The sequence below is a fragment of the Elgaria multicarinata genome, chromosome 21, assembly GCF_023053635.1.
Source record: "Elgaria multicarinata webbii isolate HBS135686 ecotype San Diego chromosome 21, rElgMul1.1.pri, whole genome shotgun sequence".
Classification (NCBI taxonomy): Eukaryota; Metazoa; Chordata; class Lepidosauria; order Squamata; family Anguidae; genus Elgaria; species Elgaria multicarinata.
The window spans coordinates 13,354,537-13,487,524 of NC_086191.1; the positions used below are offsets into that span (position 1 = coordinate 13,354,537).

The window sequence follows — 132,988 nt, forward strand, 5'->3', positions numbered from 1 at the left end:
CTTGGCCTGGCTCTGTGTATATCTATGAATATCGGTCCTGATGGGCCGTGCCCATGCCATTTGGTCTGCTGCTCTTTCTGGGCTGCATGGTTTCGGCTTTGACCTCCACGTCTCGTTCCAGCTGCACCACATCTGGCCTTCCCAGCCCATCTCTCCCCTCGGCTCTCAGAGTTAAACTTCTGTTTTCGTGTCAACTATTGAGTTTCATTTGTGCTATCGTACCGACATCTTCTTTTTTAGGAAAAGAAAAAATGTGGCAAAATCTTCCCAGCGCAACATGGTAGAAGTGAAGTTGCGCAAGCCACGCATTTGTTTTTAAAGAGAAATGGGAACTCGTTGAAACGGTGCCGTGGGGGGGGAGGAGGCCGCTGCTATCGGCAACGTCGCAGGATCGTGGGAAGGAGGAACCAGCCATCAGCAAGCCAAGCGGCTGTTGTTTTTAGGCACTCAACTACCTCTTAGTTCTCCATTTTAAAAAATTCACATTTTTGCAAAAATAAAATCATGGTTTACTCTATGGGGTGGAAAATGTGCATTTCGCAGTGCTCCTTTTTTAAAAATGTACATTTTCCTAATTTAAAATGCACACTTTTCTCGTTCGAATGAAAAAAAAGAGTGCAATTGAACATGGGAAATGAGGCAAGCTGAGCTTCAAGGTGGTGTTCGGAGAATCTCAGTGATGGTGAAAATCACCCCTAATTTTCCCGTGGCCCAGTACAGGCTGGTGACTCTAATGTCAGTGGGGTGTTTTCATTCAGAACCAATCAACACTCCTTTAGAATTCTAGCTGACTCCGACAAACCCGGAGCGGATTCACCATCCCACTGACACCGGAGTCACCAGCCTCCACTGCTGTAGCCCACATTTAGGGGGGGTGATCAGTCCTTTTCAGCTGCCAGTAGCCCAGAGGACTCAAGACACTGGTACCTGCTTAGATGTGTGTTTAAAGCGGAGTGTGATCGCCTACCTGAGCTAGACGTGGCTGTGTGTGTGTAAGGTGCAGCCATAAACAGTGCGAGAAAGTGCACATTTGGCTCACAGCCCGACCAGAGCTATAACTGTACAACTTCCTGCCCACAAGGCTTCGAACAAACAAAAAAAGAAAAGTCATCCACATTTGAGCAAGTATGTATCACAAGAAGGGAGGAAGTTGATAAAGGCAAGTGGGAAGGAACCGCCCTGGACAGCAGGAACGTTGTAGCAGAATTGAGCAGTCCACAGGATCCAGGAGCCGCTTTCTGGGACACCTCCAGAAAAGGTCTTCGGGGTGAGACCACAGCCTCAAAGGTACGTTTCCTGGCTCTCTCTTCTCCCTTGAAGGTTCAGGGCAGTGTAGAAAAAGGAAGTTCCTTCTCCCGAATACTTCCTAGGCGGCCTCGCTTTCTGAACTCCCTTTGGGTCTCCTTGGAAGCCGAGCCGAAGAGATCCTCTCTCTCTCTTGCTGCTTTTGTGGCCTACCTGTGTTTTTCCTGGAGCTTCTGGCCCGTCACATGGGATGCTCCTGGACTAGATGGACCTTTGGTTCTGGTACGGTCTTCCTGGATGGGTACCTCTGCTAGTTTGTTACGGCAATTCCAAGGCCCTTCCCATAACCTGCTCCTCTCCAGGTGTGCTGGTGTACAACTCCATCGCAAACCCCAAATAAGTTTCAGGCAACTTGTGCATACAAAAATATCCCACCTATGTCAACACAGGTTAATATGTTTATTACATTCCAAATTTAAAACAGTCGATTCGCAGTCCTATAGTTTGAGAAGTTTAAATTTTGTATGTAATACATTAAAGTGTTTCATATATTTGGAATATTTTTGTATACGCAATTTGCCTAAAAAACTATTTTGAGGTTGTGGTTTATGAGCAGTTCTGCAATTCCATCACGCTTTACCATTGTCCATGCTGGCTGGGGTTGATGGGGGTGGTAGTCCAGCCCATGTGAGGAGGTGTGCTTGGGAAAGGATGGTATTGAGGGGGGAATGTTAATAGTGGGGCCGAAAGGGTATAGGATGTAAGAGGCATAGTCTAGCATTCCTATTCAAAACAACCAGGGTGAGCACCATGACTATTTGCACAACAACAATTAGCAATAACAATTGTCCTAAATTTGCCATCGTAGTGTAATGCCTCTACTGGGAAAGAGAACCTTGGCCCTGATTGAGTCCTAAACAAATGGGATCAAACTTCCTGATGAGTACTCAGTTGGCAGTTCAAGGTCTTTTAAAGCCTTCTTTTACTAAAGAATGTTGATTGCAGCAGAACCTTACAGGAGAATTTAAACGTTCTCCTGCCTGTCTGCATATTGCTACTTTTGATGTCCCATTCATTTGTATCTGATTTCTCAAATGTAAGGGAGCTCTCTTTACACAGCAGAAAGCACAGTTTTCTCAGTGTCCACCCCATTGTTTGCCATGGAGATGGGACATCTTCACCCTTGGTTCTATAACAACCCTTGAGTGTTTGTGAGTTTTCTTGGAAACTGTGACGTAGTGGATGAAGCAATAGATTGGTGGGGGGCAGTTTTCCATCTCTCTTTCCGGCCCTCCTCCTCTGCCTTGAACACAGCAAAATTTAGCAACTGAGTAGTGCCAGTCATTCACCCCTTCCTCAGCCTCCGTGATAGGAGACTTTGTATGTGCTTTATTTCACGGAGGCTGTAACAGCAGCCCAAGACTCTAAACTTAGAGGAGGATGGGTAGCAACTTGGTAATTGGCTCTTCTTTTCATTAAAGAGCTGTCACCGATTTCAACGTGAGCATGAAAAGATCAGTAACCTTAGACTAGCCGGGCAAAACCTCAGGGTCCTAATCTGCTCCCTCTCCCAGGGTTCTCCTTTCCCCCAGTCTGGCCCTGCCCTCTTTCCTCAGTCCTGTCCTAAGGATGAACTCCTGTCAGTGAGAGCTTTAAGCTAAAATATGCTGAAATGTGGGCCGTGTTGACCCAACTGCTTTTGCTTTTGCGCCTGCCCCCTTTGCCTGGTCACCAGTGGGACGTGCCGCCTCCAAGCACTTCTCTGAAATTGAATTCCACCTTCACGCCCTCGCTTCCTTCCCTCCTTCGCGTCACAGTCCCTAGGAAATCCCCCACGCAGAAACTCATGAAACTTGCCCAGGTGTCATTGTTTGATAGGGGAAGAAGTTACAGTTGAGTTGAGTTCGAAGAGGACTTAGGTGCCCGATGGGCAAAGCTGCACGCGGCGCGTGGGCCGAGGCTTTACGACGTGGCGGTGATTCAGAAGGATATGAGCAAAAGACACGTTTGGCAGCGGCGTTCTGAATCAGCTTGAAAAAGAAGGCAGAGATCACGGTACCAAGAAGGAAGGAAGACGTGATTGAGATCACATCAGTCTAGACGAGGGTTTGGCAGCGAGAAGAAAGGGATGAGCCAAAACGTTGGTCTCGGCCCAATGCTGATCACCTAGTTCCAAAAGATTCAGCAAAACGCTTGGCCCGCGGGAAGAGATTACCTTGCTAGCGTTAGGGGCTCGCCAAGTCTTTTCTGGCAGACCACCAGATCCTCCTGCATACCTGGGGTACTGCATGATAAGAGATTGAAGCTAAGGAAGGGATTCCCCTGCTGGCGCTACCAAGCTAAGGAAGGGAATTCCTTGCTCTTGTTAGCAAGGGAATCTCCAGGCTTGCGTGTGCGCACATGTGTGTCCAGAGCCAGCGACAGAGCAGCAAGGTGCTGCAAACCGCTCTGGCGCACCTACAGGCTAAACCCATTTGTTTTGAGCTCTCTGCCTGCAGCGGCTTTGCAACAAAAGCAAGAGTTTGCTGCTGTTGTCTCCTCCGCGTCCTCCGCATCTGCGCACAGCAAGCCCAAAAGCTTTCCCTGCGCACCTGGAGAGGGTGCGCACAAGTGGCTTCAGGCAGCACGGCCGAGCGCACGAGAGCAAAAGTGCTCGTTGCTCACCAAGCATCCAAAAAAAAGGGCTTAAGGCAGAGGACGGAGGAGGCTGTGCTGCCACGTCAGTGTCCACAATCCTGGGCTAGATGGGTCAATGGTCTCTCCCAACACAAGGCGGCTTCCTGTGTCCCTGTATGACCTGTGCCTGCAGGTGAGCCTTGGATCAGCTGCGGTTGCCATGTGCGCATACCGCAGCCCACGGCCGCCCATCCGTTGAAATGCGCTCCCCGGAACTGCGCAAAGTCGAGGCCGATGAGCTGCCCAGTTCCGCAACTCCGCACGAGGGAGGTGGCGGTGGCTGCTGCATTCCACCCCAGCTAGTCACCCTGTGACCTCTGGTTCCTGAGGAAGCAGAAGAGCAGAGAGGCGGCACGCCAGGCCACCCCTACGCGACCGACCCACGAGAGGAGCGGGTCCAAAAGAGGAAGTAAGGAGGCGGAAGGGCAGCCCTGACTAGGCTGAAGGTAGAGTCAGCGGAGGCATTTTTAAGAAGTGGCCCCATCTTCCAACCGAGACTTTTTTTGCCCATAATCTCTGTATGGCATCAAAGGGCCTTCCCAACTCTTACAGTGCAACCCTATACATGTCTACTCAGCAGCAAGCAAAATTGAGTTCAGCGGGGCGTGCGCTCTAGGGCTGAATCCTAAATACCTGCTCGCTTGATTGTAATATTGATAAAGACAGCCAAGAGCTTTCCCCACAATGCTCACAGGCCTAGGACAGTAGGGCACCCTCTGATGTTTGGCAATTGGGGGCCGCAAACAGCAGTAAGACGTTCGCCCCACTGGCCTCCACGGCTACCTTCCTCTCCCCACTGTGTCCAGGTGCTTTCCCCGCCCCCTTTTTTGTGTGTACCCGGAAGACATCGGAGCGAGGGCAGGAAGCACTGCCTTCCCTCTGAATTAGCTTCAAGCGTTGCCATGGAAGAAAACCTCATTGCAGCATCTTGAAGACCTAACAGAGCGAGGGCCGGAAGTATTGCCGTTACTCTGACTTGGCTTCATGATGGTGCTACGTCGGCAATGAGGGCTGTTGTTCACAAGCAGGGCATGAAGGCGTCTTGGAGGCATCTGTCTAGTCCTGCTTAGAACCAGATGCCGGATGAGATGCGGTCTTCGTCGGATCCAGCAGGGCTCTTCTTCTGTTCTTATGCCTCTTCTCAACCCCTTATTTTCCCCTCCAGGGCTCACCATGGCTGGGCTGAAAACAGCCACTGGGGAGTACATTGATGACTCTTGGGAGCTCAGCGTTTTTGTAGAAGACCTGGGTCCTGAGGCTGCTCCGGTCACACTCCGGGTTACCGGCAACTTACATATTGGAGGCATCATGCTACAGATTGTGAACAAATTAGGTAAGCCCTACGAAGAGGTTTCCCTTGTCTGGCTTAAGCGGTGTGTGTGCTCTGGTGTGTAGTGCGTGACATTAATTTTGTTTGCAGGCAGGGCTACAGCCCTTCCAAGAAACGCTGTCTTCTAACTGGGTGGCTTTGCCCCCTCTCAACTCAGACGTAGTGCAGCGTTGGGTAAGATGTACACACGTTGCTGGGGAACATGGGCGGGAGGGTGCTGTTGCCCTCATGTCCTGCTTGTGGGCATTCATAGAATTCATCGAATAGCAGTTGGAAGGGGCCTACAAGGCCATCGAGTCCAACCCCCTGCTCAGTGCAGGAATCCACCCTAAAGCATCTCTGACAGATGGCTGTCCAGCTGCCTCTTGAAGGCCTCTAGTGTGGGAGAGCCCACCACCTCCCTAGGTAACTGAATCCATTGTCGTACTGCTCTAACAGTCAGGAAGTTTTTCCTGATGTCCAGCTAGAATCTGGCTTCCTTTAACTTGAGCCCGTTATTCTGTGTCCTGCACTCTGGGAGGATCGAGAAGAGATCCTGGCCCTCCTCTGTGTGACAACCTTTTAAGTATTTGAAGAGTGCTCTCATGTCTCCCCTCAATCTTCTCTTCTCTAGGCTAAACATGTCCAATTCCCATGGGCTGCTGGTCAGCCACTGTGGGAAGAGTGCTGGATGAGATGGACCCATGGTCTGATCCAGTAGGGCTTTTCTTAGGTCTGTATGCGGCCGCCTGGCCTTCAGTGCAGCCCCACAAGGTAAATTTGCCCCTTTTCGGCCTCTGTCACAGAATTCACAAGCAAATTATTTTTATTTATTTATTTATTGATTACACTTCTATACCGCTCCCATAGCCAGAGCTCTCTGGGCGGTTTATAGAAATTCTAAAATTAAGATAAAAACGAGCATACAAAATTTAAAATTTTAAAACACAGAACATACACACATAAAGCATTAAAAACTGTTAAAAAACTAAACATGTGGGTGATTAAGATGTGCTGCCATATGCCTGGGCAAAGAGGTAAGTCTTAACCTGGCACTGGAAAGATAGCAGCGTTGGTGTCAGGCGAGCCTCATCAGGGAGATCGTTCCATAGTCTGGGGGCCACCACCAAAAAGGCCCTGTCCCTCGTTGCCACACTCCGAGCCTCTCTCAGAGTAGGCACCCGGAGGAGGACCTTAGATGTTGAACGTAGTGACTGGGTATATTCACGTCAGGTATTGTGGTCCCAAGCCGGGTAAGGCTTTATAGGTCAAAACCAGCACCTTGAATTGGGCTCGGAAACATACAGGCAGCCAGTGCAAGCGGACCAGAGCAGGTGTTATATGGTCGAACCTTCTGGTTCCCGAAATCAATCTGACCGCTGCATTTTGCACGAGCTGCAGCTTCCGAACCGTCTTCAAAGGCAGCCCTACGTAGAGTGCATTGCAGTCATCTAACTTGGAGGTTACCAATTGTTTTGCTGCCACTGCAGAGGTATAGCCCCCTGATCAGGTCTGGGGGTGCAAATCGCCTGCCCCCGGGTCAACTCCTCCAAGGGGAAAAGAATAAAAGTGGGAGAAACAGAGGGTGCTCTGGGGCGCGGCGATGCATGTGGGCGAAGAACTGTGACTCAGCTGGGGGGTTGTGGTCTGGCCGCGGGCCCCTGGCAGGCCTTCGATAAGCAACGGACATTCAGGCCTCGTCACTGTCACAGAACTCATCCTAGTCCTCCTGTCTGCTTGGAGAGGATGGAGGACGATAACCAGGCCCGGAAGGAACCATGCTATTTGTAGCAGTCGCTCAGAGCTAGATCCATTTTAACAACCGTGGTTGAGGTGGCGCAGTCCTCGCGAAGAGACTGTACCACGTCAGTTTTCATGCGTAAAGCACAAGGCAGCGGGGAAAGTAGAGCTCGTCTTGGGTAGAAACTTATATTTTATTTTTACTTGGTCCCTTGTTTGTTTATTACATTTATATTCTCTCGGGAAGAAATGTTTATTTTATTTTTTCACTCGGTCACGGTTGGTTGGTTGGTTTATTACATTTATATCCCACTTTTTTTCCTCCAAGGAGCACAAGGAAGCTTCCAGGGTCTTCCTCCTCGTAATTTTTATCCCCCCTACAAGGTAGATCAGGCTGAGAGTCAGTGACTGGTCCAAAGTCACCCAGTGAGCTTCATGACTGAATGGGGACTAGAACCCAGGTCTCCTGAGTCCGACACTCTAACCACTATACCACACTCTCTCTATCTGTTGGACAGAAATGAATACAAGAACCCTTGCGGAAGGGTGTTTAAGTATCCTCATGGTTTTCTCGCCATTTTTGTTCGACTGTGTGAGCCACTTGAAGAAAAAGGTTTATATTAAAAAGCGGGATGTAAATGATCAACGCAAAAATAAAATTTAAGCCACAGTTTGAATGGATTGGTTGAAATCACCTTGATTTAACTCAATACACCCAGGATTGATGGGACTGCAGGGTGGGGTGGGGGGCTCATCGCCTCACCCCTGCTGCAAAACCCAGCTGCATGAGGCTGCTTCCTCCACTGTCATCTTCCTTCTCCTTTTTTCCTCTGTTGATTTTGTTACGGAAAACTAATAAAATCTTTAAAAAAAAGAAAGAAAGAAAAGGAATGAGTGCCCGAGTTTGCTTGTTTTCCTTTTCCCGCCCCATCCCTTTTTCCTTTTGTGTCGCGTCTTTTGGTTTGTAAAATTTTGGGCAGTCTTGTTTGTTCTTGAGCTCACACCTAAGCTTCTCCAGGAGCGTTTTCAGCTGAAGAGCAGAGTAAAAATGCTTTAAATGAATAAAAGGAGTATTATATTTATGCACGTTGCCTCGGAGCTGAGTTTTTCCATGCTGATGCTCTCTCTCTCTCTCTCCCTTCCTCACCCCCTCCCTCCCTCTCCCTCCCCCTTTCCAGAACTTCAGAGGGACTGGTCAGACCATGCCCTTTGGTGGGAACAGAAGAAACTTTGGCTGCTGAAGACAAACTGGAGCTTGGATAAATACGGGATTTTGGCAGACGCCAAACTCCTGTACACTCCCCAGCACAAGCCGGTGCTCCTTTCCTTGCCAAATCGCTGCAGCGTCCGAATCCGGGCCAACTTCGCCCAGCCTGTCTTCCGCACGGTTGGCGACATCTGCAGGGTGCTTGGTGAGTGGCGAATAATACCACCCAAGGCTCGGGCCTGGCATCAAAGCATCCTCTCTCAGTATGGCGTACTCCAGGCTGTGGTCTTGAGGGGACACGATGCAGCCGGCTTGCTGAAGCTAAGCAGGTCTGTGCCCGGAGGGGTGACCACCTGGAAACTCCACGTAACTCCGCCTTGATTTCCACTCGCCCGCAGGTATTCGCCACCATGAAGAGCTGTCATTGCTGCGCGCCCCAGAGGAGAAGGACAAGCGGAAGGCGAAGGAGAAAGAGAGAAGCATGGTGGAGATCTATGACCTGTCTGGGGTGCGGCTGCCGGCAAGTGAGTAGCTTTGGGAGCAGGGCTGGCGTCGAGAGTGGGCACAGTTGGGCCCCTGCCAAGGGCCCATACTACGACAGGGGCCCATGACAAGAACCCCCTCCATGACCAACAGCCTTCCATGGAGGGCAAAAGGTTGAGCAAGCCCGGCTTTATTTGATAAACATACCAGCGAATGTTGCCAGCTTTAAAGAGAGGGCTATCATAGAATCATAGAATCATAAAATAGCAGAGTTGGAAGGGTCCTACAAGGCCATCTAGTCCAACCCCCTGCTCAATACAGGAATCCACCCTAAAGCATCCCTGACAGATGGTTGTCCAGCTGCCTCTTGAAGGCCTCGAGTGTGGGAGAGCCCACAACCTCCCTAGGTAACTGATTCCAGCGTCGCACTGCTCTAACAGTCAGGATGTTTTCCTGATGTCCAGCTGGAATCTGGCTTCCTGTCACTTGTGCCCGTTATTCCGTGTCCTGCACGGCTATCTTCTGACAGCTCTTCAAATAGAGGGCTGCCCTCTGCAAAAGTGGACGCAGAGGCGCCTTTCATGCCTCTGGGAGCATGAGTTGTGCTTCCTGCACAGAAAATGCAATCTTGCCTCCTTTCCCACAGCAAGGTCGTCTAATGTATAGTCCTCTAGATATTGCTGCACTGCAACTTCAATCGTTCCTCATGAGTGCCTATCCTGGCTAGGGCCGATGGGAGTTGTAATCCAACAAGAAGGCTGTATGTTCCCCTGTCCTACAGTCAAAATGCTCAGCTGTGATCCCTTCGGGCATTTCAACATGAGGCTTTTATTCCGCAACTTTACCCAGAGCTTCTGCTTCTGGATTCTTTGCGGGATTAAAATCGGCTCCTTTACATGTGCTTTCCCCCCCCCCCGAGTTTTTCTTTTCCCTGCCTTTATATACATTTCATTATACAGCCACTAGATGGCACTGTGGTATAGCAGAATTACAAAACCACACGCTAAAAATATAACATCGTTCAGAAAAATACTGTACTTTCCTCGATCTAAAAAATGCTGCAATAATACTTGGAAAGCATGGGAGAGGATGACGGCATGTAAAGGACCCGCAAACTATTGTGAATGAGCAATCACATGTGCACGATAAAAGCCTTGTGTAGAAAGACTTTTGGAGCAAACCGAGGATCATCCAGTGGTCTTTTTGGAGAGGACGAAGTCCATGCCTCCTTCCTGTTCTGACGTCAGGTGCAGAACAGCAGCAGTTTCGCGGGATGCCCGCTCACTTCTCGGACAGCGCCGAGACCGAGACCTGCTATCGGATGCTGTCCGTCAGTCAGACTGGTCTGACCCCCGAGCAGATCGTGCGAATGCATCGGCCGGGATCCATCATTGAGAAGACACAGATCAACAGCAGGTAAGAGGGAGATACAGATGCAACTGAGGCCAGGCGTCTGGAAACAGAAGCTCATTTTTTTTTTAGGGATGTGCACGGACCCCCCAATCCTCTTCGCGCCGCTCCGCCCGTCTCCCCCTCAGCTCCGTGGAGCGAGATCCGGCTTCGCCGCCGTCGCCACATGGATGGTGGCAGCAGCGGCGGCACAAGATAACCCACCCCCTTGTGTCTGTCATCGCGGGCTTCAATTGAGTCCCCGGCTTGAAGCCGGAAGAGGCCTTGGCCTTCACTTCCAGCTTCAACCAGGGCCTCAATTGAAGCCCGTGACGGACGCAGGTAAGCGTCCCTCCTCCCTGCTCCTTTACCTAGCGCCGCCGCATGGATGGCGGCACCAGCAGCACCAGATGAGTCCCCCTCCCCCCCACACACACACTTACCTGCAGGCGAAGCTCCGGATTGAGGCGATCCTCTTCGCCTCGATCCGCAGCCCCCCCCGACTCTCTTCGCCTCCGCCTTTTCCAGAGGCGAATTAGGCCGCCTCGCTCCTGCTTCTCTGAACCGAAGAGAAGCAGAGCACATCCCTAATTTTTTTAATGCTCCCATGGTTTATCAATAGAAGTATCCAGTGCTTAAATTATGGGAGGGGGGGTTAATGAATTCCAAAGCCGCGCCCCTGAACTGCCCTTCAGTTTAGCCCAATCGTGCCCCCATCGTAGCCTTCTATAAACAGTGTTGAAGAGACCCCACCTAAAAAAGGTAGGGGGTGAGGCCCTCTGTTCCCCTCCGCCTCGTATCATTTGTAATTACTCGCGGCCAAAGGTCTTCTTTTTGCTCCATTCCGCCCTCTCCCAGGTGGCTGGATTCATCGCGGACTTTGCTGCAGCAGCAAGTGAAGGAGTACGAGTCCTTATGGCTGCGTTTCAAGTACTACAGCTTCTTTGACCTGGAGCCCAAGGTCAGTGGTGCTTATGGATCGGGACACACCACCCCCCCAGGTTCACTCCGCTTGTTTCTAGAAAGAATATGCTTCGCCTCCATGCGGACCCCTGCCCTCTAGCTCGATAGCTGGTGACTGTAAACCTTCCTGGAGATTTTCAAGTCTGGATGTTTGGGTGTCTTTCAAAAAGAAGCTTCTAGCCTTCACGACTGGCGAGACAAACCTGAAAATGCATTTTTTAAAAACCGTGTGTGTCGGTAAATGAAAACCTAGACCTGCTTCCTGTCATCCGCAACTTGTTTATCATTTGATGTTTTAAAAAGTTACCTTTGCATGGCACGGGGAACTATCCATTTGCAGGAACTCCCAATAATGTAAGTTTCTTCCCTTGTAATGTGTGAAAGGGCCCATTAGGAATCAAGTGCACGTTTCAGTTCAGGATTCAAGGTATCCCAAGTCGTCCCTCTCGTGCATCTTTCCCCTCGGTATTCAAACTAGATTGAATAGCTTGTTGCCATTCTAGCATCCAACATTCCCGTTGCCCGCCGAAAACAAAACCAGGATGGGGACGTTTTTACAAGTTATCCAACAGAAAAACCTGAAACCTTTGAACGAAATCAAAAGGCACATGGCAAACTGACCCTATTTGCATCACGCCTGGTTCTGTTTGTAAATCATCTTTCCTGCGCAGTAGAGTTTCTCTGAATTGAAGAGGTCTGCAGAGAGGAGAATTTCACCTTGTTCTGGCGCGGCTATCTTGGGAGAAGCGGCAGCACTCGGAATTCTCCCTTGTGCACCATGTTTGAAAGCAGCACAGATCCAGTCCGGTGCATAGCCAGCCTAGCAAACCTCTTGCTTGTTGTCGTTCCAGCTCTGATGATGATACTAATATACTAGGGAGGTTGTGGGCTCTCCCACACTAGAGGCATTCAAGAGGCAGCTCTGGACAACCATGTGTCGGGTATAGAATCATAGAATAGCAGAGTTGGAAGGGGCCTACAAGGCCATCAAGTCTAACCCCCTGCTCAGTGCAGGAATCCATCCTAAAGCATCCCTGACAGATGGTTGTCCAGCTGCCTCTTGAAGGCCTCTCGTGTGGGAGAGCCCACCACCTCCCTAGGTCACTGGTTCCATTGTCGTACTGCTCTAACTGATTCCATTGTCATACTTTGAGGTGGATTCCTGCATTGAGCAGGGGGTTGGACTTGATGGCCTTATAGGCCCCTTCCAACTCTACTATTCTATGATTCTAATAATACTCAGCATTTGTATAACATTTTTGAGTGGCTAAAGCATGTTACGTAGGTCAGTATAAAGTAGGTCAATATTATTATCACCACCTCCTTACTGCAGCTGAGTCTAAGAGCTATGCTTAAGGTCAGCCTGGCGAATTGATTAGAACACTGGACTAGGACCGAGGAAGACCGGGTTCGAATCCTTCACTTGGTTATGAAATTCATCAGGAGACCTCTGGCCCGTCACTATCTCTGGCCCTACCTCTCAGGGTTGTTGTGAGAATAAAGCAGGAGGTGGGGAGAGAAGTGTGCGTGCCGTCTTGAGTGCCTTGGGAGAAGAGTGAGGTTAAAACAAAACGTAATAAATAAGGGTGTTCGTGGTAGAGGTGAAATTTGAACTGGGGGTTTCTTAATATGAAGCTCTTCCTTCCTTCTACAGTATGATGCTGTGAGGATCAACCAGCTGTATGAACAGGCACGCTGGGCCGTTCTGTTGGAGGAGATTGATTGCACTGAAGAAGAGATGGTGGTGTTTGCTGCTCTGCAGGTATCCTTCCCCCCTCCCACCCTAAAAGCTGGCAAAAACTCTGCTGGCTGGGGTGTGTGTGTGTGTGTGTGCTGGGAGTTCTAGGACTTCCCCGCCCCGAATTAGAAGTGTTCAAGAAAGCGAAGTCTAACATTCAAAGCCCTAAACAGTTTGGGGCCAGGTTATTTGAAGGAATGCCTCCTCCCATATGTACCTGCCTGGACTTTAAGATCATCCACAGGGTCCCTTCTTCGTGAGCCCCTGCCTAAGGAAGTGAGGCAGGTGGCTACTAGGAGCAGGGCCTTCTCTGCTGTGGCACCCCGACTGTGGAACAAGCTCCCCAGAGAGGTTCACCTGGCACCTACACTGTACTCCTTCCGTCACCAGCTGAAGACCTTTTTATTTTCTCAGTATTTTAACACCTATTACCATATTTCTTCGATTCTAAGACACACTTTTCCCCCCATATAAACATCGCTAAAAACGGGGTGCGTCTTAGAATCGCAGGTGAGTTTATTATTTCTTAGAATCAAAGCTTTTTTTTTCTGTTGGTAGTACTAAAATTAGTGTGCATCTTACAGTCGATGGCGTCTTAGAATCGAAGAAATACGTTAACTTAAATTTAAACTTTGCTGTTTTAATTCCATATTTTAACCTATATCAATTGCTGTGTGGTTTTATAGGGTGACCCTATGAAAAGGAGGACAGGGCTCCTGTATCTTTAACAGTTGTCTTGAAAAGGGAATTTCAGCAGGTGTCATTTGTATATATGGGGAACCTGGTGAAATTCCCTCTTCATCACAACAGTTAAAGCTGCCCTCTTTTAAATATGGTCACTCTAGCATAGCTTCTGCAGCTTTAACTGTTGTGATGAAGAGGGAGTTTCATCAGGTGCTGCATGTATACAAATGACACCTGCTGAAATTCCCTTTTCTATGCAACTGTTAAAGATACAGGCGCCCTGTCCTCCTTTTCATAGGGTCACCCTACTTTATTACGCTCTTCATTATTATAGTTTTTGTGAACCACCCAGAGAGCTTCGGCTATTGGGCGGTATACAAATGTAATAAATAAATAAATAAGTTGTCTTTGCATGCCTCCCTGCTAGTATCGCATCAACCAGCTGTCTTTGAACGCCAACCCTGTGGAGCAGCCTGGCGACTCTGGCCTTGATGACTTGGATAAAGCCCTCGCCACCCTAGAAGTCAAGCTAGAAGGTTCGGCATCAGCTTCTCCCAGCATTCTGGTAAGGGTCTTCCACTTCTTCTGCACATTCAAGCACGGCTCAGGAGAGCGCCTTCTCCCATACAAGGCTGCCCAGTGATTGTTCCTGGGGTTTTCTATTTGAGTTGTTCTTTATCGCCGCGCTTTGTTTTATATTTGTCTTGCAGACGCTGCTTCTATTTGGATAGACTGTTTTGTTCGCTAGCGTCTTTATTTGCCTATAGGGTTTTTTTCATTGAACTTTACTTTTAGTTTTAAATAGGGTGACCCTATGAAAAGGAGGACCGGGCTCCTGCATCTTTAACAGTTGCACAGAAAAGGGAATTTCAGCAAATGTCATTTGTATAGATGGAGAACCTGGTGAAATTTCCTTTTCATCACAACAGTTAAAGCTGCCATCTTTTAAATCTGGTAACTCTAGTATAGCTCCTGCAGCTTTAACTGGTGTGATGAAGAGGAAATTTCACCAGGTGCTGCATGCATACAAATGACACCTGCTGAAATTCCCTTTTCAGTCCAACTGTGAAAGATACAGGAGCCCTGTCCTCCTTTTCATAGGGAACCTGGTGAAATTCCCTCTTCATCACACCAGTTAAAGCTGCAGGTGCCCTGCCCTCTTTTAAATCTGGTCACTCTAGTATAGCTCCTGCAGCTTTAACTGTTGCGATGAAGAGGGAATTTCACCAGGTTCCCCATCTATACAAAGGACACCTGCTGAAATTCCCTTTTCTATGCAACTGTTAAAGATACAGGAGTCCTGTCCTCCTTTTCATAGGGTCACCCTGTTTTAAATTATTTTAACTTCAGCCCATTTTAATCTTCCTTTTAAAATAGTAAGCCGCATTGTGAACCATTATGTCTGAACGGGCGGTCTATAAGTATTGTTCATGAAGTAATTATTTTTTCTGGTTTCCCCTATAGGACAGCCTCACAGCTATCCCAGAATTGAAGGATTACCTCCGAATATTCAGGCAAGTTCCCAAATCTTCCGTTTCGTGAGATCTTGGGTCTGGATGTCACATTTTAAAATGGGCAGGAGCAGTTTCTTGCAATTTCAGGTTCCGGTTTTGCACAGCATTAGAAATTTAGCATTTAGCTAAGGCAGCCTTCCTTAGCCTAGTGTCCTTGAGATATGTTGGACTACAGTTCCCATACTGGCTGGAGGTTATGGGAGTTGTAGTCTGGGCACCTAGCTGGGAAAGGCTGGTTTAGAAAGATCAATTAAGGGCACCATCTTATGCAAATTTAGATAGAAAAAAGGCCTACAACTCTCTGGTAATGCTGGGAGTTATAGGACTTTTTTCTATCTAAACTTGCATAGGATGGTGCCTTAATTGAGAAAATGCTGCAGCCCTACTAAGCTAGCTAGAGGAAAGGTCTCTGGCATACTTATCCATTTTTAAATGTATAACCACATTTTTAAAATGTATAACCAGGGCAGTGCCTCTAATATTCTAAAAAGGCAAATGCAGTCAAACAATGAAAACATTACAAGATGAGAGGCATAAAAACTATTCAACCAGCCAAAAAAATTAAAATTAACCCATCGATTAAAAATAAAAGCTAAGATTTGGATTCTGAAATGAGCAACAGCTGGGCATAATCTTGGATGAAATTAAATGACCGTGATTTATCGCACCCAATATTTTAATATATTGTGGCAAGCTAAAAGACAATTCTATCCTAAAAGTGTAAAAACTGAAAATGTGTTAAATAAATCAATTTGTAATAAATCAATTTGTAAACTGCCCAGAGAGCTTCGGCTGTGGGGACGGTATATAAATGTAATAAATAAAATAAAATAAATTTAAAAGGCTGTGCAAAAAAGAAAATTTTGATCCGAAGCGACAAAGAAAGCAAGGCCAGCACCAATCACCTGGAGGAGGGCATTCCAAAGTCAGGGTGCCACCACAGAGAAGGCTCTCTCTTTTATAAATGTGTAATGTACTTCTCCCACTGATAATCCTCGGTGAAAGGCCTCCACCAAAAGTCTTAATGCACAGGCAGGTTGATATGGCACTTTTAGGGGCGGTGTTGAAAAAGTGACTCCACTTTGCCCTCCCTACCTGGATGTATTTTCCCCCTTGAGGCCTGTGCAGAGACGGTTGTGATTTTTTTTTAGTCAATCACCCCTCTTGCCCCACTCAGGCCCCGCAAGCTCACTCTGAAAGGTTACAAGCAGTATTGGGTGATCTTCAAAGAGACGTCCATCTCCTACTACAAGAGCCCCGAGGAAGCGCTGGGAGAGCCGGTGCAACAGCTCAACCTCAAGGGTGAGTCCAGCTGCCCACCCGCATCACCTGTCATTGGTAGGGCCCCACAACCCAAGCAGTCAAGGTCATGCAGGATCAGCGCCAGAGGGTGGGCATGATTGGGCATTTGCCAGGCCCCCACAAACCAGCCATTTCTGTTGTCCGCCGGACATCTGAGAGGATCAAATGCAGCCGAAGATAACACTCATGTCCGCACGGCACACTCCTCCAGATTTAGGGAAGCCAATGCCTCCCAAAACCTGGAGCCGTCCCTGGACACCTCCTTTGCAGGGCCCAGATTCAATCCTTGGTGCCTCCAAACAGAGTCCAGTACTGCGTGATATGGACCAACGCCATACGGCAGCCCTCTTCCTTTGGGAGGAGGTAGAACTCTGTGTTAGAATCCACATACATGCATACAGTTCTACATTCAAGCCTGGGCTAAGCTAGATGGGCTAGTGGGTCATTTCAGTTTCAGCCTGCTTAATGTACAGCACCATGTACATTGATGGTGCTATATAAATAAATAAATAAATAAATAAATAATAATAATAATAATAATAATAATAATGTGTCCAATTCCTAACCCTATTCCTGCCCCTACTCCAGGCTGTGAAGTAGTCCCGGACGTCAACATATCTGGCCAGAAATTCTGCATCAAGCTGTTGGTGCCTTCGCCTGATGGGATGAGCGAAGTACACTTGCGCTGTGCGGATGTAAGTGGGGCAGGCAGGAGCTGGGAGCAAGAAGGGAGCCAGGAATCAAAAAGTTGGGTGGGACAGCGGAGGTCATCTAGTCTCACCCCTTCTGCTAAAATGAGGCGGGGTGGGTGGCTGCTAGAGAAGGGGGAGCCTTTTCAGTGATGGCACCCTGGCTGTGGTATGCCCTCCCCAGGGAGGCTCTCCTGGCACCTACCTTGTAGTCTTTTCGGTGCAACTTGAAGACCTTCTTATTCTCCCAGGCATATTAGTCTTTCGGTGTTTTTCTTTCTAATGATGTTACTGCATTTTTAGATATTTGCCCTGCTGCTGGCTTTTACTCCGCCTTTTACTTTGCTTTATAGTCCATTTAAAACCTTTCAAAGTTTTATTATTATTATTATTATTGTGCTTTATTATGTTGCATTTTATGGCTTTACGTTCTGCAAACAGGGAGGGTTCAGAGGAGGGCAACCAGGATGACCAGGGGTCTGGAAACAAAGCCCTATGAAGAGAGACTGAAAGAACTGGGCATGTTTAGCCTGGAGAAGAGAGGATTGAGGGGAGACATGATAGCACTCTTCAAATACTTAAAAAGTTGTCACACAGAGGAGGGCCAGGATCTCTTCTCGATCCTCCCAGAGTGCAGGACAAGGAATAACGGGCTCAAGTTAAAGGAAGCCAGATTCCAGCTGGACATCAGGAAAAACTTCCTGACTGTTAGAGCAGTGCGACGGTGGAATCAGTTACCTAGGGAGGTTGTGGGCTCTCCCACACTGGAGGCATTCAAGAGGCAGCTGGACAGCCATCTGTCAGGGATGCTTTAGGGTGGATCCCTGCATTGAGCAGGGGGTTGGACTAGATGGCCTTGTAGGCCCCTTCCAACTCTGCTGTTCTATGATTCTATGATTCTTGCCTTCCACAGCAACAGAAAACAAGCCCACTCCATCACGGCTCCCTTTAGTTTTCTCGTCTCCAAGCTAAATAAACGTACTGAGTTCTTTCAGTGGTTGCCCATAAGGCTTGGTTTCTAGCCGCCATGCCAGGGCCAGCGTCCAGGGTAGGCACAGCTGGGCACCTGTCGATGACCCACGCCCCAGCAGGGCCCTGCTCACAAGCGCCCCCTGGAGTCGCTCCTCTTCACTTTTGCCACCTGCTTGTTCACCTGCCTTTTCCTCTGACCCAGAAAAAGGGGGATAAGGAGGGGCAGGGAACGGCCATGGTCTCCTCACTCCCTGGCTCGCTGCCTGTCAAGCAAGTGGCAGCCATGATGAGAAAGAGGAGGAGGAGGAGGAGCGAGGGCAGCTGGGGAACCACGGCAGTGAGAAGGTAGAGTCATGGAGGGAGAAGGGCCCTTGGGAGGTCTTCCCCCAAACCCTGGAGCCTGCTGCACCCCTTGCTGACTTGGCTGCCGTCCTCTGCTTGGGAGGTGGGAACGTAGGAGTGGGTCCTGCGAACTGACTGCAGTCCATCTTCCTCCTCCTCCTCCCAACCAGGAGCAGCAGTACGCCCGCTGGATGGCTGCTTGCAGATTAGCAGCGAAGGGCAAGACCATGGCGGACGCATCATACCAAGCAGAGGTGGAGAACATCCTGTCGTTCCTGAAGCTGCAGCGGACCAACCCGGACGCGCCCCAGGCTCCGGAGGCGGAGGGCGCCCAGTGGCTCGTGTCCCCGCGCTACCAGAAGAAATTCAAACCTAAGCAGGTATCGTCGTGCCCTGCCGACCCCGCAGACGGGTTACATTTTTGGATTGGTTGGTTGGTTTTACAGAAGGGCTGACTGGTGGGTCCAGTCCTCCGTTCATGGGCTTCATTGGCAGTTGCCAGAGTCCGCCATGTTAATTTCCCACAATGCCCTGGAGTGACGCTTTGTTGGAGGCATTGTGGGAAGTTTACTAGTTACGGCACTGCTTGGAATGAGGGAGGGACCAGGTTAAATAGCAGCGGTAAGCCCTGCCCGAAGATGCCAAGTGTTAGCACTGGGCCCAACTTGCAGGATTTCTACGGCTGTTTTCCAATGAGAGCAGATCCATAAAATTAACACATTAAAACAGCCAATACAGGTGAAACATGCATCAGCTAAGAACGTGGAGCTGCCTTTGAAAACGGTCTGGAAACTTCAACTGGTACAAAACAGGGCAGCACGGTTACTAACAGGGACTGGCCGACGAGACCACATTACGCCAGTCCTTTTCCAGCTTCATCGGCTGCCAGTCCAGGTCCGGCCCGATTCAAAGTGCTGATATTAACATTTAAAGCCTTAAATGGCTTGGGGCCAGGCTATCTGAAGGAACGCCTCCTCCCATATGTACCTGCCCAGACCCTAAGGTCATCCTCAGGGGTCCTTCTCCACGAGCCACTGCCAAAGGAAATGAGGCAGGTGGCTACCAGGAGCAGGGCCTTCTCTGCTGTGGCACCCCGGCTGTGGAATGAGCTCCCTAAGGAGGTTCGCTTGGCACCTACGTTATATGCTTTTAGACGCCAGGTGAAGACCTTTTTATTCTCCCAGCATTTTAACAGTCTATAAATAATTTTTAACTTGGGTGTTTTAAATTCGTAATTTTGCTTTGCTGCTGTTTTTATCGGGTTGAGCTTTTATATTGTATTTTATATTATGGTTTTATACTTTGAATGTTTTTAATTTTTGTGAACCGCCCAGAGAGCTCCGGCTATTGGGCAGTATAGAAATGTAATCAATCAATCAATCAATCAACAGCAGAAAGCCCTCTGCAAGGGGGTGTCTTCCAAAAGCAAAAAAGATTTCCCCTGCTTCTGGAATACCCCGAGAGAGGGAGGCAAATGAAACAGCCAACGAGAAGGCATTTCGAAGCTCTGAGGCAGTCACCAAAATCATAATAATATCCTTCTTCTGTAGCAGGGTGATCCTGGCCTGCACCTAAGCAGGGTTGCATTGGCAGATCTTATATTTGGAAGAACTCTTACATGTTTGGAAGCAAAGGTGTTTTCTGAGATAGTCCAATCTCAGACTGTTTGGAACAGCCTTTCGCAACCTGGTGTCCGCCGGACGGGTTGGACTGCAACGCCCATCGTTCCCGGCTGGGAATGATGGGCGTTGCAGTCCAACCCGTCCGGCGGACACCAGGTTGCGAAAGGCTGGTTTAGAGCTTTACAGGACGAGACCAGCAGCGCCTTGAATTGGGCTCCCAAAAGGTCATGAGATGGAATCCCCACGCAGTACTCTTTTAGGTTTTGGGGTGTGTGATTGTCACCTTTAATTCATCTTTCTGCCGCTCTGGAGACCTGCTGGGTGGGTGTGACGTGACCATGGTTCCGTAAAGAGAGTGGCAATCATCTTTCTATTTGCAACACCCTCAGTTAACACCCCGCATCCTAGAGGCTTATCAGAACATAGCCCAGCTCTCGCTTCCCGAAGCCAAGATGAAATTTATCCAAGCCTGGCAGTCCCTCCCTGATTTTGGGATCTCTTACTTCGTAGTCCGGTAAGGAACGGCTCTGCTTTCCCATCACTGAGAACAGAGGTCTGCTTTCTTTCTTTCTTTCTTTCTTTCTTTCTTTCTTTCTTTCTTTCTTTTTCTTTTGAATTATTTTACTTTTTCTTTTTATTTTAATTGAATTTTTCAAAGAACAGTAACGAATTTGAGAACGCCACAAGTGAGTTAATTTCTTCACAATTTTTCTGCTTGTAAATTTAATAGGGAGAAATGCCAAGTTCCACATCTAGGAAATAGAAACCAAAATGCACAGTTACAAGATGGGGGATACTTGGCTCAGCAATACTACAAACGAGAAGGATCTTGGAATGGTTGTAGATCACAAGCTGAATAGGAGCCAACGGTGCGATATGGCTGCAAGAAAGGCAAATGCTATTTTGGGCTGCATTAATAGAAGTAGAGCTTCCAAATCACGTGAGGTACTGGTTCCTCTCTATTCGGCCCTGGTTAGGCCTCATCTAGAGGATTGCGTCCAGTTCTGGGCTCCACAATTCAAGAAGGACGCAGACAAGCTGGAGCGTGTTCAGAGGAGGGCAACCAGGATGATCAGGGGTCTGGAAACAAAGCCCTATGAAGAGAGACTGAAAGAATTGGGCATGTTTAGCCTGGAGAAGAGAAGATTTAGGGGAGACATGATAGCACACTTCAAATACTTAAAAGGTTGTCACACAGAGGAGGGCCAGGATCTCTTTTTGATCCTCCCAGAGTGCAGGACACGGAATAATGGGCTCAAGTGACAGGAAGCTAGATTCCGGCTGGACATCAGGAAAAACTTCCTGACTGTTAGAGCAGTACGACAATGGAACCAGTGATCTAGGGAGGTTGTGGGCTCTCCCACACTAGAGGCCTTCAAGAGGCAGCTGGACAACCCTCTGTCAGGGATGCTTTAGGGTGGATTCCTGCATTGAGCAGGGGGTTGGACTCGATGGCCTTGTAGGCCCCTTCCAATTCTACTATTCCATGATTCCATGATCACTCAGGATCTCTGTTTGATATAAGCAAAACTATCTGATAAAGTTATCACTCCTCATCCTAATAGATCATGCCATAGAGTTCCGTGTGTCTTAGGAGGGTATCGTGTATCCTTCTCAGTATTATCAAATTCAATCAATGGATACCAGATTCCATAAAAAAAGTGTCAATTTCATCTTGGCCTCTTTGTACCTGAAGATGTTAGTGAGTTTCTTCATTACTGCAAGGTCCCAAATGTTCAGAGGAAGTTAATTTGCTAGTTTCCATGTAGCAATTATTACCAACCTGGCTGCTATCCAGAAAAAAGTCGGCTACTCTTTATTTAATTATTACAGCCCATATAAAGAGACAGTAGTCCCGGTTTTCAGACAGTGTAATATCTGGTTGTGTGACCTCACTGCTTTCTTGAATTTTAGCAGCCTCATCCAATCAGACGGCTTCCAAACGTGTTGGGACTACCGTCCCCATGAGCCGTCGACGGCTTTAAAGAGTATTTTTCTGCCATTCAAAGTTTTCATGGGCCAGAGTTTCACTTGAGACTCATCTGATAAACACTCATCCACAAAAGCTAAAGCCATAATAAATCTGTGGGCCTTCACAGTAGCACGACTTTGTTATTTTTTAGAGATCTGTTGTTTTAGAGACCTTTCTCCTTCCTAACCATAAACCTCTCTCAAAGTCTAAACAATGTACCAAGATAATATATTCTCTCCGCTCCTTGGTTCTTTCTCCCGTTCCCGATAGGTTGTAAGTGTTCTGCAAGCCGTTATGTGGTTATTAAGTTATTTGACGCGTTAACTTTTTTCATAATGCAACTTTTGAATATCACTATTATTATCACTTGCCCCAAAACGCCAATGCTTGGTGATGAGCCCAGAATTTTTGCACACGATGGCCCCAAACACTGGAACGTGGGAGTAGAATTACTTCTTAACAAGCTATTGGGTAGGAACGCTGCCTGTCTGCTTTCCCGTGATCTCTGTAAGCAAGAGGGCTAGCAACTTGCTTCCTTTTTTAAAAAGTGTGAGTTGAAAATGTAGAGAAGGGAGCTGGAATATGGGTGCCTTTAGTTCTTTCATCAGGTGCTATCTCTTGCTTGGAAACAGAACGAGCATAAATGAGAGAGATTTTGCCGTCTTTTTGCAGGTTCAAGGGCAGCCGGAAGGATGAAATCTTGGGCATCGCCAACAACCGTTTAATCCGCATCGACCTGGCTGTTGGGGATGTGGTGAAGACCTGGCGATACAGCAACATGCGACAGTGGAATGTTAACTGGGATATCCGGCAGGTCAGTCTATTCAGCAGGGGGGAAAGAGGGTTCTGGGCTGCTCCAGTAGGACCCCCGATTCTGCAATAAAAGCCCCTTTTACTAACAAAGCAACCTTTGGGGAGGCTGCCCTCGTTTCTCTGCAGCCTGGCGTCAACCACTCGATGGGAACAAAGCCACGTGCAAAACGGCTAGTTTCCCATCTCTTCCTTCTGTGGCCTATAACTGCCCTGAAGTTCCCTGCTGCCTCGCCTGTAAGAAATGTATGTGCACCCCAGGCGACTAGCCGAGGAAACACTCTCAGCCTCTGCTTCTCCTTCCCCCAGGTGGCCATAGAGTTCGACGAGCACATTAACGTGGCCTTCAGCTGCGTCTCTGCCGGTTGCAAGATTGTCCACGAATACATCGGTGGGTACATCTTCCTGTCCACCCGCGCGGCCGACCGAGGCCAGACGCTGGACGAAGAGCTCTTCCACAAGCTGACGGGGGGCCACGAAGCCCTCTGACCTTCCGCCACACGGCCGTCCCCTTCCCTGGGACACGCACACGGGGCCCGCTGCCTCCTCAAGGAACTCTCTAGCCGAAACGGGTGGTCAGAGCCTCTAACTGGAGCCTGGGGTGTCCCTTTAAGAACTTGGGAGAGGAGCTTCGAAAGGGCCAGGGAGTGAGATTGCTTGTTAAGAGAGAGGGGAAAAACCTTTCTTACTGCAGCCAAAGGAGCAGAGGCCTGCAGGAAAAGGAGTCTTTGAACAAGCTGGGTGCTGCCAGTGGGGGAGGGATGGGTGGGGTGTTCGGAATTCCCCCCCCCCCCCAGAGGTGGGGGAATAACAAATGCAGCCTCCTTGCTCCAAGGAGGACAATTTTACCAACTCCCGTGTCTCTAGCCCCTTATCTGCCCCTTTCCAGCATCTTTGAATGATTGCAACTCGCAAAACCTTCCCAATTCTTGGGCTAGCTTTCGGGCCCTACGGGTAGCTCAGAGCAATTTGGGTCAAGAGGCCTTTAATGATGACTAAATGGGATGGAATATTGCTCTTTGCGGGGGGGAGATGGGATTGTGTTTGCTTCTTTGTTGTTATTATACACCCCCCCATGGGGCTATTAAAATGCTGGAAATGCCTCCTCGCCCCCCCTTCCGTTTTATTTATTTATTTTATTTATTTAAAACATTTGTATCCCGCCCTATATCATTAAGATCTCAGGGCGGCCTACAGATAAAAGCATACAATATAAAACCATATTGCCTTTCCCGCAACGACCTACGTCGTCTCCGTGAAATACCGCCTCATGCATCGCTCTCAGCCTGAGAACTCTGTACCTCGTTTCTGGATCATCTATCCTTAAGTTCCCCTTTTATTTAGAGGCGGTTTGTGTTCGAGGAGGTAGATAAGCCTCCCTCCCTCTGTTTTTGATGTTCAGGCCTGAGTGCCGTTGCTTTTGTAGCCAAAACAGCACTATCCGAGCACAAGAGGGGATATGAGCAGGATTGGGAGAACCTCAGGGTTTGTTGAAGTGTAATAAAAAAATATTTAGAGGAATGAGATCCTAAGGGGTAGGAGCCATTAAAAAAAAAAACAGCTGAGAGATGAGTGGGTGTGAGCGGGAATGGAGTATACCGAAAGAGAGCATGGCTGGCAGAATTGGATCCCACTTCTGACACAAGAGCACAGCACTGAAAAACAAGGCCCTGAATTCGGGTGTTTCAGTCTGAAAGACTACACAAAGCAAGGAGGAGGGACAGATGGAAGGAGGAGGAGGAGGAGGAGGGTCTCTTTCAGAATGCCAGAAATAACAGGATGGTTTTTTAAATTCACTTAGAGCCACGCACGCACACACACACACACACAGAATACACATGCTATATTTAAACAGTGGCGTTTCTTGTTTAGTAATAAATAATCCACACACTCCATAAATTACTGTCTCGTGGAGAGGGAAATAGGAAATGTTGTATCCAATAGTCACTCAAGGGGAAGTGGGCAGCCTGGAAAAACAGAAAAGAGCAAACGGCAGGGTTATGAGACAGGTTTATAGATGTCAGCTCCCACAACGCCACCCCGTTTTTAATGACAGGGCTTGGCCCTGGAACATGAAACCAAGGTCGCCCTGAGCATGTACAGAGAGCAGTGTGGTGTAGAGGTTGCAGTGACTAGGAAGACCCAGGTTTACATCCACAACTCAGCCGTGAAGTCACTGCCTCCTCTGCAGGGTTGTTAAGGAGACAAAATGGGAGAAAAACCACGTCTGTTCCAGGCTGAGTCATTTAGAGCAGCCTTCCTCAACCTGGGGCGCTCCAGATGTGTTGGACTACAACTCCCAGAATGTCCCAGCTGGGGCATTCTGGGAGATGCAGTCCAACACAGCTGGAGCGCCCCAGGTTGAGGAAGGCTGATTTAGAGGAAAGGGAGAATATAAACGTTAGTGATAACAATAATAATATCTTGCCCCGTTGAGTTAACACAGCCAAATCTTCACTAAAGTGGTTAAATGCAAAAGTGGAGAAGGCGACAACTGTGCCTTCTTCGAAAAAACCATGAAAGGCCCGGAAGCCTGGTCTTTGTTCGCATTTGGTCTCCTTCATTCCCACACACCAGTGGTTGCCAAAGCTCCCCAAGCAGGCTTGGGTGGGTGATGGTTACAGTGTGAACGCGGGGGCCATGGAGAGGGAGGAACTCTGGTTTGGTTCTCAACCCTGAAAGGCAGGGCAGGGCCTGCGGGTTGGAGCAGGCTGGGCCTTGTAGGCCTCATTCGATCAAGTCCCTCGCGAGGTCTGCGTACAAATCATCCGTCGCCCGCAAGTCCTGCAGTGACGTAAGCCGGAGAGGCAGGCCGCAAATATGTGCGTAGGCCGACGCAGGAGAGGCAGGCCACTAACTTCCGCACAGGCTGTAAACTTACGCGTAGGCCGAAGTTGCAGGGCTTCCTGGAAGTAGCGGGGGAGCAGCAGCCCGTTGGCGTCGCCAGGGGTGAGGATGACTCCGTTGGCTGAACGGAAAAAAGCGATTCCACCTGCAAGAGAACAGACACGCCACGAGTCAAGTCCAAGGCATGTCAGTGCAGAATCGTGGCATCACTGTGCTCTAGAACGTGGCGTGACCGGAATGACTGGCGCCATCTTATCCTTCACTCCGCGTGAGCTTTGCTGATTAGAAGAAGAGTATGAGAACCAGAGCAGGATAGCAGATAGAGCCACCGTTCTCCAGCTGTGAGACAGGGCACACTCATGTGTGCCATGAGAAATACAAATTAATGAACAAAAGCGGTGAAATATTCGGACAGGAGGCTGCCCGCCATGTCACTGCATGAGTCACTGCTACAGCCTTGCCTCCTTCTAAAACAGGTCTCCGTGAAGGTGGAAATTCCTCTTGAGTCGCTGTACCAGGCACGATTGGATCATTCCTTCACACTTCAAGCAGAGACGCAGAGAATTAGCTACAATTTCAGCAGGCAAATGATGGGCTGTGTCAGCTATTTCCTTGTCCCATTCCTCCTCTGACCTACAGAGTTTTTATTTTCTTTTCACTCACCTGCCAATGCTTTGGAAACATCAATGATTATGGCAATTTCACAGTTGTTTCTCATTCCTGAAAGGCAAAAACCACACAAAAGCCTCTGTTATAACTGTCTTTATTTACCAGAAACAGTCCCTATTTTCTCTTCCTTGCCCCAGAAAAATCGCTATTCTGATGTTTGTCTGTGTGTAGTTGTGTGTGTGTAGCAGTGATGTTTCGCTGAAATTTTATTTCCGAGTGGCTAAGAATTGTCATGTTTCAGGATTCATGTCCCTCCACAGGCTCTCTTAAGTTAAATCTGAGTGGAGAAAGGATGTACCTTGTCTGTAGTGTATTATTCCTATTAACAGCGAAGTTCAGGGGTGCGTGCCAATCATTACGTAGCCAAAATGGGAGAATAACGTGTGCTTGGGTAAACCCCGAGATCTGCACTTTGCAAGAGAATTGCACCAAAACCAAACATCCAGATAGGAAAAGTTAGAAGTGTGCATCCTAACAAAATAACCACAGATAATTTAAAATTCCAGGCAAGTTTTCCGCTCTGCCTGGCTAGGAGAATGGAATACTTACCGCTCAGGGCCTCCACGTCTCCTGGCAATCCTGGTGCTAAATGGATGTGCGTTCTCCCCATCCGGGACAGCCCGCTACGCCGAATTGCTGGCCAGTGGCGCAGATATGTGCCGTGAGCCACGATCTCTGGAAAATCTGGCGAGTCCAGCAGCGGGATCAGCTCCAGTTCAGACACCTGGTATGTGTATGGGAAGTGGGGGAGCGTCAAGACACGGCGGCAACAGAGACTACTTCTCCCTGCTCTCCTTCACCCTGTTTTTTTTTTAAAAGAATTATTTTCGTCGTCAAACGGCCTCGCCGGTGAATTGGACCCTAACCCTCCCCTGCCTCTGTCACGCTTACAGCTGGGCGTGGAATCTAGCAGGAAGAACATACATAACACGGACAATATGCCAGGCACTGTGGAAAACCTAAGAGCTTACAGGGGGGTGGGGTGGGGTGGGGGGGACAATGTTGTATTAGCACAAGGAGACACCTGACCAGAAGCAGGCTGGCGCTCTGCGCTTGCTAGCCGGTGGCGCAAATACGCACCATGGGCTACCCTCTCTGGTTGTTCAGAGCCTCAAATCCTGCAAGCAACAGCATTCCGTCGCTCCAAGTGACAGCCCAGATAGATGCGACAGCCAGGAGTGCCTACTATCAGCTTCGGCTGATACGCTAGCTGCGCCCCTTCCTGGAGTCGGAAGACCTAAAGACGGCTGTGCACGCGCTGGTAACTTCGAGGCTCGACTTCTGTAACGCACTCTACATGGGGCTACCTCTGTGCCTAGTCCGGAAACTTCAATTAGTCCAAAATATCGCGGCCAGGCTGGTCACTGGTACACCTAGGGGTGACCACATTACACCAGTTTTAAAATCTCTTCATTGGCTGCCGATTAGTTTCCGGGCGAAGTATAAAGTGCTGGTTATCACCTTTAAAGCCCCACATGGTTTGGGTCCAGGCTACCTGCGGGATCTCCTTCTCCTGTACAATCCGCCCCGCACACTCAGGTCCTCTGGGAAGAATCTACTCCAATCAACAAAAACTAAGCTGACAACCGTTACCCAGAGGACCTTCTCTCCTGCTGCTCCCAGACTGTGGAACGGCCTGCCGGAGGAGACTCGTCAGCTTGACAGTCTTTTAGCGTTCAAGAAAGCTATCAAGACTGATCTCTTCCGGCAGGCTTATCCAGTGGAATTTTAGGATGTTTTAAGGATGTTTTAATCATGTATGCTATGGTTTTAATCAGTTTTTAATGTGCTTTATATTCAGTGTTCCCCACCTCGATCCAAATGGAGAGGCGGGTAAGAAATAAATTATTGTTGCTGCTGTTGTTATTTCCTGTGTGCCTGTTGAATCGGGACATGCACACAGCTCTTCTTGTTGATTTCTTTGCTGCTGCTGCTGATGTCTTGTCTCCAGGATTTTGAGGTTTCTTAGGCAAGGTCCCCTCCATCACCCAGGGAGTCTACTTTCTCGCTGCCATGTTCCCCAGCTCCTCTTCCTCTCTCTCATCATGGCTCCTGCTTGTTTGCTTGACAGGCAGAGAGACAGGGAGCAAGGAGGCTTCTCCGTCTCACTCTCAGCACCGTTGTCTGGGCCAGAGCGAGAGGCAGGTGAACAAGCACATTGCAAGGGTGAAGAGGAGGCGCAACTCCAGGGGACTCTTGTCCGTGGGGCCCTGCTGGGGTATGGGCCCTTGGCAGACGCCCAACCCTGCCAGCTCTGCTAATGGTAAAAGTCCTGCCCCAAATTATATTCCCGAACATGGCACTTACACACCCTGCATTGACGCCACACAGCTCACCTGCAGTGAATGCCCCTGATTGGCGCGGATCTGGAGGTGTCCGCCAGACGGGTGCGGGCGCACGGCGAAGCGCTGCTTTTCGTTCGTCTCCACGACGCGCTGCACGTCATCCAGGGACCAAGCCTTAAATTGAGGCAAACGAAGGACTTCCGCCACGTCTACGAAGCCATCTGCGGTTCAGGGAAAGTAAGACGATCAGGGTCTCCTTTCCTCTACAGCCCTGCAAACCGGCTTGAGCAAAAGCATAGTTAAACGAAACCACGTCTGACGAAATCCGCAAGACGCAGTCGTGAGAATGTACTGTAACACAGGGCAAGTACGGTTTTAACACAAAAGAGAGGCCAAAGTTTGGAGACCTTCAAGAAACAAAAAGTAAATCCATTTAAAATATATATATAATTTCTCTTCCTCTCAGCTCCCCTCTGTCACTTGAGTCAGCTGAAACTGGTCTGCAGATAGCTTCTTGCAAAGAGATGTTGTCTGCAAATAACCTCTTGCAAAGCTCTTGCTCTCCACGGAATGTGTCAAGGCCTGGGTTTTCTAGGCGGATTATTATTATTATTATTATTATTATTATTATTATTATAAATCCGCCAACGTTATCTTTTCGGCGCCAGGTCAAGACTTTTCTCTTCTCCCAGGCATTTTAACAGCATTTAACAACGTTAAGTTTGTTTTTAACGGACCCCAGAATTGTTGTTTTTAAATGGATACTGTTGTTTTTATACTGTTTTTATGTTTTTTTAATTTTTGTATACTTTTAATGTTTACTATTTTTAATTGTTGTAAACCGCCCAGAGAGCTTTGGCTGTGGGGCGGTATATAAATGTAATCAATCAATCAATCAATATATACCACCCCATAGCCGAAGCTCTCTGGGTGGTTCACAAAACCTGACACTCCACTGAGGCTTCTGCTTCTGGATTCTTCATGTGTTTAAGATTGGCTCCTTTATATGCCGGGGAGGGGGCGCCATTTTTCTCTCTCTGCCTTTCTATATGTCCACTAGGTGGTGTTATGCTATAGCGGAATTGCACAAATGCATCTGGGGTTTCATGCTGCTTTTCACAGAAATACCAGACTTTCCTCATTACAAAAAAAAAACACCCTTCTATAATCGTTGCAAAGAATGGGGGAGGATAATGATATTGCATAAGGCATCCGCAAAGTACCGTGAGTGAGGAATCACCAGCGCACAGTAAATGCCTAGTGTAGAAAGGCTCTGGCAGGGCAGGGAGGTGTCTTTCCTCTGGACAGAAGCTTAGCTTAAGTTTTATTTATAACCTGCTGCTGCCCCATTAAGCCGGCTTAAAATACAAAATGACAAATTGTCGGCTTTTGTTTCACGCAGGGCTTCGGTGCCTTTTGACGGTCCCACAGGCGTTGGGGGGAGCAGAAATACTCACCGGTCCCCATGCATAACCCCAGCTTGTCCGCACCGTGACGCAGAGCGTAAGACAGGGCTTTGGACAGGCGGACATCTGGGTCCTGAAACCAGGTTTGGAGACAAAAGGGTGAGTATACACGTTTGTATATGACATTGATTTTTGTTCCGCCGCACGGAGCGCATCACTGCAATACACCGGCTCGTTTTTCTTGTCTGTGTGCGCACATGGATCTGCATTTCATAGCCGTCTTTCAAGGCTGCTGTCTTACCAACGTGGCTTATATTTATACGTACCTTTCTTTTTTCTAAGCAATTCTTTCAAAAGTACAGGAAGTTGTGCGGCTGGCAAGCCTACCCAGGTGGGAGAAGCTGTGTCAGAAAGAGCGAGGGCTGACCAGGTGTTGCAGAATCCATGCAAGCTAGGAGACCCGGGGTGGGGTGGGGGGGTGTTAAAAAAGGGAGGTCTAACCTGATCTCTCTGTCTTCTCCATTTTTCCTGTTTTCTGTCTCTTCTCGTAGAGTTTTGTGGAGGTCTCCCAATGCTTGATCCTTCTGCATCCATAAGAACGGTGGTTGCAAAAACTCAAAAGAAGACCCCAGAAAAGGGAGAACCCAAAATCCCTCCTCCTGATTACTGACTTGACTTCCAAAAATACTGATTTCCCCCCACAACTTCTTAGTGCTACGTCTTTCCAAATTGTGTCTTCTTCCTTGCTCTCATTCAAGGGGCTCTTTTTCTCTCTAACACCAACGCTACCAAAGCAAAGATTGCAGGAAAGAACTGAAGTCCTAAGAGTCAGCTGACATGACAGGCCGCAGAGGTTTCTGGGAGTTGTAGTTTCCCCTCCTCTGAGATGTCCAGGTCTCTTTCTCAAGCTGGAGCCCTTCAGAGGGGTTTGATTCCAACTCCCGCATCCCCAGCCAGCTGTGCATGATAGGAGTTGGAGTCCAAATCAAAGCTGTGAGTGGGGTATGGGTAGGGTGACCCTATGAAAAGGAGGACACGGCTCCTGTATCTTTAACAGTTGCATAGAAAAGGGAATTTCAGCAGGTGTCATTTGTATATATGGAGAACCTGGTGAAATTCCCTCTTCATCACAGCAGTTAAAGCTGCAGGAGCTATGCTAGAGTGACCAGATTTAAAAGAGGGCAGCTTTAACTGTTGTGATGAAGAGGGAATTTCACCAGGTTCCCCATATATACAAATGACACTTGCTGAAATTCCCTTTTCTAGACTGTTAAAGATATAGGGGCCCTGTCCTCCTTTTCATAGGGTCACCCTAGATATGGGTCGTATTCTGTCTACAGTTCACATTCATGTAAATGAATGAAGATGGAGTGTGGTCCTCTGTCACTCCAGAAGGCAGGATTAAAACCAGTGGGGAAAAATGGCAGGGGAGTAGATTTTGGTTAAACGTTAGGAGAAAGTTCCTAATGGTAAGAGCTGTTTCACAGGGGAATAGACGTTTTGGGAGTTGGTGGGCTCTCTTTCCCTTGAGGTATTTAACCAGATGCTGGACTGCCATTTGTCAGGGGGTGTTTTCATGGCAAGATTCCTCCACTGTTCAGAGGGTTGGACTAAATGACCTCAACGAGACCTTCCAACTCTACAATTCTAATGCGCAACCTGTCATTTTACACATGGCACGTACAGCAGTATGTTTATTGATTGATTCCGATTCCAATTTATGTTTATTGATTGACTGCGATTTCCACAAAAGTATCAAAGCGGTCAACGTAAAATGCAACGGAATAAAAACAATAATTATAACCACAAAAAACAACGCATTACAAATTAATCAGCAATAAAACCGCACACTCCGCTGTGTGTTACAAGTCATTGCAGCTGGGTCACACTTCAGGAGAAACATGTGTTTAAGAAGGGGTTTTAAGAAGATGTGTGAACGTCCGAACTGTGAATCTTTTGAAATGACAATTACTTATTGCAGGACAATTATGTCTTCTCTAATACATTTTTAACCACGATGAATTATTATTTACATCCGTGTGACGCTGAACAATGAATTATTGCTTTCATAGCACCCCTTTTATAAGAATGCAAGGTCGGTTTACTTTGGCCACACATCTGTATTCTGTTGGGCCATAGAAGCACGCTTGCGCGCTAGGCGAATTTCGCATTCAAGACCCCATCCGCACGTTGGAGGAGAATTAATTGTATGGTAACACAAACCACGTTTCTAGGTCGCCATGTTCTCAGGCTACCACGAGGTGGCAATGTCAGCCTTCCTTTTGTGCCTCATTATTTTTTGCTTGGGTGGGTTTCTGCAACTGCTTTTGACTCGGTCTTTGGAAAGTCATTTCAAGGGCAAATGGGGCAGAGGGAAAGCAGTCTTTAATGCATGCCCCCAAGAAGCAGGAGATGAAAGGTATTGTAAAGTAGGAGCTAGAGGCTGCAGCAATTTAAACCAAAGGTGGAGTCTTTCAGTGCAGACCATTTATTTACGTTATTCCTTTGAATTTATATTTCCCCTAATCAGTGTACAATTCTAGGTCAAATTATTCCTCTCCTCTCGATATTATTTACGTGTGTGTGAAATAACCTTCCCAGATTCTTTCTGGAAATTTTGTCTCTCTGTAGTTCTCTCCACCATTAGACCTTAGACTGGAAACAAAGCCCTATGAAGAGAGACTGAAAGAACTGGGCATGTTTAGCCTGGAGAAGAGAAGATGGAGGGGAGACATGAGAGCACTCTTCAAATACTTAAAAGGTTGTCACACAGAGGAGGGGCAGGATCTCTTCTCGATCTTCCCAGAGTGCAGGACATGGAATAACGGGCTCAAGTGACAGGAAGCCAGATTCCGGCTGGACCTCAGGAAAAACTTCCTGACTGTTAGAGCAGTGCGACAATGGAACCAGTGACCTAGGGAGGTTGTGGGCTCTCCCACACTAGAGGCCTTCAAGAGGCAGCTGGACAACCATCTGTCAAGTACGCTGTAGGGTGGATTCCTGCATTGAGCAGGGGGTTGGACTTGATGGCCTTATAGGCCCCTTCCAACTCTACTATTCTATGATTCTATAAATACTTTGGGGTAGGGAATGGTTTGGATAGAGCAGAGTGCGTTGATGACAAAACATAAAACCAGTGTGTGATGCCATCTTTAATCTCACCCTCTTTGGGATTCTGACAAACTGGAATTAAGATTGCCAACTTTTTAATTTTGCCTCTGCCCCTGTGCTTTCAACAGCACCTTCCTCTGCAGCGTTAGCGAGGCGATCCAGCTGACCTCCGTGCTGTAAAAGAAAGTCATCCACCAATTCCTACAGATCAAATCACCCAAGGAAAGCCTGGCCCATTCTTTTCCTCAATAGTTGGCAACCCTCTGTGGCTTGAAGCCTCTAGGGTGGGTGGGCAGGAAGCAGTGGAGGCTGGTGGCTCTATGCCAATGGGGCAGTGAATCCACTCCGGGTTTCAGCCAGAACTCTAAAGGAGCTATCTGCACCCTGGACAGCTCCTTTAGAGTTCTGACTGAAAGCTGGAGCGGATTCACTGCTCCATCGGCATAGAGCCACCAGCCTCCACTGGAATGCTGTCCCCCTATAAACAGAAACGATTCCGTAAATTGCAGCAGCTGAGCACCTCGGGTCTCAGCTCAGACACTAATCTGCTCAGGCGCTGGGCGAAAGGCTAGCTGGATTGCAGGGACCCAGATCTCCGGTCATTAATTGCCTCCAAGCTGCCAATAATCCAGATAATCAAGGCTGTAGGAGAGATCAGCTCAATCCTTGAAATGCAGCTGCTCTCACACGCCACCCTGGCCCACCCCCGTTTCTCAGCCTCCTGGACTCTGCACATCTGACACCGTCCACCATGCGCCTGTGGGGTCAATCCCTGGAGCTGCCTCGGGTGCAAACGAAGGATCTGCCCATTTATTCTTGGCGTCTTGCCCCTCCTCTGAAGTTGTTCCCAGGACGCGTCTGAAGGCTGTGTGGCGATGTTACCTGGAGCGCGGAATCGTGGTTATTGGGTGCAGAAGTCCGCTTCCGACTGGAAACGGAATGGAGTGTTTTGAAAAGAGCATGGCCGGCCCACCAAATTGTAACTTTTTTTGCAGGCCCCATTTGTAAATGGTTAATGTTGGTTGCAGAATATAAGCAGCTAGACCTAGAATATATGCCAGGGCATAAACTGAGTGGTAGGGAAAGCACCTTTGTTGATGCTGACGCAGACCCAGTGCATGGTAGAACACCGAAATGGCACCACCAAGTGAGATTTTTTTAAGAAAACAAAACTTTATTGAGAAATATTACAAATCGACACAGCAGTAGGGTTGATTGAGAGTTCAGGTAGAATTGAGTAGTTCCTTTCTAAGACAGGAGCGTGTATGCGAACAACCCATTTTCTGTATTCCTGGCATAATAAGCCCTGCTCTGCCAAAGCAGAATGGGCAACCTTGCGGCCGCACATGTGCAGTCCCTGAGTGTCTACTTCCTCCGAGCGCCTCTCGCCAGCGGTAGCGTCACTGGCATGGGCCCATCACCCCTGTGTAGAGCTTGATGGCCCCTTTAGCGGATGGACACAGCTCCTTCCAGAATTCGCTGCTCTCCTTCATCGTTAGGACCTCCTGCGAAGAGAGAAAAACCACGTGTTCAAAGACATGCGGAGGAATTGTGAAGGTTGGAAGGGGGGAGCAGAATTTGTTGAGACCTCTGGAAACCCTGCCACTATTTGCACTTCGGAGAGGCACGGTGGAACGCTCCCGTCCCTTTCAAGAGACATTATTTTGGCTACTCTGGCGGTCCTCCAAACATCACAGTCATGGGTAAAGCAATTGCGCCCGTTACCAATAACAACAAAATACAGTGCACTTCAATGCCCTTTTAAGCGGACCAGTTAACTCTAATGCACTCTGAGTTCAGCTAGGATGATGCGTTAACTCTAGAGGTGGTGTGAGTTTACTTAAAAGCAGGTGGGGCATTAAGGGGGACTGCATAAGGCAGGGATAGGGGAGCCTTTGCCTTGTTGAAGGCTACATTCCCTCGGGGTAACCTGTCGGGCTCAAGGCCAATGGTGGGTGAACACAAAACCCAAAGTTGGCAAGGCCATACCCACGCACACCCCAGATACCTTCTTTCTCCCTCCCCACCTGACTCTCTCTCTCTCTCTCTGGCACCCCCTTCAATGGGAATTAGTTTTGGATAAACGTGCTCAAACTAGGTTATAACTCAGTATGTTGCCATGGCAACTGGCCAGGGTTAAGCCTTCTTTCTGTTGTGCTTTAGGTGGCTAGGGGGCGATACTGCTTCTTCCGGCTCAGCAGTTGTCAGGTGACACCAGGGGGCCAATAGGGTTCCACCTGAGCCTATAAAGTCCCAGATGCTGCCTGCCTGGGCTTTATAGCCTGGCCAGCTTCCTTGGAAGAAAGTACACGAGCCTCCTACACCTGCTTTGTCTGGCTCCAGGCACGTACCTTTCTGTCGACGAAGATGATGTCAGTCGATTCATGGGCTTCCGCACCCCCGATAGCGTAAAAGACTCTCACTTGCTCAGCCGTCAGGTCGCACCTAATTGGGAGAATTGCAAAGGGATCCATCAGAGCCAGGGAGAAAAACCGCCACGCCGTGCCCTACCTCCCTGCCTGAAGAGCGGCAAAGATGGAGTCAGGCCTGATTAGGAACCCAGCAGCGTTGCAAGCAAACTCGGGGCCCTTTTCGAAAGCCCCCATAGCGTGGGTCGAAGTAGGGGGGCAGCTGGGGGTCACACCCCAGCAGGACAGTGGGGCAGGAGAACACGCGGGCACTACCTGACGTAGAATTCGGCACTGCAGCGGCCTGCGCTGGTTTCGTTGCGAGCGATGCCCAGCAACACGGGACTCCTCAGAGAGAACGGCCTGACGTTCACCTAGGAAGGACAAACAGGGCTGGTTCAGGGAGCTGCAAGGGACAGCTGCCCCACAGCTGCCCCGTCCCTGTCCTCCAGCCACTCACCTCGTCCTCAATCTCCCGCAGCACAGAGGAGAATAACTCCTCAACTACGGATTTTCCAGGAAGGTACTCATGACGGATCGGTTCCTGTGCGGCACCTCCTGTTGCCATCTGCAAGGCAAGGGAGAGGAGGAGGAGGAGAGATAAAGCTCCATTCTTATGACCTTGCGCGGAAGAGCTGCTTGGGATATCTGCAAGGGAACTTTCAGTGGGGCTGTGCAACATGTTGGCTAATAAGGGAGTGCGGAGAAGAAAGGCATCTGGAGAGTTTGGAGCCCTAAGGCAGAAACCGTGGGGCCCTGCCTTTTAGCTCCCCAACCTTTTTTTTTTTTTTTTTGAATGTTGAAAGAGTCATGGGCACTCTCACAAAATGGCAGCCCTAGGGAGGTTGTTTTGCATAGTCATGAAAAATGGCTGCCATTTTTCGTTGCCCAGAAGACAAACTCGTTGCCCAGAAGACAGGAGGCAGCTGGACAACCCTCTGTCAGGGATGCTTTAGGGTGGATTCCTGCATTGAGCAGGGGGTTGGACTTGATGGCCTTCTGGGCCCCTTCCAACTCTGCTATTCTATGATTCTATGAGACCAAAAACAGACCCCCAGAATAGCTGCTTTTATAAGGATACTGTTCTTTTGATGCTTTCTATGTTTTTAAACTTTGTATATTTGTTTTTAATGTTTAGTGTTTCTAACTTTTGTAAACCGCCCAGAGAGCTTCGGCTATGGGGCGGTATATAAATGCAATCAATAAATAAATAATAAACAAATTTTGCCCAAGGATTCCTAATACAAGGCAGAGGTGGGAACCGTGCTCAAAACTCAGAAACTCTCTTACAAACCCAAATACAGATGGTGCCGGAGGGCAGCGCCTCATTTTGCAACCTGCCAGCACCCCCCCCCGTTAAATATATACCGTATTTCTTAGATTCTAAGACGCACTTTTTTCCCCATATAAACATCTCTAAAAACGGGAGTGCATCTTAGAATCGCGGGTGCGTTTATTATTTCTTAGAATCAAAGCCTTTTTTTTTCTGTTGGTGGTACTGAAATTAGTGTGCGTCTTACAATCGACGGCGTCTTAAAAAACGAAGAAATACGGTACATTTTTTAAAAAATTTAAAAGTATATTTTAAGAAATAAAATAAAGATTAGCAGGAGCAGGGGGCCTGGGGCACGCCAAGGGAGGCCTCAGCGGACTACAATTTGTCCTATTCTCTCTACTCCTCTGCCCCAAACCAGACGATGATGCCAACCTGTGGTTCGGGATGCCCCCCAGGAACGTCGACCTTTCCAGGCGCCTCCCCGACGCGCAGACTCCGCCGCAGGAAGACAAATTTGTCGTCGTCTGTGTGCAGCATGGCACCCACCCCCAGAGGCTCCGCGAGATAGGCCTGGCTGTTCCCAAAGTCCTCGCGGCCCTGCTCCTGGAGGTGCGCGGCTCTCTCGGCCAGGTTGGTGCCCACGAAGTCCTTGTAGCAGGTGAGCCCGAGGCGGAAAATCAAAAGGCCCCCTTCCAGCACGATCGAGTGGAGCCGGAATTTGGGAGCGTCAAAGAGCCACGGCTTCTGCTCGCGCCGCACTGCCCAAGCCATTTCGATCTTGACCTGGTCGTCGGGCAACGACTTGCGGTCGTACAGCGGGGCCAGCTCGGCCCGGACCTCAGCCTTCGTGATGCCCTCAGGAGACAAACACTGGAAAAAGATGGTGATCTCGGGATCCATCTTTTGCCTGCCATCCAAGGACACCTGGAAGACCAAAAAAAAGAGAAGAAGTTACATCTACCCCACCCTTGCCAGGGAAGTCCAATTCTGATGCCTTTGGTCACGGAAGAGTTGCCAAGATGCTGCTTTTCTCTCTGGCCCTGCTTCTGCGCCTTTAATGCTTGCCCAAGGCAGAGAAATTAAAAGGTGCAGTAAGGCTGCTCCCATTTTTTGCTGGTTATGACCTATAAAGCTCTATATGGTTCGGGTCCAGGTTATTTGAAAGAACGTATTCTCCCTTATGAGCCTGCCCGTGCTTTGAGATCTTCTGGAGAAGCCCTTCTTTCAGTCCCACCTTCTTCACAGGCACGCTTGGTGGGAACACAGGACAGGGCCTTCTCGGTGGCTGCTCCGATGCTCTGGAACTCTCTTCCCGGGGAAGCTAGGCTGGCTCCCTCCTTGATGGGCTTTCGGAAGCAGGCTAAAACTGTTTTGTTCCAGCAGGCCTTTGGAGAATAATCCGGGGATATTTTGGAAGTTGTTTTCCTGCAATTCGGGCTGCTGCTAAAAGCACAAGAGCAGAGCCAATAAAAGAGATGGCAACCTGACTCCTTTGTCAGTCACTAGGTTCTAACAACTTTGCCGCCTCACCCCCAAATGTCTTTAATTCCACAAGAAAGCCAAATATTCAAATGTATGCAGCCTTTTCCCATCACCATATAACTGCTGGTGGACTACATACCTGATGAAATCTCTAGCTAAGGGACAAGCGGTTTAAAAATAGCACTCAAGGGAATTAGTGACTATAGGTTAGAGTAAGGACCTCTCAAGTTTCCTTCCTCATGGGACCTCCAGCCCGCCAGCTTTCCCCACACAGCTCCTCCTTCCTCCAAGCCAGGGCGAAAGTTTAATCCCAGCCAAACTGACAAGTACCTCTCCTCGCAGAAGTTGGGCTGTGAACATTCCTTGAGCAATTGGAACGTCCTCCGAGATGGTGGCCCTGTTCAGATGGCACCTTAAACCATGGATTTAACCACGGTGAATAAGTAGTTTTGCTTTGTTCACTGTGGTTAAAGCCGTGATTCAAGGTGTCTTCCGAAGAGAGCCTCTGTAACATCACAGCAGCTCAGCCAATAAAGGTGAGAGGTTGAGCTCCTCTGGACTTCTAATCCCCACCACGGAATTCACATGCAGCATCAAGTCTCCAGAGGTCAGTCTATCCCAGTGTCCTGTCATCGCCCAACTTCTGCAAGGAAGGATACCTGGATGGGCTTCGCTCCTGTCTTGCCTTTCCTCTTCCGTGAGAAATTATGTTAAGAACATAAGAAAAGCCCCAATGGTGGATCAGACCAAGGGTCCATCTACTCCAGCACTCTGTTCACACAGTGGTCAACCAGCCATCGGCCAGGGACCAACAAGGCAGGACATGGTGCAACAGCACCCTCCCACCCATGTTCCCCGGCGACTGGTGCACACAGGCTTACTGCCTCGAATATTGGAGATAGCACACAACCATCAGGGCTAGTTAAAACCTGCATGTGAATCATAGAATAGTAGAGTTGGAAGGGGCCTCTAAGGCCATCGAGTCCAACCCCCTACTCAGTGAAGGAATCCACCCTAAAGCATACCTGATGGATGGTTGTCCAGCTGCCTCTTGAAGGCCTCTAGTGTGGGAGAGGCCACCACCTCCCTAGGTAACTGGTCCCATTGTCGTACTGCTCTAACAGGAAGTTTTTCCTGATGTCCAGCCGGAATCTGGCTTCCTGTCACTTGAGCCCGTTATTCCGTGTCCTGCACTCTGGGATGATCCTAACGTCCTGCTGCACACGGACCACATTTTGGGGTATTAGCCTATCTCAACCTGTTGCTAACTTCCTGACTGTTAGAGCAGTACGACAATGGAACCAGTTACCTACCGAGTTACCTAGAGGCATTCAAGAGGACAACCATCTGTCAGGGATGCTGTAGGGTGGATTCCTGCACTGAGCAGGGGGTTGGACTTGATGGCCTTATAGGCCCCTTCCAACTCTACTATTCTATCATTCTATGACTCTATATTAATGGTTTAATTTGTTTTAGGGTTGTTCTATTTTATATGTATGATTTTTTCTGCAGATCCTTGTAAATGCGGGGCGGGATATAAATGTTTTAATAAATAAAAATAAATGCAGCACCCACAGTCCTCAGCCAGCGGACACATCTGGAGATCCCCTAGTTGGGAAAAACTGACAGCTGTCCATCAGACATGCAGATTTATGCTAATGGCGCCTCGTCGGGCGACGCGGAGTTAACCCTCGATGCTCCTCGCGGCTGGCCTCGCCTCGGGGGCTGGAAGAACACGGTGCGCTCCGCGGCGCACGGACCGGGGCGCGTGTCTGGGGCTCGGCTGGGCCCCTGGAGCGAGCCAGGATCCTTACCTCCCCGCTCCGCCTCTTGCTTCTGCCGCTGCCCCCCAGAAGGAAGCCGGCGGCCCTTTAAAGCCCCGGCACCGCTTTCTTGGCTGGATCCACCACGGCTCCCCCTCCGAAGCAGAGGCTTGCTTAGGGCGCAATCCTGGGCATCAGATTTAGACAGAACGAAAAAGCAAAACAAGGCCTACAATTCCCAGCATTCTCCAGCCAGCAAGGTTGGCTGGGGAATGCTGGGAGTTGTAGGACTTTTGCTCTGTCGTCTAAATATTAATAGGCATATAGGATTGCACCCTTAGCAGTTCGCCGTGCTTTTAATGCCAGCATCTCCACTGTAACATCTTCCCCTGGCCATGATTTGGGAAGGGGGGGGGGTAAATAGAGGGAGAAAACGTGGAGGCAGTGACAGACTTTGTATTTCTGGGCGCAAAGATTACTGCAGACGCTGACTGCAGCCAGGAAATCAGAAGACGTTTACTTCTTGGGAGGAGAGCAATGACAAATCGTGATAAAATAGCTAAGAGCAGAGACACCACACTGACAACAAAGGTCCGCATAGTTAAAGCAATGGTGTTCCCCGGAGTAACCTATGGCTGCAAGAGCTGGGCCATAAGGAAGGCTGAGCGAAGGAAGAGAGATGCTTTTGAACTGTGGTGTTGGAGGAAAATTCTGAGAGTGCCTTGAACTGCAAGAAGATCAAACCAGTCCGTACTCCAGGAAATCAAGCCAGACCGCTCACTTGAGGGAATGGTATTCAAGGCAAAACTGAAGTACTTTGGCCACATAATGAGAAGACAGGACACCCTGGAGAAGAGGCTGATGCTAGGGAAAGTGGAAGGCAAAAGGAAGAGGGGCCGACCAAGGGCAAGATGGATGGAGGATATTCTGGAGGTGACAGACTTGACCTTGGGGGAGCTAGGGGTGGCGACAGCTAATGTCTGTGGAACAAGGTGATGTTAAAGGCAGAAGTCCAGGAGCTGCTAAAGAAGTTGGAAACATACCAAAACACACACAGCCTGCAATAATCCCATTCTTGAATACCAGGATAATAAACAAATGTAAGAAAACTGAGTGACACAGTGTCCCCCCCCCCCCCGCCCCGGTTGGGTTGCTTGCTGGTTATGTCTTAACTTAAGATGAGAGAAGAAAACAGCCGTTGAAGAGTTCATTCGGGATTCAGACAAAGAGGAGAAAATGAGAGTGATGAATCTGATTAGGACCGCGACAGCATTAACAAGGAGATAGATGAAGCCGTCAAAATGTATCAAGAAAAAGATCCTTTGAGGCAAAACACCCGAAGAGTTGGCTAGCCCAGTGCTTTATTAGCCAAAGTGAGAGATTTATGAGAGATGTATCTGTTTATAGATGCCGGTTGCTGCATACCTGAATTTGTAAATATTGCCCCCTTTTCTTCTTAAGAATATAAGAAGAGCCAGGGAGGATCAGATCAAGAGAATTCTCTTCACACAGCGGCCAACCAGCTGCCTATGCAAAACCCGCAGCCCAGACATGAGTGCAACAGCACCCTCCCACCCATGTTCCCCAACAACCTGTGTACACAGGCATACTGCCTCTGATACTGGAAGCAGATATAGCCATCAGGACTAGACACCACTGATAGCCTCTCGTCCAGGAATTTGTCTAATCCCCTTTTAAAGTCATCCAAAGTGGTGGCCATCACTACATCTTGTGGTAGTGAGTTCCATAGTTTTATGATACACTGTTAAAGAAGTCCTTCCTTTTGTCCGTCCTGAATCTCCCACCGATCATCTTCATGGGACGACGTATTGCGTTCTAGCAACACGAGATAGGGAGAAAAATGGCTCCTCGACTTTATACTGTGCATAATTTTGTACACCTCTATCAAGTCTTGCCTTACTTGCCTTATTTCTAAGCTTGGCAATCCAAGATGTTGTAATCTGTCTTCATATGGGAGTTGTTCCAGCCCCTTCATCATTTTAGTTGCTCCTTTCTGCCCTTTCCCCAACTCTACAGTATCCTTTATAGGTGTGTTTTTGGGTGCTGTATGCTCTGGAACAGCTGTGTTGGACTACAATTCCCACCACACCCAGCCAACATGACCATTGGGAGTTGTAGTCACAACACATCTGGAGGGCACCAGGCAGGGGAAGGCTGATTTGGAATAGTAGCTATCTATAAAAGCCCATTTCATAGAATCATAGAATAGTAGAGTTGGAAGAGGCCTATAATGCCATTGAGTCCATTTCCAAGATTCCATAATGCTGCGGTGTGACCAAGCAATAGACGGAATAGGACTCCATTTCCAGCTCAGAGGTGTTGTGCTATACATCACTGGACCCCATAAATCCTGACTTTAATTCCTATCCTCGAAGGAGGGGATTATGACGGTTTGGTATGTGTGAAAATTAACGTCGCTTTCCATCCTTTGTGCTAAATACTTCCTTACCCTTCTGGCAATAGCTCCCATTCAATAAGAGATTTGTCCCCACTCTCACCCCTCCAGAGCATGTGTGTAATCTGATTTGTAATTGGCACTAATTAATTTTAATCTCAGTGGGAACACTTCATAGGCACAGAAAATAATTGGAGGGAGGGGTGGGGAAAGTGTCCAATCAGCCCCTCTCTGTATTCTTACAGGGCGTTATAACTAATCTAAAAACGGAGGTGGCCAACTTTTCATCCTGCCCTGTTCATCTTCCTTATAATGACAGTATAAATTTGCAGGCATTTAGATGGTGATAATGGTGTCGGAACGCTTCCTTCACTGAATTGTCAGTCGTTCCAAATGGCTGCTAAAGTCACAGCAGAAGGCCAGGGGGTGTGGGGCTTTTTTCTGGTTAGTTGGCAACCTTAGAGTCAGCACATTGGCCCGGAGCTTTGCCCAAAGCCACTGTCATGGGATTTATGGGCAGCTCTGCAGTGGTGTTGAGCAGAGGTTCAGTCCGAAACACCCGAATTCATTGGCACTGCCATCTTAATTACGTTGGCCATACCCCAACGTGAGGCAACGGGTCTGCTGTTTGTCAGCAATCTGTAGGGTTTATTGTTATTATTATTTACACTATCTATATACCGCTCAATTATCTAACACAGATTCCGGAGCAGTGAACATAGGTATAAACAGTAAAAGGACGATTAAAAAAGCAAATTAAAATGGTTCAATTTTATTTATTTATTAAAAAAAGGAGCTAAATATTACAACATCACAATGGCCCTGTTCACATTGTAATGGAATTTTATTAAGAGTCTTTTGCAAGTGATGGAATTTTACTAGGTCAGTGTACGAGTTCGAATGTAACTGAGAAGGACTGTGTATATGAAGAGACTGTGTCTGTGGGAAACACTCAAAAGTGCTGAACAAGCATTTGGCTGAGATAAGAATTAGAGACCAGCTAACGCACGTGTAGTAGTGACCTAATCTTATCAAAATAAGATGTAACCGGATTTGCTAAATTCATAGGAGGACATTTAACCTATATATTTTGCAAACAGAGGTTGGGTGGCCGTCTCTTCTTCCGGCGTGTTGAGGAGACTACGCTGCAGCGAGTGGTCTGTCTTACTGATAAGAAATAAAGGCCGTTTGGGCAAGAAGACAACCTGAGTTGTGTTCGGTGTTCTGAAATTCCATGACAGCATGTAACAAGAAGCCACTGTGGGTGCATTTTCCCCGGGGGCGTTCTTGTTGCGGCGGCTACTGAGATTTTGAATTTTTGAGCTGTGCCCAGGTTGGTGTTCGTGGGGGTGTAGCTTGATGTTACATGCGAACCCAGCGAGGTTGTGTTGTTGGGGTAGTTGACAAGCCACCCAGAGCCCATGGGCTGTTTTAGCGTGCTCCTGTATCTTTTCTCCGCTCCTAGGGAAGTGGGGAGCGTGTAACAATATGTTCCGCTCCCCCCCTCGGTATTTTCTAACCTCCCTTTCACACCATGGGCACTTCACGAGTCAGACCACCACCACTTGCTTGGCAACCGTGCGCCGCCCCCCCCCCCCCCCGCACGCCCTCCTGACACTTCCACTAAGGAGTCCTGACAGGAGCCATTGTAGGGGGAAGCCCTGTCAAGAGAAAAGGGACCATTATCCCCAACACCCCCGGTGAAAGAATGAAGTCACTGTAGCAACCTTGACAAAAGTGGGTTTTGTTGGCCTGCACCCTTGGCAATTGGCACCGTTCCCACAACCTCTGTTGCTGAGCGGTTGTGGTCCCTTCCTTCCCCCCCTTGTTTGCAGAGAGCTCCTTTTCACGTCAAGGCAGACAGGTCTGGCCAAAGTCCTGGCATTTCCTGCCCGTTAATCCCCTGGATTGTGGTTGCATTTCATTTGCATGGTGTGTGTTTTTCACAAAATATCGCCAGCATGGTTTGCGTCAGTAGCCATTGTCCTAAACTGCATGACTGTGTGTTGTTGACCTGAGATATCTTTTGCTACTAGCAGGAAAATTAATAATCTTCAGAGCATGTGAATAGGGGGGCAGCAGTTCATTCGAAGGAGACAAGTCCCTGATGCCGTAGACTAGCTTGGGTTGCCAACTTTTGAGCTGGCTCTTGATCTTCTGCTTTTAACAGCTAAACCTGTGGTCTGATTCGGCATGGTGTTTCTTATGGTTTTAAGCCCATGGTTCTCCTCTACCTCCATTTTATCTGCACAACAGTCCTGTGAGGTAGGTCATGGTCAGAATGTCAGACTAACACTGGGTGGTCCCAAATTCAATTCTCTGCTCAGCTACAAAGCCCAGTAGGTGACCTTGGGACAGTCACTATGTCTCTGCCTTATGGGCCACCCATATATTTATAATATATTTATAACAGGTAGGTTATAAATATAAAATAAATGACCTAGTGATATTTATGTTTAAATAGGGATGTGGTCTCTAGTTCTCTTTTCTTAATGTTTGCCTCTCACACAGCTATTACAGGCACACAAATTCTATGATGATGATGATGTCCTGAGAGGCGAGATTGGAGCAGTGTACATTTATAAATACATTTCTATGTACTTTAAACAGGAGGGGGGGAAATCCTCCAACTCCCAGCATCCCTTCAGCCAGTCATGTTAGCTGGAGCATGCTGGGAGTTGTAGGACTTTCCCTTGCCTAACTATGCGCCTTAGCCGGAACCGGATGATTTTTTAAATGCCCGGATGTCGCGGCTTTTCCCTCCTCCCTCTCGAAAGGGGGCGGGGCTACGTGGAGGCGGTGGCATTGTCATCAAAATGGCGGTCGCGACCCTCGCGCCGACTGTAAGTTTCTATGGCAACCGCTGTGTCCCCCACTATTGTGGTTCCCCTTTTCTTCCCTTAAACGCTCCCCGTATTCTTTGGCAGTTGGTTGTCCTTTTTAATGGTGCCCCCCATTTCCATTCTACTCTATTTGCCACCCCCCTGGCAACATCTGCCACACCATTACTGTTCCCCCTCCAAAGTTGCTTCTGATTGGTGTCACACCCATTTGCTACCCCTAGAAGTATCTGCTGACCTTATGGTTCCGCCCTTCAGATTTTGCCCCCCTTCTTTCCCTGCCTAGTTAATTTGTATGAGCTGATAATGTTTAGGTTGCTCAAACCATAATAGAGGTTCATCAGTATTCAGAAATGTACCAGGAAAATGTGCAATGGACACTGGGCTGGATCCAGGCTAAGGGTGCAATCCTATGCATGTTTAGATAGCAAAATGACAACTTTTTTTGGTTTTTTTTCTCTCTCTAAAAATGCATAGGATTGCAGCCTGGCTGGTTTCACAATCGATTGTTTATTTGTCTAGGCCAAACCATTTTAAAAATAAAATAAAATTACACTCCCGTGTAAAGATAAAGTGATGGCCACTAAACTTGGATGGGGTTAGACAAATTCATGGAGGCTATCAATGGCTACTAGTCCTGATGGACTATGAAAAGGAGGGCAGGGCTCCTGTATCTTCAACAGTTGCATAGAAAAGGAAATTTCAGCAGATGTCATTCGTATATATGGAGAACCTGGTGAAATTCCCTCTTCATCACAAGCTAAAGCTGCAGGAGCTATACTAGAGTGATCAGATTTAAAAGAGGACAGCTTTAACTGTTGTGATGAAGAGGAAATTTCACCAGGTTCTCAATATCTACAAATGACATCTGCTGAAATTCCCTTTTCAATACAACTGTTAAAGATACAGGAGCCCGGTCCTCCTTTTCATAGGGTCACCCTAACTATATGCCACCTCCACTATCAGACGCAGTCTACCTCCTAATACCACTTCCCAAAATGGGAGGATGCTGTTGTGCTCCTGTCCTGCTTGTAAGCTTGTTTGCTTCATTTATATTCCGCCTTTCCTCCAAGGAGCGCATAGCAGCATTAATGGTCCTTCCTCTCCATTTTATCCTCACAACAACCCTGTGAGGTAGGATAGGCTGAGAGTCAGTGACTGGCCCAAAGTCACCCAGTGAGCTTCGTGGCCAAGCGGGGACTAGAACCCAGATCTCCCAACTCCCAGTCCAACATTCAAACCGCTACGCCACGCTGCCTTACCATGCACATCCGGTTGGCTGCTGCGGGGACAGGATGATATCATTCAGTCTGATCCAGCATGGCTATCCTTAGGTTCTTAATGTGCCATCATTTTTATTATCCCCTACCTTGATTTTGTCTTCCACCCTTACCCTATTGGTTCCCTTCCAAAGTTTAAACCCCCTCAGTCAGTTCTTAAGGAAAGGGTTGATCCATCCAGCACCTGTTTTCCTGCATATGCTTCCTGAAAGCCCCTGCTGTTGCCAATGGCCTCTGAACATGGATGTTGCATTTATGTATCCTAGCCAATAGCCCGTAAAACAGCTTCCCTACATTACTGTGTTCACAGACACTCACCGCCGCAATTGACCTTTGGCAGAATATCCCGTTTTCCCTTACATAATGTGATCCTGCCATAGTTTCCCATCAATTGCAAGCTGTCTGCCTGTCTATGCAACAGAAATAAATGTTTGCATGTGGGAATTAATTATTATATACAGTGATATCAATCACTGTGCATGGAGCTTAACAGAGTAGCATAAGCAAAAGCCAGGTCCTTGCTTCTTGGAGGGATGAGATTATACCGGACTCCAAAGCTTTACTGCCTCTCTTTTCTGTATATGGAATAGAGGAGCAGAAACCTTTCAGCTTTCTAGTAATCTTTGTGGGATAAGGAGGTCATATCAAAGAAGAGGACCCAGTCTCAGTGATCTGATTGCTGTTTTCTACTGCTTTTGTCTTTGTTAAATGCTAGGAATCCTCACCACCATTTAGGAGTCGTGTGTGTTTGTGTGTTTAACTGTTCGATGAAGCCTAAATTTGGGCTTAAAATGCATGAAAATAGATGTGACATTTGTAGGTCAAGTTGAGTTTGTCAGGGATTGTGACGTGAAACAAGCATTTAAGAAAAGCCTGCAACATTCTTAAGGTTTATGCCTTTTTTCTATTTTTTTTTACTGCATTTGGAGATAATCGTTATATTTTTTACTACACGCACAGAGTTACGTCAGTGTTAAGCACTTCACTTTAATAGCATCTGTAGGCACAGTTCTGTGATAGCATTAAACTGTTCCTGGTTATTTTCCAGTTGCATAAATTGCGCTTAGACAGTTATGGTTATTCTGCTTGCAGGAATATGTTACAGGGTAGATTTAAAGCTAAGGCTATAATCTTGGACACAGAAACAAAACTAAAATAGTAGAAGAGAGACTGAAAGAACTGGGCATGTTTAGCCTGGAGAAGAGAAGATTGAGGGGAGACATGATAGCGCTCTTCAAATACTTAAAAGGTTGCCACACAGAGGAGGGCCAGGATCTCTTCTCGATCCTCCCAGAGTGCAGGACACGGAATAACAGGCTCAAGTTAAAGGAAGCCAGATTCCGGCTGGACATCAGGAAAAACTTCCTGACTGTTAGAGCAGTATGACAATGGAACCAGTGACCTAGGGAGGTGGTGGGCTCTCCCACACTAGAGGCCTTCAAGAGGCAGCTGGACAACCATCTGTCGGGGATGCTTTAGGGTGGATTCCTGCATTGAGCAGGGGGTTGGACTTGATGGCCTTGTAGGCCCCTTCCAACTCTGCTATTCTATGATTCTAAGAGAAACTGAGGCTGAGTTTCTCTTCATTGTTACCCAAAGCCATCAGCGGAGTTTGAACTCGGGTCTCCCAGCTTTACGTGCGATTCAGTGGCCTCTGACGTTGCCGTTCTGTACATCTCTACACGGAAGGAAGTCCCATTAAATGCAGCCCACAAGTGGTAGCGTAAATGTTTTGTGCGTGCACAAGTAGATGCCCTGCACGGTTCTAAACTTGCACATTTTTAACAGTGGTCAGACGCTCAAAATATTCCTTCCCCCCCTCTCTTTATTTCTATTTATTTTAATCAGCTATTGTCTGAGCGTCTTTAATCATCAGTTCCTATATTCTGCTCAGCGGAGGATGCTCTCCCCTGGGCAGGTCTAACCGGGCCTATTTTAATAGGTGCTGCTGCGTTCTCATAAGTGATAGGATTACTGTGGAAACAAACAGCCTGCAGTTTGCAGCTGGTTTGTTTGCTTGTTAAAATTTAAGGGTGGGGGAAGAGAAGAGACGGAGCAACGGTTCCAGCAATAAAGCGGTAGATGGATTGGTTGCCATTCGCTCTGCTCAGCCAGAGGAATGGTGAGCTCTTAAAAATGAGCTACTGCCTCTGTGCGAGCCATTCTAATTAGCGCTGGTTTTGAGTAGCGTTGTAAAAAGGATTGGGAAACCCAGGCGCAGCTCCAAACAGCTTGTGAGATGCCATTCAGTTGAAATACCTCCTTGGGGAGGTCATGCGCAAATCGTGCCAACCTTTTCCTTTTGTCAATGAGTACGTTCATTTCCCCAAACCCAAATTCCCACCTTATTTGCCCTGTGCAAATAGAATGCTTAATCGTGGTTTGTTTTTTACCTTATTCGTGGTTAATTGTGATGTTCTGAGTACCTGTGATTGGTTTAGCCACAAACCATGGTTTAATCATGGTTTGTTTTTTCCTTATCCGTGGTTAATTGGGATGTTCTGAGTACCTGTGATTAAGGTTTAGCCACAAACCATGGTTTAATCATGGTTTGTTTTTTCCTTATCCGTGGTTAATTGTGATGTTCTGAGTACCTGTGATTAAGGTTTAGCCACAAACCATGGTTTAATCATGGTTTTTTTTCCTTATCCGTGGTTAATTGGGATGTTCTGAGTACCTGTGATTAAGGTTTAGCCACAAACCATGGTTTAATCATGGTTTGTTTTTTCCTTATCTGTGGTTAATTGTGATGTTCTGAGTACCTGTGATTAAGGTTTAGCCACAAACCATGGTTTAATCATGGTTTGTTTTTTCCTTATCCGTGGTTAATTGTGATGTTCTGAGTACCTGTGATTAAGGTTTAGCCACAAACCAGGATGTGAAACCATGGTTTGCATTAACCATGATTATTCCTTCACTATGTGGCTTTCAGCCCAAGTTGCTGACACAGTATAGTTTGCCCAAACCATAGTTGATTGTGTAGCTGGCTGCAAACCAACATCAAGAGTTTCTGATTTTGGCACACGAGAAGAGAAGGGGACATATGAGTTCTGAGTCTCGTGCCGTGGTTTAGCATTGCAACTGAATAGCCTTTGGGTCTGTTCAGATGACATGCTAAACCATGGTTAGGCCACTAACCCTTTTGCAGCAAATGGTTAGTGAGTGGGTTTAAACCATGGTTATGTTAGGAATGGTTCACATAACCCACTAAGCCTTGGTTCACACGACACACTAGCTCAAAATGCTTAACCACCATGGCTTAGTGTGTCGTCTGAACGGGGTCTGTGTCGGATCTTAACAGAGTTGAGGCCAGAAACCATAGTTAGAGCTAACCATGGTTAAGAGTTATGTCTGTACTAGGCCACTTTTCCTACTAATTACTTCTGAAACTGCTCAGATTGGCCAGATGTATTGCATTCTTCTTTGTGTTTGCCACTGCAACAACCACGTGAAGTCAATCTTACTTTTATAGTTGGAGAAAGCGGAAGGCCCAGACCATTCATGATCTGGGAACGTCTGATGCGGCAGCTTTGCTGAAGCAAGACAGGCATGGATTGGATCAGGCACACATTTTGGCTGGCCTTGATTTGCACTTGCCATGACTTGTCCCCCCTCAAAGGGAGGGTCTTGTGTGACCTGACCTCTGCTTAAGTCCCAGGACCATGGGGAGAGGGGGCATTTTAAATAAAATTCGTTTTAAATAAAATAAGGCCGCAATAGTAGGTGTGTTTAAAAAGAAAAGATCCTACAACTTCCAGTTATGATAGCTGGGGAATGCTAGGACCTTTTTTCTATCTGAACGGGCATAGGATTGAACCCTAAATAAAGAAATGCCACTGACCCTTCAGGCCTAGCTCAAATCAAAACGCAGTCTCTTGCCGACTGGGATCTTCAGCTCTACTTTTGAGCAGACACACCTACAGCCCAGCATTTTGGGGACTCTCCGCTTGGCCTCCTTTTATCTGTTCGTTTGCGGGGTTTTTTTTTGTCCTGGGTAATGGTGTAGAATTGATTTAGTGGACCCTGCACCGTAATGAGCCAGATGGTGTTTTTGCAAACTCCGAAACGAGGACAAATCAACACCTACTGGTGCTGAGTTGGCAGAATGGTGGCAGAAAAGTGTGTGTGTGTGTTTGTATGTATGGGGCAGGGTGTGTGTGTGGGGGGGGGGAAAGGAAGCAGCTGGCCCTCCTGTACCTCAAGGGCCATAAGAGGAAGTGTGCACCAAGTGCAGTGTTGGGCACCGGTGTTGTGAGCAAAAATTTTGATCAGTTACATTTAATGTAAAGCTGAAAAAGTCATTTTCCAGCTGAAATCTGCTCGCGAGGCAGCAGTTGTGCGGAGGCGGAGAAATGCAAACCCATACGAATGAAAGCAATCTTTTATGAAAACTTTAAAAGCAATTTTCTGACAATGACCTTAAGGCAACAGTGAGATATCTTCACTCATCCCCAAACACCTGGCAGAATGGAAATGTCCTCGGCTGTCTGTGCAGTGAGACCAGGAAATCATTCATAAGGCTGTAGCTGCGGAGGACACGCCATGTCTCCAGGGGTCATGGCGTGTCCTCCGCAAAATTGATATAAAATCTTATATCAATTTTGCTGCGTGGTTTTATCCTGGTTGTGCTTTTTATACTGTATTTTGTAATTGTGCTTTTAACCTGTTGGTTGTTTTATTGTGGTTTTAATTTTTTGTGAACCGCCCAGAGAGCTTCGGCTATTGGGCGGTATAAAAATGTAATAAATAAATAAAATAAAATAGAATAGTAGAGTTGGAAGGGGCCTACAAGGCCATCGAGTCCAACCCCCTGCTCAATGCAGGAATCCGCCCTAAAGCATCCCTGACAGAGGGCTGTCCAGCTGCCTCTAGTGTGGGAGAGCCCACAACCTCCCTAGGTAACTGGTTCCATTGTCGAACTGCTCTAACAGCCAGGACATTTTTCCTGATGTCCAGCCGGAATCTGGCTTCCTTTAACTTGAGCCTGTTATTCCGTGTCCTGCATTCTGGGAGGATTAAGAAGAGATCCTGGCCCTCCTCTGTGTGACAACCTTTTAAGTCTTTGAAGAGTGCTCTCATGTCTGCCCTCAATCTGCTCTTATCCAGGCTGTTCCACTTTTCCGTCGTGGTGTTAGATTTTTTAACTTCAGAAAGACCCCACGATACAGCTCCGCTTTTAGCTGTAAACGGCAAAGAGGTGACAGCCACCTACGGACAACCCCCTTTTCCTTTTCTGACAGGCCCGCCTCGTGCGTCCCGTTCGCTTTAGCGCAGCAGCCGCCGAGGACCAGCCATGCGTGAATTTCGTGGCGGCTTGCTGCCTTCTAACCCCTCGCCCAGAAAGTTTGGGGCAATTAGCTTAGGAGGAGACGGCAGGGCATCCTTTTCGCGAGAAAGGGCAAGGCAGACGCGCCCCCCACTCCCCCGGGTCTGCAGTGATGGGACGTGACAGAGGCGGAGGTCGCGGTACGGTTGCCATAGAGACGAACAAGCTGACTGGCAGGGATGCAGATAGAAAACTACGTCCTCCATCACTTTCGGCGCTAGATGAAGGCTGGCGACCTGTTTGCTCCGGGCGCTTCAAGGTCAACGTGCGAGACGGACGTGTTCTTCGGAGGTTCATTGCGGACCTTGCAAATGTATGTCAGTATAAAGCGTGCTGTCTCGCCTGGCACTGTTTGAGCCCTGGGCAGCTGGCAGACCATGGGCCGAATTTGGCACGTCAAAAGAGACGCTCCAGCCGGCTTTGCCTTCCGCCTGGCACACTGGGTTCACCCACACACCCCGGCCCCCTGTGAGTGGAGAAAGGTGGAGCATTCAAATATAGAGATCTCGTGGCCAGCGCCAGAAGTTGGCAGGATTGGGCAAGCACCCGTTAACTGCCCCACAAACCAAGGTTTGTTGCTGCCGCCTCGGCAGACCATCTCTCGCTTCCGGTGCCAACCAGAGCCAGTGCGGTGTAGCGGTTTGAGAGTGTCGGGATGGAACTGGAGAGGCCCCGGTTCAAATCCCTGCTCCGCCTTGAAGCTCCCTGCGTGACCTTGGGCCAGTCATTCTCGGCCTCGCCTACCTCACAGGGTTGTTGTGAGCCGTGCCTTCCTCACCTAGAGCACGGCGGATATTAAATGCTACTGTCCTCCCTAACAGGAGTACTATGAGGGTTACTGAGCTAACGTATGTGACGTTCAGAATGAATGATTGCTCTGTGTTAACTGTTTAAATCCTAATAGCCTCCCCCCCACCCTTCCTCTCTTTCGTAGGTCCGTGTCTTCTTCCTGGGACCAGAGTGTGGTGCTCCTCAGCAGATCTGAACATGACCTCATCCGTTCCATATTTCCTCTGTCGTTGCTGCCAGCAATGTCAAAGGGCCAGGCACCGGGCGTTTTCTACCACCCTCTGCCGCTTGTGAGTGCTCCCTCCCCACGGCTCACCCAGGGTATCGGGGACTCGAACCAGGAACCACGTGGCCTTGGCCTGAGGCTTGTGCATGTTCTTGAGTATCGGATGTGCACGTTCTGCATGTTCTCGGTCTTGCACAGAAAGGGGGTGGAGCCGTGTGCAAGATGGCCTTTTAACGCTTGGCAGTGGTACACAAACCTTTGCATTGGCTGGACCAGGTGTAAATACTGGTCTTCTGCTTCTTCAGGTTCCATCAGCTGACCTCTAGGATGCTGTGTTAGCAAACGCTGGATTCGAATACAGGCCCCCATAGCCCCTGCCCCAGGCGGGTTGCCCCATCCCATTTCCAAACCTCCCATCTTTAGCTGTCTTCAGCGGAGAAAGAACTGCGAAGCATAAAACGTTTAAACGTTTTAATGCCGCACATGTGTTTAAACCTTTTCGAAACATTATTTACTCTGGCTGAATGATCAAGATGCATTCCCAAAACAAAAAGGGAAGAGCGGGAGAGGGCGGAAGAGAGAGGGGGGGACGATCCATCCCCTCTTCCACTGGCGGCTTGCCCCAATCTGAGCTTTCCTGACAACAGAAAGACGCAGGTTTGGGGGGGGTATTCTGCACACAGCTGGAGAAGGTTATACGTGGTCTTTTCAGCCCTGTCCTCTTGAGTTTATAACAAACTTCCTGTTCTTTTACTTTCTCCCTCTCTCTCTCTCTCTCTCTCCGACACACACTGCCTGTGTTCTGCTTGTGAGATTGCTTGGTACTGGTCACACTTGATGCTATTATACTTATTTCATCAGAATTTTCTTGCCTATGAGCCCATCAAGGGCCTTTACTGGTGAGGCCCTGCTGCAGGTTCCTCCCTTTAGAGAGGTACGGTAATCATCTATCGAGAGCGGGGCCTTTGGTCTGTTCCAGTAGGGCTCTGCTTATGTTCTTATACACACACACACACACACAGAGAGAGAGAGAGAGAGAGAGAGAGAGAGAGAGAGAGAGAGACGTACTTCCTTGCACACAGTTTGCCCAGCACTCTAGCTTATTATTCTCGAATCTTGTATACCATGAGAGAAGGATGAGAGACTCACAGATCTCAATTCCCAGTGCCGTCCTCAACCCATTCGCTTCTTGGGGGCATCCTTTGGGTTTTTTTTTCTTCTTTTCTGTTTTGCAAAATGGCCCATGTAGATACCATTATGTCAGACTGGAACACAGGAATCACTTTGCTGACTCTAGTCCAAGATGATAATTTTCAGGGGTCTGGAAACAAAGCCCTATGAGGAGAGACTGAAAGAACTGGGCATGTTTAGCCTGGAGAAGAGGAGATGGAGGGGAGACATGAGAGCACTCTTCCAATACTTGAAAGGTTGTCACACAGAGGAGGGCCAGGATCTCTTCTTGATCCTCCCAGAGTGCAGGACACGGAATAACGGGCTCAAGTTAAAGGAAGCCAGATTCCAGCTGGACATCAGGAAAAACTTCCTGACTGTTAGAGCAGTACGACAACGGAACCAGCGACCTAGGGAGCTTGTGGGCTCTCCCACACTAGAGGCCTTCAAGAGGCAGCTGGACAACCACCTGTCAGGGCTGTTTTAGGGTGGATTCCTGCATTGAGCAGGGGGTTGGACTCGATGGCCTTGTAAGCCCCTTCCAACTCTGCTTTTCTATGATTCTATGATGATGATGATTTATTGCATTTGTGTACCGCCCCATAGCCGAAGCTCTGGGCGGTTCACATAAGATAAAAACACTTTAAAACGGTATACAAAGATGAAAAACCACAAAAACAAGCAAAATACACATACATTTAAAACCGCTATAACAACTTTTAAAACGATGAGCCCCAAAAACAGAGCCCAGGGTCATTACATATTGCTAAACGCTTCGGAGAAGAGAAAAGTCTTGACCTGGCGCCGAAAAGGTGACAATGTCGGCGCCAGGCGGGCCTCGTCAGGGAGATTGTTCCACAGTCAGGGGGCCACCACAGAGAAGGCCCTCTCTCTTGTCGCCACCCTCCGAGCTTCCCTCGGAGTAGGCACCCAGAGGAGGACCTTAGATGTTGAACGTAGTGTTCGGGTAGGTTCATGTTGGGAGAGGCGTTCCGTCAGATCTGTTCTGAACCTGCATTCCTGTTTCCAACAGTGGCCAGCCAGGTATATTTTAGAAGCCCACAAACAGGTTGTTGTTATTAGTATTATTAGTTCTATACCGCCCCATAGCCGAAGCTCTCTGGGCGGTTTATTACACTTCATAGAAAATGTGATATCATCTGCTGCTTGCTAGCATCTAATGCTCAATGATAGATTGCGTCTGTTTAGGGAAGTTTGCAGGTTGTATCACATTTTCATCCTCATATTCATCCATATTCATCCACAGGATGAATATGGATGAATAACACATATTCATCCACAGGAATATGTGTTACCCTATTCCTGTGGAATAGGGTAACACATCTGGATAGCTTCTGGATTAGATGGCTGGTGGTGGTTGTTTTTTTAAAAAAATGTGTATGAGTTTTCTTTAATCCAGCCTTCCCCATACTGGTGCCTTCCTTATGTTTTGGACCATAGCTCCCAGAATTCCTGACCATTGGCCAAGCTGGCTGGGGGAGGATGGGAGCTGAAGTCCAGAAGTTCTGGAGGGCACCAGGTTGGGGAAGCCTGGGCTACGAGGGGGCCCCCTCCTGTGTTGCGCTTCTATGCCGTCAGCGTAACCCCAGCTGTGCCCTCTTCTTTGTAGGTCGCAGGCCAGGAACAGCAGCTACTATGACCTGTTGGGAATCAAGCAGGATGCAACCCAGGAGGAGATCAAGCAGGCCTTCTTCTTCAAGTCAAAGAAGGTACCTTACAAAGTGTGTGTGGAGGTACCGTTTGGTTGGGTCGGAATACTTGATGGAGGGAGCGGCAGTCTCTGAAGCTGACGAGGGGAGCAAGGGCAACTGTGGGCAAATGCCTAGCAAGGCTGCCAAGGAAGGAAGGAAGGAAGGAAGGCCTGTTCCAGCTGTGTTTCCATGGGCCACAGGCACGCCGGAGTCCAGTCATCATAAAAACAAACAGTTTGAGGCCGCAGCAGCTGAAACCAAATGCGTAGCAGCAGACCTAAAAAAAGAAGGAAAAAAGCAGGCCTGGCAAAACATACTCAGAACCGTTTCCAGTGACTGTGTCAATCAGGGGGCAGCAACTTGCGGCCTTCCAGATGTTTTAGCCCCCCAACTCCTGGGTCTCCTCACCATTGGCCCTGTTGGCTGGGACTCATGGGAGTTGTAGGTCAAAACATCGGGCCGGCCGCAAGTTCTCCACCCAGGTTCAGATGCTAAAAGTGAAGAGGCACAATGGGTGTCCCAGGGTTAGGAATTCCACAATCTCAGTGCCACCACTGAAAAGGCCCTGCGGTGGGCACTCACCCGTCTAATCTTGCATAAGTGCAGGACCACGACGAGAGTGCCAGCTGTTGATCTGACGTGGCGGGCCGGGTCCTCTGGGAGCAAAAAAAACCTAACTTAATTTGCCCCCCCCCCCCAGCCTTCTTAACATTTTAAAGGTTCAAAACCCGCCACTTTTAAACTGAGGCCCAAAACGGACAGGCAGCCGATGCAAGACCAGAATAATATGTTCCACTCTCTGCATTCTGGATAGTAATCCGCTTGCCATGTTCTGAACCAATTTGGTTTCCAGTTAAAATGTCAAAGCCAGCAGGCGAAAAGACGCAATGCGTGGAAATGGCAGATAAGAGGTCATAAAAAGATCTCGTAGGCCGTTATAAAAGCCTGAGGGAGCAAGACAGGCCGCCTGGCACTCACAGGAGAATTGCGCTGGTACCAGGCGGATGTGCCTGAGGAGACAGTGCCATGGATTTGGGCAGCACCACAGGAAAAAAGCCTCTCGTATCGCCGCCGCTCACAGCTCCTTTGCTCAAACTCACATCTCTTCCCTCTCACCACTGCTGGATGCAAACCAAGTCTTGAATCCTGCAGCTGGAGGAAACAGCAGGGAGACAGGGTGGGTGGGGCATTTGGAGCAGAGATCCTGCAGGAGTAGGAAGGCTTTGAGAGAGCAGGATGGCAAATAAGTTCACAAGGTGCTAGTCCACAGTATTTTTTTAGGCTGCAGGTGCGCCCTCACGCAAGAAACCACTTTTGTTAAGGCGCCACCTCTGGCTTGGCCTCCTAGGGATCAGTTGCAGCCCTCTGAGGGTCCCAATCCAACCCTTCGGGGGTTCCCCCGAAAGCTGCACCCAAAGATTTCCCAGCTTTTGTGCAGTTCCCCCCTTGTTCTAAAAGGCCGAGGGGCCTCTTCTAAGGCTGAGTTCCTGACAGTAAGGCCTTTAAGCTAAAACGAGCCGGTGTCTTCTAGCCTTTTGGTCCAGCGTCGGACCTACCCACCGCTGGAATGCGGCCCCCGAGAACTTCCCTGAAATCGAGGTCTGCCCTTGGGCTGAAAGAAGTCATAGAATCAAAGAATCATAGAATAGCAGAGTTGGAAGGGGCCTACAAGGCCATTGAGTCCAACTCCCTGCTCAGTGCAGGAATCCACCCTAAAGCATCCCTGACAGATGCTTGTCCAGCTGCCTCTTGAAGGCCTCTAGTGTGGGAGAGGCCACCACCTCCCTAGGTCACTGGTTCCATTGTCGTACTGCTCTAACAGTCAGGAAGTTTTTCCTGATGTCCAGCTGGAATCTGGGTTCCTGTAACTTGAGCCCGTTATTCCGTGTCCTGCACTCTGGGAGGATCGAGAAGAGATCCTGGCCCTCCTCTGTGTGACAACCTTTTAAGTCTTTGAAGAGTGCTCTCATGTCTCCCCTCCATCTTCTCTTCTCCAGGCTAAACAGGCCCAGTTCTTTCAGTCTCTCTTCATAGGGCTTCATAGTCCCACACCCCCTGTCCTATTGGCACTTCTCACTTGCTCCAGGCAACAAGGCCGGGGGCTGGAAACGCGCACCAGGCCTCCACCGTTCTCTGTGGACAGGCGAGACGACGCCAGTCCGGCGCCTCATTGCAGCAGCCTCTCCCACAGTGCGAATGAGCGGCTCGATCCAGCAGGAAGTTGCCCTGCCCAGGCAGCAAACACTCCCCACGCACTCCCGGTTCAAACAGAACCAAGTGTGGCTTCCCAAAATAATGTCAGGAAACGCAGCGGAATGCCTTGGACAGGCAGAGAGCAACGGAACTCTGCGCAGGTTGTAGAGAGAGGCCTGTGTCCAAAAAACTTAACCAAACCACCTTTTGCATCCTGGTGCACGTGGTTCAGGCGTCCCGGATTTTTCTGTCTTCCTCCTTCTTTCCTGAAGAGGGCGGTGTTGGGCCGGAAGAGGGCGTTCTGGGATTCCCTCCCGAAGGAAAACCGGCTTGTGCACATCCTGGTTTAATAAGCCAGGGTTCATGGCTTGCCGTGATGTGCAAACGGAGCCTGAGAGAGAGAGAGAGAGGGAGGACCTGAGCTTAATAGCAGTCGTTCATGCTTTCAGTACAAACTGACCCAGAACCATCTCTACCATGTGGCAGCCTAGGAGTGCCCACCATGCTAGAAGCACTCTGGGGGCGTCAGTCTGCTTTGGGCGTGCGGGGCTGAAACAAGCAAGCGTTCCAGCAGAGTTTTGTTGTGGAGGGGGGGGGATACTCTCCGTGTGTTTAGTTAGTGTCATCTTGCCAGAAGCGTTCAGGGTGCTCCAAACTTGAGCTTCCCGAGCCGGAGCTGGAGGCGCTTTGCATGTGACTTCAGGGTGCCGTTTGCACGTCTCTCCCGTGTCACAAATGAAGTGGCTCCTCTGAGTATTGCGTCCAGTTCTGGGCTCCACAATTCAAGAAGGACGCAGACAAGCTGGAGCGTGTTCAGAGGATGATCAGGGGTCTGGAAACAAAGCCCTATGAAGAGAGACGGAAAGAACTGGGCATGTTGAGCCTGGAGAAGAGAAGATTGAGGGGAGACATGAGAGCACTCTTCAAATACTTAAAAGGTTGTCACACAGAGGAGGGCCAGGATCTCTTCTCGATCCTCCCAGAGTGCAGGACACGGAATAACGGGCTCAAGTTAAGGAAGCCAGATTCCAGCTGGACATCAGGAAAAACTTCCTGACGGTTAGATCAGTACAACAATGGAACCAATTATTAGGGAGGTTGTGGGCTGTCCCACACTAGAGGCCTTCAAGAGGCAGCTGGACAACTATCTGTCAGGGATGCTCTAAGGTGGATTCCTACATTGAGCAGGGGGTTGGACTCGATGGCCTCGTAGGCCCCTTCCAACTCTGCTATTCTATGATTCCATGATAATTTGTCCGGACCCCCTTTTAAAGCCATCCAAAGTGGTAGCCATCCCTTCATCTCGTGGTAGCGATCTCTCAGCTGTGCAGTAGCAGTTCTTACCGCACGTCCAGTTTCATTTTTGTTCGGCCTTTTCAGAAACGGTCGCGTCCAACAGAAGCCCAAGGCCAAGCGTACTCTGGAGATACTCACAGCATCTGCATGCAGCTGTTTTGGTCTCTTCGCCTCTGCAGGAAGCAGCATCCCAGACCTAAGCCCATCCCTCCCCCCCCACACACACTCCGCAAAGCGGCAGTGAGGCCCCAGTATTTAACTGATCGCTTCCAAGTTGTGCTTGGCCTTCCCAGCTTGCGGTCAAGGGGATGCTCTTAGCTTCTGGAAGTAGTCAGGCCCCAGGACTGGGAGAGAGAGAGTGATGCTATTCCAGGATTAAGCTCTCGTACCAGTAAGAAGAGGGTGTCAAACCCAGCTCTTGCCAAGGGGTGGTGATGAGTGGAATGGAGTGTGTCGAGTCAGAGACGGAGGTGACTTATTCTGTGTTGGAATCACAGGATGGGTGTGTGTGTGTGTCTCTTATTCTGTTGGGTCTTGTCTAGTGGTTTTCTCTTTTAACTGTGCTCATTTTTGCACAACCTCACCTCTGCGTTAAGAACAGCCTGCCCTCAGAGATGTGCTTCTCCCTCCGCTGCTTCTCCAGGGTCCAGACATGCGTCTCAGGTTGGGAGGAAGTGACTGTGTCTGGGGGATCCTCTCTTTAGGAAGCCCTGCGTCTTCCCCCAAGCATTCCGTGAGCAAAAGGCAGAACAGAAAACGACCCACCTTCAGTGCGGGCTGCTTTAAGCAGCGAATCATTCAGAGACGCAATGGGCAGGCTCCTCAACGGGTGGGAGAGCTTTGAATTTCCTTCATTTATTTCTGGTTTGGAGCCACAACGTGTATGCGCAGAATAAAATGGGGAGGAGGAGGAGGAGAAAGAGGACCTTGTAGCTCTCCTTTGGGTTCCTTGCAAGAAGAAGGCCTCTTTGCAAGAAGAAGGCCTCTCCCACACTCGAGGCCTTCAAGAGGCAGCTGGACAAGCATCTGTCGGGGATGCTTTAGGGTGGATTCCTGCATTGAGCAGGGGGTTGGACTCGATGGCCTTGTAAGCCCCTTCCAACTCTGCTATTCTATGATTCTAAGAAGAAAGGCAGGATATAAAAGTAAACAAAGAAATAATCTGGCCCCAGAAAATGTCCGGCTTCTTTCCATGGGCTACAGCTATTAACGCTCCCTGTCCTTTGCCCCCATGCCGGTCTTCCTTTCCCAGAATCCCTTCCAGGAGAACCCCTGCCCTCATTCCATTGCGTCCCACGGCCCCCAGACGCGGCCGTCGCTTTAGGAAGGGGAGGGCTGCCTGCCTGCCTGCCGTTGGCCTCAGCCTCAGCTGTGCTGGAGGGCTGCCCGGGATTCTTCGCCCTGGACATCTTTTTAGCGTTTATCGTTTCCAGCCAGCCGCATCATCCGGGCCAACGCGGAGCCCGTTCGCTTGCTCCTCCAGCACGCGGGCGGGGAAGTCGCCGGGACGGAGTCAGAGCAGCGATGTCGAAACGTCCACCTAGCTAGCAGCACGTCCGATCAATCTTTAACTAAGGCCCTTTCCCTCTTTCTTCCCCCCTCTCCTTTGGCTTACCTCATCTCCAGTAGATTTTTAACATGAGGTTACGCGTTGGAGGCCCGTTGTTCTTCTTCCTTCGCCAGCTTCCCTCCCGCCCACCACCCACTCCTGCCCTTCACCCTCGTGCAGCGGCTCCTGCGTGGTACGGGTCATCCCCGCAGGAGAGGCGCCGCTGGAAGACGGTCAGGACAGACCCAAGTATTGGACCTTGGGGTGCCTTCCAGGCGCTGTTGCAAAACTTCAGGGCTGGCTGGATGCAAGGGCCAAGCTCCCCGGGCTTGGGAAAGAGCCTCCTCTGTGCTTGTTTAACATCTCCCCACCCCAGAATTGTAATAGAGAAGTCTTTGCGGCGTCCACAAAAATCATCCGTTTATCGGGCTGAGGGATCTCAAGTTCGTGCCTAATGCTTGCAAGCAGCCCCCCCCCCCCCCGGGTCGAAAGACCAATGTTTTGTTGATTGGGTTGGCTTTGCAGTAGAAGCTCCCCATGATGTAGGATCTGGAAGGAGAGATTTGTTTGTTCTGAGACATCAGGAGCGTCTCGCTGTCTCACCGTGAGAGCCGGTGGTGGCGTAGTGGTTAGAGCGGTGGGAGTTGGGAGATCTGGGCTCTAGCCCCCATTCATTCACGAAGCTGACTGGGTGACTTCGGGCCAGGATATGACTCACAGCCTACCCTGCCTCGCAGGGTTGTTGTGAAGGTAAAAAGGAGAGGAGGAGGGTTATGCAGGCCGCCTTGGGCTCCTTGAAGGAAAGGTGGGCTATAAATGGAACGAATACCAGCAAAAAGAAGGAAAAGATCTATCAGGCAAGTGGGTTCCTGGACCTGGACAGCAGCTCATTCCAGCTTCTGCCAAGCTCCATACAGGCCCACTCTTAGATCTGATGCTGACTGCTGGGCTCCACAATTCTGGGCTCCACAATTCAAGAAGGATGCAGACAAGTTGGAGCGTGTTCAGAGGAGGGCAACCAGGATGATCAGGGGTCTGGAAACAAAGCCCTATGAAGAGAGACTGAAAGAACTGGGCATGTTTAGCCTGGAGAAGAGAAGATTGAGGGGAGACATGATAGCACTCTTCAAATACTTCAAAGGTTGTCTCACAGAGGAGGGCCAGGATCTCTTCTCCATCATCCCAGAGTGCAGGACACGGAATAATGGGCTCAAATGACAGGAAGCCAGATTCCGGCTGGACATCAGGAAAAACGTCCTGACTGTTAGAGCAGCACGACAATGGAACCCATGACCTAGGGAGGTCGTGGGCTCTCCCACGCTAGAGGCCTTCAAGAGGCAGCTGGACAAGCATCTGTCAGGGATGCTTTAGGGTGGATTCCTGCCTTGAGCAGGGGGTTGGACTCGATGGCCTTGTAGGCCCCTTCCAACCCTGCTGTTCTATGATTCTATGCAACAAAGCAGAGAGGTGAGGTGTGAATTGAACTCGCTCTCCTTTAGTGGTTCCCTTTGGGTTATCCTGCAAGGGAGACTTCCCCAGGTCTGGGTTGGGGTGGGAAGCAGTAACCTTTCTCCGAAGGAGTTAAAGCCGGCTAAGCTGTGCGTGCACCCGCTCTCTCTCTCTCTCCCTGCGTGACAGGCTTCCAGTAAGCCTCGGCCAAATTGCCGGTGTTTACTCTCCAGCGCTGTTCTCCAAAACCACAGCTTGCAAGGTAAATAGAGAAGAAATGTGTGCCTGGGGGCCGACCGGGAACTTCTCGAGGGCCATGTGGGGATAAAAGTAACAAAAGTCACCTAGTCGTCCGGGTTGGCTTGCCTGGCAGGAGCCCTGAGAAGCAAGGAGTGACTCACAGTGGTGGGGTGGTGACATTTTGAACTGCTCCTCACGACGCCCCCATAGCCCTGCCCCAAGGGAGAGCAATGACGGGCTCAAGTTAAAGGAAGCCAGATTCCAGCTGGACATCAGGAAAAACTTCCTGACTGTTAGAGCAGTACGACAATGGAACCAGTGACCTAGGGAGGTGGTGGGCTCTCCCACACTAGAGGCCTTCAAGAGGCAGCTGGACAACCATCTGTCGGGGATGCTTTAGGGTGGATTCCTGCATTGAGCAGGGGGTTGGACTAGATGGCCTTGTAGACCCCTTCCAACTCTGCTATTCTATGATTCTATGATTCTATGAGCACAGGCAGGCAGGCAGGGGGCTGCGTTGATCTGCATTAAGAAATGAGTTGTCGGCGTTTCATTTCCCACCAGGATCCAGTGGATCCGATTCGGCCATTTCCAAGACCAGGCTGCCCCCAAATACTTTGCATTGCAACAGGCGATAATAGAACGTAGCTGGGAAAATTAATCTCCCTTCTACACACACACACGCAGAGCTCTTGTGAGGATTGCAGCTAAGCTCAGAGGGAAAAGGAAAGTCTGGTGGGGGCGACAGATGACATCAGGGACCCTGCTACTAAAAAACTCCCGGCGCTACCTCCCTGCGAACTCTGGTTCCACTACCTCACTGATGGTGGGGCATGTTGCCGTGTTATCTACCAGTAGACCCTTCTGCTCACCCTGCGCTACTCAGGACTTTTAGACACGTTTTGGGAACAGCCGTCCTTGTTCCAGGCTTTTCCGGGAGGGGATGGGGGCAGAATCTGGGTCACAGTTGGGGCCTTCGTGAGCGCTGCACATTCCTGCCTCTCATCTCTCCCTCTCCACCCCCCACCCCCCCCCCCCCACAGCTGCCCTAGCATTTTTAAGGAGCCGAGAATAAGGTCCGCCTGTGCGTATTTGACCCACTGCTTTAAAACCATCTCACCTCCTCCTCTGGCCTTTCTGTTTTCTTGCGTCAAATCGCTTAATTAACCATTAGGGAGGATTTATTGGCTTGTCAGGCACAGGGCGGGGGGTGTTGAGTTAAATAGGAGTGTTTAGTTTCATTTAGATTTTTAGCTGGGGGGAGGCATGGGGGCTGCAAGCCACCGTTCCTTCTTCTTAACTCTTCAGCAGGCATTCTGACGAACGTATTCACCTGCCAGGCGTGCTGCAGTGGGGCTGAAATCAGCAAGGTGTTGTGGGGTTCCCCCCCCCCCGCCCCAAGGCAAACACGTGCAAGCTGACTCGAAGTTGCACAGCCCTTCTTATCGTTCCAGAACATCTTTTTGTCAGCCACGCTGGCCTCTTGCTAAACAGCACCAGCTTTGCTCAGAGAGGAGGGTTCTAGAAGGGGTTTGCCGTCGGGCGTTCACGGTTCCACAGTGGTTATTCCTTCCCCGCCTCACCCCTCCGTTCAGGCGTTGAGGACGCGTGCTGCGTCTTTTGGAACCGGAGCGAATGGGATTGATATGTGTTTTTGCAGCCACCAAGGCCGGTGAATTCCTAATAAAAATAAATAGATGCTTAAAAAGAAACAATCACACATACGTTTTGCAAAAGCTGAATTTCTACATCAGGGCACACCTTCCCCAAGGCTTCGTTTTGAAGAGAGACAACAATGTCTGGGTCCTTTTAGTACAGAAAAAAAGTCGACAGGGGAAGTTGAGGAACGTGAATACTACAGCAATACTACAAACGAGAAGGATCTTCAAATTGTTGTAGATTGCAAGCTGAATATGAGCCAACAGTGTGATATGGCTGCAAGAAAGGCCAATGCTATTTTGGGCTGCATTAATAGAAGTAGAGCTTCCAAATCACATGAGGTACTGGTTCCTCTCTATTCGGCCCTGGTTAGGCCTCATCTAGAGTATTGCGTCCAGTTCTGGGCTCCACAATTCAAAGAGGACGCAGACAAGCTGGAGCGTGTTCAGAGGAGGGCAACCAGGATGATCAGGGGTCTGGAAACAAAGCCCTATGAAGAGAGACTGAAAGAACTGGGCATGTTTAGCCTGGAGAAGAGAAGATAGAGGGGAGACATGAGAGCACTCTTCAAATACTTAAAAGGTTGTCACACAGAGGAGGGCCAGGATCTCTTCTCGATCCTCCCAGAGTGCAGGACACGGAATAACAGGCTCAAGTTAAAGGAAGCCAGATTCCGTCTGACATCAGGAAAAACTTCCTGACTGTTAGAGCAGTATGACAATGGAATCAGTGAGCTAGGGAGGTTGTGGGCTCTCCCACACTAGAGGCCTTCAAGAGGCAGCTGGACAAGTATCTGTTGGGGATGCTTTAGGGTGGATTCCTGCATTGAGCAGGGGGTTGGACTCGATGGCCTTGTAGGCCCCTTCCAACTCTGCTGTTCTATGATTCTATGATAGACGTTCCTGAAGTTATTCGTGGTGTGGACAAATTGGAGAGGGAGAAGTTGTCTTCTCTCTCTCATATATAATTCTGGAACTTGTGGTCATCCAATAAAACTGACATCCAGCAGATTCAAGACCAACAATGAGAAGGCAATTCTTCACCTAATATGCAACTAACAGATCTATTCATTTATTTCAAAGCGGCGGTTCTCAAAGTTTCACAGACTACATGAAAATCCCTGGGGGACTCAGTGACCTGTAATAAACTTTTATTTATTTTGTTTTTGGTTCTACTGATCAAAGCACAGTCATAACTCATATTTTAATAGCTATAGTTTTACCGTTAACTAGTAACGCTTTTGAGAGGAAAGACACTGGACTGCGCTAGGGCTGTGTTATGAAAGTCGCAGGCCCCAGAATTTAGCCTTGTTAGTCTGTTCGATAATCCGGCCCTGGTCAAAACAACTTTGATCTCCATCAACAGAAAATAAAATAGGTGTAGGGCCAAGAACACGTATTCTCAACTGTTCTGCAACCTTCCTGCAGACCACCTGAATGGAGTCAGAGACTATTTCTGGCCGCAGTTTGAGAGACTCTTAAGGTTTTTCAACCTTAAGTCAAATAGGCGTTGCAGGTTTTTTCTCTCTCTCCCCCTGTTTTGCCCTGGTTTCAAAAACCTGCCTCTGCACTTCCAACTCTCTTTAAAACTCTCGCCCATTTCTGGCCTCATTTTCCTTTGCCAGCGTATCGGTCTGTAAGCTACGATTATGCAAACAAGTTGAGAAGGGTGAACAAAAGTTTTGTGTTGTGGTGTCGTAGCAGTCGTACGAAAGCAGGACGTTTAGGAATTCAGTTGTGCAAATATTAAAACACTTTGAACAGTCCCTGGGAAGAGGAGGAGGAGGAGGAGGAGGCAGCAGCCGTGGCCGTGGAGGAAACTTCCTCAGGTTTTTCCAGGTCTTGACAAACTTTGCGATTGCATCAGCGTAAGAATTTGCAGCAAATTCCCCTTTCTCCTTGCACACCCATATTTGAGTAGTCTGTGGGAACTCATTTCAGATGAAGGATTACCTCCTAGGAGAATAAGTGCTCCGTTCTAAATTCCCCCATTTCTTTCTGCACCAGAAAATTCCTCCTCTCGCCTCGTCCTCTGCAGGACTGTTCTAATTGCTCGCACCAAACGCTAAATGAGGAGAGGCTGTCACTTCCTCTTCTCTCTTCTCCCCAGCTCCATCCCGACAGCGATCCGGCCAACCCGGACCTGCACAGCCAGTTCGTGAAGCTCAGCGAGGCCTACCGGGTGCTGAGCAAGCAGAACAGCCGGAGGCGCTACGACAGCTTGCGAATGGCCCAAAAGTGGGGCCCTGCCAGCTATGGCAGCCGCTCCCAGAGCGACCCATTTGGTTTCGGCGACTTTGCCCCGAGGTACGGACAGGCCGGGACGAGGCTTCCTGCCCCCGGGAGCAGCTTCTCCGCTTTTAAGCATCTCCCTTCCTAGGCCCCCACCTTCATATTAATACCACCGTTGGAGCGCTAAGTGCTGTACGTAGCACGTAGTCCGTAAGTCTCAACCAAAGGCTGAATCAGACGTGCACGGAAGTCTTGTTAAGTGGGGCCCCGTCTGGCCTAACTCTCTGTCTTCAACGGGGCCCAGACAGATATTTTTTGGCAAAGCGAAGGCGGTGGCCGACCACTCCTTGTTGATTTTGCTTATTTATTCTGTTCTCTGAAAGAACAAGTTCGTAGTTTGGGGGGTACTCTTAGACCCATTTCTGTCGTTGGAGGCTCAAGTGGCCCCCACGGCTCGGAGTGCCTTTGACCATCTTCGGTTGGTTCGTCAACTCCGGCCTCTCCTGGACAGGGATAGCTTGGCCACGGTGGTACAGGCATTGGTAACCTCAAGGCTGGATTACTGCAACGCGCTCTGTGTGGGGCTGCCCTTGAAGCTGCTCCGGAAGCTGGAGCTCGTGCAGAACGCTGCAGCTCGGCCGTTGTCTGGAGCTGCCCCTTTCCAGCATGGAACTCCTCTGCTGAGGGAACTGCACTGGCTGCCTATTCGCTACCGGGCCAGGTTGAAGGTTCTTGTACTTGTGTACAAAGCCCTAAACAACTTGGGACCAGGATACCTGAGAGAGCGCCTTCTCCCTTCCCAACCTGCCCGGTCACTGAGGTCATCCGAGGGCCTGCTCCTGGTGGTCCCACATAGATCCCTCCTCCGATTGGAATCCACCAGGGGAAGAGCCTTCAGCGTGGTGGCCCCCCTCCTGTGGAACTCCCTGCCTCTGGAAGTCAGGCAGGCTCCGACCTTGTACTCCTTTCGGCGCCAGCTGGACATCAGGAAAATCTTTTTCAACAGGGAACGGTATATAAATATTCTAAATAAATAAATAAATAATAAATTTTCAAACCAACCAATAACCAACGTCCCTTGGCTAGCGTTCAAAAAGTATTTTTAAAAAACCATGCCAACGCTGGTGTTCCTTGTACCGGCAACATTTTGAAGTCTGGACTCGGCAAGGTCTGCTCCATCTTCTGTGTGACAGACCTTGAGATGTTTGAAGGGCGCTATCGTGTGTGTGTGTGTGTGTGTGTGTGTCTCGTGTCCCCCATGCCCACTAGGCTGCACCCCTTTCGTGCTCTGCTCAATCCTCGTTTTCAGTTCCTCTAAGTGCACTTGCCCACATTTCTCCCTCGCCTGCCTTTGTCCCTCATTTATCTCCATTGTCTATTGAGGCTTGCAAGCGACTTGAAGGCGGGGATCGGTCTACGTTTGCTCAGTGACGCCCCAACTCCTTAGACACCCCCCCCCCCGCCCACAATTCCACACCTGAGAGGGCACCAAGACGTCGCACCTCTGCCTGGTTCCAAAAGTAGCAGCCCAACAGCTCCGCACCACGGCTGGTCCTCTTCTTCCCCCACCCTTGCTGTGAATCTGTCCTCCTTTTCCCCCTCCAGGAGCAAGTCGAAGCCCGACGAAAACACGCAGTACTGGCAACAGTTCCACCAGCCCTCTGGCCCCGAGTTCGAGAGAAGGCACGGCCACAACATACGAGTCTTTACCTACTGTGTGCTTCTCATGCTGGGCAGCGCGATGGTTCACTACGTAGCGTACAGGTATGGGGCTGCCCCCTTCTTTCCCACCTCGCCAGAGTGCAGAGCGGAAGGTTCCAGGTTGTAAAAACAGCAACGGGTGACCCTGACAATGCATCACCTGGATTTTGTCTATTTGCATTTTTATTTATTCTGCTTTTGCTAATCTAAAGGAGGGGCGGAGAGCTAAGCAGGCTACCGGGGACTCTATTTTAAAAAACTTATTTATTTAAAGTATTCTTATCTGGTTTCTCAGCCAAAAAAGCCTCCTGGAGTGACTCACATGCCCACAAGCTTACAATGTTAAGAAATTTAACATGGGGGAGACATGATAGCACTCTTCAAAGACTTAAAAGGTTGCCACACAGAGGAGGGCCAGGATCTCTTCTCGATCCTCCCAGAGTGCAGGACACGGAATAACGGGCTCAAGTGACAGGAAGCCAGATTCCGGCTGGACATAAGGAAAAACTTCCTGACTGTTAGAGCAGTGCGACAATGGAACCAGTTACCTAGGGAGGTTGTGGGCTCTCCCACACTAGAGGCCTTCAGGAGGCAGCTGGACAAGCATCTGTCAGGGACGCTTTAGGGTGGATTCCTGCATTGAGCAGGGGGTTGGACTCGATGGCCTTGTAGGCCCCTTCCAACTCTGCTATTCTATGATTCTATGAAATCACGACCCACAAGGAAAGGGAATCATAGAATAGCAGAGTTGGAAGGGGCTTACAAGGCCATCGAGTCCAATCCCCTGCTCAATGCAGGAATCCACCCTAAAGCATCCCTGACAGATGGTTGTCCTGCCTCTTCAAGGCCTCTAGCATGGGAGAGCCCACAACCTCCCTAATTATTGGTTCCATTGTCGTACTGCTCTAACAGTCAGGAAGTTTTTCCTGATGTCCAGCCGGAATCTGGCTTCCTTTAACTTGAGCCCGTTATTCCGTGTCCTGCACTCTGGGAGGATCGAGAAGAGATCCTGGCCCTCCTCTGTGTGACAACCTTTTAAGTCTTTGAAGAGTGCTCTCATGTCTCCCCTCAATCTTCTCTTCTCTAGGCTAAACATGCCCAGTTCTTTCAGTCTCTCTTCATAGGGCTTTGTTTCCAGACCCCTGATCATCCTGGTTGGGGAGGGGGAGGGGAGAGGAAAATTCCGTCGTCTTCTAGCAGGAATTGGCAAAACGGCCCCACTTCCCCTCTCATCTCTCTCTGTCCAGCCTGCTAGAATGTGTGCTGGTGACCCCCACACACCCCCAACCTGTTCCACTGCCCCTTTGGCTGCTGAGGTTTCAGCAAACGTTGCCCACAACCCTGTCAGATTTCTCTTTGCAACCCTGACCCACGACGTGGTCACGGCCACTGGCCGAGACGGCTTTGGAAGGGGTTCGGACGGATTCGTGGTGGATAGATGGACATGCTCTGCCGATGGCCGTCGATGTGTGAGGGTTCTACGGGAACATATCCAGACACAACGTCCCTCCAAATGCCTGTGGCCTTCATGGCCTACTAGGGAGATTGTCAAACCAGAACAAAAAGGCCACGGAAAGTGAATAACGAACGCTCCGGACGAACCGAACTTAAGACTGGAAAAATGAGAAACCGCTTGTGCAGCTGTTAGGCCTGGCTGGTGCTGGTTTGGGAATATTTTTGTCTCCCACTCCCTGGCTTACCTTGTTCCCCCTTGGGCAACCCAGCCTGCCAACCCGGCTGCCAACCAGGCCGTTCTAATTCTAATCCATTGCCTAATTAGCCGGCCGTGACGAAGGAGAGATGAATTGCGAGCAGCCTTTAATCAAGCCTAATGCAATTAAACATGCCCGCTTAAGCCTGAAAGGGGGAGGCGCGTTTAAAGGGACTCAGGAGGAAGGGTGGCGCTGCCCGTTCGGATCCCGTGCCCAGAGAGAGAGAGAGAGAGAGAGAGAGGGCAAAAGGCCGCTGCCCCATCCCTGCCACGCATCCTGCTGGGGCATAGAGGGAGGCCTCTTCCTCTTACGTCTTCCACGCCGCGTTCCAGGGGTCGCAGCAGTTCTCCTCAGGAGTACTGCAACCGGCTTTCAGGCCTTTCCCAAATCTTCTGAGCGGTTCTCCCATGGATAAAGAGCTGGGAGCTGGAAAGTGTCCTCATCCATCAGCCCCCAAACTTTTGGGGGTGGGTGGGGGGTCTGGCTAAGAAAGAAGGCGTTTGCAAAGGATTCTGGGACAGACAGTGCCGCCTGGCCTGCTCGACAGGCCAAATCCCCTTCTCCCCCTCAGCCCCGGTGTCAACGCACAAGAAGGCTAAAAAGGGCGAAACTTTTTTTCAATCCTTTTTTGTTATGGGAATTGGGAAGAGGGCAGCGGAGGGTCCCTAATTAGCTCTTCCTCCTGCACTGATAGAGCTGGTATTGCTCAAAGGAGGGACATGCCGTCCTTTGTGTTGCAGGCCTGCTTTTTCAGGAGGGGTGGTGGTGGTAGCGGTGGTGGGAAGCGGACCCCTCTCTTTGACATGCTTTGCATATAGCGTGCTCGGGAGAGAGGGGACGGCGATTGGGCAAACTCAGAGGGAAGCAACAGCCCAGCTCCAACCCCCATCTGTAGGTCAGTGGGGAAGGGCGCGCTGGGGTGCTCTTGTGTCGGTCCCTAGGGGCAACTCCGGCTGGGTTTGCTCCTCTGTTTCTGCCTGAGGACGCAGTGCCTCGAACTGATCTATGAACAGAAAGGATGGGGGGGGCCCCTCAGGCCCGGGGCCAAATCTGGGGTCCCAATATAGCACATTGATGGTGCTATATAAATAAATAATAATAATAATAATAATAACCTGGCCGCCTGTGGTTTCCCAGACAGCCACGCCCCCTTCCCCCAACTACAGATCACTGCGTGTTTCCTGGCTTTCCTGCGTTTGAAATACCTCTCCGAAGGTTTAGTTCCTGGTGGTAAGAGCTTTCAGCTACCACATGCTGGCCTTTGGGTTCCAGCCCTTTGGCCCCTCCCACCCTGGAATGCAGCCCCTAGAACAGCCTTCCTCAACCTGGGACGCTCCAGATGTGTTGGACTGCACCTCCCAGAATGCCCCAGCCAGCTGGCTGGGGCATTCTGGGAGTTGTAGTCCAACACATCTGGAGCGCCCCAGGTTGAGGAAGGCTGCCCTAGAACTTCTCCAGAATTGAAAAAAGGCCCTCGGTCTAAACGAGATCCCCGCCCCGCCTTGAATACTGGCATACGATTTAACGGCATCCAAGAGGATAGGGATATAAGAACGTCATTTGTCCTTCTGGCCTGGGGAGGGCTGGCTAGAAAAGCCCTCTGCGTGTGGTCAGTTTAGACATCTAGCAAGAGAGATCTGTCCTTTCGCACTGGGCAAGGCAGAGAGGAAAGGAGGTGGCCAGAAGAGAAAAATGGCTGACTTGCCACTTTTTGGCTCGGGGTGGGCGGGGGACAAGAGACAGAACAGGGCCAGGTTCCCTGTTCTCTTGAGGGGACCCAGCTGGATCTATTTTCTGCCTTGGCTTGTGTCTTCTCTGAGCAGGGGGAGGCAGATGGAGGAGGATGAACCAAACTGTTCCTCTACCCAGATGCCTTTGTACCTTTTAAGCGCGTCGCCAACCCTTATGCCTAAGTCTTCTTTCCGCTTCCACCCGCCCCTCCCCGCTCTTCTGGCAGGAAGCTGAAGGAAACGCACGACCGTTTTATGGACGATAAGGATCTGCTCTTAACCCGGATATATAACGAGAACAAGGAACGAGCCAGGTATGGATCTGCAGGAACTGAAAGGGAACTCTGTGCCTCATCGTCTGCCCATGCAGGTGGTGAGCCTTCCTAGATCACGGTGTGTGCCACATTCACGGCGCAGTATAAACATTCTTTGCTTCATTTGCGTACTTTATTTTTAAGTTCTTCCTGATAGTGAGGAGAGACAAGGAACTCTGAACAGTAACCTTTGATCGCTGCCAATCTTCCTCCTGTCGGCTTTCTTGATGGCTTTGAGGACTAGAAACTTTGTGCGTGTGAATAAATATATCTCAGACCCCCCGAAGTGATGATTCCTGCACCCAGTACCAAAGGAAAGGAAAGGAAAGGAACCTCTCGTGCAAGCACTGAGTCATTACTGACTCTTGGAGGGACGCCAGCTTTGGCTGACGTTTTCTTGGCAGGCCTTATAGCGGGGTGGTTTGCCGTTGCCTTCCCCGGCCGTGATTCCCTTTCCCCCAGCTAACTGGGGACTCATTTTACCGACCTCGGGAGGATGGAAGGCTGAGTCGCCCCGAGCCGGCTGCCTGAAACCAGCTTCCGCTGGGATCGAACTCAGGCCGTGGGGAGAGTTTCGGCTGCAGAAACTTCTGCTATTTTTTCTCCATGGAATTGAATGCGTGCCACCCAATGATGATATTTGGAGAGGAAAATCCGATGAGTGATTATTGGCAAATACTTGATCATGTGGGCAAATCGTGGGCACCCTTTTGAAAAGATTTAGGGAGGAGGGTTGGAACAGCGGCTGGGATGGGCATAAACGGCTTCTCCTAAAGAAATCTCGGAACTGAAGATTGTCTCTTCGCTCGGTCATAGAACTACAGTTCCCAGAATTCCCTAGAGAGATGGGATGATAGTTAAAAGCACTTTAGGGCTGCACACTTTCGCCACCCTTTAGGACTGCTGCTCCACTGAAAACCGCGGGTCTTGCTTTTGAGCAGCGCATCCGGAGCGTTGGCACGGCACAGCACAGCTACGGTGCAAATTCGGGAATGGGACGCTGTGCAGAAGGAACTGGGGGCTCTCTTTTGTGGGGAGGCTCTGGTTCTAGCGCTCTGGTTATCTCTGGAAAACTCAGGAGGCCCGCCACCCTTTGAGGCCTGGTGCTCACCCGCAGCTTTTGTGTTCGCCCATAGGTCCATGGGCATCCAGAAGCAACATGAGGTGCTGCGGCAGAAGCACGCTGAATTCACCGAGCGGTATCGCCTCTCGGATGTGACCGGAGCCTTGGACGCTGTGAAAGACCCGTCTCCTCCTGCCTCCACTGCCAAATAGAACGGACACGGAGCCCAGTTCCTAAGCCCTGGATGTTTTCCTTCGACCGTTGCTGGCTGAGGCTGACCGCTAAGGAGAGCAAGTGTGCTTCTTCTGTTGAAGGAGGGCGCTGTTGGTTGGCCAGGCCCACGGCCTCTCCGTTGACCCGTCTTTCCAATAGAAGCGTCTTCTTACAATAAAAATAGGACGGCCCTCATTGCTTTCTTTGACCCGCCATTGGTGCCACAACACCTCTCCGCTCCCTTCGACTCCGCCTTGTCATGGCCCCCCCGTCACCCGTGGGACAAATGTGCTCCTCCAGCCGTCTCAGTCCAAATCTCTGGACTCACCCCAGGTCAGACCCCCTCATTGGGCCTGCTCTGGGTTATCTGTACCACGCCTCTTCCCCTGGCCCCCTTGACTTCTCCCCAACCACCTATTACTTGAGAGTTTCCTGGATTTTCTGCCGTCTCCCCACCACACTCTGAAAGTTTGGAATCCCTCCCCTATGGCTTAGTTACTGGGGGTAAGAGCTTTAAGAGCTGCATTTTGGACTCCACCCCTTTGGGCGTCAGTCCTGCCTCTTCGCCTGCCCGCCAGCAAACGGCTGAGTTCGCCCCAGGCAGACAAACCACACCGTCTGCTCCAGGCCCTCTCGCCTTCTTTCCAGATGCAGTCTGAAGTAGCGTTTCTGAACCGTGTGAGAGAAGTTGCTCTTTGGTTTTAGAGCTTACAAGACCAAGAATTACACACGCAGCATCTCGACACGAGCAATTTATCGGTCTTTTACACAACGTCGTCAATCTCCAGGACTTCTCCCGCGCTCCCCCCACCCGTACTTTTAAAAAGATTGGCGTTAATGCAGTAGTTAAAGTTATCGCAGGGCATCCACGGCATGTAAAGCTGGCGTGCTATAATACAGCCACTAGGTGGCAGTGTTTCCTCGAACATATCGAACATCGCCAAGCCAGAGAAGTTTTCAATTCCAAATCAGGTGGACGCCGTCTAAAGGGACCATTGTAAACCTGTAAAGACTCTGGAAGAAGAAAGCCCGGTAAGAATACGGGTTTTTTCTTTAATGTAGAGTCACCCGCAGAGAAGCCCCCTTCCCCTTTTCCTGCCTGGCCACTGTCCCGCATACGACTGGAAGAAGATAGCCCAAGACAGTGCGTCACGCTGAGATGAACTGGGTGCCCTCCTCTTGAAAGCCAGTTTTGTAAGACAGCTGGAGCCAGACCAGGAGATCATGCAGAGATGCTGTGGGACAGCCGTCTTGGTTGGTGGGTGCTTTGCTCTTAATTTTGTTACTCTCTTCTGATGCGATGAGATCAAATGCTTTGCGCCAGGGCTGTGGGAAGAATGGGGGGGTGGGAAGACGGGGGCATGATCCCCCCCTGTGGCGGAAATGTGCTGGCCGGATTCTGCCCCCCATAAGGGCACCCACGGATGCTGCGTTTCTCCCCTGGCCCCCTGCAAATGGGGTTGGGGCAGGGAGACGGCAGGACCTTTGGAGGTAGCTCCCAAGTGACGCGCACGGAGGATTAACAAGACCACGGCCGCAGCGGCGAGAGCTATGTGTGAAATGCTGCTTTAATCTCCTTGTGCGCAGGGCCCTGAGCTGTGAGGCTCACTGCCCCCAGCTGCAGGGGAAGGGGGGGAGAGAGAGAGAGAGCATGCTCCCCCTCCCCCCACACATCTGGGCCTGCCCAAGAGTGCATAGATGTCCCCGAGCACTTGGGGAGGGTGTTCATGCTCAAGCAAAGGATGGGGCGCACGGTGTGGAGTGAAGAACATAAAGGATCGCCAAGGAAAAGCAAATAGGTGCATTAGAGAGCCCTGCTAGATCCGACCAAAGGCCAATCTACTATCCAGCGCCCTGTTTTCTTAGGGAGGGGGCATAGCGCTGGGGTAGAGCCCCTGGTCTGTGTGCGGAAGGTCCTGGGTTTGGATCCCCAGCAGCTCCAGGTAGGGCTAGAAACGTTCCTGCCTGAAACGCTGGAGAGCTGCTGCCAGTCTGTGCTGCCAGTACTGGGCGAGATGGACCCAAGGGTTTGACTCTGCAGCTTCCTACATTCCCACGGGGGCCGGCCAGATGCCTCCAGAGAATTTGTAAGGAAGCATTTCTTACACAGTTCCTGGGTGAGGGGGGGGGTAGGTGCTTTCTCTCTCTCTCTCTCTTTCTTTCTCCCCCTTTCTCCCTCTCTCTCTATCTCCCCCTTTCTCTCTCTCCCTCTCTCTCTCTCTTTCTCCCCCTTTCTCTCTCTTTCTCCCCATTTCTCTCTCTCTCTCTTTCTCCCCATTTCTCTCTCTCTCTCTCCCTCTCTTTCTCCCCCTTTCTCTCTCTCCCTCTCTCTTTCTCCCCTTTCTCTCTCTCTCTTTCTCCCCCTTTTTCTCTATCCCTCTCTCTTTCTCCCCCTTTCTCTCTCCCTCTCGTTCTCCCCTTTTCTCCCTCTCCCTTTCTCCTCCTTTCTCTCTCTCCCTCCCTCTCTCTCTCTCTTTCTCCCCCTTTCTCTCTCCCTCTCTCTTTCTCCCTTTCTTTCTCTCTCTTTCTCCCCCTTTCTCTCTCTCTCTCTTTCTCCCCATTTCTCTCTCTCTCTCCCTCTCCCTTTCTCTCTCCCTCTCTCTTTCTCCCCCCTTTCTCTCTCCCTCTCTCTTTCTCCCCCTTTCTCTCTCTCTTTCTCCCCCTTTCTCTCTTTCTCTCAAACCTGTGGCTCTTTAAAAAAAAGTGGGGAGGATTTAGACAGCATCATGGGGGTGGGGTGCCCATACCGGCCGCTTTTAGCTCTGTTGGCTGAACAGAGCCTCCATGTCCAAGAGCAGACTATCCCGCAAGGCGGGGACAACCAACGAGGAATTGGTCCTCTTGCTGGTGGGCTTCCCCGAAGCATCCAGTTGGCTGGTTTTTGTTTTGGCTGGTTTTGTTAGGAGAACAAGTTGCTGGTATGGACGGACCGTCCTTCGTGCCCTGGTCTAGGGGGTTGTTTGTTGGGGGGGGGCAGGAGGCTTCCTGAAAGCCGGCAGCATCCCCTGCAGTGGGGTCTCTCTCCGGCCTGTCCCCAGCACTGCTGCCTGCTCCAGCGGCCGGGCTCTCCCTCCCTTCCTTAGGGTGGGATTGAACAGTCACATGAGCCCGCTGGAGTCCTTCTCTCTCTGTGTCTGTCTCTCTCTGCCAGCAGCTACTGTCTACAGCACTCCCCCTCGGAGCCTGGTTCCTCCTGCTCTGCCTGGACCCCCGACCCCCCCCCCGGCTCCTGGGGTGGGGGCAGCCACGATGCACCTGTAACCTCCCCCTGTGCCGGCTCATTGAGCCCCCAGGTGGGGAGCAGGATGGACCGAAGAAGGCAGAGAGGGGCCGCCGCGGGCACCGGGCTCTCAATGTGCCCTTGTCCTCCAGGCACAGTGCCCGGCGGCCTCTGAGCTGCCACCGTCTCCCTTACGGCTGGGCATTTTGGCTGACTTTTCCTCTCCTTTGGGTGGGCTGAATTCCACCACCACCACCACCACCCCATTCCGGTCGACCGAAGAACCCGCGGAGCCCTGCTGGCCGGCCGGACAACTTTGGCAAAGTGTGCCCTCTGTCCCAGGCGGGCCCCCTTGGGGTGGAGGGGCAGCCTCACCCCCCCACCCACCCCCGGTGGAAGCCTCCTGGGCACCGCCATGACCATCCCTTGCCACGCTCTTCCGCTGCTCCTGGTGACAACCCTGCAGCTCCAGTACTGCGCCTCAACGGTAGGTAGGTGGGCACCACGCGGGCTGGGTGGAAGTTGGCATTGGGCAGGGGAGCGCAGAGGGGGGGGACTGGCAATGGGGGAACACACACCCATGCACTGGCCCTATGGGCAGGGGGGTAGTTGGCCCCCAGGGGCACACTTGTTATATTTCGCATTTCTCACCTTTCCTCCAAGGTAAGAGGGCACCAGGAGTGGGGGAGAAGGTAGATCTCCAGATGTTTTGGACTTCAACTCCCAGAAGCCCCTGCCAGCATGAATGCTGGGAGTTGTAGTCCATAAAACTTAAAAGACCTGCTTTCTGCCCATCCTCCATTTTATCCTCACAACAACAACCCTGCGAGGTAGGCTGGGCTGAGAGTCTGCGACTGGCCCAAAGTCACCCTGTGGGTTTCCATGGCCGAGTGGGGACTAGAACCCGGATCTCCCGACTCCCAGTCCAACACTCTCACCCACTTCACCGCATTGGCTCTCACTTGGGGGTGGGGGTGGGGGTCTGCCAAAGATATATATGTATGATGCGTATTGTTGTTGCTTACTGTGTTTTCATGGTTTTGTACTTCGCTTTGGGGTGATTTAATCGTGTAAAGCAGGGAATATGTTTCATAAATAAATGAAGCGCAGAAGGATGGGTGGGTTTTTTTGGGTCAGCATCTAATGGGGTGGAGCAAAGAGGGGGATTTTTGAAGATGGGGGGAAGGCAAGCAGGAATGTGGTTCATTGCTCCCGGAGGAGCAGGAATCCAAGTTTGGTGCTCCCAAGTGTTCTCAGGTGTCCCTCACTATTCCCTGGGCTTTCCCCACCCCACCCCAGTCAGTAGCACCCCTACTCATGCACACACCCCATGTCCTAGGTCTCTGCTGCGAAAGAGACGGCGGAACTGCAGGCCACAGCTGCAGTCTGCCACAGCATCGTTGCCTCTGAACGCCCTTTACCACTCTGCCCATGCTCGCATGTATAAGGGTTCAGGGATGAGGAATTAATGATAGGGAATGCATGGTTTTATTTGTGTGTGTGTGAGAGAGAGAGCGTGTGTGTCCCACTTCTAGCGGGAGCTTAAAGGCAGAACCTTTGCAATTTTGAACACGCACCTAATAAGATGCTCACCTACTGTCAAAGTGAGCTACTTGTCCTCTGCATACACTCAGAGGCACTTCGCAGGCCTTTCAAGGTTCAGCTCTGGTTCTGAAACCAAGGATAAACTAAGTACCCTTTCGTATTCCTGGTCGCGGTGGTCAAAAAAGGTTGGGTCTTAATTTTCCAGGACCCTGTTTTAATCCAGCTTTCTACACTCATCCTTTTGTTACTCTTTTAAAAAAAACCACACAACCCTCTGCTCTAGCAATCTATTTCTCTCCCTGCTCTTCTGGATTTTCCTCCGGTGGTGTCTGCGTAGTAGCTAGAGAGACTGTTAGGATTTTGCTGTAATAAAATAGGCTGGTACCCTCCTTGAACCGTCAAAAGGGGGTAGTGTGACATAAACACAGTGTTAATGCCACCTTTTCAGACGCTCAAAGCATTGCATGTGGAATGAGCCTTAAAACAACCCTGTAAGGGAGGCCACTACAGCTCTCCTCATAATGCAGACTGGGGCATGTCATGGGTCACACAGCTCAGAGAGAGTGTGAGTGTGTAGCCAGCCCTGGCAGCCTCTTTTGGCAACATGCATGTTTACCATTCAAGGGCTGCAGGTTGTGCCCACGTGGTTTCTGATCAGAGAATGCTGCTTCCAGACTGGCTTTCTCCCTCTACACCCTCTTCCATCCCAGCAGGGCCCCGTGCAAGTACAGCTGTATTTTCTCTCCTCCTTGTACATGGGTGATGTATGCAAGCAGCCACGGATGTCATCCCAGAAAGAGCTGTTGCCTCCCACGTCATCATGAAGGCCGTTCGGCTAGTGGCGATTCCCTTCCCCGGGCGTCTTTAACATCCTGGATTTCTTCTGCCCCCATGTGGGACCTTTCAGTGGTAGCTAGGAAGACAGCACTTCTGTGCGTGGCCTCTGCATCCAGAATGCACTGCCACGAGAAACAGCGATGGCCACTGGCTTAGATCCGGGGTGGACGGAAAAGTGGATCAGCAACGCTTCTCCGGCTCCCAGTCGTAGAATGCGAGCGAGTGGAATTAAAAGCCTAAATTAAAATGTAAAGTCTCTGCCATGGCTGGCCTTGTGCTAATTGCTTATCCCGTTCGCCTCGGTGTTCCTCACCTGTAAAATGGGTGGATTGTGGGGTTGCCTTTTGGCCAGGACTTTGTGCAGGTCTACCGGCCACGTTGAGAATTTGGTGTTAATACCCCTGTTCTATAGTAGATGTTGGTTTGTGTGTACAATGCGCGGCTCAAGGTGTGCAGTAGAATACATACAGAGCAATGGGCAGAATATGGACCTCCTTGTGTTGATGTCGGAGTAATTCTTAGGAGGAAGGGTTGTTCAAAAGGTTCAGGGATTTGGGGGCTTATCTCCAGCTCGTTTGGACTCTTAGCTCTGCAGAATTTCCAAGCGCTCTCTCACTTTTTCTTCGGTTCAGTGGGATGTCGCTACTAGGGCTGTGTGTGTATCTCATAATCCCAAGAGGAACACAGTAAACACAAGAGTGGCAAATCCAGCTTCCCTGAGTACCTCCGCTTTCATTTTTAAACCGAGTAAGCTCCTAGCTCTTAAGGTGGTAAAGATCTGTTTGACAGACGTCTCCCTGAGAATCCCATTTCTCATTTTGAAGGAGAGCAAGTTTCTAGACCTTAAGGTAGCGGATGCCTGGTGAAATGTAAAAGCCGGAGGAGCTGGTGAACAGAATTCCTAGTGGCGCTCCATAGTCCTTTATCCAGGCTCCTTGCCTCTCTACATAACTACTAGCAGAAGAGGTATTAATGAATGCTGAATACTGGTGTGTGTGGATTCCCTTTGATGCCGGCCCTGAGAGTGGTGGAGGGGAAAACGCAGGGCAGACTAAACTTCAAACCATTGCAGTATCCCCCGTTTTCTCGCCGGAGAACTAGGAATCATGAGCAGTTGGCAACAGACCCTTGAAAGTGTGTGTTTGGAGACCGTGTCCCCTTTCTTTCTGATCCGATTCTGTTTCTGATTTATTTGCAGCTCGCGATCCCTCCAAGTGACAGGACGAACGTATCCGGGGAAGGTAAGACCAGGGGAGTGGGTGGGAGGGTGGGTCAGGGGGGAGGAAGACGGTGGTTGGGGGTCAGTGCTGGAGTTTACGGGGAAGGGGACCAATTGGAATACTCGTCCCCAAATCTCAGCCTCCCCCCAATTCATGCCTTGTGCCGAGCGGACATGTGTTAGACTAGGACTCAGTAGTGCTCTTCTTCTGGGTGGGTGGCTGTGCAGAATGGGCCCACGTGATTTGGGCAGCATGGGCGAGAAGGGGCCTGCTGAGGAGGGCATGTCCCCCCCCCCCGCAGAAGAATTGGAGCTGGTATTGGGGCTGTAGTTCCTGCTTTGCTTGCAGAAAGTCCCAGGCTTCAGATCCTGCCGAAAGTAGCTGCTCATCAGGGATAATAATAATAATAATAATAATAATAATAATAATAATAATAATAATAATACGTTTCTTACCTGCCTCTCCGATTGGATCGAGGCAGGGAACATCAGCAATCATAAAAAAACATAAAATACTGATTAAAACCATAGCATACACCGTTAAAAACATCCTAAAAGCATCCTAAAGTTCTACTGAATAGGCCTCCCGGAAGAGATCAGTCTTGATAGCTTTCTTGAATGCTAGCAGACGGTCAAGCTGACGAGTCTCCTCCGGCAGGCCGTTCCAGAGTCTGGGAGCAGCAGGAGAGAAGGTCCTCTGGGTAACGGATGGGCCAAGGTTTAGACTCGGCCTAAAGCAGCTGCCGCTTTTCCCCCCTCGCAGTGATCCCATTCTTGGACGTGTACAACCGCAGCAGCTGTCAGCCCCGGGAAACGATGGTGCCTGTGGCCGCCGAACACCCGCACCTGGTCAGCCACATCGCCGTGCCCTCGTGCGTGCTGCTGAAGCGTTGCGCCGGCTGCTGTTCCGACGACACGCTGGACTGTGCGCCCGAGCAGACGCATGAGCAGCGCATGGAGGTAGGAAACCGGGACGCCCAACCTGGCGCTTTCCAAGCGTGACAGCCGCCTGGTAATGACAGGAATTGCAGTCTAACACATCTGGGAAGCGGAATGGAACCTCTTTGTTCAGGCGCAGTATACCTGTGAACAACAGATGCTGGTGGCAGACCACAGGGGGAAGGAAAGGCTTGTGGACTTCCTAGGTTTGTCTCTGATAAAGACCCAGACCGGCCTTCCCCAAATTTGGAGCCTCCAGATGGCTGTGGGATTACAATTCCCATCATCCCTGGCATGAACTAGTTGACAGGCAGGGAGGACGGAAGTTGTACTCTGACCCCTGGGGACTCAAAAGTTGGTGACGATTGGACTGGATGGACTACATGCGACCTCCAGTATTGGAAGCAGGCTGCCTATGGACACCAGTTGCTGGGGAACATGGGTGGGAGGGTGCTGTTGCTGTCATGCCCTGCTTGTGGCTTTCCCATCGGGGCAGCTGGTTGGCCACTGGGTGGCCAGAATGCTGGACTGATGGACCCTGGGATTGATCCAGCAGGGCTCTTAGGTAACTTATCCAGCAAGACAAGTTGCCTTACCTTCCTCTCGTCCCCGCGCCCTCCTCCATTCTCTAGGTGATGCTCACCCGGTTATCCCAGAGCCGTCTACAGCAGCTGACTTTTACAGAGCACACCCAGTGTATATGCAGGTGAGAGTCTGAGGAGGGGGAGGGCTTTGGGAGGGGAGCTTGGGGGGGAGGGGCGGCCCCCGGGATTTATTCCGTTTACTAGCTGCACCCGGCGTAACATACGCCGTTGTAGCATACCTTAAAGTTTATTAATTAAATATCATCACGGGGGCGCGGGCTGCTTGGAGGCCGCCAGTTCAGCGCCGTCTGGTAGACCTGGGGGGCAGGGAGGTCGGGGGGAGTGGGAGCAGGTGCCCCCCTCTCCCTGGGGTTCCTGTCAGCCTTGGGCCTCCCGCCTAGCTCTCATGAGATTAGGCCGGGGCCTGGGCTCACAGCAGGTGAGCGGCCTCCCACCCAGCCATAACGGGCCCCGGCCGTGCCTCGCTCATGTCCACCATGGCGCTGCCCCCTTCGTGGGGGGGGGGGGAGCGAAGAGGCAGAAAGGAGGGTAGAATTACCTTGGAAAGCCCGGAGGAGTCAAGCGAGGGGCTTAGCAACCTCTATCAGCTGACGTTACACGTTTTTACTGTTGCTTAGCAACCTGTATCAGCTGAAGCCTGTACGGAAACTTATCTAAGCATTTTATATAGATAGATTTTCAATTCAATTGAGTTCACGCCGCTAGCCCTGATGGCCACATGCGACCTCCAGTATCAGAGCCAGTCTGCCTATGGACACCAGTGGCTGGGGAACATGGGCGGGAGGGCGCTGTTGCACTCGTGTCCTGCTTGCGGCTTTCCCCATGGGCAGCTGGTTGGCCACTGTATGACCCGAAGGATGGACGAGACGGACCCTGGGTCTAATCCAGCGTCATGGCTCTTCTTAAGTTCTTATGGGTAGCTTTTACAATAAAATATGGATCTTGGAGGATGGGTGAAGGCTTGCCCCGGCCTTTCCCATTTATGTTCTTGGTGTGTGTTTTCAGATACTGTATTTCTTCGATTGTAAGACGCCATCGATTGTAAGACGCACGCTAATTTCAGTACCACCAACAGAAAAAAACAACAACGCCTAAGACACACCCGCGATTCTAAGACGCACCCTGTTTTTAGAGATGTTTATATGGGGGGGGAAAGTGCGTCTTACAATCGAAGAAATAGAGTAGTTGCTTTTATGACACCTGTGCAGTTTTATTACTGCATCGGTCTCTTTTATTGTTGTAAGCTGCCTTGGGGGTTCTCCTGCCTCTATATCTCAACCTGGTGGCAGCCTGTATAGCGAAGGAGGGGCAGAAAACAGTTCTCCCAATGCTTTGAACTTCAATGCCCAGCAGTCTTGACCCTTGGCCATGCTGGTGGGGGCTTCTGGGAGTTGAAGTCTGAAAGATCTGGAGTTGTACCTTCGGGCACCCCTGTCTTAGAGCGAACATCCTAGGATTAACTGGGTGACAGCTGTCATTCATATTCATATTCTATTCTATTCTATTCTATTATATTCTATTCTATTCTATTCATATTTGTGTGTGTGATTGCCTCTCTCTCTCTCTCTCTCTCTCTCTCTCTCTCTCTCTCTCTCTCTGTGTGTGTGTGTGTGTGTAATCTATCTATGATATTCAGATATAGATAGATAGATAGATAGATAGATAGATATGAGATAGATGGCTGGCTGTTTATGTTCTCACCCCAGTTTGAGGTTGAGGTTGTGCGGACTTTATACTGTTAGTTTTACCCTACCCTGTGCCTGTTTGCATTCTCTTCCCCTCCTTATTGTGTTACTATGATTTTATTAGATTGTAAGCCTATGCGGCAGGGTCTTGCTATTTACTGTTTTACTCTGTACAGCACCATGTACATTGATGGTGCTATATAAATAAATAAATACATAATAATAATAATAATAATAATAATAATAATAATAATAATAAGTTTGATGCCTCTCTCTTGTACTTTTCAGACCAAAGACAATACTTTTAAGATCCAATGCAATCAGGTAAGAGAATTCCCCCATCCATCCCTCTCCCCAGAACCACCGCACCAACGAGTTCACTCAAGAGCGCTTAAAGCCAGTGGGTCCATTTAGGCACGATACTAGTCAGCATCTACATTACCTCTTCTGAGTGTACAAATCGCTTCACGTAATTACCATAGTCAACACCATGAGGTTGTTTCTAAAATAGAGAGGGTTTGGTCTGGGGTTCACCCCACTTTACAAGTGTTGCTTCTCCACGAGGGTGATTTCTATTCAAACAACACTATTTTTTTCTACATTTGCATCCGTACAGATAAATTAATGATCCTGTGCAAAATGTATGCAAATCACTGCACTCCTTTGCCCCCCCATTTTTTTGCCGGTTCATAAGTGGCCATCCCCTAGTGCAGCCTTCCTCAACCTGGGGCATCCAGATGTGTTGGACTACAACTCCCAGAATGCCCCAGCCAGGCATTCTGGGAGATGCAGTCCAACACATCTGGAGCGCCCCAGGTTGAGGAAGGCTGCCCTAGTGTCTGTGTGCTGAGGGCTGTACGAATTTAGGCTGGACGGCCGCAGGTCAATCTCTGCACACACCCACACACCCACTGTTAAAGGGATGGGAGCGCTAAAAGAAAACTATTAAAAGAACATGGGGCAGGGCCTTCTCGGTGGCTGCTCCAGTGCTTTGGAACTCTCTTCCCGGGGAAGCTAGACTGGCTCCCTCCTGGATGGGCTTTCGGAAGCAGGCGAAAACTTGTTTGTTCCAGCAGGCCTTTGGAAAATAATCTGGCCCTCCATCTATGTTAAGGACTTATAATTTTGTTGTGTATTTTAAATGTTTTTTTTACATTTCTTTTCCTATGTTTTAAAACATATGTTTTAAACTTTGTAAGACCGCCTTGAGGCCCAGTATTGGGCAAAAGGCAGGATACAAATAAATATTATAATAATAATAATAATAATAATAATAATAATAATAATAATAATATATTAAAAGGAATGCAAATGTGGGTCATTGCCACAAATTTGCCAAACGTCTGTAGGAATGGAGGAAAGGGAAGGAACGCTGCTTCAGCTGCTACACAGTGTGGCGCAGTGGCTAAAGTTTCAGACTGGGAGTCAGGAGATCCAGGTTCGAGTCCCCACTCAGCCATGGAAACCCACTGGGTGACTTTGGGCCAGTCACGGACTCTTAGCCCAACCCACCTCACAGGGTTGTTGTTGCGAGGATAATATGGAGAGGAAGAGGATTATGTACACCGCCTTGGGTTCCTTGAAGGAAAAAAAGCGGGATATAAATGCAATAAATAAATAAATAAAATAAGTAAATATTCCAACTCTCCCACCAGCCGTTCCTGCGCACCCTGTCGGAACAAGAAGAAGCAGCTCAACCCACAAACGTGCAACTGTGTCTGCCGGCGGCGTGAATCCGAGCGTTGTGTGGCCCGGGGTCTGGTTCTCAACAAGGCCACCTGCAGGTGGGGTTCCCCTACCCTAACCCCATATGTCCCCGTCCCCCCAACGCCGTCAGTTTCACACTTCCTCTCTTCAGGGGAAACTTTCCCCAGCGCATCCTCTGAAAAGGCCCCTCCATGGCTGCCATAGAAGGCCAGAATGTTGCAAAGGCTTCTGGGACATGTTCCGTAGCCCTTGCCGGCAGCTGGCGTGGACGGAGAGCGTGCGCACGCACCCAACGCTCCCCTGCATGGCGCTGCAGGTTGTGGGTGGAGAATGTTGTTCTTAGACAATGTATTCGGCGTTATTGACTTCCTCGCCAGGCAGTGCGCTTTCTCGCTCTGTTATCAGTCCTGTGAGGGTGTGAAGTTAGTGACCTAAGGGACCACAAGGATCATATAGTCCATCCCCTGCAATATACAGGAAAATCAATTAAACCACCCATGAGAGGTGGCTCTGTCCAGACTCTTTTTAAAAACCTCCAGAGATGGAGAACCCACAACGTCTGTAGGGAGACTGTTCCGCTGTTGTACAGATCTTATTGTCAGCATCTCCAGAAAGGGCTGGGAGAAAGGTTTCTGTCTGGGGCCTGGAAGAGTCACTGCCTGACGCGTTAGGCAGGCTACACCTCCCATCATCCCCATCTCCATCAATCAGCTGCAGCTATTAGCCGTGCCGGCTGGAGATGCTGGGGGATGCCATCCAGTGAAAAAGGAAGATGGTCTGACTTGGTATTGAGGCAGTTTCCTGGGTTTCAAGCTGAAGGAACCAAACGCTGACACGCTGGACAAAACTAACGGGACGGTTTGCAGTGCCGCCCAGCGACGCGAGGCCAAGAGCACTCTTCAAAGACTTGAAAGGTTGTCACACAGAGGAGGGCCAGGATCTCTTCTCGATCCTCCCAGACTGCAGGACATGGAATAACGGGCTCAAGTTAAAGGAAGCCAGATTCCAGCTGGACATCAGGAAAAACTTCCTGACTGTTAGAGCAGTACGACAATGGAACCAGTGACCTCGGGAGGTTGTGGGCTCTCCCACACTAGAGGCAGCTGGACAACCCTCTGTCAGGGATGCTTTAGGGTAGATTCCTGCACTGAGCAGGGGGTTGGACGTGATGGCCTTGTAGGCCCCTTCCAACTCTGCTATTCTATGATTCTATGATTCTAAGAGGAAACAGCACTCAGGGTGGGCTGTGAATATTTCGTAATGATCAGAGCACCCCAGAGTGATCTGTGGCCAGATCTACACCAAGCAAGATATCACACTTTGAAAACGGTTTGAAAACTGTGCAGGGAGTGTGTCCTGGGCCCCAGCAGTTGTGCATACCATTATAAGCAGTAGTGCAGACGCTGCCTCTGTTGACGACGTTGTATCGAGGGATTATTATGGAATGAAACTCTTGCGTGATGCAGTTCTCTGGATGAGAATCGCTTTGGGCGGAACGAATCCGTCCAGTCACATTTTCGTCTTGGAACGAAGCTTCAAAGGCTCCGTTAATACCAACATCTGTATGAAAAACGTAACGTCCTTTCCGTTGGAGCGTTATCTCCTGAGTGGCAGCAAATCGTAACCAAGTGATGGGATGTCTCCTGTCGTGTCCGTACTCTTAAAGCAGGGGCCTCCCAGTGCTGTTGGACTCAAACTCCCATCAGTGCAAAGCATCTGGAGATTTACTCTATGCCCACTCTTGCTGTAGATAATCTGGATTCAAACCAGTAATGCTGCTTTTCTCATTGGCAACTTGGTTCCAGGATGCCAACATTTTGAAAGTAGCTTCTTTTGGCATGCAGGTACGCCCCTGAATTTTTGTACCCCCTTCAGAGGAAACAAGGTTAAACCAACCTGAGTACATTTTCAAAGAGTCTTACACAACAGTGCCTTCCTCCTCACCCCCAATCTCATCACAGGTGCAAGGGACTGCGCAGACGATCGCCCAACAGGAGAGCGGAAATCGTGCCGTAGCTGGATCGGAACCCAGGACGGGAAGGACTTCTTGGTTGGCGACGAGCTCACTCTGCCAGAAACGGAACGGGTGATTCGTTCAGGAGGCTTCCAATGGATTCCAGGAAAGGAGAGATCCTTGTCTTACGGCACTTTGGATTCCCTCTCTTTGTAGTGCGCTGAAACGGCGTCACGCAGAGCTGTTAACACGCTCTCGCGGAAGGCACGCAGGCCTCCCCCAGCCTTAGGACATTGAGAAGTGCTCCGTCCGTATTCAAAACCCCTCCAAGGGCCTCTTATTTCTCTTCCTTGCCTGCCGATGCGTCTTTTAATTTAATGCCTCTCTCTGTTGAGAGATCCTTGCCTTGTTTTCCCACCCGCCCGCCATTTAGGGTGTGTTGTATTCGCTCATACACCCACTTCCTCCATCTATTTGCGTTGGAGAAGGGTAGGAAAGTTTCAAGGTTCCACCCCCCCCCCGGGATGCAAACAAGACCCTCTCATATGCTATGGTGATGGTGACACTGTGATCCCCGCTTGTACTTCCTGCCCTGCAGTTCTTGTAAGGAATAGTAATATTGATCTTCATATCCATCCATAAAGATCTCCCTCTTAAGATGCAGCCGGTGAGTTATCAGCTCAGAACGCCGCTCCCAGATTTATCCTTTATCAGCAACATGTCACATCAGCAAAAGACAAATCTCTGCCTCCCGGGAGCTTACAATCTGAATTTAGACTAGAGATGGGGTTGTGGGGACGGAGGAATGGGGCAGAGGAGGTTGAGCTACTGTACCCTGCACCGTTCCAAACGTTCAAAGCAACACCGCCGGTTTTGTCCAGAGAGGTCTGGAGGCTTCAAGAATAGCTGCGCCTTTGCTGGAGCAGACCAACGCTCTATCTAGCCCCAGCATCCTGCTTCCAATAGTGGGGTCAGCCAGGTGCTTTCGGGAAGCCCAGAAGCAAAACCCACAGCCTTCTCTCGGTCTACCTTGGTGTATGGCTTTTACATCTACGGCAGCTTTCCCCAACCTGGGTCCCTCCCGATGTGTTGGACTGCAACTCCCAACATCCCAATTCTATGCTTTAGGGTGGATTCCTGCATTGAGCAGGGGGTTGGACTAGATGGCCTTGTAGGCCCCTTCCAACTCTGCTATTCTATGATTCTATGATCCCCAGCCGGCCCTGGCTGCCTGGGGAATGCTGGGAGTTGTCGCCCAACACATCTACAGGCAGTGATGCAGCCAGATCATTTTGGACCCTGGAGAGGACCAGGTGTATTACCTCATTTGTGAAGACACTCACAGCTCTCTTCCCCGCCTTCCCTCTGCCATCCCATGCCTTACAACTACATCTAGATTCTTAATTGTGTTAAGAGTGTTTGCCAACTCCAACTGGTGAAACAGACCTAGCGTCTCTATGGAGCTGCCACGGCTAACACAGATTCCTCTGTCCCTGTTCAGCTATCGTGGCTAATAGGGAGTTGTTCGCAGCTCAGCGAGAAAGGCGGGGAGGACATGGAGCAGGGCGGGGGGCAGGCATTTTTGAATTTCCGCAGAAAAGGCAGTGACGTTTAACCCTAAACGTTGCCCGGGGTCATTTATAAACAGAGAGGCAAATTCAGAAATACTTCTTATAATTTAAAGGGAAGACACAGTCCAGCTCAGGGTGGAAGACTGGCCATGTGTCCTGTGTGTCTGCCTCTTTCAATCCGCTCTCTGTGGATGGACGACCGTTCGTCTAGTTCTTTGTCTTCAAAGTGGAATGGGAGAGGGCAGGAGACCAGCTCTTTCGGCTGCGTCCTCCGCAGCATCCTTCCGGCCCTCTGTAGCCGGCGGCCCGTTGGGCTTGATTTCCCCTTTCTCTTTTCAAGCCCAGTGAACGGCTGAGTCGCTCCTTTCTTTCCCAAGCCGCCTGAATGGGCTCAGCCATGCCCAGCGTTGGCACTGCCAGTCGCAGACGTGCAGCTCCACATGGATTCCCCAGGCCGTGCTGGGGTGTGTGTGTCTGTGTGTGTGTGTGCAGCAAATCTCGGGAGTGTGAGCGTCCCACGACGCTCCAGGTGCTCAAAGCCTTCCCTTTCTGGGAGTAATGAAAACGGAGTCTCAGAGCTGCCCGGCGTTGCCAGCCCAGAGCAAATGTCGGCGTAGGTAGTCTCTGCTGGGGCTGGGGCAGCTGCCCTCGGATGCCAACTTGTGATGCCAGGCCTGGTTGCCCCCACCGTCTGCCATTTAGGGGTGTGTGTGTATTTTTGCTGAATGCTCTTGCTGCCAGGGACTAAGGCTTAGGAGGGGGCGTTTCGACCTTTTAGGATGGGACAGGGGAATTGCACAAGAGCTGGAAAACCCAACTAACAATTGGTGGTCAGGAGAAAGGCAGTGGGGCAGGGCTAGAATTTGGACCCTAAGCGGGCCGGATCTGAACCCAGGGTCTGTCGGATTTGCACCTGAGGCTCTCAACTCCTGCGTCACACTTTTGTTTTTTCTGCTAGAGGCTGTTGCAGGTCAAGTCACTTACGTGCAAAGGAGGACTTTGCATTTTCCTGTGTCCTCAGTCTGCTGCCCTTGTGTTTCATGCGTGGCAACTCTAGCATTTATGAGGACGCAGGTGAAAACGTTCTCATTCTCTGTGTGTGTGTGTAATCTCTCCACTCTGTTTGTAATTGCAACCTAGTAGTCTTCCTTTCCAACTTCCGCTCCCGCAATGTTGCAATTGTGCCGTCTTTATCTACCTGTGCACACGCAGGCCTCGGGATTATTTTGGCTGTCCCTTCCAGCAGCTGAGTTGGCAGTCAGAAAGTCAGTCTGTTCCCCACCGCCCACCCCAGCTAGGTTTGTAGGAGCTTCTGAAAAAGGAGGTGAAGTTCAGAGTTGATGGCGGTTGAATAATGTGCGACACACATAGGCAAGACCATCTCTCGTCACCTCACCGGTCTCAGCATCCTTCTAGGAGGGGATTGTAGAGGCAAAGTTCTTGATGGATGGGACTTGTCGCTACTGTCACCTTTTCTCTGGGCAAAAGGAACATCAGGGCTTGCTCCCGTTGGAATTCCCCTACTCACCCACTCACCCTGGGCAATGAGAGGGTAACCAGAGCTATTCCAACAGCCCTGCAAAAAGTTGACTTACATTTTCCTCTTCCCTCCCCATGCCTTTTTCCTTGCATGTCGTGTTGTGTGTTTGTGTGTGTGTGTGTTTTAGATTGTGAGGCCAAGGGCTGTCTTGTTTCCGGATTGATTGCAATCTGTTCCAGGAACCTTTTTCCCCGCTGAGGGGGTAGAATAAGAATATTTTCTATAAATAAATAACAGCAGCTTTTAACATGCAGAAGTTCTACAGGTGAAGTTTTTCCTGCCCGTGGTGAGAGAAAGCTTCACAAAAGCTACATTTCTGCATAGCAAATGCTTGTCCTCTTCCAAAAAAAACCCACACAGGACCAGGACTCGTGCAGGGTGAAGTGACAAGCCTGACTTGTGGCTGAAAATATCTAAAAACAGAGGCCATGAACAACTAACCCTTGAAAACAGGCTGTCAAGATTAGACATATATGGTTACGTAACATCACAGGCTGCGCACAGTTGGGCACCACTGTCTTTGAAGCGACTGTGTTTAGAATGACTGGGTGGCCTTTATATATATATATATATTGCAATCCTCTGCTTTTTTAAAAAATAAAAATTAGACACGCTGCTGAGTGCTTACATATTTTACTCCATGCTTTTTATTTTAACGTTTCTTTACCATATAAGTCTAATATATTTCCTTGGTCTGTTAGGAAAGGGGTGTGTTTGCATCTATTTCTGTGTTCACAGCCTCTGTTTTAGCAGACAATATTTGCGGTTCACCCTTCACTTTCTTTGGCCTGTGTGTGTGTGTGTGTGTGTGTGTGAGAGAGAGAGAGAGTAGGGGGGATTTCTATTCTCTAGCCCCCACAACACTCTCTTGACAGGATCACACAAGACTCTTCTATCCTCTGCCAGGCAACGTTCAAACTGGGAGATGCGGGCGGGTAGAAAGGTAACCCTTAATGAAATTTAAAACAGGCTCAGATTTTAGCAAAATCCTACTCCCCGTAGCTTTCTACAACTGCCAGCTAGGGGAAGCTGGTACAAAAGGAAAAATGGGAAACCGCCTCGTTGGTAATTTGAGGAGGAAGCAGGCACCCCGTCAGTCATTAGGGCTGTTCGTACAACGCACTACCCCACATTCAGTGGCTGAGTGTGGGATGTTTGAACTGTGGGTTGTTTGTTGAAGCATGGGTTCTCGTGTTGTCTGAACACAGCCAGGATGTCTTGTTAACCATGCAGTGTGGCTTCCCGCCCTTCAAACAAGCCACCTTGAGAACCCATGGCTTGTTTTGAGGTTGTTCACAAGCCACACTGCACGGTTAACAAGATGCCCTGGCTGCACTCAGACAGCACGCTAACCCACGATTCAACGAACAACCCACAGTTCAAAACAACCCGCACTCAACCACTGAGTGTGGGTTAGCGTGTTGTGTGAACAGCCCCCTTCTTTGTACAGGCAGGGTTAGGGCGGCCACAATCATTGCCAAAATAAGAGCCTGGATGGTGGTCTTCCCAGAAGCATCCAACAGCCCAGAGTAGGATACAGGATAAGATGGACCAGCCTCCTGAAATAAGGGAGATCCCTGGGGCAGATCCCAGTTTCTTTGTTCTCTGGGCAACCCAGGACACATGAGGGCATTTGGACATACCTTTCACAAGAATGGGCGCCGGAGTGGGGTTTCCAGGTGGACTTTAGTCCCCTAACCTTGGATGAGTCAATATTTAGAGAGTCACTATGTGGAGAGGGGCCAGCTAGTCAGCCTCCCCCATGCCAGGACTCTTCCTCAAGGTCACTCCTTGCTGGATGCTGGTAGTGGAGGATGGTGACGTGCAAGCAAAAAATAATAATACTAGAGTTGCAAGCAGTGAATGACACCCCCCTCTCGCTCTAGCTTGGGTTACGTACCCATGGTTAGAGCATGCACTTTATAACGCAGCCTTCCTCAAGCCTGGGCTCTCCAGATGGGTTGGATGATGACACAACACCCAATGCCTTTAGCCTGGCTGGGGGTAATGGGAGCTGTAGTCCAACCCATTTCAAGAGCCCCGGCTTGGGAAGGGCTGTTTAATAACATACGAAGCTGCCTTCTACAATACCATAGGCTAGAGAATTATTATTATTATTATTATTATTATTATTATTATTATTATTATTATTATTATTATTATTTGTATCCCACCTTTTGCCCAATACTGGGCCTCAAGGCGGCCTTACAAAATTTAAAACATACATCGGAAAGAAAAGAAAAAACGTTTGAAACACACAACAAAATTATAAGTCTATTAACATAGATGGAGGGCCAGATTATTCTCCAAAGGTCTGTTGGAGCAAAAAATGTTTTAGCCTGCTTCCGAAAGCCCATCAAGGAGGGAGCCAGCCTAGCTTCCCCGGGAAGAGAGCTCCAGAGCACCGGAGCAGCCACCGAGAAGGCCCTGTCCCATGTTCCCACCAAGCGTGCCTGTGAAGAAGGTGGGACTGAAACAAGGGCTTCTCCAGAAGATCTCAAAGCACGGGCAGGCTCACAAGGGAGAAGACGGTCTTTTAGATAACCTGGACCCGAGCCATATAGGGCTTTATAGGTTTTATAAATATGCAGGGTTTGGGGGAGAAAACATGCATTTTAGAATGTGAGCGCACGCTCAGGGAATTGCAAAACCTTCCCGAGAATTACGCCCCTCGCTTTCACAAACATGATTTGCAATCAGGCACGAAACACTCGTATATCCCTGGCAGATGCCCCCTCTCACCATGGCGTGGGATGCTAGTGCCCCCTGCAGGATACATTGGGCACAGCTAGGGGAGGGCATTCAGATGCCAAGTGCCCTCAAAAAGTGGGAATCCCTTGAAGACACAGGTGGATGAAATGGAAGCACTTTGTATATCTGCAGTGTACCTGAACACCAGGACCTGGGAGCATGCAGGCATATACTATTAGTAATTCCCAAACTGTGACGTCTGGCACACCAGAGAATGCTTATTCTTACATCCAGGGCCAGCCCCACCATGAGGCAGAGTGACGCAGTTGCTTCAGGCAGCAGATTTTAGATGTCGTAAAAGGGCAGCAAATTGTTAGTTATTCGTTTAGTTATTCCTCTGTTTCTACTGCTAGGGATGGGTAGAGGTACTTATGGGGTTTTCTGCCACATGTACCAAAATAACTTGGCTGGCTTTGGATACTACTGTACCTTGATTGATTGATTGATTACATTTTTATACCGCCTAATAGCCGAAGCTCTCTGGGCGGTTCACAAAAATTAAAATCATGAAAAGCATAAAAACAACCAACCATCTAAAAACACAAATACAAAATTCAATATAAAAAGCACAACCAGGATAAAACCACACAGCAAAAATTGATATAGGTTAAAATATGGAATTAAAACAGCAAAGTTTAAAATTTAAGTTAATCAGTGTTAAAATACTGAGAAAATGAAGAAGGTCTTCAGCTGGCGACGGAAGGAATACAGTGTAGGCGCCAGGTGGACCTCTCTGGGGAGCTCGTTCCACAGCTGGGGTGCCACAGCGGAGAAGGCCCTGCTCCTAGTAGCCACCTGCCTCACTTCCTTTGGCAGGGGCTCACGGAGAAGGACCCCTGTGGATGATCTTAAGGTCCAGGCAGGCACTTTTGGGAGGAGGCGTTCCTTCAAATTTTTTGTTGTTTATTCGTTCAGTCACTTCCGACTCTTCGTGACTTCATGGACCAGCCCACGCCAGAGCTTTCTGTCGGCCGTCGCCACCCTTAGCTCCCCCAAGGTCAAGTCTGTCACCTCCAGAATATCATCTATCCATCCTGCCCTTGGTCGGCCCTTCTTCCTTGGTCCAGAGCTGCTTACACTGTCAAAATCAACTTATTTGGGGTGGGAGAGTAATAACGCAGGGTGCTCAGAAAGTTGGGGTGCATGAAAGTTGCCGGTTAAGTACTATCTTGACTAAATTAGAACAACACAGGGGAAATGGGGGGAGAGGGGTGATATCACATTATACACGATCACATCACAAAAGGGTCATTGTGTGCACATAATCCAAAAGGTCAAGGAGGTTGTGTGAAGGGAACAGGATGTTGTTATGAATTGTAGGCATTCTATGGGGTTAGAAGGGTCAAAATACCACATCAGATTATGTGGCCTTAGAGGTCAGTTTCTAAAGGAAACTGAAACTAGGAAGGGTCATAAGGATCAAGGTTTTGTACCCAGTCACATGGGCCTACAAGTCAAGAGTTCTGCAGGCAGGTTCATGTCTGTTAAGGAGCATAATGAGATTTTGTTTGAAAGCTGGCTTCTAAACATTTCTTTCTCCGACTTCGCTTGGGTGGTCTTGGACCTTTACGTCTTTCTCTGCCTCTGTGTTCCCATCCTGTGAAATGGGTACAACTTCTGAAAAAGAGGCCATTGGGAGGGCAAGCTTGATCATCATTGCTTACTACTTTTGCACGTTGAATAGGGATAATAATAATAATAATAATAATAATAATAATAATAATAATAATAATATATTTCTTACCCGCCTCTCCACTTGGATCGAGGCGGGGAACAACACTGAATATAAAACACATTAAAAACTGATTTAAAACAGCGTACATTCTAAAACATTCTAAAATTTCGCTGGATAGGCCTGCCGAAATAGATCAGTCTTTATTGCTTTTTTAAATTCTTTATTCCAAGAAGCCTTTCTTTAACATGCAGCCTTGGATTTCTGTGTTGTTGTTGGGTTTTTTTGCTTCTTTTTAAATTTTGTTTTAACTGTTTTATTCTGTTTTTATTTTCATTTTACCTTGTACACCGCTCCGAAATTTTTCAATGGGGAGCGGTATATAAATATTCTAAATAAATAAATAATAAATTCTAAAAGACTGTCAAGATCTACAGCTGGGCAATACCTTTATTAGGAACAACCACACTTCCCCCCCCCCATATAAACATCTCTAAAAATGGGGTGCGTCTTAGAATTGCAGGTGTGTTTTAGGGTGTGTTTTTTCCCCTGTTGGTGGTACTGAAATTAGTGTGCGTCTTACAGTCGAAGAAATACGGTAGTACTAGTACTACAGGAAGGCTACCTCCTCTCTTCTACCACCAGGGGGAGTGTTTACACTCAAGCTCCCTACGCCTCCATCTCAGACCGGAAGTGACGTTTTACCCTGGTCACATGTGAAATAATTTTAACTGAAAAACCTTAATTAAAGCCTAGATTACACACACACACCAATCTATCTCTTGTTAAAAAGAAAGAGCCGGCCGTTATTAAGCCTCATAAAACCCTAACGAGGCGCCGTCACGTGACGGGGGCCCAACGGCTTTCTCTGGATCAAGAGCCGGCCGTTAAACCATAACGAGGCGCCGTCACGTGACGGGGCCCTAAAGGCTTTCTCGGGAACATGGCGGCGAGTGAATCAGTGCGGCGGAGGGCGCATGCGCGCAGGAGGGAGGGTGGTATCTTGTGAGGAAAGGAGAGGTGAGAGGAGGAGGAAGAAGAAGAAGAAGAAGACGAGGAGGGGGGGATGGGGGGTCCTGAGGACAGGGGGGGAGACGGGAGGGGGGCGCCTAGGAGGCTTGGGCCGGCGGAGGGGAGGGGTCCAGCTAGGGGGCAGCCGCAAGGGGAGGGGGAAGGGGAAGGGACCCAGGAGTCCGGGGCGTGTGGGGCCGAGGCCAGGCTCCCGGGCCCGGAGGCCGCCTCGGGGCTGAGGAAGCTGGAGCTCCGGGACGTGGGGACCCAGGTGTCCTGGGGGGAGGCGGCGGCGGCGGCGGCGGGGGGGACCCAGGCGTCCGAGGGGCCCGGGAGGGCAGCCCAGGCCGAGCCGGGGCCGTGGGGCCAGGGGGGCGCGCACCGGGGCCGGGCCGCGAGGCGGGAGAAGGGCGCCTCCTGGTACGGGGGCCTCTGCGAGTCTTGCGGGGTCGCCTCCGCCTCCTCCTCCTCCGCCTCCTCGAAAGGGGGCTGCCCCAACGAGGCGGGGACCCAGGCGTCCGGCGTGAGCCGCAGCCGCTCCCTGGGCACGGGGAAAGCCCCTCGGGGGTGGCCCCGGGCCCCCGCGGAGGCTCCTGCGCAAGTCTGGCTGCCCCGCGAGCAGCCGGCCAGGGCCCCCGGCAGCACGTGGCTGCAGAGCAAGCCGGGGGCCCCGGCGGCCAAGGGGCCCCGGCGGCCCCCCGAGCTCAGCCAGGTCTGGATCCCCAGGGAGAAGCCGGCGCCTGCCGGAGGGGGCCCGGGGGATGTCTGGGTGCACAAGGTGCGGGACCCCTCCGGGGCAGGGGTCATGTGGGTCTGGGCCAAGGTCACCAACTGCAGCCAGGAGGAGGAGGACGACGAAGACGGGGACGGGGACGGGGAGGGAGCCGGGGTCTGGGCCTTCAGGAGGGGCAGCCCTGGGAAAGGGGGGCGAGGCCAGGGGGGCTATGGGGTGTCCTAGGGGTGGGCTGGGGGGTGGGGGGCCCGGGAGGGAGCGAGGAGGGTGACCCCATGAAAAGGAGGGCAGGGCTCCTGCGTCTTTAACAGTTGCAGAGAAAAGGGGATTTCAGCAAGTGTCATTTGCATGCATGCAGCACCTGGTGAAATGCCCTCTCCATCACAGCAGTTAAAGCTACAGTGGCCGGATTTAAACGAGGGCAGCTTTAACGGTCGTGATGAAGAGGAAGTTTCACCAGGTGCTGCATGTATACAAATGACGCCTGCTGAACTTACCTTTTCAATGCAACTGTTAAAGATCCTCCTTTTCGTAGGGTCACCCTATACTTGGGGTGGGGCGGGGGAGAAGGGGGTGAGGTGAAGCAGAGCTCAGGTGGAGGAGAACATGTCTAGAAGGCTGGGTGGGGTGGGGTGGGGTGGGGTGGGGGGAGCAAAGAGACCTTGCTGGACTGGGGTGGAGACAGCCCAGGATCCCCAAGAGAGAATCTGGTGGCTGCTGCTGCCACCGCCAACAGGGGAGGGAGCATTGGCCAAGGCACCTCCGGGTAAGTCGGGGTCCGGAGTCTTCAGGGGGGGCTCCCAGACCCCTGTTGCATGCCAGGGTAGGAGCCGGGGACGGGGGTGTCTGGGCAGTCTGAACGGACGGAAACCGTGCATGAAAACCCGGTGGGGCAAAGATGCGGGGAGGCTTCTATCTCTTCCGATTCACAGCAGGGCAGGGCTCCTCCCCAGCTCTGCCACCCACCGGACTTACTTTGGTTGGATTGAACCTAGGACCTTCTGCATCCCAAGCATGTGTTCTGCCACCAACCTGTAGCCTCCATCTTTGCCCCTAGCCTCTGGGGACAAGAGGGAAACGTGTCACATTTTAAGCGGTGCAGCACAGAGGACGTATTTACATTCTTTTGCACCGCCGTCAGTTTTGTAGGATCTGGGGCGCCCGAGTATTTGGCAACCAGTGCTTTGGAAATCAAATGATAGTTCCCCTAGAAATGCAGGTTTCTCCCTCCCTAATTTGATGGACGAGTCTGTTTCTAGGTGTGCGTAGAGCCTTAAATATGCCTGGAATGATTGCTGGTTGCCACACGGAAGCAGGGGATCTGTGCCCCTCTTTCAGGGGGACCCTGCTTCCCCCACACCCGAGACTGGTGGGTGTGGCATTCCTGAGAGCGAAACATACACAGTGCTGGTTGGGAGGGATGCCATCACACCCACATAGGAAGTAGCAAACACTCCGTGAAATTGACCTGGCGATGTGGGGCTAGAGGAATGGAGAGATCAATTGCTGCAAGGTAGCAGGTACTGAGGGCTGAGGTTACCTGGAGTTCAGCCCGTGTCCTAGCCGGCACGGTGCGGGCTACACAGATGAGCTGTGTTCCACCCCATTTCTCCATCCTTGTACATAGAGGGGGAGAGAGCGCGCACCTGTGTTTCTGGGAGCTGCCAGACCGATCCCTTCCCGTATCTCCGTGGTCAGGGCGGTGTGAGCTTCCACCACGGACAGTTCTCCCCTGCTAACCAGTCCGTGTCTTTACAGGGGCTTCCGCAATGCAGGTGAGCCGGGCAGCAACGCTGGTCACCCTCACGCTGTGGGCGCTATGTTCGCCGGCCCTGAGCACGGAAGGCAAACGGAAGCTGCAGATTGGAGTCAAGAAACGGGTAGACAACTGCCCCATCAAGTCCCGCAAGGGGGACGTGCTCCACATGCATTACACGGTGAGCGCTGCTGGTAGGCTGAGCAGGGTGCAGCCGGGGTGGGCAACACTAGCCCAGCTTCTCTGAGACCTGGGAGGCTGCTGGGGCGTTTCCCCAGAAGCCTTCTAGAGCAGGGAAAGGGGGAAGGCCTTTGAAATCGTCGTTTGTGCTCGGGGGGGGGGGGGGTAACTCGGAACCTAACACAACGACAGTAGACAGCGACTGCCCAAACAGGAGAGTGTGCGGATGTTTGCGGGTGGATGGAGTTTCCGGTTCTTTTCTAAAAGGCAGGGTGATCCGAGCTCAGGGCTGCGTTGAACAAAATAAAAGAGAAGTCTCCACCAACGTGACCCAGTGACGGGTGAAAATTGGCACCTTGTGTTAACTGAGCACATTTATATTTATATATTTATTTATTTAAGCATTTTTATGCCGCCATTCAGCCAAAAAAGGCTCTCACGGCGGCTTACAAAAGTATTTCTCGACAGTCCCTGCCCACAGGCTTACAATTTAAAAGACATGACACAAAAGGAAAGGGGATTGGGAGGGAGGAGGAGGAGGGGGGAAAGGAAAGCAAATTCAGGCACTACAATCTTAGTTGCAAAGTTCAGCAGTTAAAGTTGGCAGTTGGCAGCAGGAGGGAGGGAGCTCTCAGCTGGACCCAGGCACGATGGAGAGGTGCCTGGCTGCTGCTTCCTCCCTCACTGGTGGCCTCTGTAGAGACAGTTGGTAACAGGAGGGAGGGGGCTCTCAGCTGGAGCTGGACCCAGGCACGATGGAGAGGTGGCTGCTGCTTCCTCCCTCACTGGTGGTCTCTGCAGAGACAGTTGGTAGCAGGAGGGAAGGAGCTCTCAGCTGGCCCATTTATATGCCCCCTCCTCTCTCTATCTGTCTCTTGCAAGGGAATTGTGCCCCCCCCGACCACTGCAGTTCTTTGTCAGCAATTGCTACAGCTGCTAGGATTTCACAAAGAGTTTCCCGCATGCTTTCATGTGTCTCTTTGTCGTTACAAGGACTAGAAACATAGCTCTTTTTTTTAAAAAAAAAAATGGGATTCTTCAGGAAGCTGACATGTTGCACTTCCTGCCCCTTCGCACAGCCCTGCTGTGTTTCAGCCACACGCCCTTCCTGACTCGCGCTTTGATGACTGCGGTGTTAGATGGCGGGTGACTGGACATCCACAGCTCGAAGGGGGGTAGGGGCAAGCTTTGAGAGCCCTTGGGCTCCCGCCAGAGGGCACAGAGTGACTCCAATTCCCGCTCCTCTGGCTCTGCAGCCCCTAGTGCTTCCCTGACCACAGATAACCGCAGAGCCTCTTTATTTTAGAGAAGGCTTCCCAGCCGTTTCTGCTCTCTGCCTTCCCTTCAGCCAGAGGGAAACTTCCTCTTGAGCAAGGCAAGGAAGGCAGAAAGCAGACGTGGCTAGGAAGCCATCTATGTAAACAAAGCAAAGACTCTGCGGTCAAGGGAAGGGCTAGGAGCTGTTCAGGTGAGGCAACCGTCTGCAAACTTGGTCCGTCGTGCTCTTTGACCAGCACTGCCATGATCCCTCTTGGCAAAGACGCTTCTGGAACCTCCTTGTCCCCTGCTGTCCCCCCCACCCCCACCCCGAAACATCCCTTAAGTGTAGTAGTGCTTCTCAGGGGGAATGCAAGAAACGGCAACCCAGATGACCCTAGGTGGGAGACCCATCAGCCCACCTCGCTCGCTGTTGTCTCTACGCCGGCGGCTTTCCTGCTTTCAGGCACAGATCTTTCCCACCCCTGCCTGGAGAGTGAGCCTGGGAAGACTGTGCTCTAGCCATAGCCCCCCTCCTCGAACCAAGCAGCCTGCTTTATGCTGAGTCAGTCTGCCTGGATCCGTATTGATTACACTGCAGATGAGGGTGGTCAGGGGAGCCCTTCGGGGCTGGGGGTGAATGGGGCAGTGGTGGGTGCTTCCCTGACTAGAGGTCTGAGTAGTCCAATTCGTCAGCAGAGCTCTTCTCATGAGTCAAGCCTTACAGCGAGCTGCGCGTCACCAAGCGATAGACTTAACATGTGTTGAATTTGGCTTTAGTTAGTCACTGTGTATGGTGGGGGATGAAGCACCCTGGAATTCCTTATCTCTGTAGGCTGGAGGAGGGCAACTGCTGCTTCTGGGATGTCTAGTGCAGGATTTCCTGTGTGTGTGAGTGTAAGCCACGGCTGACTCGCTCACATCGCTTTTCGTTCCCACCGCCGTTTCCCTTGCAGGGAAAGCTGGAAGACGGGACGGAGTTTGATAGCAGCCTGGCTCGTGATCAGCCGTTTGTCTTCTCCTTGGGGACCGGACAAGTCATTAAAGGCTGGGACCAGGGCCTGCTTGGGTAAACTCTGGCTTTCAGCAGAGGTTTTGGGTGGCCTAAAACCAGGCCAGGGTGTCTTCAGCAACACGGGGCGCGCTTTGGAGCACCCAGAATATAGAAGGATCGAGTCAAAATGTCTCCAGTGGGCTCTGTCTCGCTTTTCTCACACTGCTTGATCCAAATGATACCGACTCCAAAGCGTTTGCCAGTTCCCTTCGGGAGTCTTTAATAACGAACAGAGTTCCATAACCTGAGCACAACCTCAGAGAAAAAGCTCTGTTGTGTAGCCTGCCTTTATCCAAGGCGCCCCAGGAGATTGGACTGACATCCTTTTTAATGATCTTTTGCCGCCATTTGTTCTCGCCAGTTGTTAAAAACATGCACACTTACCTGGTTAATCGGTATGTTTTTATCTCCTGTTTCTGCCTATGCTTCATCTATGTTGTGTTGGGCTTGTTTTTAATTTAGGATTTGATGGTTTTTGAGAAGTGTGTGAATTATGTGTGTATTATTATTATTATTATATCGCTGCCTGTCTTGGGCTCCTTTGAGGGGAAACGCAGGGTACACATTTGCTAATAGCGAACCGCCCAGGGAGCTTCAGCTATTGGGCGGTATAAAAATGCAATAAGCAAATAAATAATAGAGTTCAATGAAAATTATTCTTGAGTAAAATACTAGCCTGCATTATTTTTAGGAGCAAGGAATGGATTCTAGTAAGAAAACACAGGTCTATACTATCCAATCTGTCCCAGCAAGACAATATCGGATATTAACTAGTGTGAAATATGTTAGACCAGCCTTCCTCAACCTGGGGCGCTCCAGATGTGTTGGACTACAACTCCCAGAATGCCCCAGCCAGCTGGGGCATTCTGGGAGATGCAGTCCAACACATCTGGAGTGCCCCAGGTTGAGGAAGGCTGTGTTAGACAGTATGGGGCAGATCAAAAGGAAAATAGTCCTTTAATAAGTCAGTGTGAGTTATAATAGCATAAAATTAAATTCTATCTCAATGATAATCATCTGCCTTCATATCCGCTGGTTACATAACACAGGACTTGTTACACAGTGTAGTACCACAAGCTAATCAAAACCTTAACAGTAGCGAATCTAAGTGAAACTTTCATTAATTATAGCAAGAGTAGAACACACACATGAATTGGAAAAGCCTTAGCAGTTGTAACCAAAAAAGACACAGAAGGCTTTCATTAATTATAACTCTGCAACAATGGACAGAAGCAAACATGGAGAGTTTCCATTTTAACTATAACTAGACGGTAATACCAGATAATACACCGTTTCCACGCTTCATCAGTAATCAAAACTGGAACATTTTCAAGTTTTCTGAGAGTTGCAGTTTCATCAGGGTATCAATCACAGGCTCGTGATCTGTCTTACATATTTCACACTAGTTAATATCCGATGTAGTCTTGTTAGCCCAGATTGGATCGTATAGACCTGTGTTTTCTTGCTAGGATCCATTCCTTGTTTGTTGCATCGTTTTTAGTGCAAAAATAGGGAAACCATATATTTTGCTTGTTTATACCATTTACACGATTCCTTTGGTCCTTCTAGGATGTGCGAAGGTGAGAAGAGGAAGCTGGTGATTCCCTCCGAGCTGGGTGAGGGGCCTGATAGTCTGGTTATGGGATGGGAGGAGGGGATGCGATCACCCTTTCCACCACCTGTGGAGAACTCGGCTTGGGAGGTGGTGAGGTGCTGGCACATCGCCCCCTCTGTAAGTGCCCACCACTAAGCTTCTGAAACACGGGTGGATTGGGCTTGCATAGCGCCACGTCTGGATCTCTTGGGTGACTTTGCTTCTGTCCCTTCCACTCACAGGTTATGGGGACCGAGGGGCACCGCCCAAAATCCCAGGTGAGTCTTGCATACCCTCCCTTTTCTCGGGATTCTGAATCGGTGCTCCAGAGCTCTGTGTGCTGCTACTTCCTCCTCCTCTGTCCTTCCCTGAATGAAGTTCGAGCATCACTTACATCAAGGCTGGGCAGAAAGCTGATGTCCAGAAGTTTTGGACTTCCAACTCCAAGCATTCCTGGCCATTGGCTATGCTGCAAGGGCCTTAGAATGATAGAATAGTAGAGTTGGAAGGGGCCTATAAGGCCATCGAGTCCAACCCTCTGCTCAATGCAGGAATCCACCCTCAAGCATCCCTGACAGATGGTTGTCCAGCTGCCTCTAGGGTGGGGGAGCCCACCACCTCCCTAGGTCACTGGTTCCATTGTTGTACTGCTCTAACAGTCAGGAGGTTTTTCCTGATGTCCAGCCAGAATCTGGTTTCCTGTCACTTGAACCCATGATTCTGTGTCCTGCCCTCTGGGAGGATCGAGAAGAGATCCTGGCCCTCCTCTGTGTGACAACCTCCCAAGTCCTTAAAGAGTGCTCTCATGTCTCCCCTCCATCTTCTCTTCATCAGGCTAAACATGCCCAGTTCGTTTCCAGACCTTCTGGGACTTGAAGTCTAAAACACCTGGAGGTTTCCTTTCTGCCCACCCTTGACTTACATTATCCTTCATCCAGTCCCCCCCCCCCCGGGCTGGTCTTTTGTAATGCCAGGACAAGACCATGGAGGGCGGGTGGGTTGAAGACTAGTGACTCTACCCTCCCTCCCTGCGCAATGCTCTTGATTTCTCTCTCTGCCTGCCCTTTTTTGCAGGTGGTGCAACGTTGATCTTTGAAGTTGAGCTGCTGAAGATCGAACGACGGCAGGAATTGTAGCTACATCTCTTTGGGAAACCGGGGGGGTGGGTGGGGGGCACGTGGGGAGAGGTGTAAGAGAGGCAGAGAAAGAGAGAGAGAAAGAGAGACAGGGAAGGTATCCAAAGAAGCGACTCTGGAATTGTTGTGCGTCGATTGGGCCAAATAAAAGCACAGACCAGATTTGTACTGTGACTGCCAGAGGAGCTACCTGTCCGTGGGACGCTGGGGCAGCGCCATCCTACGACGCGAGGGTGGGGATCGATTTGGGCTTGTCTGGCGTCTGTGAGGAAGCGGCCCGGGCTCAGCGGCGGAGCCCACATTCTGCGCACAAAAAGGCCCCGGGTTCCGTCCCGTTAAAGCCGCTTCGAAGGAGCTGGGAGAAGGCCTCCGCCCCAGAGCTGCTGCTGCCCTTTGCAGGAGTGGCTTGGAAGGCCGCCTTGTCTTTCCGTAAAGGCAGCTGTTGCCCGTCCTCACAGGGCCTTTGCAATCCCTGGCCGTGGCTCAGCAAGGTGGGAGCAGGTTCGCCCCCTGGGGAGGGAGCTGAGCTGGGTGGAAGAGGACATGTTCTGGGCGAGGCAGGTCCCAGGTTCGATGTTGGGGTTAACAGGGCTGGTGCTGCTTCTCTGCCTTGGGCTGTTGAGTGCTGCGGCGGATTGTAGTCGACAATACTGAGCCCTCCTGTGCCGAGTGCTGGCGCCCGGCCTGGCCTGGCAGCGTTGTGGCTGGCCACGCTAGGACCCTCCCTTGCTGCTGTTGAGTAAAATGCCTGCCCTTTCGCCATCCTGCTCTGGAGGTGGCTCCTGGCAGCTCCTCTCCCGCAAGGCGGAGTCCTTTATTCACGAATAGCGACGTGCTGGGTGCATTTACCGTGCTTGTCTTAGCAGGAACAATGTGCTCAGGTGGAAGGCAGAGCAGACACCATTGAGTTCGCTGAGCTGACCGTCAGAGGAAGTGGGGAGGGGGGGCGTGTTGAGCCGCAGGACTAGCAGGACACAGACCACCCAGCGGCAGGCCCAGACTGGTACGCCGGGAAAGGCTGCATGTGCAGCGAGCAGCTTACAGGGTCCTGCTCCCAGAAGCCTCCGGTGTGGCTTTCCGTGGGCCCCAACCGGGTCAAAGACGGCCTGCCCCGCCCCCAGACAGGCCAAGTTCCCTCTCCGGTGAAGACAGACTCCAGAGGAGCTTGGCTACTGTACACCTTTGGTGGAAGCCATGCATCCCAGAATCCTCCTGTGACTGCTCCTGGTATTCTGGAGGATTCCCTCTCCCCAAGGGTCCATGTCCCCACGCCGCTGCCCCCACCTCCCTTCGAGCAGGGGCCGCAGCAGCTCTTTTCAGCCCATGGGCCAGGTTCCATTTTGGAGCAGCCCTTGGTGGGGGTGGGGGAGGGACGCATCCCATTGGTGAGTAGGGCTGAAGACAAAATGGACACAGCCCAAGACGAGGGGAGGAAGAAAATGCTTAGTTTAGCTTAAAGCTCTTAATGCCAGTCACTTAAGTCTTAGGAGGCCTTTTAGAATCTGTGAAAATGCATAAAACCTAGGAAACCACTGAACCGTTAGGAATGAGGCCTTCGGGGGACCCCCGTGGGTCCAGTTTGAGACCCCCTGAGCTTTAGGCTCAGCACCTGTCTCGGGAGTAAGGGGGCCCCTCAGGCTAAGTTGCCGAAGGGCCTGGCAAAAAGAGGAGGACGCTGCCCCGGCTCCGAGACAAGTTGGGTTGGTGAAGGGGCTTAAATCAATCGAGACGTCGGCCGTTCCAGGCGTATGGAGCATAGCTGAGCTTGCGCCGCTGAGCATCCAACGTTGATGAGGCCCGGGGCGTGCTCCTCCGGATAAAACGGCTCGCTGCGAAGGCCGCTGGAAGGCGGCCAGCATTGTCTAGTGTTTGAAGAGAACAGAAGTTGCAAGCAGAGCAGCGGAAACTCGCGGACCCCGGGGCGGGATGGGTTGCTCCGAGGGGCGGCTGGTGGTCCTCCCCCCTGGGACACACGGAGAGGCTTAGGCAACGCGCCGCTTGCGGAGAAAGCGTCCTCCACGTCCCCTTGTTTAGTATACGAAGGGACAGTTGAGGCTGCGTGTCTGCCGCCCTTTTTTCTTTTAAATCCTCCTAACGATCGCATTTGTGCCTCATTTTGTGACCTCCGTAAATCATGCCAGTGAAGCGATTTGCATAGGGGGTACAATGGTTCCCGCTAGCACTGTGGAGGAACGAAGAATCATATTGAGCAGGGCCCATCGTCGCCCTTCTGAGTTCTTTCCCCCCCACGCCCTCCCAGTTTGGCGATTCTCGCCACGTCGTTCCAATACTAGTTTCGAAGGGACTTTTACCCACCAGAAATCCATTATTAATAGGGGAACACACACACCCCACCCCAAATCAATATAAACCGCCCGGAGAACTTCGGCTATGGGGCAGTTTATAAATGTAACAAATAATAAGAATAAGAAATAGGAAGGAGAGTGTGTCCCCTTCGTTAAATTCTGCTCCGGCCACACTGTGAAGTCGGCTTAGGTCAGGCTTCCCCAAGCTGGTGTCTGGATGAAAACGCCCAGAATCCCCCCAGCCAACGCAGGGGAACGCTGAATTCTTGGTTCAAGCAGGATTGGCAGGGAAGGTGCTTGCTGGCAGAAGGATCTTCCTTCCATCAGCAATAAAGGTGAAGTCAACGCAGGAGACACCTTAAAGAACAAGAATAATGGCCGTTCTGCCCTTTCAGCCTGAGTGGCGAAGGAGCCGCAGCCCAGCCCTGAAGCAGCCGCGCCTTTTTTTTTTTTAAACCCAGCTTGGCTTGCAAGACGGAGCTTGTGGGCACGCCGGCTTCCCCTCCCAAGCGGTGGTGGGGCTGCCCCACTCCTTGGGACGGGAGCCCCGTGGTCCGGGAACCATCGTTCCAAGTCTGCGGCGAGGCGCTGCAAAGTGCCTCCTGGCCTCCTTCCCTGCCCTTCCGAGGCCGCATCTGGGTTTGAACGAGGTGCCAGGAAGATTGGGGAGGGCTGAGCCTCAGAGCCACGTGGAAAACCAGGCCAGGCGCTAGCTCCCGAGGCCAGGGCGGGCAGTTTTACTCAACGGCCGCCTGGTGACTTCAGGCAGGAAGCACGAGGGCCGATTAATTCCAGGCCCCCATGACATTCTTTCCTTGCTGACTTCAGCCACAGATGGGGGGTGGGGAGGGGGAGGCGCTGCCTGCAGCCCCACGGGGACGGGAGCAGCTGCGTTGCTAACTGGGGGATTTGGGGCTCTGCACTGATGCCTGTAGGTACTTCCACTTCTTTATAAAAGACTTCACGGCAGGCAGCGTGAAACCGAAGTTCCCCCCGATAATACTCGTAACCGGACTCGTTTTTGTCTAGTACAGGTAGCGCAAGACGTTAAGCCGCACGTGAGTCGCCTGCCTGGGTGGGGGTGGCTGGAATCTGTATCCCTCCCCGGCGTTTTATCCAAACCCACCCCCCTTTGAGGTAGGCTCAGCTGAGGGAAAGGGGTTAGATGCGGTCACGCGCTGTGCTTCACGGCCCCATTCGAATGTGGGATCTCCTGAGGCCTCCCTCCAGGACACTAACCCAGCCGCGTGGATTGGACTGCAATTCCCATCAGCCCCACCCAGCACAGCCAATGGTGCTGGGAATGACCGGAGTTACAGTCCAACCCATCCACTTTGGGGAACGTCGCACCAACGCCCAGTCTGTGTGGGTGTATACACACACACACACACGCGTCCGTGGGAAACACTCACTCTCTAAGCGAACAGGCTGTTAAATCACGTCCTCTCCCTCCATACATTTTTCAGAAATTACATCCGATCCCACATCAAACGCCCTTTCCTTTTCCCCAGACGCAGACGCCAGACCCCCCGTTCTCAAAGCGTCTTTATTAAATTTATATAAAAACACAATAATTAAAAATAAACCAAAAACCCCCCAAGTGTTCTAAAAAAAGAGAGAGAGAGAGAGAAAAGAAAAGAAAACGCCAAGACCCTGCTATTTGCTCCCCTGCCCTCTCTCCCCTTGGAGAACGAGGGTTCCTCTTCTACCCTTTCTGCTTGTGGCGCTGGGAACAAGAAAGGAGGAACAGGCTGATATTGCTAAAAAGATGTCCGGATAGGTTTGATTATCAAAGCATCCCCGAAAAGGGAGGGGGGAGTCTTCCCTCTCTTGTAGAAGGGGGCGGTGGGGGGGGGGTGCGTAGCTGATTCTCCGCCAGACCTGTGAAAGCGCCCTTTCCCCTCGAACCCAGAGCGGCCAGCGTCTCAATGACAAACTTCCCCGAAGAGGACGAGAGGGCAGCGATGGGACACGTCGCCGGTCAGCCATTCACTTCTTCTGGGGAGTGCTTAGTTTCTGCATTCCACGGATTTTGTCTAACAAGTCTGCTACGAAAACCTAGGAAGGGGAAGGAAAAGAGAGGTGTCACGGGGGCGGCGGCAGCATTGCCAGAGCCCAAGATTACAGCACGAGGCTTTTTGGACTCGCTCTGTGCTCCTTGCCACCCACCTCACACACACACACACACACACCCGTGGCCTTTTCCTCTTAAGCTGCCCAAGAATTCAAATCTCTCCCCCCCCCCAATAATTCAGGACGTAATTAACGCCCAGCTGCTCCGTCCCACCCTTAAAGGCAGCGGAGAAATAATTTTAAAGAAATGATAAAACACCACACAATGTCTACTTGGCTTCGGGTGGCTGTAAATGGAAATTACATTCCCCCCCCCCCCAATCGCTGCGGTTGCTCAGTGGAACTGCCATAATTAGTGGCAGTCTATCCCTGAATAGTAGATGCCAGGGGCCAACAAGAGAAAGGACACCAAATAGCGTCGTCCTGCCCTGTTGATTTTCCACTGGCATCTGGACGGTGATTGTGGCAAAGAGGTTTTTAAGGTCTCGTGAGCCGCACCGGCTTCAAGACCTCCACCGCGCATCTCAAGAGTTCAGGAACAAATCCTGCCGTCTGAGGGTTCTGATTCCCCCAGTTCTAAAATGTTGCAATGCTGCTCCTTAGTTACCTGCATTAAGCAGCTTAAAGCTAAACAATGCTGGTATTTTGCCCTCGCCCGTTTCACTTCTGGGGCCCCCTCACTGCCGGGAAGCGCCCCCCCGAGAACTACTCTCAAAGGGAAAACGCCCTGAAAAACGTTCTGCGCCCCAGTTTTTGCAGGTGCTGGTGACAAAACAGCTTGTGAGCTTTCTGGAAGCGTCTGTCGCAAGCCAAAGATCTCTCCGCCCGATACCGGAACGATCTTTGGGCCTGATCCAGCCAAGGCTGTTCAGTTCCAGTTCCCTCCTACCCCAGGGGCAAAAGATTGCAAAGAGCAGCGTCTTTCTGATGAAGTCACCGCGTTCAAAACAGCAGCTTTCACGGGGAGGAGCCCTCCCCAAACTTCCCTGCTTGCGTAGGCTCGGATTGAGGGAAGCCGTCCGGGGTGGGGGAGGCAGCGGTTCAGGGTCTCCTATAACAGGTGCTGTAAAAGGGGGGGGGGAGTTTACTCCCTGCTGCGGGGAAGCAGAGGAACAGGAGAAGGCAGAGAGGTTGAGGCAGCTGCTGTCTTTCTGTCTTCCCAGGCCCAGCAGCTGCTGGGAAAGGGAATGAGATACTTGAGAGCTGCACCTCCCTTGCCCTGAGCAACTGGGGGGGGGGGGAGGAAGGACGTGGGAATAAGCTTCCAACAGGTAAAGGGGGCACCTGGCTGGAAAAGTACTCACCTCTGTGGGCTTGTAGCAATCGACCAGGAGTTCCTGTTTAAACACACACAGAGAGAAACAGACACCAAAGTTTGGACTGAGCTACATCCCGAGCTTACCTGTAACTCCCTGGCTAGATCCTGAGGTTTTTTTTGGGGGGGGGAGGGCCCCAAAAATGAATGACCCCAACTCACAGCCCCCAAAAATGATTCTGGGTTCTCTGATGTCCCGTTCCGTCTGCTGAGTAGCTGGGCCTACCCGCCGTGCTACAGGCCTAGAAGCTCCGTCTGCCTCTCTGGGGTTCCCCCTTCCTCCAGCCCCACTTTCCCTCAGCCGCCAGCTTTTGGGGGGGGCTCCCTGGGTTTTGTGCCGCTTCCCCCCTCCCCAATTGAAAAGGGTTCAACGTCTCTCCTAAGGGTTAGTTACGGGCAATGTGTGCTTTAAACATGCTGGTGTACGGGATATGTGTGTTGTATTGTACTGTACTGTGGCATCAGCCCTTTTGGTTTTGACCCTGCCCACCTGAGAGCCCCTCCCAAACTGAATCTGGCCCTCAGGCACTGGCTGTCCCCAGGTGAGGGGCTGCCCTGCCCCAAAGCCCCCTTTTCTAGCAGGGGTGGTGGCAGGAACCACCCTCCCAGGTTCCCTGGGCTCCTACCTTCACCCTGGCGCTTCGGGACTCATCGCTCTCCATATCCAGGAGTTCATCAACATCTATTTCTAGTTCAGGTATCTCTTCTTCCTGCAAGGGGTGGGAGGGAGAGTTAAAAACACCCCCCTAAAACAACCTTTTTTTTTTAACGCCGCACACTTTAAGGAGTATGAAAGGGGCCCCACACGTAAATCTTTTCCCTACAGTGGCCACGGCCCCATGGGGAGGGATGGGTAGGAATTATGTACACACACACACCCCAAAGAAAAAGCAACTTCTCAAATGAAGGGCAAGGTTGCAGTGTTCGAATTACATTGGGCAAAGGGTGACTTTGCACCCATTTCCTTTAGCAGCGGTTCCCTTATGAACGGCTTTTAGAAGGCTGGGGAGACGGAGCGTGTAGGTTTCATTTTAACCCCACACTCCCTTCCGTTATTGGAGCCCTGGAGGGTTGTAACGGGGTATCGTCGGAGGGAGGAGAAGGCGCCTTCTCTCCGCCTTCCCAAGGAGACAGACCTGTTGAGGGTTTCTGTCCCCTGCTTCCCCAGAACTGCACAAGAACCAGCTAAGATGGGGCTCTGTTAGCAGCCTACAAGTGTCTGTCTGCGCTTTGTCTCAGTCCTGTACTCCCAGTACGCCCTCTCAGGCCTGATACGCAGTCGGTGGGAACCAGAAATGGGCGTGGGAGGGACAGAAGAGAGACCGCTTCCATCTCCAGACTCCAGGGAAGAGATTCCCCCCCAGGCCTGCAAAACTCAAGTCATTTCGTCAGATTAATAGATTAAAACAAACACTTGGTGATTAAAAAGGAGGCTTCTTTAAGGTTTTATGATGCTTTTAATGCAGATACTTTAGAGGGGGGGGAGTATGGTCTTTGAGCACCATTTTGGGTGGAAAGGCGGGATATAAATTAAATAAGGGCACAATTCTGTGCATATTTAGAGGTGGGGGGGGAGTTCTAGGACTTTTCCCCGTCTAAACATGCATAGGATTACACCCTAAATCAATAAATCTGTCTTAGAAGAGGCACTCCGCTTCCACCCAGGAACGGTTGCCTTCCCCAGCCAGCTGCCCTCCACTGGCTGGGAATGATGGGACTTGCAGTCCAACCCGTTTGGAAGGCAGCCACTGGTCGTCAAAGGTTGTAGTCGCAGAACGCTTGCTTCCATGAGGAGCCCTCATTCGCCGCGTGTCGCTATTTACGAAAACAGGCTTCACAACAACCGCTATTATTTCCGGCTGCTTATTCTAACGCGTGCGGATTTAAATGCCAACCTGATTTGGGGAGAAGGGTTTAACTTAAGAAGGAAGAGGGCGGGGGGGGGGGCCCACAACCCTGCTCCCCACGATGAACCCCACGTAGCGTGATCGGGCATGAGGCATGCTGGGAATTGCTCCATGAACCTCCCACAGTGCAGCCTACTAACAAACCACGGAGGGAACAGCGGAGGTATGTTTTTGTAGCAGGGATAAGTGCAAAGGTAATTGGGTCACCCACCCAGCCCCTCCAAGGCTGACATTTATGACACCTCTGGTTAATAGTAAACTTGCGTGTGGTTGGAAGGCAAGCTTTGGAAACCTTGGCTAAGCTTTCTGCATCCCTGACCAGCTACTTAATGCCCCATTAGCCTTCTCAGACATAAGGCCCATATGGCCGACTAAATCCGTCTCTCCGCACTCCCAGTGCCTGGGGCTGGCTGCCTGCCAGATGGAATTTGGCAGGGGTGGGTGGGGGGTGGAGATGGCACAAGGGGAGACCGAGGCATGCAGAAAGTCGATCCTGCCATTGTGACCCGGCGGGTCCAAAATCAGGCTCAGTCTTGCGTTCGAATGCTGCCGTGGCCCCTCGGTTCCGTCTCCTACCCCAAACACACACACTTTGGGAACAAAGTTGCAAGGGTGGGGGAGGGGGGGAAACAGCCGGCTTTTCCTCCCTGTTTGTAACATAATCTCATTATGCCTTAAGGTTTAAGCAATGAGAATCCTATGGGGTTCTCCTTGTTCAGATGTAAAGGGGAAAAAAATCCCCATCCATTAAGGCAGCTGCTCTTATCAAGAGACAGCTGCATTATCAGCCTAGGGCCGTTTCCATATCCAGAGAAACGCACCCTGCAGAGACCCTGGAGTGTGGGGAACACGACCCCCTGCATAAACCAGCCCCCAAGTTCACAACACGCGGCAAGACTGAAAGGAGGAAAATTTAGGCCTGAGCCAGGGGGGGAAAAGGGGACAATCTTATACAGGTTTCTCCAACACGTGTGTCTTAGAGGGGGCCCCCTAAGCCCAGCCCAGAAGGACCGCAATTTAATGACCTTAAATGACCTTCACCGCCAACGTAACGTAGGGAGCCTGGCCTCACCACCAGCCTTTAGAGTAGGGAGGTAGGAATTGGGGGAATTTAGGAGGTTTGGGGCAATGGGGGGGGGCAGCAGAAGGTTAAAGGGGGGAGGATGTGGCATTTTGTTGGGTGTGAGGCTGGCTGCCCTACAAGATTTGGCAAAGGGATAGGAAAGAAAAGCTAAGAGGAGAAGTTGCTAATTGGATCGGTAACCCAAGATGCTTGGATGTGCCGGTCCCATAAAAGGGCCCCGGATGACTTGCTTAAACACACACTTCTGGATACTGAGCTTTTATAAAGTGCTTATTTTGTGGGATGGGGGTGGAGTTTGAATGCTCAGGGGATACAGCCCATCTTTGGGGGCGAGTGGGCAGAGGTTTGATTGGGGATGGAAGTGGCAGCAAAGCACCCATAGGCACCCATAAGATACGAGCATTTTATTATTATTATTATTTGTATTTTTAACCGTGGGCTCAGCAGAGAGGTGGAAGGGTAACACAGAGCCGTAGCAGCCCGCGAAAGCCCAGGCCCTCCAAAAGCGAAGCAAGAGGCCCCGTGCCGACAATATGGGCACGGTATCGCTTAGAGGGCAGACCGGATCCCTAAGACGGGGAGATGCGCTTGGGGTGTTGGGTCAGCTACAAAATTCAGTTTGGGGATTTCCTTATCTGCAGGCGACTCCTCAGAGTCAAACGGGGGAGAACTTCTCTCCCAGGGTATTCAGGCTTCGCAGGTCACCAGACCTCATCGTCCTTTTTGGGGACTGCACAAGCAGAGGGCAAGGATCTATCTGACTTAATTGCTATAGACCCTGGACTGGGTTATAGTGTGGTTGTTACAGGATGTAGAACTGGGAACACCCCCTAAAGGTCTAAGATTACTGCCAGTATGGGGGTTATCAGGGTTATATTGGGAGAACATGGGGCAGCAGGAGGCCTGAATTTATAGGGAGCGATCTTGCAGGGTCAGGGATACTGGAAACCCCCACGACTATTTATAACCACGGTTCCAGCCATTCCCTTTGTTAGGCACCACAGTTTTCTTTGTACCGCTGCGATCGGAAATTACAATTACATATCTCGAAAGGGGCGTATGCAATACGGCCAGTGGGTTGGTGCCCTGCCTTATGCGGAGGGCGGGACTGGGAAGGAGGGGTTTTGCTATAGGGTCCATTAACCCAGCCTCCCCCAACCTGGTGCCCTCCAGATGTGTGGGGGGGGATGATGATGATGATGATGATGATGATGATGATGGGATTTGCAGTCCAACACATCTGGAGAGCACCAGGTTGGGGGAGGCTGCATTAACCGTTCCCTCTCCACTCCACCCCTCCTCCTCTTTCCTCAGAATTGAGAGTGTAATCTCTTAGGGGCAGGGACCTTAAAAAAATAAAAAATAAACCCCTTTTAAAGTCCGAAATTGTAATGGAGGAATATCACACAAAGGCTATTATTCCAGAGAGGACAATTGGGGTGTGTATCTTGGTATTATAGTGGGGTGTCTAAGAAGGCAGATCTAGGTTATGGGGGCAAAATATAGACAGAATATTAGGGGTCTGGAATATGGGGGGGGCGTTATGGGGCAATCTGAGGGCAGTGGGGGGTTACGACTGTGTTTTGCGGGAGGGGGGAGGCTTACCTGGCAATCGTACAGGGCCGTCAGTTGTTCCAGGATCCATTCTTCCAAGTGGAGCCTCTTACGGAGTTCTTTGCGATCGTATTTCACCGTGACTCTCCCCTGGCGCCGGACGGGGCCTTCTTCTTCCTCCGGGGCGGCTTCTCCCGCCGGGGGGCTTTGGAAATAGACCCGGGGTCCGGGGCCCGCAGCCGCCGGCGGGCCGCTCTCCGGGCTGCAAGGAGCCGCCATCCGAAACCGGGTCGGAACCGGAGCGCAAGGGGGGACTCGCAGCAGCAGCAGCAGCAGCACCGACGAGGACCAGGAGTGACTCCGCTTTCTCGCTTCGCGGCTCTTCCGAAGCGGCACCACAACCGGATCCCCCGAACCGGCACCGCAACCGGACCGAACTTTTTCTCTCCCCCCCCCCTCCGCCTCTTTTCTCTCCCTCCCTCCGCCCTTTGCTTCTCTTCCCTCTCCTGGAGAGGAAACTGGAAAGAGACGCGGATCTGGATCTGTTCTGGCGAGTCCAGAACCGGAACCAGAACCAGAACCAGAACCGACCCCCCTTCCCCAGACGACCACGTGCGGACCGGACCGGCAAAGCGCCTGGAATCGGGTGGCGGGGGCGTTCCTGGGGTACTTCCCCCCCCCCTGTCCAGACAGAACCACGGGCTCCGGATCCGGCCCCCAAACGTCAAGGCACTCGGCACCGAACCAGAACCGGGATCTCGAACTCCTGCTGCCTTCTTTCTTTCGCCCTCTTCTGCTTTGCCAAACTGGAAACCGCGCGCGCACACGCCCAGGGGTTGCTCCGGGCGCGATGGCTTCACTTCGCTTCTCGAACCGGTTCCGATCCGCTTGGGCTCCCCACCCCTTTGTCCCGCTGCTGCTGCTGCCGCCGCCGCCGGTGCCGCTGGCTCCGTCTCTCCCCCCCCCCCCGCCGCACCCCGCCCCCTTAAAGGGGCCGCGTGTCTGTCCTTCCCCCTCCCCCCTCCCCTCTCCTCCCCCACCCCAGCCTATGTCCAGCGACCCAGGCCTCGGCCTCCCACCCCCACCCGGGTCTGCCTGCCTGTCCCTCCGTCCCCAATTGATGCTATGCAACGCCCCCCCCCCCAAATCTTCTGTCTGGGGACTCTCCCCCCCATTATAAGGGTGTGCCTTCTCCCCCACCCACCCCCTTCCCGTGTGTCATATCTGTCTAGCTGTCTTTTAAAAAGAAGGAGTCAGTAGGGAAGAATCGCTTACATTAGCTTAATCTGAGTTTAATTGCTCTCTCTCTCTCTCTCTGTGTGAACATATTCCTGCATCATGCAATATCAGGCACAACGCTACATCTTTTAATTACGTTTGCATCATATCAATGCATCATTCCGGCTGAGCTCGTATTAATGTTTTACATATTTATTTATACTACATTACGGCATTGTACAAGATCAGGCTGGTCTTGCATTATACACATATTATTTACGTTGGTATTAACATACATTAAACGCCTCGCTTCAGTTCGCACTCAAGTCGTGTTATATACATGTCTTTTACATGTGTATTAACGTATTAATGCACCTTACAATGCCAGGCTGATGTATTAATTATCTCCTGTAGAAATATGAATATTATATATTATAAACATGAGTATAAACAAAATTAAGTGTGTGTGATTAGTATACATAAAACACACCATGTGTTTTATGATACATGTGTGTGATAACAACATAAATATGTGTCCCATGCCATATACATAACATACATTATTGGGTAAAAGGCAGGATACATAATAATAATAATAATAATAATAATAATAATAATAATAATAATAATACATGTATGTGTGTGTGGTTTTGTCTGTGTACATACACACATTCGTATGTTTCATGTGATTATATATGTAAGTGTATAAATATACAAAAATATACAAATATTATGGGTTGGATGGAGCCAGACTCAGCCAGACTTCAAGCAAACCCATTAACTCAATTAAAGTCCCATTGATTTCAGTGAGTCTATTTGAAATATGGCTAAATCCAACCCCAATGTGTTTCATGATTTTTATGGGTATTTATCTCTCTGTGTATATATGTACACATGCACACATACACATATCACATTAAATATATTATGACATATATACATGATAGATGTGTGTATATATGTGGGTTTCGGTGGGTGTTGTTTTATTTATACAGTGTATAATTTTGTCTATTTGTCTGTGTACACACACACACATACACACACACTGTTTAAATTGAATCAAGTTTTGTTAATGTAGAGTTTTCAATGTTTTCTTCCAACTCTAGTCAGTCTAAAAGAGATTTCCAACTCTGGAGAGGGTGAAAGTCCAGTTTGGGGGCTGGGAATTGAAGACAGAGAGAGAGAGAGGGAGGGAGAGAGGAAGACATTTTTAAAATAAAATAAAATAGGGCACTTCCCTTGCTCTGTATGTGCACTCTCAGCCTGCTATCTGGATACTGGGATTTCCACTCCAAGGGGATTGTGATCGTGGTTTAAAATGGAAATTTCATCAACGCAGAAAAATAATTGCTCTTTTTAACCATCTCTGCCGGCCAGCATTTATTATTCTAAAAGTGCTTTTAAAATAAACATTCTTGAGGGGCTTCCCTGCTTTGAACAGCCTTGGGCTAGGCAGATATCCACCACATTAACTCCAGAGATGCAGTGATGGGCCAGAAATACACTTGCTGGATTTCTGATAGCTATGCAACAATTAAAAGCACAGGAGCCCTGCCTGGGGGAAAAGGTAGCAACTTTACCCCTTTGAACATGGGGTACGGGAGGGCAGAAATTGCTGCCAAACCCCCGCAGGGGTGTCTTCTCTCCGCATAGTGAAATGTGCAAAGGTAAGGCAGGCTCTCACCAAGTCTGAAATCTGCTCCCCCTCTCTCCACCCATATTTCAAATACTAATAAAGCCCAGCACTGCCTAGAGTAGTTGGGAAAAGAATTTCTGCGGCTTTAAGATACAGGATCCTTACAGGGGAGGGAGGGAGGAGAGGGGAGCACGTGGTTTTAGGCCCCAACAGAAGCTTAATTCAGCCACTTCCTGCCAAGGAGAAGAAGAGTAACGTCAGCTGCATGAGCAACTGAGGAAACTGAGTCAGGCCCTTGGCCAATGGAGTCCAGACTGGCAGCAGCTTTTCAGGGTTTTGTGTAGAGAGTTTCTCTGATATCTTTTTGAATGGGAGATTCCCAGGGAAATCCTTTCTATGCCTGTGGGTACAATCTCAGCATAATGCTTTGCCGTTGCTGTCCTGTTTGCAGCTTGATCCTAAGCCTGCTCCCATGGGTTTACTTCCTTGAGAGCCCTGCTTTGGGGCCAGTGGTGCCATGAGGGTAGGACTTTAGGGCAGACCACCAGGGCCCTCCTCAGCAGAATGGGATTGGAGGGCCCTAGACACAGCAGCCAGGCTGGCTTCCCACATTTTGGAGCTAGTGAAGGAATACACCTTATTTTCTAAAGGAGGTGCTGCGTCCCCCAACAGGCCATTTAGTTTCGAGTTTAAAATGATCTTAATTTTATTTATTTATTTATTTATTTAGGCATTTTTATGCCGCTCTTCAGCCAAAAAAGGCTCTCACGGCGGCTTACAAAAGTATTTCTTGACAGTCCCTGCCCACAGGCTTACAATCTAAAAGACATGACGCATAGACCTCATCTAGAGTATTGCGTCCAGTTCTGGGCTCCACAATTCAAGAAGGACGCAGACAAGCTGGAGCGTGTTCAGAGGAGGGCAACCAGGATGATCAGGGGTCTGGAAACAAAGCCCTATGAAGAGAGACTGAAAGAACTGGGCATGTTTAGCCTTCAGAAGAGAAGATTGAGGGGAGACATGAGAGCACTCTTCCAATACTTGAAAGGTTGTCACACAGAGGAGGGCCAGGATCTCTTCTCGATCCTCCCAGAGTGCAGGACATGGAATAACGGGCTCAAGTTAAAGGAAGCCAGATTCCAGCTGGACATCAGGAAAAACTTCCTGACTGTTAGAGCAGTACGACAATGGAATCAGTTACCTAGGGAGGTTGTGGGCTCTCCCATACTAGAGGCCTTCAAGAGGCAGCTGGACAACCCTCTGTCAGGGATGCTTTAGGGTGGATTCCTGCATTGAGCAGGGGGTTGGACTTGATGGTCTTGTAGGCCCCTTCCGACTCTGCTATTCTATGATTCTATGAAAGGAAAGGGGACTGGGAGGGAGGAGGAGGAAACTGCCCCACTGCAACCTCAAATGCTCTACCTGCTTTAGCAGGGTCTTGACGTCCGATTATATTTTTATACATCCCCCAAACTCTGCAAGGAGAAGATCTGGGTGTCTTGGGTCTGTTGCTTGGGTCCAGAAGCAAACTATTTTGTGCCTCTGTTGTGTTTTGCTTGCTTTGCTTTGCTGTCACAGACGTGGAAAGGGCTAAAACAGGGCAACCCAACTGAAGAGCAGGAGGAGGAAAATTACACAAAAAAAGAGGTCTGTCTGGCTTGACAAAAGACGGGAATGCCTTATTGTATCAGCTCGAACTCATATCTCCCCCTGCAGGCTCCGTGGAAAAGCAGTTTGTGTAATAGGACAAAGGGATCCACCCATGAAATCCAGCGTGCACCTTGCAACCTTCTAAAGAGGTGATATTTTTGTAATAAAAAGAGAGAGAAAAGGGCGTTGGGGTGAGATGATTGCAGGGCTTCATTAGAACTAGGACATGGGGTGGCATTATTTCTTTTTAATGAAGTTAAATGTGCCTCTGAGCACATACAGAGTGTCCCTTTTCATCTCTGAATTGTAGGACTGCCTCTTTTCCTCTGCTACAAGGACTCCTTTGCTTCTGATGGCAAAGAACTAGGACGTTGGTGGAGGGCATTTTTATTTTTTAGTGAAGCTAAGTGTGCCTCTGAGCACATACAGAGTGTTTCCTTTCATTCCTTGAGTTGTAGGAGTGCCTCTTTTCCTCTCCTGTGAGGGCTTCCTCACCTCTGATTGCAGCATGGTAAGCACGTATGTGCAAAAGTGGGCCTACCCCACACACGCTCGTGGCCCAGGGATGATGTCGCCTGCTAAGGGAGTGGCACAGGCCTTACTTTGCATGCAAAAGATCCCAGGTTCGAATCCCGGTGTCTCCAGTTTAAAAGGATCAGATAGCAGGTGAGGCAGAAGACCTTTCTCTACGGTCAAAAGAGTCAAAATCAAGCCAGACAGGAAAAATAATCTGACCTGGTACAGCCCTGCTAAGACCTGGCAAGAGCTTCCCAGGCGTGGGGTGGGGGCTTTTGACGGCCACGCCTATTTTAGTGGTGGCTATAACAGCAACCAAAATTTCCTTTCTTTCCTCCGGCGTGAACTGCCATTTCATGCTTTGCATCTTCTCCTGCATTTCCAGTACGTTAGGTCTGTTGGTCAACCCTGTTTAAAAGAGAAAGAATGGGATACTCCGAGCCGTGTACCGTTTCACGTTGGAACACGCCGAAATCATAGCAACCACAGGTAGTGCGGGCTTCAGGTTTGGGAGGGGCCTTGAGTAACTCACCTTCAGTGGCCCCCCTCCCTCGCCGCCATGGTCCCTAGCTACTCTTCCTCCTCCTCCTCCTCTTCCTCATCATGGTTTCCACTCGCTTGCTTGACGAGCAGAGAGCCAGTGAGGCAGGAGGCTGGGGTGTCTCCTCTTCCTCCTCACCACCAGAGCGAGAGGCAGGTGAATCAGCAGGTCGTAGGGGTGAAGAGAACAACCCGGGGGGGGGGGCGTTTATCAGCGGGACCCTGCTGGGATGTGGGCCCTCGACAGACGCCCCACCATATCTACCCTTGACGCTGGCCCCGACCGAAGGAATAAGACGGAGTTTGCTTCTGCTGTCATAGAATAGCAGAGTTGGAAGGGGCCTACAAGGCCATCGAGTCCAACCCTCGGCTCAATGCAGGAATACGCTAACCACATTTATCTAGGGGCAGGCAGCATTTTGTTACAGAGAACGAGAGTAGCTTTTAAAGTGAAAACAACAAAATGAGCATGCAGCCACCCTGGCTATAAAAAGAAAGCAATAATCGATGTTGTGGCGAGTAGCATTATCCCTGGGCTCTGGCGTGCTCTTTCTGGCTGTGATGATGACCGCCCCCGGGTCTGTTGGTTTTCACCTACCGCTATCTGGCTGGTCATTTGGGCCCCTGGGACTTCAGCCCTGAGTTCCAGTCCTAGCGGTGCCAGTGAGTGGGGTAAAACGACCTGTTGCAGGAAGCACCGGCGGGGCGGAGTAAATGAATGCAGGAAGTGATGTCTGATACCTGACCAGAGCAGCAAGGTGTTTTGCTCCGAGCAGCAGGGAGCTGATCTACCCACCCCTCACTTTCGGGTTTGCTTTGGGCCGGCACAAGCCTCCTCCCCCGTCACTCAGATATAGTCAACATTTTATTGCTTTGCTGTAACAAAAGCAAGGAACATCTGGAGCTGAGCATCCAGTTCAGCTCCCAATTTCTTGGCCGCCAGTGCAAATATGGAAACGTGCAAGGTAGGTAGATTTTCATCAGCAAACAACGGGAAAAGTGCAAACGCACAAGGTGGGACGGAACTCTTCCTGAGCCCAATCTCAAGACAAATATTTTTCATGTGGGTCCTTATAAAGGAAACACATAGAGCTCCCACTGAGAGTTACCAGGGACCGCAGACTCTGGCCTCATCCAGAGGCCAGAGAACCAAGGACCACTGGATGGCTGTACCCCCCCCCCCCCCGTGTATGTCCCAGGAGGGACATAATGGCAAGGGGAAAACCAGCCTAGCCCTGTGCATCAGCCAGAGAAGGAACAGCTTCAGAGTGCTTGTTTCACCCTTTCCTTTGAGGAAGAACACGGCTACGAATTTTCCTCCTCCCTCCCCCACGCTTTTTCCTTTTGTGTCGTGTCTTTTAGATGGTAGATCTGACGGTAGGGTCTGTTTAATTATTAATTATAAGCCACTCCAGGAGCCTTTCTTCTTCTTTTTTCTTTGCCAAAGAATGCTACATAAATGAAAAGGCTACTGGGTAATGCAGCGGACAATATGCTCAGTAGAAATGCAAAATTGCTTTCTTTTTCACCAAGCGGCCTTTTCTCACCTCCCCAAATTATGACTCTGCGCGTTTGCCTATGGTCGCAGCTGTGTGTACATTGGGTTGCTCAAAATATCCAGATTCTGCACCAGGACGTTGATCCCGTGATCTGCGTTCCCTGCGGAAATCCAGCCAATGGGCGCATATTGGCTTAATTAGCAAGCATTTGTTCTGCTTATCACGGAGAGGGGCATAGAGCTGTTTCACCTGACATGGGACACATTTATTTATTATAGGGTTGTGTTTTTTTTTACACCACCCTGAAATCATATTCCCAGGGTGGTTTCAGGCCGATCTTTGGACCATAAGGTCTAGAAACTTGTTCCTCTTATTATTATTTTTAAAAAATGAACACTGGGATTTTTGGGGGATGTGTGTGTGCTAAATTCTGCACCCGATATCAAGTTTCCCTTCGCCCGCACAGCACCACGATTAACACCCAACCTTGCTCTGTGATAATCCCCCTTCATTCCTGAAATCTTTCTTCTTTTGTGTTATCCTGTTTCCTTGGCAGGCGTAACATTGCTTTAACCAGCCTCATTGTTAACCCTGCCCGCAGTTCTCCACACCTGCCACTAGATGGCAAGGTTTCACCAAGACAACAGATATCTCCAGGTGTGTGAAGCCAGAAAACACAGGTACAAACTCTCAAAAGGGTAGGAAAAACTTATATATGCCCCACTAAAGCAGAGGATTTGGCCTCAGCGTAGGCGGCATGTTTTCTCTTCCCTCCCCCCCCATCGCTTTGGTAATATGCAATTTTTTGATGGAACTGAGCCTAAATCCACATGTTCTAAACTGTTCTAAAATCCACGTTTTCCTGGAATTGGGCCTGCCCATGTGATTCTAAGCTTGGCACACTGGCTTCCTTTGTAGCTGTAACACAGCTCTTGTATTACAAACCTTCCCTTGCAAATTCTATAGAGAGGTGAGAGCCTGCTTTCGATTTGCACAAGGAGCTGCTGTGAGGTAGTTTTCTGAGATGTCTTTGCCGAGTGATTGGTAAGTAGAACTCATTAAGAAGATAGGAAACTGCCTTATACTGAGTCAGACCTTTGATGCCCCCGCCCCCAAATAAAAGCCTTTACGGGGTTGAGGTTTTGGCCAATGCCCACAGTTAACTTTCTAAAGCTCATTTGAATCGGTACTTTTTTTGTTTGCAGACAAAGAACAATTCCTGTTACTTCCAACATTGTCCTCTGCATAAAGTTCCTTCAGCTGCATTTTTATTTCTTATTTTTTTGTCTTGTTTCCTTGTTTAATCTGGGATATCAGATTTTGCAAAGAAAAAAAACCCACCCTGTTCTAATCGACCAGAAAAAAACATGGGATCATCCTATTAAAAGCGTATAAAATCAACACAATTACACGGAATGTCATGTAGGTTTGCTAATGAGATCATTTTGATTTAATGTTTGTTATAATTGTAACTTTGTTCTTTGTGTTTTCTCACTTTGACATTATGTTGGATGTTGTCCATTCTTCTGTTTTATGTTTCTATTTTATAAAGACATTTTATCTGCAATTGTTTGATAACCCCTTCCAAATTATCATAAATCTCTTTATTTATTTATCTATTTATTACATTTCTATACCGCCCAATAGCCGGAGCTCTCTGGGCGGTTCACAAAAATTAAAAACATTCAAAGTCTAAAACAACAGTATAAAACCATAATATAAAATACACTATAAAAGCTCAACCAGATCAAAACAACAGCAATGCAAAATTACAAATTTAAAACACCGTTAAAATGTATTTATAGACTGTTAAAATACTAGGAGAATAAAAAGTCCTTCACCTGGCATCTAAAAGCATATAATGTAGGTGCCAAGCGAACCTCCTTAGGGAGCTCATTCCACAGCCGGGGTGCCACAGCAGAGAAGGCCCTGCTCCTGGCCTTCTAAGTCTGTTTATCTTTCAGTTTAATAATTTGAGCCAGTAGCTGTGTAAATTACATTCCTTCTTAATCTCAGGATACTTCTTTATAAAAATCCCTCTAATGTATGCTTTTCCTGCATCCCAAATATTAGCCCAAATCACTTCTGATGTCACATTAAACTGCAAATAATGAAGTAATTCTTGTTTAATGGTGCTAATTAATCCTTCGTTGTGCAAATAGATCTCCGTTCCCTGTGTTTGTTGTCATCAACATTTTTCAAATCAATGCGATGGGAATCTGATCAGCGAACATCACCAGTTCTATTTTATCATCCTGCACTTAATATAACATATTTGACACCCCCCCCCCCTAGTTTTCACTGATCCATGGTTTGATGGGGTGGTGGTGGAAATTGAACTGATCTGAGTGTTTGGTAGCCACCTGAATTTGGAAAGGCCTCTCTTCAACCTGGTACCCTACAGATGTGCTGGATGGACTACAGTTCCTATAATTTTCAACCATTTTACGCTGGCTGGGAATTATGGGTGTTGTTGTCGAACACGTAGGGAAGTCTGGAGGAAAATGTTTTATGTATTTACCTATTGATTTGCCTTTGGAAAACACAGCTAAGGAGTTTCCCAGGGGGTCAACATCCATTACGAAAAGCATTTTGCATTCCAAACGCCTTTTCATTTCAGTTGGGCTTTCACTGGGGACCTCCTCCCGTGGATCGTGGCCCATGTTTTAGTGCAATTGTATTTAGCAGCTAGTGCTTTTTTCGTGCAGAAAGTGTCAAACTGAAAAAAGATGGATTCAGAGTTGTGGGAGCAAACGCTGCCATCTTGTCTGACTAAAATAAACTCCCCGTTAATAAAACAGCAGTTGGGAATTGGAAGCTTGTTTTCACCATAAAAGGAGCCGAATCCTTAAAGATTGTCCCCAGTAGAACCACCGTGGGAGTAAAGAAACCTTGTTTGTATCTTAAAAATAAAGAATGCTCTGTGTGTGTGTGTGTGTGTGAGAGAGAGAGAGAGTGAGTGTGTTATCCCAGAGCCTATTTACAGGTTTCTCTGCACGACCCTAAAAACACTTTTGAACCTCAGTCCTGGGCTATTTGTTTGAAAGTTGGAGTGCTGTTGACGGCGATGACAGAGAGAACAGCGCTGTTCTTAAAACTTTGCAGACATTTTGGCCGATGCAGGGTTTTGACGTTTGCGTGACAGCCCCAGTGATGCACTTTTAGTGGTGTACGGAAGACACAAGGCCTGAGGAAGAAGTGGGACAGGTTTGCACTAAAAGAAGAAGAGAGAAATCTGTTGTTTTTTTTTACCTGAGCTCTTAAAAGTACAGGGGGGCTGGAATCCATTCCCCCCTGAATATCAGGGGTGTTGAACGTCTTTTAGATAGCCTCGTGTGGCGCAGAGCGGTAAAGCAGCAGTTTCTGCAGCTGAAACTCTCCCCACGGCCTGAGTTCGATCCCAGCGGAAGCTGGTTTCAGGCTGCTGGCTCGGGTCGACTCAGCCTTCCATCCTCCCGAGGTCGGTAAAATGAGTACCCAGTTAGCTGGGGGAAAGGCAATCACGGCCAGGGAAGGCAACGGCAAACCACCCCACTATAAGGCCTGCCAAGAAAATGTCAGCGAAAGCTGGCGTCCCTCCAAGAGTCAGTAATGACTCAGTGCTTGCACGAGAGGTTCCTTTCCTTTCCTTCCCTGAACGTCTTTTACCCCAAGGGTAGAATTCCATTTCAGAACAGCTGCCCACCCCCCTGCTTTCCAGCGGTGGGCGAGGCCAAAGGGAAAAGAGGGTGAAGCCAAATTATCCATGATACCATCCTATTTTAACTTAAAGCTCCTAAGCCTTAAATCAGCCTTCCCTGAGTTGGCACCCCCTAAGAGGTGGTGGACTACAAGCCCCATTATCCCCAGCATGGCAGGGGATGGTGGGAGTTGCAGTCCACCACCTCCAGAGGGTGCCAGGTTTTTTATTAGTGCATTTATATCCCGTCTTTTTTCCTGAAAGGAACCCAAGGCGGTGTACATAATCCTCCTCTTCTCTACTTTATCCTCATAACAACAACCCTGTGAGGTGGGTTGGGCTGAGAGTCTGTGACTGGCCCAGAGTCACCCAGTGGGTTTCCATGGCCAAGTGGGGACTAGAACCCAGATCTCCTGACTCCCAGTCCGACACTCCAGCTTCTTTAAAGACTTATTGCGCATTCTTATGCCTGCTTAGACAGAAAAAAGTACATCTTAGCCCAGCTGCTCCAACCTGTTACCCTTCACATGTGTTGGACTACGACCCCCACCATCCTGGCTGGAGAAAGCTGGGAGTTATAGGACTTTTCTTTCTGTCTAAAGAGGCATCGAATTGCACCCTTAACCCATCGCATGCATTATGGCATAAGTTTCCATAGACTAGAGCCCACTTCACAAGATGCAAATTTCAGCAGGAGGGAATTGACGTAGGATGCGTATTAACACACAGTTTTATTTTATTTTATTTTATTTTGAAGGCTGATATCCTGCCTTAAACATCCAAGGTTACTGACAATCAGGGTAAAAATACACCGGCCAGCTCCTAATAAAACAGCAAAATAACTAAGGCGGCATCAAATAACATCAATCTAAACTGTTTAAAACCGTCCCAAGACAGCGGGAGAAAGGAAAAATACGGAATGAAAATGTGCAAAAACTTGCAGAAATAAAAGTGCCTTTTTTTGGCTGTCTGCAAGGGAGCTGCAGAGGGGCCGCGCATGGACTCCGTCTTTGTCTTTGCAGAGACAAGGGCTCTTTTGATACTTTAAAAACTTGAATGAGTGTATTATCTAGTGTTCTGTTGCAAGCGGCCACAGAGACCTTGGGGACTGTGGTAGCCTTTCTGGCCCTGTGCCGCCATAGCTGTTCACCAGAAGAGGGAGCCACCGTCTTTTCATACCGTGCTTTTTATACCGTGTTTTGTATTTGTCTTTTTTAAACTGTTGGTTGTTTTATTATGGTTTTAATTTTTGTGAACCGCCCAGAGAGCTTCGGCTATTGGGCGGTATAAAAATGTAATAAATAAATAAATATCATGTCCTCTTTGCTGCGCTTGGGCGCCACCAGTGTCACTGGCTCAAAGGAGGTACTGCGGCTTGCGGAGTCCGCGCTTGTCAGGTGACACGAGGGGACCAATGGGCTTTCATCTGGCCCTATAAATCCTCAGGCAGTGGCTGGGCTTCTCAGTATAAGCACCTTGGCTTTCTAGAGGAAACCAAACGGTCATTATTATTATTATTATTATTATTAATAATAATAATAATAAATTTCTTACCCGCCTCTCCACTTGGATCAAGGCAGGGACCAACAGCGAATATAAAACACATAAAAGCTGATTAAAAACATAGTATATATGATTAAAACATCCTTAAAACATTCTAAAACTCCACTGGAGAGGTCTTTCCCTATTCCAGATCACCGGCCACCCTTGGCAGGAAACTGGAGGAATAACAGTTGAATAAACAGAACTACTTGCAACATCAACATAATAATAAATGGATTTTTTTTAAAAAAAACACAACCCATTTTAATCACATTTCATCCCCTCCTTGGTTATGCAAACAAATATGCCCGGATGATTCATTCGCAAGTAAGGAACACATCTGTGTTTGTAACTTTGTGGAAGAAAAACTAGGTCCCCCCATCTTCTGGGACATCTTTGAATACTTGAGGGAGAGATTCCGTGTACGGTCAGGACCTGTTGTCTTCCTTCCCTCGGTGTTTACATTCTCTTCCAGTTCCCTGGAAGTCTGAAAGCGACGGCTGTTTCCTCTGTGGACTGATGCCAAGTTGGCTTAACGCTTCAATCCTGTTAAATATCTTTTGTGAAGGCCGGGCCGGGCCGGGCCGGGCCTGCGGGCGTCTCTTCTCTCTCTCTCTCTCTCTCTCTACAGGGGAAACCCTTGAAGTTGGAACAAATAACAATATTTTTGTTCTGTCTAGGTTTTCCTTTTCTACAGCACCCGAATGACCCTCCTGAACTCTGAATGACAGCAGAGGCTGTATTTATCCTCCACAGCAGCCTTGTGAACCGTGTTTTAGCTTGAGGGCTAGCCACTTGGTCAGGATTTTGAACACAACTGGGGCAACCCAGTGGCTAGCATTCTTTTCGGGCTAGACCTTTTGTTTCTGTCGCTGGTGGTGCGGCACTGTGGCTAAAACCGAGAGCTAGGAAACTCCTAGTTATTCAACGCGCTAGGGTTGGACCCTATATGGTTTTTATTGATTTTTAATTAAGTTTTTAAATTATTGCACGTTTTATCTGCAAGTCACATTGAGGGCTCTATCCGGGCTGAAAGATGACTCATAAATGTACAAATAAATAAATCTTGTCACAGCTGCATTCGGACAACACGCTAACCAACGATGGTTTAAGGAGTCAACCGTGAGTTGAATAGTCAACACAATAACCCACCATTGACTATTCAACTCACGGTTGACTATTTCCCCAAATTAACCCATGGAAAAACACAACACTCTTCAGAGTTGACTAGTCGCACAACGTTTGGTTAGTGTGTTGTCTGTCGGGCTCAGTGGACTATGTCTGAGTTTAAGACAGCCATAAAGACTTGTCTTTCCCGGCAGGCCTACCCAGATGAATTTTAAAGACGTTTTGATTATTTTAATATTGTATTGGTTTTATACGCTCTTTTAACCAGTTTTATGTATTATATTGTATTTAATGTTGTTCCCCACCTTGACCGAGAGGCAGAGGCGGGTGAGAAATAAATAAATGAATATATTATTATTATTATTATTATTATTAATGTGCTGTCTGAACGCAGCCACTCTCTGAAGCAAAACTGAGGTAAAAGTTGACCAGTTACGTTTGTTTCAATCACTGGGGGCCTGAATGGGTTACCAGTGAAAGAAAACATGTATGATTTTTATTAGGTGTGAGGGGAGTTCCAGGGTAGACATGGTGTGTTCTCAAAATGGCAGTTCATCAGGAGGTGAAAATGAAGCCAGGTTTCTGTCCTTATATACGGGAAGGTAGGATTGAAATCGGCACCTTCTGATTGGGCAATAACTGAACATTGAAAAGATGCCCATTGGTCCTAAGTTTACACAGAGGTGGGGGTGAGGGAGTGTCGGTCGCCCCAAAGCTGATTGGCCGGAGGGTTCTGACTGGAGCGAATATAAGGAGCTGCGGAGACTCTGCCGGGGGAGTCTGCCAGGAGGAGACCCTCTGGAGAGTTGCCTGAGGAAGAGCCAGCTGGAAGGGGCTTCGGGAGAAGTTGGGAGCCTGGAGAAGATGTCAGCCAGGGGGAAGAGCAGCTACAAGACCAGAAGGCTGAGCTGAGAGCACGTGAGGCAGACGCTGAAGAAGATCTGCTGGAGAGGAAGACTCCTGAAGCAGCCTGTTGAGGGAAGAGCTGAAGCCTGCTGGTGGGCTGAAGACTGAGCTGACAACCCGTGAGGCTGAAGGTCATCAGAGGGGAGAAGAAGACTCCTGAAGCAGCCTGTTGAAGGAAGACCTGAAGCCTGCTGGTGGGCTGAAGACTGAGCTGACAACCCGTGAGGCTGAAGGTCATCAGAGGAGAGAAGAAGACTCCTGAAGCAGCCTGTTGAAGGAAGACCTGAAGCCTGCTGGTGGGCTGAACACTGAGCTGACAACCCGTGAGGCTGAAGGTCATCAGAGGAGAGAAGACTCCTGAAGCAGCCTGTTGAAGGAAGAGCTGAAACCTGAAAGTTGGCTACTGCTGGGGGTGATCTGAAGACGGAGCAGCAGCTGGACCAGACTGAAGACTTCAGGAGAAGCCTGGGGAACAGCCCAGAAGATTCTAGGCAGAAAGAAGGCTGCCTTTCAAGGCCTCATTGAAGCCTGTGAGCTTGACTGGAGAATTGGTTTCTAACACCTAATGGGTGGTAAAGTAAAAACATTCTTAAAAACCAATACGCTTTCTTGTTTCCCTTTGAATAAAATGCTGTATGTCGTTGTGTGTTTTTGTACCTCTGATCTGTTTTGTCTCACGCCTGGAAAAGGCCTATGTTAAAAGGGGTGTAGTTTAATGGTGGCAGGGAAAGTTTGCCATATTGTAGAGGCCATGGGATGACTTTGGGTTCTGTTAGGGAGGGAGAAAAAAGTCTGTCCGCTTTTTCCACATCATGGATAATTGTGCACCTCTGTCATGTTTCCTATCAACCTTTTTTCCAAGCTCAGCCATCTTAGATGTAACTTTTTCTCATGGGCGAGTTGCTCCTAACCTCCTTGATCATTTTGGTTGCATTTTTCTAACTGCAATACACTTTTTTAGGTGCAGTGACCAGAATTTACACAGTATTATTCCAAGTGTGGCCACACCATAGATTTGTATAAGGGGAGTATGATCTTGGAGGTTTAATTTTTCCATTTCTTTCCTAATTATGCCTAACACAAAACTTGCCCTTTTCATAGCAGCTGCACACTGGATCAATATTTTGTCCGTTTGATCGAGCTGCCCACCCCAAGATATCTTGGGCATTTCAAACACGCTCCCTGACTGCATGTATTTGTAGGTGTGTATAGTTATTAATTTATTTTTTGTGACATTCGTATACTGCTGAATATAATGAAATCTCTCAGCAGTTCATAATAAATATTAAAATATATTAAATATGCAACATTAAAACAGCATTAAAAATACTTCCCGCTACAGTTTAAAAAATAATCAAGAAGCAGTAAAATGGAGTGACATACTTGCTTCCACCCCAGGCAAAAAACCTGAGTAAACAAGTATATTGTGATATTTGATAGATTGATCTTTGAAGGAATCTTGCCTTAAGATATTTCCCATGCTTGTTCATTTCCAGCTGACTTTGTTCCCTTAGTAATGATACAGAGCATGAAAGAACAGCTTACCTGGACATAGCTGCATTGCTAAGTGTGTTGAGCAGACATGTTCTGTTATTCCACATGGCAGGACTAGAACTAATGAATGGAAATAGCAGAGAAGCAGATCTATAGGGTGGATTCCTGCACTGAGTGTGTGTGGGGGTTGGACTCGATGGCCTTAAGGCCCCCTTCCAACTCTACGATTCCATATTCCATGTTAAACGGCCTGGTTTGGGATGGTCCCCATACAAAGCAGTCAGATTGGTTATTTTTAAGATGCAGGAAGGTGATCTGTATAATGTAATTAATGATCCCCCCATAGGCAGTCACTCCCTTATGATGCAATTATTGATTCCAGAAATTGATTGGACGCCCCACCCAGCAAACTGTTCATAAGACTGACAAGTATTGAAGATGCCAAATTTGTAACATGTCCAGAAAGACAGCCTTTTTGTATCTTAATGTGGAAGCATTGTATCACAGCCTCTCAGACAATAATTTATTATTTATTTATTACACTTATATACTGCCCCCCCACCACACATATATTGGGGGTGTAGACCACATTACACCAGTCCTTTTCCAGCTTCATTGGCTGCCAGTCCAAGTCCGGGCCTGGGCCCAATTCAAAGTGCTGGTATTAACATTTAAAGTCCTAAATGGCTTAGGGCCAGGTTATCTGAGGGAAGCCTCCTCCCATATGTACCTGCCCGGACCCTAAAGTCATCCTCAGGGGTCCTTCTCTGTGAGCCCCTGCCAAAGGAAGTGAGGCTAGGAAGAGGGCCTTCTCTGCTGTGGCACAATGGCTGTGGAATGAGCTCCCTAAGGAGGTTCGCTTGGCACCTACATTATATGCTTTTAGACACCTTTTGATTCTCCCAACATTTTAACAATCTATAAATACATTTTAACTTGGTGTTTTAAATTTGTAATTTTGCATTGCTGCTGTTTTGATCTGGTTGAGCTTTTATATTGTATTTTATATTGTGGTTTTCTACTGTTGTTTTATACTTTGAATGTTTTTAATTGTTGTGAACCACCCAGAGAGCTCCGGCTATTGGGCGGTATTCAGGATAGATAAAAAGGACTTCTTCACCATGCAGTTCAACTATGGGATTTGGTACAAGATCTAGCGATAGCCAGGCAGTCTGCCTCTGAATACCAGTTGCTGGGCAACATGAAATGGACAGTGCTATTTCATGTCCTTGTGGGTTGCCCACAGGCAGCTTTTAAGCCTGTATGTGTGCATTTTCTACCACTTAGCAGTTAAGACAGAGCTGTAGGCATAGTTGCACCTATAGAAATTACCACTCCGACTTCCAAGGAGCTCTATGATTAGCAGGCAGAAGATGAAGTTGCCCCGGCATTTGGAGGTGGGAACTGCACTTGTTGAAGTTCTGGCTCTGTGAGGAATCATAAGGCGAACTCACCCCCTCCTCACTTTCCCTGCCACCATTAAACCGCACCCCTTTTAAGTAGTCCTTTTCCCCTTGAGTAGGTGTGAGACAAAACAGATCAGAGGTACAAAAGCACACAAAGACATACAGTTTTATTCAAAGGGAAACAAGAAAGCGTATTGGTTTTTAAGAATGTTTTTTACTTTACCACCCATTAGGTGTTAGAAACCAATCCTCCAGTCAAGCTCACAGGCTTCAATGAGGCCTTGAAAGGCAGCCTTCTTTCTGCCTAGAATCTTCTGGGCTGCTTCTCCTGAAGTCTTCAGTCTGGTCCAGCTGCTGCTCAGTCTTCAGATCACCCCCAGCAGCATCCGACTTTCAGGTTTCAGCTCTTTCCTCAACAGGCTGCTTCAGGAGTCTTCTTCTCTCCTCTGATGACCTTCAGCTTCTGCCTCACAGGTTGTCAGCTCAGTCTTCAGACCACCAGCAGGCTTCAGCTCGGCTGCTTCAGGAGTCTTCTTCTCCCCTCTGATGACCTTCAACCTCACAGGTTGTCAGCTCAGTCTTCAGACCACCAGCAGGCTTCAGCTCAGCTGCTTCAGGAGTCTTCATCTCCCCTCTGATGACCTTCAGCCTCACAGGTTGTCAGCTCAGTCTTCAGCCCACCAGCAGGCTTCAGCTCTTCCCTCAACAGGCTGCTTCAGAAGTCTTCCTCTCCAACAGATCTTCTTCAGCTTCTGCCTCACGTGCTCTCAGCTCAGCCTTCTGGTCTTATAGCTGCTCTTCCCCCTGGCTGATGTCTCCTTCAGACTCCCAACTTCTCCCGAAGACCCTTCCAGCTGGCTCTTCCTCAGGCAACTCTCCAGTTGGTCTCCTCCTGGCAGAGTCTCCGCAGCTCCTTATATTCGCTCCAGTCAGAACCCTCCGGCCAATCAGCTTTGGGGCGACCGACACTCCCTCACCCCCACCTCTGTGTAAACTTAGGACCAATGGGCATCTTTTCAATGTTCAGTTATTCCCCAATCAGAGGGTGCCGATTTCAATCCTACCTTCCCGTATATAAGGACAGAAACCTGGCTTCATTTTCACCTCCTGATGAACTGCCGTTTTGACAACACACCATGTCTACCCTGGAATTCTCCTCACACCTAATAAAAATCATACATGTTTTCTTTTACTGGTAACCCATTCAGGCCCCCAGTGATTGAAACAAACGTAACTGGTCAACTTTTACCTCAGTTTTGCCTCAATTCCATCAATTAATTGTGTGGGGGTGAGTCAGTAGGGCAAAGCAGTGTTTCCTCTTCTCTGCTCTGAAGCACTTACTCACTGCCCCTGCCTTTCAATTCTTTTATTAAAGAAGAAGCATCTCTCTTTCTATACAGACAAGCCTAATTTCTTTCTTTCCTTCCTTATTCAATCAATCTCTTTCTTGATGTTTAATTGTTAAGGTAGCTTCCTGCACATTGGAAAGTACTGACGATAAAAAAGTTAAAATACAAATGTTTAAAAAAATTCCATCAGGCCCACCCCACAGCCTGTCCTTTCTTCCTTCCTGAAACTGGGGTAAGCAATCCTGCCCACACATGCCTAGAAGTAAGGCCCATTGAACTCAATGGGCCTTACTTCTGAGTAGACAAGTAGAGAACTCAATGGGCCTTACTTCTGAGTAGACAAGTAGAGAACTCAATGGGCCTTACTTCTGAGTAGACAAGTAGAGAATTGCAATGTCAACCTTTTGATTCGTAAGATTTATTTATATCCCATCTGCCATTTCTTCCAGGGCACCAAGCTGAAGGCATAGCGTATTATTATTATTAAGCGTATTATTAATAATACGCAGTGTTAATTAATAATACGGAGGCTCGGAGTGTGGCAACGAGGGACAGGGCCTTTTTGGTGGTGGCCCCCAGACTGTGGAACGATCTCCCTGACGAGGCTGCTATCTTTCCGGCGCCAGGTTAAGACTTTCCTCTTTGCCCAGGCATATGGCAGCACATCTCAATCACCCACATGTTTATTTTAACGGTTTTTAATGCTTTATGTGTGTATGTTCTGTGTTTTAGAGTTTTAAATTTTGCATACTCGTTTTTATCTTAATTTTAGAATTTCTGTAAACCGCCCAGAGAGCCCTGGCTATGGGAGCGGTATATAAGTGTAATGAATAAATAAATAAATAATAATTATTATTATTAGAATAATAATTTAAATTCTGCTCTTCGGCTGAAATGGTTTCCAGAGCAGTTTTCATAGAATCAATAACAGTGCGGTGCTATGCATGATTAGACAGAAAAAAGTCCTAGTATTGTAGGGCTTTTTTCTGTCTAAGCATTTATATTTATTTATTTATTTATTTATTTAAACATTTGTATCCCGCCCTATGTCATTTGGATCTCATAGGATTGCACCCTAAAGGGAAGCTCGTCCTTGCCTTACAAGTTACAACTTGCAAGTCTTACGATCTAAAATATGCGTCTTCCCAGCAACCCTGTGAGGTAGGACAGAGAGTGTGCGCAGACTGATCCACTCCCCGGGCAATTT

The 132,988-nt window shown here is 49.6% G+C and overlaps 7 protein-coding genes across 8 annotated transcripts; 4 read left to right on the forward strand and 3 right to left on the reverse strand.

Annotated features, from left to right (window-relative positions):
• Positions 1 to 1,158: 1,158 nt before the first annotated feature.
• FERMT3 (FERM domain containing kindlin 3) lies at positions 1,159 to 23,760 on the forward strand. The gene is made up of 15 exons (XM_063145882.1): positions 1,159 to 1,287; positions 5,087 to 5,254; positions 8,149 to 8,382; positions 8,576 to 8,701; positions 9,908 to 10,076; positions 10,908 to 11,010; positions 12,667 to 12,774; positions 13,862 to 13,999; positions 14,899 to 14,948; positions 16,126 to 16,250; positions 16,839 to 16,945; positions 18,424 to 18,633; positions 20,265 to 20,389; positions 22,520 to 22,661; positions 22,967 to 23,760. The coding sequence occupies exons 2-15, from the start codon at positions 5,095 to 5,097 to the stop codon at positions 23,144 to 23,146; spliced, it is 1,977 nt and encodes a 658-aa protein (XP_063001952.1). The 5' UTR covers positions 1,159 to 1,287; positions 5,087 to 5,094; the 3' UTR covers positions 23,147 to 23,760.
• Positions 23,761 to 24,477: 717 nt separating this feature from the next.
• On the reverse strand, positions 24,478 to 30,657 carry TRPT1 (tRNA phosphotransferase 1). Its single transcript, XM_063145688.1, has 7 exons — positions 30,366 to 30,657; positions 29,916 to 29,997; positions 28,510 to 28,679; positions 26,723 to 26,897; positions 26,168 to 26,224; positions 25,539 to 25,649; positions 24,478 to 24,624 (listed from the first exon to the last, which is right to left on the reverse strand). Exons 1-7 carry the CDS (start codon positions 30,456 to 30,458, stop codon positions 24,602 to 24,604), a joined length of 711 nt encoding a protein of 236 aa, XP_063001758.1. The 5' UTR covers positions 30,459 to 30,657; the 3' UTR covers positions 24,478 to 24,601.
• A 3,556-nt stretch (positions 30,658 to 34,213) lies between these two features.
• On the reverse strand, positions 34,214 to 40,090 carry NUDT22 (nudix hydrolase 22). Its single transcript, XM_063145834.1, has 6 exons — positions 39,956 to 40,090; positions 37,092 to 37,583; positions 35,844 to 35,951; positions 35,660 to 35,757; positions 35,327 to 35,420; positions 34,214 to 34,480 (listed from the first exon to the last, which is right to left on the reverse strand). The coding sequence occupies exons 2-6, from the start codon at positions 37,557 to 37,559 to the stop codon at positions 34,376 to 34,378; spliced, it is 873 nt and encodes a 290-aa protein (XP_063001904.1). The 5' UTR covers positions 37,560 to 37,583; positions 39,956 to 40,090; the 3' UTR covers positions 34,214 to 34,375.
• A 5,005-nt stretch (positions 40,091 to 45,095) lies between these two features.
• DNAJC4 (DnaJ heat shock protein family (Hsp40) member C4) lies at positions 45,096 to 73,208 on the forward strand. Its single transcript, XM_063146332.1, has 7 exons — positions 45,096 to 45,163; positions 52,701 to 52,845; positions 55,582 to 55,681; positions 66,159 to 66,355; positions 67,886 to 68,044; positions 71,651 to 71,737; positions 72,874 to 73,208. The coding sequence occupies exons 2-7, from the start codon at positions 52,754 to 52,756 to the stop codon at positions 73,010 to 73,012; spliced, it is 774 nt and encodes a 257-aa protein (XP_063002402.1). The 5' UTR covers positions 45,096 to 45,163; positions 52,701 to 52,753; the 3' UTR covers positions 73,013 to 73,208.
• A 2,043-nt stretch (positions 73,209 to 75,251) lies between these two features.
• On the forward strand, positions 75,252 to 87,381 carry VEGFB (vascular endothelial growth factor B). Of its 2 annotated transcripts, none has more exons than XM_063146334.1 (7): positions 75,252 to 76,720; positions 79,814 to 79,856; positions 80,598 to 80,794; positions 81,406 to 81,479; positions 83,352 to 83,387; positions 84,719 to 84,847; positions 86,732 to 87,381. In XM_063146334.1, exons 1-7 carry the CDS (start codon positions 76,649 to 76,651, stop codon positions 86,784 to 86,786), a joined length of 606 nt encoding a protein of 201 aa, XP_063002404.1. In that variant the 5' UTR covers positions 75,252 to 76,648; the 3' UTR covers positions 86,787 to 87,381. The 2 variants fall into 2 exon arrangements, with proteins under 2 accessions (XP_063002404.1, XP_063002403.1); XM_063146333.1 differs by lacking the exon at positions 75,252 to 76,720 and adding an exon at positions 78,323 to 78,687.
• A 7,812-nt stretch (positions 87,382 to 95,193) lies between these two features.
• On the forward strand, positions 95,194 to 103,153 carry FKBP2 (FKBP prolyl isomerase 2). The gene is made up of 6 exons (XM_063145577.1): positions 95,194 to 95,278; positions 97,761 to 97,939; positions 100,152 to 100,264; positions 101,819 to 101,865; positions 102,086 to 102,121; positions 102,918 to 103,153. The coding sequence occupies exons 1-6, from the start codon at positions 95,236 to 95,238 to the stop codon at positions 102,977 to 102,979; spliced, it is 480 nt and encodes a 159-aa protein (XP_063001647.1). The 5' UTR covers positions 95,194 to 95,235; the 3' UTR covers positions 102,980 to 103,153.
• A 3,664-nt stretch (positions 103,154 to 106,817) lies between these two features.
• Positions 106,818 to 113,658, reverse strand: PPP1R14B (protein phosphatase 1 regulatory inhibitor subunit 14B). Its single transcript, XM_063145625.1, has 4 exons — positions 113,270 to 113,658; positions 109,300 to 109,383; positions 108,663 to 108,695; positions 106,818 to 107,343 (listed from the first exon to the last, which is right to left on the reverse strand). Exons 1-4 carry the CDS (start codon positions 113,495 to 113,497, stop codon positions 107,275 to 107,277), a joined length of 414 nt encoding a protein of 137 aa, XP_063001695.1. The 5' UTR covers positions 113,498 to 113,658; the 3' UTR covers positions 106,818 to 107,274.
• Between the last annotated feature and the right edge of the window lie 19,330 nt (positions 113,659 to 132,988).

What these genes read in the sequence shown, in the direction of transcription:
- DNAJC4 (XM_063146332.1), top strand. Translation starts at nt 52,754, where the DNA reads ATGACCTCATCCGTTCCATATTTCCTCTGTCGTTGCTGCCAGCAATGT. An exon ending in GTTCACTACGTAGCGTACAG is followed by an intron (nt 68,045 to 71,650) that starts GTATGGGGCTGC and finishes CTCTTCTGGCAG; the next exon opens with GAAGCTGAAGGAAACGCACG. An exon ending in GAGAACAAGGAACGAGCCAG is followed by an intron (nt 71,738 to 72,873) that starts GTATGGATCTGC and finishes GTTCGCCCATAG; the next exon opens with GTCCATGGGCATCCAGAAGC.
- PPP1R14B (XM_063145625.1), bottom strand. Translation starts at nt 113,497, where the DNA reads ATGGCGGCTCCTTGCAGCCCGGAGAGCGGCCCGCCGGCGGCTGCGGGC. An exon ending in CGGCCCTGTACGATTGCCAG is followed by an intron (nt 109,384 to 113,269) that starts GTAAGCCTCCCC and finishes CACCCCTTGCAG; the next exon opens with GAAGAAGAGATACCTGAACT. An exon ending in ATTGCTACAAGCCCACAGAG is followed by an intron (nt 107,344 to 108,662) that starts GTGAGTACTTTT and finishes TCCCCTTCCTAG; the next exon opens with GTTTTCGTAGCAGACTTGTT.
- FKBP2 (XM_063145577.1), top strand. Translation starts at nt 95,236, where the DNA reads ATGCGCGCAGGAGGGAGGGTGGTATCTTGTGAGGAAAGGAGAG. An exon ending in GGTGATTCCCTCCGAGCTGG is followed by an intron (nt 101,866 to 102,085) that starts GTGAGGGGCCTG and finishes TTCCACTCACAG; the next exon opens with GTTATGGGGACCGAGGGGCA. An exon ending in GGCACCGCCCAAAATCCCAG is followed by an intron (nt 102,122 to 102,917) that starts GTGAGTCTTGCA and finishes CCTTTTTTGCAG; the next exon opens with GTGGTGCAACGTTGATCTTT.
- TRPT1 (XM_063145688.1), bottom strand. Translation starts at nt 30,458, where the DNA reads ATGGATGCAGAAGGATCAAGCATTGGGAGACCTCCACAAAACTCTACG. An exon ending in GGGGTTATGCATGGGGACCG is followed by an intron (nt 28,680 to 29,915) that starts GTGAGTATTTCT and finishes CCTGAACCGCAG; the next exon opens with ATGGCTTCGTAGACGTGGCG. An exon ending in TGTTTCCAAAGCATTGGCAG is followed by an intron (nt 25,650 to 26,167) that starts GTGAGTGAAAAG and finishes GTTCTCTTGCAG; the next exon opens with GTGGAATCGCTTTTTTCCGT.
- NUDT22 (XM_063145834.1), bottom strand. Translation starts at nt 37,559, where the DNA reads ATGGATCCCGAGATCACCATCTTTTTCCAGTGTTTGTCTCCTGAGGGC. An exon ending in GGGGGCATCCCGAACCACAG is followed by an intron (nt 35,952 to 37,091) that starts GTTGGCATCATC and finishes CTTGCCTTGCAG; the next exon opens with ATGGCAACAGGAGGTGCCGC. An exon ending in TCATCTTCGTCGACAGAAAG is followed by an intron (nt 34,481 to 35,326) that starts GTACGTGCCTGG and finishes CTCTCTTCGCAG; the next exon opens with GAGGTCCTAACGATGAAGGA.
- VEGFB (XM_063146333.1), top strand. Translation starts at nt 78,541, where the DNA reads ATGTATGCAAGCAGCCACGGATGTCATCCCAGAAAGAGCTGTTGCCTC. An exon ending in CCATGTGGGACCTTTCAGTG is followed by an intron (nt 78,688 to 79,813) that starts GTAGCTAGGAAG and finishes ATTTATTTGCAG; the next exon opens with CTCGCGATCCCTCCAAGTGA. An exon ending in CTCAACAAGGCCACCTGCAG is followed by an intron (nt 84,848 to 86,731) that starts GTGGGGTTCCCC and finishes ATCTCATCACAG; the next exon opens with GTGCAAGGGACTGCGCAGAC.
- FERMT3 (XM_063145882.1), top strand. Translation starts at nt 5,095, where the DNA reads ATGGCTGGGCTGAAAACAGCCACTGGGGAGTACATTGATGACTCTTGG. An exon ending in ACAGATTGTGAACAAATTAG is followed by an intron (nt 5,255 to 8,148) that starts GTAAGCCCTACG and finishes CCCCCTTTCCAG; the next exon opens with AACTTCAGAGGGACTGGTCA. An exon ending in TGGTGTTTGCTGCTCTGCAG is followed by an intron (nt 12,775 to 13,861) that starts GTATCCTTCCCC and finishes CCTCCCTGCTAG; the next exon opens with TATCGCATCAACCAGCTGTC.